Raw genomic sequence first — 144,179 nt, forward strand, 5'->3', positions numbered from 1 at the left:
CGTTGCAAAATTGCATCTAACTGTACTTGTTGCTTGCGCAAAGTTTCTTTTAATTCACTAATTTCTTTACCTGATTCTACTGCTACAGCACTTGAGTTTACCCCCAATTCACAAGCATCAATGTGGGTATCGCAAGAGTAGGCTCTAGCCCGGGGAAGGCTAGGACGCTCCCCGTCATCTGACCAACGCAGAGCTTCACTGCGAACGTCAATAAAGGACATACTAGGGTGTGATCGTATGAGACGTTTTAACTCTCTGCGAAGCATATTATCACGGACATACTCCGCAAAATGATCACGAATTACAATATCAGAATCAGGAATTCCCCCTGGATTCTTACGCTCAATTATCTCCATTAAAGACATTATTGCATGAGAAAATTCACGTAAAGATTCCCCATCACGCTGGCGTCGTTGAAAAAATTGTTTCTGAGCTTCAATATAAGATTGAGGGCAACCAAATGTTTCGAGCAAAATAGCCAGGATTCGATCAGGGTTATTTTTATCTACAGTGGGACGAAATCGGATCTCCGACTTAGCTTCCCCATCAAGATGGTCATACAAGAACAAAGCCTGCTCAGTAGGGGTCATATGTTTGGAATTTAAACATCCACGGGCTTCTTCTACCCACTCCTCAACCCCCAGACATCCAGTACTATTACTACCGGAAAACCTTGGGCATTTCCGCTCTCTTGGGATAATGACATACCTTGGGTTTACTAAACTTTCTTGCTGACTGCTGGTTACCCCTCCCTGTCCTGCCACAGCATTTAGTTGCGCTGCTGCTTCTTGTTGAAGCCTGGTATTAACGGCTTGCAGCTGCTAGAGCTGCTCGGTCAGAGCCCTAATCTGATCTTCTGAACCTACAGACATGATAAAAAAAAAAAAAAAAATATATATATATATATATATATACACACAAACAAACAAAAAAAAAACCCACAATAATGATAATAACAATGATAAACAAAAATAATAATAATAATAACAGTGATAAACAAAAAAAAAATGTCTTGAGGTTAAAGTCCAGCTGGTCTTGGGCGGCTTCTCCAATCCTCCTTGCCAGCCACTGTTTTTCCTTTACCCTAACAAACCCAACTGCCCACCAGTTATACAGATAAATTTGTACAATATATATATATATATATATATATACATATGAGGAAGGGGACGACACTACCAGCAACCACCCAGACGATCCTGCCGACTATGCCAAATGTGACCTTAGAGAGTCTATCAAACACTCTCTATACTACTTAAATCAAATTATAAAATATTCAGTTCAAAAGGGCTACCTGGTTTCACGCAAGCCACCCTAATTAAAGGACGCAGATGGAAGCTGGTATGTCAAAAAATATATACATTTATTTATTTCACAATAGTTCAATTATATAAACAATTTTTAAAAGACAACTGTTATACTTTATGAAACTTCCCTCAATCAAAACACCAAATGGTTAAGGGCGTGCACAGAGTTTCCCTCCTGAGACGTGTCAGAATTTAAAGCACACCACACGTCACTCGTAATGAATAATTTAAGAATACACAGGTAAAACAACCCAATTAATATATCACACGTGATTCACAGCAATATTCCCTCTTCACTTCACACACACACCACTGCAGGCGTTTGTCTCTTTGGAAAACTACACATCACCCTATTATTTCAATTAGAGAGCCTCACATTGTATATACAATTATCAGAGAGAGTTAAAACAGAGCAAAAACAAACAATGTAAAACGCAAGACCCGCACTCTCCCTCTCCTCTCACCCCCTATGGCGTTCAGCAAGCGGTAGTATAAAATATGGTAGGCAGTTTGTATAGCTAAAACTAAACAGGAAAAACATTGACTGGACACACGTCCTGAATAGCAAACAAATGTTTGCACAATGCGTCTTCACCACAATCTCACGGTGTTACTGTGACAGAAGATACAAAAATCAAAATACCAAGCTTTTACGATCATTCACCACATTTCATAATCTAACTTGGTACCTGCAACAGTTTGCCCAGAACAACCGTTTTGTCCACTGGCCAATCTCCAGCCTCAAGCAATGACAACAGCACTGATTTGAACCATCGATCCTGGTGCTTTCTTTCCCCACGCTGTACCGACACACTGTGCTGGAATGCTAGCTTAGCTTAACGCTCTGTGACTACGTCACACTAAATAGCTGGATGAGCAATGACGCGCTCTGAGTTGGTATCTACTGGGTCCTAATGTCCTACATCTTACATTTATATACCTTTCAGCATTCACAGAGCCTTCCAAAACATGCAAGCTGCCCATACCGTATGCACTTATGCACCCCCATACCATCAGAGATGCTGGCTTTTGAACTGAACGCTGATAACATGCTGGAAGGTCTCCCTCCTCTTTAGCCCGGAGGACACGGCGTCCGTGATTTCCAACAAGAATGTCAAATTTGGACTCGTCTGACCATAAAACACTATTCCACTTTGAAATAGTCCATTTTAAATGAGCCTTGGCCCACAGGACACGAAGGCGCTTCTGGACCATGTTCACATATGGCTTCCTTTTTGCATGATAGAGCTTTAGTTGGCATCTGCTGATGGCACGGCGGATTGTGTTTACCGACAGTGGTTTCTGAAAGTATTCCTGGGCCCATTTAGTAATGTCATTGACACAATCATGCCGATGAGTGATGCAGTGTCGTCTGAGAGCCCGAAGACCACGGGCATCCAATAAAGGTCTCCGGCCTTGTCCCTTACGCACAGAGATTTCTCCAGTTTCTCTGAATCTTTTGATGATGTTATGCACTGTAGATGATGAGATTTGCAAAGCCTTTGCAATTTGACGTTGAGGAACATTGTTTTTAAAGTTTTCCACAATTTTTTTACGCAGTCTTTCACAGATTGGAGAGCCTCTGCCCATCTTTACTTCTGAGAGACTCTGCTTCTCTAAGACAAAGCTTTTATAGCTAATCATGTTACAGACCTGATATCAATTAACTTAATTAATCACTAGATGTTCTCCCAGCTGAATCTTTTCAAAACTGCTTGCTTTTTTAGCCATTTGTTGCCCCCGTGCCAACTTTTTTGAGACCTGTAGCAGGCATTAAATTTTAAATGAGCTAATTAAGTGGATAAAAGTGTAAAATTTCTCAGTTTAAACATTTGCTACGTTATCTATGTTCTATTGTGAATAAAATATTGGCTCATGTGATTTGAAATTCCTTTAGTTTTCATTTTATTAAACTTAAAAAAAAACGTCCCAACTTTTCCGGAATTCGGGTTGTAAAAGAATTCTGGGAGACAGCTATTCCATGCTCACAGATTGAAGGGAATTTTTCTCAATATGCTTTAAGTTGCAGCAGATATGAGGAGCTACTTGCACTAAAAATAAACAATGAAAATACAATGTATATAAAGCTGTTAATGCTGCAGCTCATGCACTACACAGTCTTATGAAGTGCAAAGAAAAAAAAGGTTGTGAGAAAAGCCTGACAATACAGCCATGGCAGGTAAAAGATAAAAGACAGGGAAGGAGAGCAAAATAGAACTGGGGCAATTATTTTTTTAATGTTAAATATTTTTATTTAATAGTATATTAAATGTTTCATCAAAAATTTGTTTTTTTTATGCTTAGATGTTTGAGGCTATGAAAAAAGTCAATTTCACCACAAAGATTGGTGGTCATGTGTGGTTTGACAGCAGTGGTGGTGCAGTATCCCAGAATGAAGTTGTAAACTGGCAACAGGAATCTGATGGATCATTATCATTATATATATATATATAATTTATTTTACGGAATCTTGTTTTATGCCAGGATAAACAAACAAACAAACAAATAATATAAACTGAATTCTCAATTATGCAGTTATTTAGGGTGATCCTAGGGCTTGACGAGTTGAATGACTGAATGAAAGAATAAATAAACAAATAAATACCTATCTACCTACTGACAAAAGAAAAACACACACACACAAAAAAAACCTTTCAAATTACCCTATTTTTACCACAGGTCTGCTTGACCTGGTTAATTTACTGTCCTGTGAGATCATTGGCTATGTTCTCAATCATTCAAACATATCAGTGTCTATAAGAGTACAAATGCTGTATCAGATCATTTGCATTTGGTATTCACTGTGGAGCTCAATCATTGGGATGTTTCTATTTCTATACACACTCCTGCTTTTCCATCAACTACATGCAAAGGTGGAAAACACTCCTTGTCAAACCATGGGAGACTCTAAGTACCCGCTGTTTTCCAAGGATGGAGATGTAAGTATTGGAGGAATTTTTCCTGTCCACAGAAAGGAAACATTACCTTCTTTTGAGTTTACTCAAAAACCTCAACTTCTGTTATGCTCAAGGTTTGTCACAAAAATTCTATACAATTGTATATATTTTTCAAATTCATTTTAAATGTTATATACATTAAAAAAGAATAATAATAATAATAATTATTATTATTATTATTATTATTATTATTAAGTTATATAGAAGCAGCATATCTACAAAATATTTTTAACAGCAAAATGTCCATCTGGAACATCTGGAATTCTATCATGCTTCAAAATTGCATTATATCTTATACGTTGTTTGTTTTTACAGTGTGAATCTGAGAAATTTTCTTCTGGCTCAAGTAATGATCTTCACTATCAATGAGATTAACAGAAATGAAACTTTGCTTCCAAATTTTTCTATTGGATATCACATTTATGATACATGTGGTTCAAGACTGTCTACCATGAGTGCAACTATGGGACTTATGAATGGTCTGGATTTTGAATCAGGTGACAGATGCAACGGACAACCTCCTTTACCTGCTATCATAGGAGAAACCGAATCATCTGCCACAGTGATTCTGTCCAGAACTACAGGACCTTTTAAAATTCCAGTGGTAAGGAACAAAAACTTTAAATGTTTTACAGTTACCATATTATGACTGTATTATTGTTACATGTGCTTTTTTTTCAGATAAGTCCCTCCGCCACATGTGAATGTCTCAGTAATAGGAAAGATTACCCCTCTTTCTTCAGGACTATTGCTAGTGATTACCACCAGAGTAGTGCACTTGTAAATATAGTCAAGCACTTTGGCTGGTCTTGGGTGGGAGCTGTGAACAGTGACACTGACTATGGAAACTATGGGATGGCCGTTTTTCTGAAAATAGCCCAGGAGGAGGAGATTTGTGTGGAGTACTCTGTGAAATTCTACCGAACAGAGACAGAAAAACTCAAAAAAGTAGTAGACACAATTAAAAAAGGCACAGCAAAAGTGATTGTTGCATTTGTTTCATTTGTTGAGATGGGCTTACTTATTGATCAGTTAAGTATTCAGAAAATTGCAGGCTTTCAAATGATTGGTGTGGAGTCATGGATAACTACAACAAATTATATCAATCCAAATAGCTTTCATTCACTGGGAGGGTCCCTGGGATTTGCAGTGAGAAAAATCAATATTCAAGGGTTTGCAGATTATCTTCTAAAAGAATTCTGGGATACAGCTATTCCATGCTCACAGACTGAAGGGAATTTTTCTCAATATGCAGATTGCAGCAGATATGAGGAGCTACTTGCACTAAAAAAAAACAATGAAAATGTACCTGAACTAAGATATGAATACAATGTCTATAAAGCAGTTTATGCTGCAGCTCATGCACTACACAGTCTTATGAAGTGCAAAGAAAAAAAAGGTTGTGAGAAAAGCCTGACAATACAGCCATGGCAGGTAAAAGATAAAAGACGGAAGGAGATCAAAATAGAACTGGGGCAATTATTTTTTTAATGTTTTTTTAATTTTAATAGTATATTAAATGTTTCATCAAAAATGTGTTTTTTTATGCTTAGATGGTTGAGGCTATGAAAAAAGTCAATTTCACCACAAAGATGGGTGATCATGTGTGGTTTGACAGCAGTGGTGGTGCAGTAGCCCAGTATGAAGTTGTAAACTGGCAACAGGAATCTGATGGATCATTCCAGTTTAAATCTGTGGGATTTTATGATGCCTCACTTCCCCCTCACCAACGCTTGCAGTTAGATACTAAAAATATAATTTGGGCTGGAGGAAAGCTTAAGGTAAATGCCAATAACCTGTTTCTGATATAGGGTTATTTCATATTAAGGGTCATATCAAAAACTAAGGAGTAAATACTTGTACTCCCCTTTATAAAAGGCATAAATAAATTATTAATTTAGGACAGAATAAAAAATAAAGTTGAGTTTGAGTTTTGAACAAAGTGACAGTAAAAGTCACAAAATTCTGTGATCACAATTACTAATATACTTACACATACACACACACACACACACACACACACACACACACACACACATACATACACACACACACACACACACACACACACATATATATATATATATATATATATATATATATATATATATATATAAATAATTTTTTTACTAACTTACATGCAGAAGCCACGATCTGTGTGCAGTGAGAGCTGTCCTCCAGGCACTAGGAAGGCTGCACAGAAAGGAAGACCTGTCTGCTGTTATGACTGTATTCCATGTGCTGAAGGAGAAATCAGTAATGAGACAGGTAATCTTCTCTCCATCTTAAAGTTCTGAAGAAAACTGGTGAGTTGCTCTTTAAATGTTGATCATTAAAATTATTTTCCCTTTTCTCTAACTTGTGCTTACAACTTCCTTACCAGATTCAATTAACTGTAAGCAGTGCCCAGAAGAATACTGGTCTAATGCTGAGAAAAATAAATGTGTGTTAAAGACTGTAGAGTTTCTCTCATTTACAGAATTTATGGGTATTGTGCTAGCCTTTTTCTCACTGTTTGGAGTGGGAATAACTGCACTGGTGGCCATCCTATTTTACAACAAGAAGGACACCCCCATAGTAAAAGCCAACAACTCAGAACTAAGCTTTCTGCTGCTCTTCTCACTTACTCTCTGTTTCTTCTGTTCACTTACTTTCATTGGTCGTCCCACAGAGTGGTCCTGTATGTTGCGTCACACAGCATTTGGGATCACTTTTGTCCTCTGTATCTCCTGTGTTCTGGGGAAAACAATAGTGGTTTTAATGGCCTTCAAGGCTACACTTCCAGGAAGTAATATTATGAAATGGTTTGGGCCTAAACAACAACGACTCAGCGTTCTTACCTTTACACTTACACAGGTCCTTATATGTGTGCTTTGGCTAATAATATCTCCCCCATTTCCTTACAAAAATATGAAATATTATAAGGAAAAGATCATTCTTGAGTGCAGTCTGGGTTCTATTATAGGTTTCTGGGCTGTGCTAGGTTATATCGGCCTGCTGGCTATCTTGTGCTTCATTCTGTCTTTTCTGGCCCGTAAGCTGCCTGATAAATTTAATGAAGCAAAATTCATCACATTCAGTATGCTAATATTCTGTGCTGTATGGATAACATTTATTCCAGCTTATGTCAGTTCTCCTGGAAAATTTACTGTAGCTGTAGAGATATTTGCCATTTTAGCCTCAAGCTTTGGTTTGCTTTTCTGCATATTTGTACCTAAATGTTATATTATCCTGCTTAAGCCTGAACAAAATACAAAGCAAAACATGATGGGTACATCAAAGTCCTACTGAAAAATGACATGTATTAACAATGCAAATATGTATTTTTTTTTTCAAGGACAAACAATAAATAAATAGATTGATTTATTAAATTCAGATAATTTCACATGATAAATCTGCTCTTTGATTCAATCAAAATATCCTAAATGTTTTCTATCCTAAATGTTTATATCCTAAACTTTGAAAATCTATTTTATTTATTTAGCTAGCCGATTGTACAAGTTTATTGCATTTTCATTAATAAATCATTAACATGCATTACATAATTCTTAACGTATTGCTAGTTAATATATATTAAAACAGTTAGAAACATGAGATAATGTTCTTGTTATGGTTGACTAATAACCTTACTAAACATTACCAGAATTATTATTTTTTTATTTATTTTTTTAATGTCATTAAACTTTCAGTTCATATGATCATGAACTTATTAAAAATCTACAAATGATGTTAACACGTTAATACGTAAGTTACAGATTTTGTTAATGCACATCACTTTTGCTTCTATTGAGGTATGATACGGTTAAGATTAGGGACAGGTTTAAGATTTGGTTAAAGAGTCAGAAGTACAGGGTTTCAATTTGATAACTATTAGGGAACACTGTTCAGTCTGTTTATATACATTGTTTTGATAAATGAAAAACAGTTTTCTTGAAAAATGTATTTGTTTTCTCCTGTTGATGTTATGAGTCAAGAAACATTCTGTTCAGTGACATACAGTAGTATACTAATATAAGTGTTGAGGCAATAAAAACATGTTTTGAACCCAAATTACACCTTGTATTATGCCTTTAGCAATCATTTCCCTAAAATGAACTAACCACCCTTTACACAAATGTTGTTTCACCAGCTAAATGTCCAATGCCCATAAAGCTACTAAACGATTAGTAAACATTTATAAAAATTTACAAATGATGAATAGTTTGAACTGTTGATTGTCCACTGCAAAAACATGAACATATGATTAGAAGGAAGTTTGTATAACCTAATTTTAAAGTAAAAAATGCTGGTCTAATGTTAAGAATGTTTTCACCAATTAATAAATGATGTTGATTTATTAAAAACATTATTTAGTTTAATTCTTTTAACATACATTTAAATCTATCAGGGGTGGTTAGTGGCTGTGGTTTGAGTGGGACCGGACATAAGCATATTGAGTTTTGATAGCAGTGTGTGTGGATGTATCTGACCGAAACAATGTAAGATACGTGTCTTTTTATTTTATTCTAACTAGTAACAAACTCTAACTAAAAAAATAAAAAATAAAAAAATGCTGCATTGTTTACCAAACATATCTGGAAGACTTCTTTTTGTTTTAGATCAGGGTAAGATACCAGTGCTGCAAAGTCTCAGCATTTTTCTTTTTTTTCTAACTGGTAACAAACTCAAACTTTTAAAAATTGTAAATGAAAAACTGCCGTATTGTTTGACAAATGTATATGTAAGGCTACTTTTCTAACAAGAAACAAATGCTATAGCTTTTTAAAATTGTAATATTACAAGATTTTGAGACTGCCACATGCTGTTATTTTAATGAATGTGTCTGATGCATTTTGTTTTTAGATATTTCAAGCTTTTCCTTTTTTTTTATTTTAACACTTAAATACTCGTCTTGACCCATTTTTTTACTATTTATAAACAACGTAAAAATGTTACGCTATTAATATAGCGTGTATATTTGATGTTTTTTTTTCTTGAAATGTGTAAAAACCTTATTAAAAACTTCCCTTAACCCATTTAATAATCATACCACATTCCAGAATATAAAAGCACATAGTTTTTGAACAGCTTTCAATGGCCCACACAAAAAACACATTTCAAACAATCATATTTCCTTTGTGTGATCATTGGTGTGGATAAACAGAAGGTCACTTAAATGGGGGTGGGGGTGTACAGGAACAGGTGTCCAACAGGTGTCCACTTATGGGTGGTGGGTGGAATTTTTAGGACCCTCATCAATCAAGTTTGATGACACATGGGACCCTATACTCTCTCTAATGTTGCAATGACAGTAATTTATTAATATATGTCAGGAGTGCAAAATAATAAATCTGTATGAGTTATTTTTAGAATAGAAATTCACCACACATTCATAATCAGTCACGTCAGCAGGGGTTTATTTGTTCACAGAGAACTCTTCCTTGTTCGCTCTGTGACTGACAGAGACCTGAGTAGTACGTCGCCTGTCGCTCATTACTGTGTATCATATCCTGCCCCATCTGATCCTGTGATGCTTTTTCTGTGATGCTCTTCCATGTTGAAATCTGACCAGAATAACAGAGAAACCTCTGTACCGACTAAATTTTCAAATAATAAACACACAATTACGATGGTTTATGGTTTGTATGAGATTTCCTTGAGATTTGGGGCATTTTCATAACAATAATGAAAATGTACATCTGAAATGCTAATTTGTTCAGCGATATAAAAGGCTATAAATAGCATATTTTTACAACAATAAATGATCGAATTCCACGTGATCACAAAAGGAAGTTATCACAAACACTCAATGGGGGTTTAAAGTAGTGATCGACTGATATTGATTTTTTTTATTTTTTATAACGGATACTCATACCAATTAATTGCATGTTTATGTGCCCAATAACCGATACGCAGAACCGATATTTATTAACTGTTATAAAGTAAATAAATGACTGAGTGAAAAAAAGAACATACTTCACTTTGGGTTTTCCTCTTTAAAAAAAAAGTGTTGAACATTTGTCTTTTGTGAACAGAATCTGAGGTACAGTAGGTAGACATTCAAAAGGCCCTTTTTTAACGCCGCACGTACCGCCGGGGTGGCGGTGTAAAGTGCATTTGCAGCTTTTGACCGCTGAGTGGCGCTTTAACCACAAGTTATTGTAACGCTTATGAGCGGATGGTATTTCAGCCATCTGTTCCATATGAATGAATCCTGACTCTCTAACACATTCTGCACTCAAAGACCAGAACGTGAGTAAACAAGGACCTTCGTCTTACTACATCTTCCAACATAATTCACCATTATGGCGCCGCGATGTTGGCAACCTCATATGGGGGGGGGGGGGGGGGGTGACAATTATTACGCCTTCGAGCGAGTCCAGAGATACGCACATGAGCAGCCTCAAAGGAGAAATGAAACACCCAAATTCCTAAATACACACACAAATCTTTCTTTACAGTCTTTATGTAAGTCCTTAATAAGATGTATTTTGATAGGTTTGTGCTGGGTTAACAGAGTTAAGCAGTTATGCGATGGTTATGATTTTCTGATTTATAACTTGGAAATGTTTCTCCTGTTCTCAAATGTTCTCAAATGTTCTCAAATAAGAGTCATGATTCTGAAACCCTACTCCGGACCAGATCATAAAACTTTATGATTCCACTGGGAAACTGGACAGGAAAAAGCCAGCTCACGGGAATTCTTGGTAGAAAAGCAAATAGTACCCTTTTATTTAAAATGTATTCTAAATATATTGACTGTGTTGCCTTTTTGTGCATTAGATGTTTTCTATAATCAAATTGGAGTATCTGCAATTTTATCATGTGTTAATCAAACTTTAAATGTGTGTAATTCTGCATATGAATGTAACTTCATGTTTCGATCATTTATATATGCTATTTTTGGTATCTGTTTAACTGTCATGCTTTGACGGATTCACTTAGGCATAGGAAATTACAGTAAAATGTATTAATCTGGAATTACAAACTTGCTAGAATATAACTGCTGAGTTCTGATAAGCCATAACTCACGCGAGTGGGTGTTTCCCCAGAGACAAAGGAACGTTTTTCCCGCTTCAGATCGCGGACGTTCATTGGTTGTTTGCGCAAACAGAGGCCTGAACCAGTCAAGCCATAAGAACTTAAACCAGGAAGTTCCTCCGGCTCTTTGTCCTCTTCTCTTGTCCTCTTGTTCCGCTCTTCTATCGTCTCTGATCTCAGCACGGCGGCTGAGAGAACAGCCTGTTCTCATGGCTCCTTCGGGAGCTTCCATCTCCGTTTTCTGTTTATTCGCCTCTCCCCAAAAGGGAGATGAACTCTGAATTATTTCTGTAGTAACTTCACGTTCATCTGACTTTTTGAAACAGCAGCCCAGGAAGACACGCGAGAACCACGCACGCTAGTCTGGCAAGTTACAAAGAGACCCCATGCAAGTATTATAATATTGGGAGAAATACTTACAGCCATATAGATTTTATCAATTTCTTCATCAAATTCAGCCAGAATTGGTGAATGGGATGTTATAGATTCATATACACTAGGAAGTGATCATTATCCAATCTTGTGCAGGTTTGGTAGGGATTTGACAAGAGGAGTCGAAAAGAATGTCCCAAGATATAACTTTTCTCAGGCTAAATGGGATAAATACCAGGAGAAAGCTCAAAGCTTAGTAGGAAATTATGATAGTGAGGGTTCTGTAGATAACTGTAATACTTCAGTTAGTCTCATGATAAATGAGGCTTCTTGCTATACTATTCATGTAAAACAGGAGCCTAGGTCACGTGTGCTGGTTCCTTGGTGGAGTAAAGAATGTGACGAAGCTGTAAGGAGTAGGAATAAAGCATATAGAAGACTAAGAAAATACCCAATGTTGGTTAATGTAATAGAATACAAACGTCTAAGGGCAGTAGCAAGACGAATCATAAAGGATGCAAAAATAACTAGTTGGAGGAAGTTTTGTGATGCGTTAGGTCCTGAGACATCAGTAAGGCAGTTGTGGTCAGCGGTACGTAGAATGTCAGGAGTATATAAAAGACTGATACCAGTGTTACAGAAGGGAGAGGTGGTAGCAGTTTCTAATAAGGAAAAAGCAGACATGTTTGTTGAGAGTTTTCAAGCTGTGCATAGATCAAAGAGAATGGGGGTTGAGAGGTGTAGGAAGAGGGCTGAATTGATGGAAGTTAATCAGTGGAAACTGGAGAGGAGTTTAGAAAATGAAAATCCTATTAATTTGTTCTTTTCTTTGAAAGAGTTAAATTATGCAATTATGTCTGGGGCAAATACAGCTCGAGGGATAGATAGGCTGTCTTATGAGTTATTCAAATATCTGGATGATTTTTTGCTTGAAGAAATCTTAGCTTTGTTTAATGATGTGTGGGTTGAGGGTCATTTACCAAAGGAGTGGAAACATGCAGTTGTGGTCCCTGTCTTGAAACCAGGGAAAGAGGCATCTGACCCTAATTCATACCGTCCTATAGCACTCACAGCAGTGACCTGTAAGATTATGGAGAGGAAGGTTACTAACAGATTAGTATATTTTTTAGAAACTAGAAGACAATTTGTTGATATACAGAATGGATTTAGAAATGGAAGATCTACAATGGAGTCAGTTGCAGAGTTTGTTTTAAAACCGATACAAAGAGTGTTGGTATCTGTAGAGGACTGGGGAAATGCATGGGGCTTCAAAATCTCTGCTTCGAAGACAAAATATATGATTTTTGGTTTTAAAAGAAAGTTATCTAATATAAGGTTATGTATGTATGGGTCTCCATTGGAGAAGGTAAAGGTTTTTAAATTTTTGGGTATGTGGTTTGAAGGGCGTATGACTTGGGCCATACATGTAGGTAAAATTGTGTTGAATTGCGAAAAAGTTTTGAATGTGATGAGAAGTGTGGGTGGGGGGCTAATAGGGAGACAATGTTGTTAATTTGTCAGGCCATGATCAGATCTGCCCTAGATTATGGGTGCTTTGTGTATGGATCTGCTTCCAAAACTGTTCTGGGTAGGTTGGATGTGGTGCAGGCAAGAGCTTTGAGGCTTTGTTGTGGGGCCTTCAGATCCACCCCAGTACCTGGACTGCTCATTGAAATGGGAGAAATGCCCTTATTGTTAAGACTCATTAAATTAGGGTTACAGTATTGGGTAAAACTTAGTGGGTGTAATCATATCTTCCCAGCAAGGTGTTTGTTGCAAGAGAATGCTGGAAATAATAGATACAATAATTTTTTGTCATAATAAATAAGTGGACAGGGAAGATGAGCATGGATCAGGGAAGTATCATAGAACACACAAGTTGGTTACCTATGCCCTATTGGGTGCTTCCTGAAATGTGTGTTGAGCTGGGTTTTCATCATAAAAAAAAAATTAGAGGTGGCACCAAAAATAGAGGAATATCTTAATTCATTTAGTGGAAGTACTATGATTGTTTTTACAGATGGGTCTAGAGATCCCGTTAGTGGGAAAGCTTGTTTTGGGGTATATGTGGAACAGCTAGGGTTCGAAATTGGGCGACGTATTTCTAGTGGAAGTTCTGTTCTCACTACCGAATTAATGGCAATTTTAAGGGGTCTATGGTGGACTGAGGAAGGAAAACCTAGGGAAGTCATTATTTGCTCTGATTCTGTAGCTGCTTTAGAAAATGTTAAAGTTGGGAAATCAAAAGCTTGTCCTGACATTTTAAATGATATTTTAATTGTGTTATTTAGAATTAGATTGGTCTGCAACATCAGGTTTTGCTGGGTTCCCGGACATGTTGGGGTGAGGGGGTGAGCGAGTAGATAAAATTGCAAAGGAGATTTTAGGAAGAGAAGTAGATGTTCATGTATTATTAGGAAGAGTGGAACTGAGGGAACAAATTAAAGAGGGCTTAATAAATTAATGGCAGAGAGGGTGGGAAAAGGAAATTGGGGTAGACACTACTTTTCCATACAACCTATAGTAAAGAAAAGATGTTCATGTATAATTTTGCCCCACAGGGATTCAGTTAAAATGTGTAGATTGAGGTTGGGCACTGTGCGTTAATTTATTCTTTGTGGATTGTAGGAAAGCATGTTTCTGGATTGTGTAGATGTGGGAGTCTTGAGACGGTAGGGCATGATTTCCTAGAATGCAGAAAGAAATATATTATTTTTAAACTAGCAGGACTTGGAGTTGAGGCTTTTTCTCTATTATCTTTGTTTGGTCACAGCAATGAGCATAAAATGATCTCCAAGGCAGTTCTTGCATGATACAGGACTGTATGTAAAAATTTAGGTCAAACTTTGACCTCTGGAGGGCAGTAATACGCTCAGCATCGTCTACACTGCCGGAATTTTACAAGAAGAAGACAATTTGTAAAGTCTTGTTTAGCCTGTCTAGCATTTCCGAGCGTTTTCCCCCTGTTTTTGTTTTTCCCGTGTCTGATCTTGGATTGTGTATTTAGGCTCTGATTCTCTGCTGCCTGCCCTGATCTCTGCTTGTTTCTGTTTTCGATTCTGGTTACCCCTGACATACCTGACGCCATTACGGATTTTTGCCTGTCCGACCTTTCTCTAAATACTGCATTTGGATCCGAACGCCTCTGACTCTCCATCGTAACAGAAGACTTCGCCAAACCAGGATCCAGCAGCCTTAATGAGTACATCCAGGTCAGTCATGAACCCAGTAGCCCAGCTTATGTGTTTACGTCAAGGAGAACGCCTCTGACTCTCCTTCGTAACAGGTAGCCCCTAATTTTTCTAAAAGGAAATATTATTAAATTATGTGCAACTTATACATTACATTGGGTTTTGTTTAGACCATAAAAGCAGCCTCTGTAAAGATGCTGTATAATTAAATGTTAAATGCATCCATTATTAAAAGCAAGTAATTAATAGCGAGCTATAGTCATATGAATTCTTTGGATAGTGTCAGTGCATGCCTATCGAGGTTGGCTGCAGAGGATTTGTGGGGCGCTTCCTTCACAAAGCCTTTACTGCGCTGGGCATTTCAGGAACAACAAGGAGCAGGGCCATTAAGAACATCACCGACGCAGCCGAGAAAGCCTCGAGATGGCTCTGGATCCGCAGAGGAGCACCAGTGCGAGTGCTACCTGAACACAAGTCGCGGTCTGATCAGCCGCGGCTGGGTTGCCTGGGCGAGGGTGTCTGAAGTTGAAAGACCCAAAACACCCGAGGACCTCAGGTAACATCACTGATGATGTGTTCAGGTGCATCTGAAGATGTGTTTCAAGAACTACCTGTTCTGGCAAGGCCAGTGACTCCCAGGAATAGGCTGGTTGACAACCAGGAAGAGGCTGGTGACTACTGGAGAGACAGTTGGCAGCTTGGGAAGACAGCACTCGGGGTGGGAAGGGTTGGCAGCCCAAACCACATTCTCCGAGAGGAGGAACCCTTTTTGAAGCTACAGATCAACCCATGGAAATATACCCCCAGGGGAACCCGAGAGGGGGGGGGGGGAATGAGAACCCCAATCTGACAGACCCAAAGTTATCGACTAATGGCAATGGAGGAACGACAATGACCGCAGTATGCAGGTGCGGGAAAACCTGCAAAAACAGCCATGGCCTAAAGATCCACCAAGCCAGGATGAAGTGTTTGGAGAACGAACATGTGTCACAGCGCACAGATGCTACGTCTGATGAGATGCAGGAGGAGCCGAGCCATAGTGCTCAGAGTCTCAGGAGAAGCGATCGACTCCAACCACCTACTCCATGAACCACAGGGCAGCGAAAATCTACAAAATCCGGCAGAAGTTGAAGTCCCTTAAGAAGCAGCACAAGGAAGCCAGTGAGGAGCAACGCCCCTCCGCCCCCTGGAGGAGTTGAGAGCTGTCTTGAGGAAAAGGCTGATGACCTTGCGCAGGGCAGAATGGCACCGAAGGCGCCGAAAGGAGAGATCCAGAAAGAGAGCTTCGTTCATTGCCAACCCCTTTGGCTTCACTAAACAGCTCCTGGGACAGAAGCGTGATGGAAATTTGCTATGTTCAAAAGAAGAAATTGACCAGCATCTGCGCAGCACTAATAGTGACCCTCACCGGGAGGAAGAGTTGGGTCAGTGTAGCATTCTTGTAAATCCACCCCCCCCCATCAAGGAGTTTGACAGCAGGGAACCACTGTTAAAAGAAGTCCAGGAGGTTGTGCGCAAGACACGATCTAGCTCTGCCCCTGGACCAAGTGGAATCGCTTACAAGATCTACAAGAACTGCCCCCTTGCTACTCAGGCGACTCTGGAAAATCATTCGAGTCATTTGGAGAAGAGGAAAGGTGGCACAGCAGTGGAGATTTGCTGAGGGAGTCTGGATCCCCAAGGAAAAAGATTCCAAGAAGATCAATCAATTTAGAATAATCTCATTGCTGAGCGTGGAAGGAAAGATCTTCTTCAGTATAGTAGCAAGGCGTCTGACCAACTTCCTCTTAGCTAACAACTACATAGACAAATCTGTGCAAAAGGGAGGAATTGCTGGTGTCCCAGGCTGCTTAGAACACACTGGAGTGGTGACTCAGCTCATTCGGGAAGCACGGGAACATAAGGGAGACCTTACGGTACTGTGGTTAGACCTAGCCAATGCATATGGCTCTATCCCCCACAAGCTGGTCCAGACCACCATGACTAAGCACCATGTGCCACATCACATTGCAGATCTGATCTTGGACTATTACAACCATTTCAGGATGCGAGTCTCTGCAGGAGGTGTGACATCAGATTGGCACAAACTGGAGGTGGGAATAATCACAGGCTGCACCATCTCAGTGATCCTATTTGCGGTGGCTATGAATATGATTGTCAAATCGGCTGAGCCTGAGTGTCGAGGGCCCCAAAGCAGAGGAGGGGTCCGCCAACCGCCAATTAGAGCGTTTATGGATGACTTGACAGTCACGATAGAGTCAGTGCCAGGAGGACGGTGGATACTCCAAGGACTGCAAAAGCTCATCTTGTGGGCACGGATGGAGTTCAAACCAACCAAGTCCCGTTCGCTAGTGCTGAAGAAGGGCAAGGTCACGGAGAAGTTTCATTTCAGCATCAAAGGGGAAAAGATACCATCACTGTCAGAAAAGCCAGTGAAAAGCTTGGGCAAGGTTTTTGACAGCAGCCTCAGAGACTCCGCATCAGTCAGTCAACCTGCCAGGAGCTGGGCAGCTGGTTAAGAGCAATAGACCGCTCTGGCCTCCCCGGCAAGTTTAAAGCATGGATTTACCAACATGGTGTCCTGCCAAGAATACTCTGGCCGCTACATGTGTATGAGGTTACCATTTCTACAGTGGAGACCTTGGAAAGAAAGGTCAGCAGCTGTTTCAGGAGATGGTTAGGGTTGCCCAGAAGCCTCAGCAACATTGCCCTCTATGGAAACACCACAATGCTCCGGTTGCCTCTGAAATCCCTGGAAGAGGAGATTAAAGTGACTCGGGCACGCGAGGTGGTGATGTATAGAGACTCCAACGACCCAAAGGTGGCCCAGGCAGGAGTGCTGGTGAGGACAGGGAGAAAGTGGAGCGCCCAAGCCGCTGTGCTGGATGCACAGGCACGTCTGAGGCACAAAGAGCTTGTGGGAGTGGTGGCCCGAGGCAGAGCAGGCTTGGGGATGTTCCCAACACCTCCTCGACATAAAGAATTGAAGGGGAAGGAGAAACGCAGCCGAATACAGGAAGAGGTCAGAGCTGCTGTGGAGGGAGGAAGGATGAGTAGAGCAGCTGGAATGGGGCAACAGGGGGCCTGGACAAGGTGGGAGCAGGCCATGGACTGCAAGATCACCTGGCCGGAGCTCTGGCAAAGCGAGCCATACCGCATAACCTTCCTGATTTGGGCAGTGTACAACGTCCTGCCTAGCCCAGGAAACCTCTGTACGTGGGGAAAAGCAGACACACCAACTTGCCAATTGTGTCCAGCTCGGGGAACACTGGAGCACATTCTAAGTTCCTGCCCAACAGCGCTCGGCCAGGGTCGTCAATGTGGATGGAGTATACCATCCAGTTAGTTTCTTTTCGCGAAAGTTTAACAAATACCAGTGTAACTATTCTGTTGTTGAGAAGGAAGCATTAACCCTTATTTGGGCATTGCAGCATTTTGTGGTTTATCTTAACTCGAGTGCACCTATTGTGATCTACACGGATCATAATCCATTAACTTTTTTGTATTCTTTGCAGTGTCCGAATCAGAGGTTGGTTCGGTGGTCCTTGTTCCTGCAGTCCTTCTGTCTAGATATTCGACATATCTGAGGATCGGGAAAATGTGGTAGCTGATGCGCTGTCACGCGCCCCAGATGCAGTTTAATCTACTGGATTTGACGTTATTCCTCTTTGGTGTCTTTGGGAGCTGTCTGTGGTTCTGAACTTGAGTGTACCCTATGACTGAATTTTGTTTTGTTAAAAGGGTCTTTGTGGGAGGCATCACAACCAGGTGCTGAAATCTATTACAGACACCATCAGCAAAGAGATCAGCAAAGGCGGCCGAGGGAGCAACACCAATTGTTCAATCGCATTTGTTAGGGCAGGAGAACAGCCACAAGCAGGGAGGAAGGCACCAGCAGGGATCCTGGCATCAGCCAAGGACTGGAAACTCTCTGTGGATTTGGAGAAGCAGCTGAAATTCCCCCAGCACATTGTCAGCACAACTATGAGGCCAGATATCATTCTAGTCTTAGAGAGCACCAAGAGCATAATCATCATGGAGCTGACTGTGCCATGGGAGGACCGCTTGGGAGAAGCCCACGAAAGAAAGAGGACCAAATATGAACATCTGGTCACAGACTGCCGAGCACAGGGCTGGAAGGCGAGATGCATGCCTATCGAGGTTGGCTGCAGAGGATTTGTGGGGCGCTCCCTTCACAAAGCCTTTACTGCGCTGGGCATTACAGGAACAACAAGGAGCAGGGCCATTAAGAACATCACCGACGCAGCTGAGAAAGCCTCGAGATGGCTCTGGATCCACGAAGGAGCACCATGGAGGCAAGCGAGTGCTACCTGAACACAAGTCGCGGTCTGATCAGCCGCGGCTGGGTTGCCTGGGCGAGGGTGTCTGATGTTGAAAGACCCGAAACACCCAAGGACCTCAGGTAACATCACTGATGATGTGTTCAGGTGCATCTGAAGATGTGTTTCAAGAAAAGAAAAAGATGAGACAGTCCTGCGACTTACAATATCATACAAGTGTTAAACTGAATTATTAAGACTGTGATGTGCAACTGTGTTTAGGGTTCATTTTTAAGACATTGACCCTGTCCAAATACCCACACTTGCAGTCTTGGCCACTTGAGAGTGTGTGTATGTGACAGTGTGTGCACAAGACTGTTCCCAGTCTTAATAATGCCAAAGCGCAGCATCCTTAACACACACTAAACCTCTCCAATACTGCTCTGGAGCGCTATACAACACTTAGTGTATCCCATCATGCATCATGTTTTGGAATAAATCGTCAGACTTTTTTCCGAGATCTCACAAGAGGTCACGGAAAGCTTTCCAATGTACAGTATGTGAAATATTGATAATTAGATATTAAAAATCTCTGTAAACACTTAAGTGTGTCCCATAAGGCAGTGGCTCCCAATCCTGGTCCTGGAGAAACCCAACACTGCACATTTGAAATGTCTCCCTATTCAAACAGACCTGATTCAACTCCTCAGCTCATCAGTGAAGACACCAAGAATATGTGTGAGTCAGATAAGAGAGACACCAAAACTGTGCAGTGTTGGGATTCTCCAGGACCAGGATTGGGAACCACAGTCATCAGGTCATGAAGAGTTCAACACACACATGTGGTCACCATGCTCACTCGAACATTAGGGCAAATACAGGAAATACGTCAAATAAGTAATCAAGTGGTCAAGTGCAAAGATGGAAAGTGTGGGTATTTGGGCAGTGCAACAGTCTAAGAAACAACAAATGCTGTACAAATTATAACAGCAGGAATGTTTGATAAAAGAGTAAAACTATCACAGACTTACTGCTGCAAATATCTGCCTCCGCAGCTTTCTGTCTAATCCATTTCTGAAGGAATACCTTTCCAGAAACACCACTGGGCTGTATGCTTCCTTTACGTCTTTTCAGTTAAAAAAAAAAATACAATTATTAAAAAGGGGAGAGAAAATAAAATCGAATTATATACAGAATGTTAATAATCATCTGTGAGCAAAATATTTAAGATTTGTACTGATATGAATGAACTGCAAGATGGAAAAAAATATATTTGTATTTTTTATTTAAGTTTTTTGGATTTACATTAAAAGGTACTAAAAGCATGGTACAGTATATGATTACTGTGATATCAGTCATATAAAAGCACGTAAAAACGCTAACATTACAGTGATACAAACATAGTTTGGTGATTATTGTACCATTAATATACCATAGTAAAACTACAGTTACTGTGGTAATAACATGGTAAATGTCCCGTTTACTGTTTTTTAACTTCAAATTTCATTTGTTACTATATTGTAAGTGTCGTGATTACCATGATTTTACTACAAATACAACTTACATCTTTGAACCTGAAATTAATATAAAACGGATCGAAGGTCAATGGCACGTCATGTGAGAGATAGAGTTTAATCACACTGGTTAGCAGCTGTGTTCATTTAGTTAAATGCAATGAAACTCAAAAACAGCCTCGGATATAATACAGCGATTAAACAAATGGCGCTAATCTGATTAATAAAGAAGCAGAATACATTTTACAACAGGCATTAAAAGAGCGTATTTATGATTACTCACCCAACCTGTGCCACTTGTAAACTGGTGGCAAGTATCGCGATGTGTGCTGAATGAGACTTCCTGAAAGTGATTTCATAGCAATAAACATCTCATGCCCTCGCGTCGAAATACTGACGGCAAAAGTTTCCCACTGAAAGCAATGAAGGTCGTAGTGCGTCGATACAGCAACGCCGAGGGGCACATTTGCCGTCACAATAGTGACGCTAGAGGCACTTGACCATGCTTCGGTTTTTGACGCCCTGGGAGTAAGAATGGGTTGCGTGTGTGTACGTGTATGCGTATGTGCATATGTTTATCTGTATCTGTTTGTGTGTTTGAATGTGTGCATGTGTATTTCTGTATGTTTGTGTGTGTGTGAATGTGTATACTGTATATGTATGTGTGTAAAGGTGAGTGTGCATGTGTGCGTGTATCTTATACAGTATATGGTGTGTATGCGAATGTGTGTGTGTACTTGCGTGTACGTATGTGTAGGCTATATAAGTGTGTGTGCATGTATACATGCATGTCTTTGTGTAAAATGAAACTGTTGGTCACTGCAATGGCCAGGAATTGATGGAAAATGTTCCCTTACTTTTGGCAGATCCATCACACCCAGCAGACCTATATACTTATTTCTTCAGGGTATACATCGGGCCATGTTAATTTCTTACTCCTCTCTAGGCATGGGCCAGTATGAGATTTTGACGGTATGATAACCTTAAGCAAGAATATCACGGTTACACGGTATCACGGTATTGTTGTTATAGCTCTGAAATGTGTTATTTTTAAATGACTGGCTAAAAAAAAAAACCTTTCCCACTGGACACAAAATTTTTTGTTTCACGTAAACTTTTCAGAAGACAGCTTCCCTCAGAATACATTCATATAAGCCCCCAAATCAATATTGAGGATTTTCTTCCAATATTTTGTGCATCATGAACAATGAGTGAGCTGCCTGCTACAGTATTTTTCTCTGTGCATCTGTCTTCAGCGTCTCTGGCCTGTGTTAACGGCATTAACAGACTTCATATTATTGTAACCCAGGTTCAAAAACATTTGTAGTGTGAATCAGTTTTATGAATACAGTTAAGACTAAATAATCCAAGAGATATGAAGCAAATAATAAAAGAGATAAAAAGCTGAAATACAAATTATTTTACATTAGATAAGGTTTATTTATAATATTAGGCAATATAAATAGTTGCAATAAAATATTATTTTATTTTGAGCTCTTTGTCTGTGCTGCGCAGGTGAGCGGCCAATCAACTATGATTAGGGAAAAGCTGACTCCGCCCCCTCTGGGAAGCTGCGTAGAAAGAAAGTTCGAGAGAACACAAGAAGAGAAACGTGAGCTAGAAACTGCGCGAAATGTTGATTTATTAAAAGTAATTTGTAGATGTTTTGTCGTGGAACGAATTGAAGTACTTTTGAAAGAACTTATCTTTATCCTGTTGATCCGTGCGACTGTTGTTGTGCTGAAACGTTCGGTGATCGTTGCATCATCCGGTGGAAACCTGAAAGAAAATAGGAAATATCATTAATACACAAAGGAATCGGTGAGTTAAAATGTTTATTTTAATGTACATATCGAAATATGGTGATTCAGTGGTGTATTGGTGTATTTTTGAGGGGAAAAATGTTCAGTTTTGTATGGAGTAAATGTATACACTGTTATAAAAATATGTACAGAGCTGTAAAAAATGTATGTAAGTGTGGATTGATTAAGAATATTGTCCTGTGTGTGTGCGCAGGCCAGTTTTGTTATCTTAGAATTTAGATTCTGGATTCTTATGTTCGAGGACTGCTTTATGAACACTTCAAATGTGCACTGTGTGAAGATGGCGGGCCAGCCTTGAGACGACCAAAGACACTTACCTTTTGCCTTCCTGGACATCTGCATTGCTTCCAGCTCATTTATTTCATTGGGTTCTTGAAGGTTTGGAGTATTTACAACATTTCATTTTTTTTGAGCACAGGATTATTCTTTATAAGTAACTGAGAGAAAAGAAGAATATCATTTATCTGGACTGACATTATCGAACTGTGCACTCTAAAAGGTTACTGAACAGATTTTTGTTAATGCAAATTTATGTTTATGCTGTAAATTTGTGATCTCACATACACTGTATTTTGGTTATTTTTTTCCCCAAATGTGTTGTTAGAATTGGTTTGAGTTAATTCAAGTGTTAAAATTGAGCTAATATTGACATAAGCTCATAAGTAAAGGAAGAAATCTAAAATGTGAACATTTTGAGTCGAGAACAAAATTTAATTTATTTTGAGGGAAATAATTTCTTCTGTGAAGTTCCATTTAAAATTAATTTAGTTACCTTAAGTGGTTAAAAGTCAGATTTTAGGTCATTTATGCACCCTTGATTTACATTTCTTTTGTTTGTTTTGTTACTTTCTATACAGTGTTATATATACATACACAATTTATGTATTCTGCCAGAAATCTGAAAAAATCAAAATCTCACCTTTATATAAATAAGTACATTTAAATCCTATCCTTGTGTTTGTGTGTGCTCTTGCCTCTTACAAGTTCTTGAGTCTTCTGATGAGTATTAATCTGGTCTAATGCGATCCTGAAAGTAATCTAGGTAAATTCTAGCGAGCCATTGGTTTTTACTATAAGTTAACCCCTAATCGGCTGACGGGGGTTCTCTTTCCATGTAACAGCCCTGTCAGATGTTTATGTTCAGAAACTGGGAGAAACCACAACCCAAACTTACCTCAATGAGCTGGAAGCATTGGCAAGCCGCAGTGGAGAAAGTTTTGAGGATGTTTTGAAGGGCATGTTAGTTCATATTCATGAGAGGGTTGTGCCAAAGCCGTATTTTGATCCCGCTCTTGTTGAAGCTGATGACACTTTGCCTGCTCATTCGACTGCTCCGTCCCAAACTGATTTCCCTCCTAAACAGTCTCAGGTGCCGATAAATGCTGCACGACATTGCACAGTTCCGCCAGCATCTGCAGCCACAGGCCCAGAATCCCCATCACTTACAGTCAGTGACTTAAACCCACCTGCAGTGCAAAAAGTTGTGGTAGAGCATCTTGTACGCACTAGTGACTTTGCGATATCTGGGAACTCACCATTAAGACTCCGTGCTTTCTCTGGGCGAACTCCCCATCCACCCAATGAAGTTGATTACGAAACTTGGCATACCAGCGCTGAACTTCTTTTCCAAGACCCGACAGTCTCTGATTTCCACAGAGTACGCAGAATCTGTGAGAGTCTCTTGTCCCCGGCCGTGGACATTGTAAAATCACTTAGTCCTACAGCATCGCCTTCAGCCTACATTCAACTCCTTGATTCTGCTTTTGCACCCATCGAGGATGGCGACGAATTATTCACTAAATTTTTGAACACATTTCAGAACCCAGGTGAAAAGCCATCTGCTTATTTACAGCGACTACACGTGGCATTGCAGACCACCATGCGACGTGGTAGAGTCCTTAGCTCAGAGATTAACAAGCATCTGCTTAAACAGTTCTGTAGAGGATGCTGGGAGAGTTCATTGCTTTTAGAGTTGCAATTAGAACAGAGGAAAGGTTCACCGCCGTCCTTTGCAGAGCTAATGACAATGTTACGTACTGAGGAGAGCAAACAGCTTGCGGCACTAACCTCAAAACAGTCCAAAGACAAATCAAACACAAAGATGAGTGCTGTCAAACCTGGGTATAAGCAGAGCACAAGTAAAAACAAAGCTGCAGACTAATCACAGCCACTTAGACCTAAACCGGGCTACTGCTTTAGATGTGGAAAGGAGGGGCATATTGCCAGTTCATGTTCAAATGATCCAAATCCCACATTAGTGGCAGAAAAGAGAGAACGACTCACAAAGCGTCAGAACGAATGGGATCTGCAGTATGGCAACCTCAAGCCCTGTTTAAACTAGGCACAGTTCCTGCTGCGGGACAAACAGGAACTGAGACCGAATCAGAGAGTCCCAAACACCATAAAGCATTGATGGCATAAGCACAGGTGAACTCACGACAATCAGTTTTACCCAGAGGATTAATTGGGGCCAGATGCACTGCCCAGGTAGACATAGCAGGAATGACGTGTGACTGTTTACTCGACACTGGTTCCCAAGTCACCACCATCACGCAGTCTTTTTACAACAGAAATCTTGGTGACCAAAATATTTACCCTTTAGATAATTTGCTTGAGGTTGAGAGTGCCAATGGTCAAAATGTCCCCTACTTTGGATACGTTGAAGTTACTATCACCTTTCCCAGAGATTTTGTTGGAATCAGAATGGAGGTGCCTACCTTAGCTCTTGTTATCCCTGACCTTCCCTCTGCCTTTCAACCGTCTTTACTGATTGGTACAAATACCCTGGACGAGCTCTACAAGTATTTTTCACAACAAAAACCTCGTTACTTTTCACCTTCATATGGGTACAAGCAAATCCTTAAGATCTTGGAGTTACGCCAAAAACAAGGTGTGGAAGGAAATGTCGGGGTAGTGCGTTTACCTGAAAAGCAATCTCGAGTGATTCCAGCTGGTCAAAGCACAGTTCTTTGTGGGACAGCATCTGTTCGAGGAGTGTACCCCGACAAATGGGTAGTCATCGGTGACCCATCCTCCTCTTCTTTACCTGGTGGCTTGTTCGTTAAGACATGTGTAGTTACCCTTGGGGAGAGTAAGCCTTGTCAATTACCTGTAGTGATCTCCAAACCTACCACTCACGACATCACAATTCCTTGCAGATGCATTGTAGCTGAACTAAAGGCTGTACAGTCTGTGATCTTAAATAAACAGTCCAACAGTGTGGATGAAACAGAACCCACTCCAAAGTCTTCTCTTGAATTCAACTTTGGTGATTTGTCTATTCCACCAGAGTGGAAAGACAGGCTTATTAGACAGTTAAGAGAGATGCCAGAAGTATTTTCCTTGCATACTCAAGATTTTGGATGCACTGATAAGGTTAAGCATAAAATTAACCTTATGGATGAGACACCTTTCAAACATCGGCCAAGGCCTATACATCCAGAAGACATGGACGCTGTAATAGAAGCATTTGCAGGAATTGCTTGATGCGGTTGTCATACGAGAATCTGTGTCCCCCTACTCTTCACCAATTGTTGTTGTGAGAAAGAAGAGTGGTGACATTAGGTTATGCATAGACTATCGAAAGTTAAACCAAAGAACCATAAAAGATGCTTATGCCCTCCCAAAATTGGAGGACACCTTTATGGCTCTGACAGGATCTAAATGGTTCTCAGTACTCGACCTGAAGTCTGGTTTTTATCAAATTGAAGTCGAAGAGAAGGACAAAGCAAAAACTGCGTTTGTGTGTCCCTTGGGGTTCTACGAATTTAACCGTATGCCTCAAGGTGTCACTAATGCACCGAGTACCTTCCAGAGAATCATGGAGAAGTGCATGGCAGACATCAATCTTCGTGAAGTTCTTGTCTTTATAGACGACATAATTGTGTTTTCCAAGGACTTGGTACTGTTTACATCAACTTTCTGATCCAGGTTTGGAACAAGTTGAGGGTGAGTAAATGATGCCAACATTTTCATTTTTGGGGGAACTGTCAATTGAAAGAGATTACCTGACACGGAAAAAAGACGATGGTACAGTAGTGCAATACATTCATGTTTAAGCATAAGGAACTGTCACTGGAACTGAAATAGAACTCCAGAACAATTTGTTGCAAAGATGGTTGAGAAAAGAAAAAAAACATCAGTAAGTACTTTGTGTACCCCATCCCCCACCCCTCCCCCCACCCAAAAAATTAAATAAATAAATAATTAAACTTACGTCTCCATTTGTTTCTTACATTTTATTAACACAGAACTATGGTTCACTCCCACCTCAGATGTTACTGGCAGTGTGAAAATGTTATTCTTAACACCTCTACTGCCCAATTAAATCCTTCCACTCTGCCATGGCTTTTTTGAATGACGCTGTGGCGTCTTGCTCATGGAGTGTGTCCTGCAATATTTCAGTCTGAGTGACAGAAAGGAGGGTCGCCACGCATCTGGGATAGGTAAGATGAAGGGTGTAGATGGTACCAAGATGGCGCCGCACATGGCTGCTTCAGTGCTTGGCTCTCCAGTGTTTGTACATTCAGATTCCTGGGAACCACCATCTCTCAGGACCTGAAGTGGGACAATCACATTGGCTCCATTGTGAAAAAAGCCCAACAAAGGTTGTACTTCCTTCGCCAGCTGAGGAAGTTTAACCTGCCACAGGAGCTGCTGAAACAGTTCTACTCAGCCGTCATTGAGTCAGTCCTGTGTACTTCAATTACTGTCTGGTTTGGTTCAGCTACAAAATCAGATATCAGAAGACTACAGAGAACTTTTGCCATCTGGCCGGCGCCTCAGAGCCGCAAATACAAGAACAGCAAGGCACAAGAATAGTTTCTTCCCCCAGGCAATCTACCTCATGAACAGTTAAATGTTTCCCACTTAAACTTATGCTTATGCAAAAATGTGCAATATCCTTATATTTATTTGTTACCCCTCCATCCTAGAACATTCCTGCATCTCACTCAATCCTATTCCATTATCATTCATAGCACAATTGTTTATACACTTATTTATTTGCCAATGTGTAATTCTCCTGTAATTTTGTTTTTGTCTGTGTGTTGTTGTCTCTGTGTACTGGAAGCTTATGTCACTAAAACAAATTCCTTGTATGCGCAAGCATACTTGGCAATAAAGCTCTTTCTGATTCTGATTCTGAGTAGTAAGCCATCAGATAAAGGAGAGCTTTACTAAGGTCTTCCTTTGCAAATGTGGTGATGGGAGTGGTTCCAATAGCGAGAAGACAGTTGGAACCATCAAAGATTAAAACAGGGCTGGAGAGTGATCTCTTCTGAAGGTAGATGGTGGGGTCTTCTGTTGGCTGAGGAAAAAAAGAGAAATAAAAAACCTGACAACTTTCTTTAGGGAAAGAAAAAAAAATGGTGGATGTGACAAAATGTGAACATCCAAAAAACTCTCACCTGAAGGACATGAAGCAATGCTTCACTGGCATGTCCCATCTTCTTAGGTGGTGCAGTTGGAGAAGGAAAGAGTGTGGGGAGTGCACTGAATAGCGCTAGGGCATATTCCACTACAACAGAACAAATAAACTTTTACTTAACAATTATTTTTCCTAAACATTTTCCGATTTACATTTTTTGATTGTAAAAATTTGATTTTGATTCATGATTCTCCCCCAATTCTGAATAGACAACTAAAGAAAATACATAAATTTAATAGAGGTTCTGACAAAATTATAATTGCTGCAGTCTAATTTTTAAATATTCAATTAATTTTAATTATAAAAATAAATAAAAAATCTGTTTGAATGAATGATTCACTCATAAAGACTTTACTTATTTCATTACTGGATGAATCAGCGTTGTTTGAATCTCTTGAATGAATGATTCAATGACAAATACATTTTTAAACAGTCAGTATTTGTCGCCACCTACTGGCGCAACAATGTGTTGGCGATGCAATCTTTATGTGAAGCGTAAAAGTTACTTTCATTGGTTTGATCACTGCTGTAGACATCAGTGTTTATATCCGAAATATAAACTTTTAACTTTATACTTTTAATTATTTTAACAGAAATAATGATACTTTGTGGTTGAAAAGAATGTACGTGAAGCCGTTTCATACGTTGTCATGTATAGGTATGAAATGTTCACTTTGATTGTACTTATCAAAGGTTTAATAAACAGTGAACCACTGTCATTTAGGAATAAGATCACATGGGTGTTTTAATCGAGAACACATTCTTTTAACAATTAATCATGAAGCTCTAATGGAAATGATAATACTAGGTTTATTCAAAGGGGTCATGGCTTTTTAATTTTTTTTATATTGTTGTCTGAGGTCAACTTATGATGTTCGCTTGGTTTTTACATTCAAAAACATAAAATTAATAAGTAATAGGTAGGGGTGTCCATGGTTAACCGATTAACCGTTAAAAATTGCGTAACCGAGTGAAATATTTTGCTCGGTTAAGTGGCGTCAATGGCGTGCATTGAATTTAGTTGTAATACATTTTTGCACTACCAGAGACCGCTAGACCAGTTTTCTAATATGAAGCGGGCAAAGAAAGCGCGTCCGAGAGTGAAGGCTGTGCGCGAGCCAGAAACAAACATAGTATCCACGCCACTGATCGCAACACAATAATATCTGTCTGCAGAGCCACAGCTTTACCCCAGCAGTTTTACCCCGCGCATGCGCAGTTTCATCACCCATACAATTTGTATTATGCATTTCCTAAACATGTACTTGCTAATCAAACACTTTATATGAACAAACTACTAATCTATAAAACACAATCGGTCTTCCGACCTTTTACTATTGTGTTGATATGCGCGAGGGAGAGAGAGCAATACAGCGCTCGTGTTGTTTGAAGGCGGTGAGAGTGCGCGGTCGGTGCTCTCTCACTGTTTGTTCTTATGCGCCCTGTCCACTGATCTAAATAATTAGTTGTTACGACGACTTATTTGTTCCCTCATTTTAATAAATCGTGGACACGTTGAACTAATTCCCTCCCTCATTTTGATTTAACGAATTACAACGTGGCCAAAAACAGTTTGATACTATTAATTAGTGAATGCTAAAGACCTATTTTTTGTGAATTGGTGAATATTCAGGTGAATTATTTCGTGGCCACGAATTAATAATAATTATTAAACTGTTTTTCTTACCTGTGAAGATAGCTCTTCAGTGAAGGCCGACTATTCTCGTACAGCTTTTTATTCCTTTTTTCTTTGTGAATTGGTGAATATTCAGGTAAATTGTTTCGTGGCCACGAATTAATAATACCTCAGCACGTTTTACAAGACCCTTCTCGATCGCAGCGGCAACGAGCACTTTGATCACTTTGATTTAAAAAACAAAACATTTCAGCGCTAGATCGCCTAAAAAAAAAAACGAACGAAATGAATGCTCTGCTAGTTAACTGGAGATGTTTTGTTTATTTGTATTGGTATTCGTGCCGCGAGATGTTTCAAAAGTGGTGGGGACAATATCGACCTTAGAAAATAGTGGTGGGGACATGTCCCACCCGCAAATTACGCCTATCTCGGGGTTGCGGCGCGCACACTATGGTTAACCGAGTATTAACCGCTAAGGGCCTCGGTTAACGGTTAATGAAAAACTTGAAAACGTGCAGCCCTAGTAATAGGCTATGTTCTATTTTATGGGCTAACCGCATTGAAGACATGGAAGTAAATGCCCACTACTATGATTGGATAACAGTTTTGAATATTATAATGAGTTTCATGAATCGGTGGGCGGGGCTAAACAGGCAGCGTTGAAGTAGGTGTTAATCTTCTTCTGTGGAGGCGGGGTTTGATACCCTTTGACCTCATAGATCCCCACTTTTAAAAAGCTGTCGTTCGCTGTGCCTGCTGTCAATAAAAGCTTTTATTGGACTAACAAGGAAGTTTTCAGTTCTGAAACTTACAGGATATTCTTATAGTATGATGACCTCTTATATGTCAAAAGCTCAAGGAAAATTTGATTTCTCTGTTCATCATCCCTTTAATCAGGGTTACATTGGCAATATACACAATCATATTTACACCCATGTCTGAGCAAGAACACAGCAATACAGTGTACTAGAGACAGTAAAATGACTTGCCTCCATCCAGGCTCATGGGTGGCTTCATCACTTTCTTCCAAACGGCATAAAACTGCACCTTAGCGCAGAAGTCTTCCCATCTTTTCTTTAACCCATCTATGAATTTGCTGTTGCCCTTATCCAAGATCCGACATAGCTCATCCATCACCTATGCAAATATGTGTTAAAACCTGCAACAATGCTTGCTTTGTAAATGAGCCAAAATTATTTAATTGCATACATTACGAAGATCCTTGAAACATGGATAAGCATCCAGGATCTCTGTGTGCCTTTCTTCTTCTTTTAGGGTATCACTGTCAATGAAGGCTCGTCTTGCTTGAAACTCGAGGTCAAGGATTTGGGAGACAGCATCTTGGTTGGGTTTTGGCTTTTTATACATCTCCTGCAGAGTTTTATAATGCCTGGCCTGTGCTGTCAGGCTATCCCTGTCTGCTTAAATGGAGAATGGGGAAAATGGGTATTGGACACACAATTATAAATAATTACATGGGTTTTAGATTAACAGAAAATGTCTCATGAAATAGTCCGTTTTGGCTGAATAAAGACTTTTAAAACAATTTGACAGTTAAAAGTGCAAAATATATTAAAATATGAAACAATCTTAACCCTCAACACACGCACAGTAATGAAAAAAATTAGCAGTTATCTGTTAAATCACATTATATCAAGACTAGGGATGCAAATTATCGATTAATTCATTAATCATTAGTTGATTGACCTTATCGATCGATTAACGATTAACTGATAAGCGGCTATTTTCCTGAGAATGTAAATTTCTCATGGTATCAATAGTGTCTTTAACATAAAAAGCAAAATATTGCTTATATACTGAATAAAAATGCATGTTATATTGCTCAATTGATGTTTTATTGTAACAGTTGGTATTACTGAAACAAATATACTGCACAAAACGCTATGTTCCTCACCAAATGAATGAGAATGGTTTTTAATCTAAATAAAGGGCTAGTAGGATTGTAAAATGTTTCAATGTGATTGATCATTTCATTAAATTAATTATTTAATAATCAAATATAACGACTAAAGAAAAGTGTCACTAACGCCTCAGATGCGTGCTTGGAATATGTGACTGTTGTGGACGTGCTCTTCCTGGAACAACGCGCTGAAAATGGCAACTAAACACAACGATTTAATAAAACCGTATTCTCATGTTATGTAATATGACAGTCCTAATCATAGTTATTATTAACCGTGCATTGCTGTTCGAGCTGCGCGCTGAATGAATACCGTTAAACTGGAGCACTTTGCTAGCGCATTATTTAACTCAAAGAAACGTATACAGTGCTATGCATAAGTTTAGACACCCATGCTAGAGTTGACTAAAAAGAGGAATAAAAAAAATCATCTTTTGGAAATTGAACTTAATGCCTTAATTTAAAAAATTAGGAAAAATCCAACCTTACAGGACACCAATTTTCGTTGTGAATGAATAATGTAACGTAAATAAATAAATGTTCTTCCTTAAAATACAGGGTGCATAAGTTTGGACACCCCTGTTAAATTCCCATACAGGCAGGCAGATTTTTATTTTTAAGTATTTTTTTTATTTATTTTTTAGGATACTATGCATCCTGATAAAGTTCCCTTGGCCTTTGGAATTAAAATAGCCCCACATCATCACATAGCCTTCACCATACCTAGAGATTGGCATGGGGTACTTTCCATAAGATCATCTCTCAATGCAAATCAAACTAGCTATTAGGCTAACTGAAATAAAACCATGCCAATCTCTAGGTATGGTGAAGGCTATGTGATGATGTGGGGCTATTTTAATTCCAGAGGCCAAGGGAACTTTATCAACTTTAAATTAAGGCATTAAGTTCAATTTCCAAAAGATGATTTTTTTATTCCTCTTTTTAGTCAACTTTAGTATGGGTGTCTACACTTATGCATAGCACTGTATGAGATGAATCAGATATATACAAAATAAACATAATATTACAAATGATATCTGCACAAAATGAAGCGAATGCACAAGTGTACTTGAACTAAGTTACGTGCCATTCAGAATGACTCATGTTGTGGACGCGCTATTTCTGGATAGGGGTGTAAATCGGACAGTTAATCACGACACAATACGATATCGATTCTCTCAGGCAACGATACGATTTTTGCCGATACCTCAAAAAATTCTACGATACGATTACGATTCGATTCAGGGATATATCGATCGATTAATCGATATTTAGATATTAAGTGGCAAGTGTACACAACCAGTAAACTCACACTAATGCATGCAAAAATATATAACATGAAAGTTGAATTAAACTCTTTGAAAATTGCATACCCTCTCCCAAATGGGACATTTACAAGTTGTTTGTTACAAGTAAAAAAAAAAACATGATATATGAAAATGAACAAGAACGGAGTTATCTGTTTTTGCAAATGAACTCTATAACAGAAGAGTTCATTTGCAAAAACAGATAACTCCGTTCTTGTTCATTTTCATATATCATGTTTTTATTTTTTTATTTTTTATATTGTGCATTTGAATATCAATCAAACTGCAGCTAGGTTGTTTTGATTAAGTAATAATAACAAAAAAAAATACTGGTAACTTAAAGCTTAAAAAAATAAAGTTTGATCGATGCATTGATTCATATTGATGTATTGTTACACCCCTATTTCTGGAGCAACACGACTATGGCAACTAAACCAAATAATTCACAATATTTTATTACAATATTGTTCTCTTTATAATGTTAACAATAATGACTAATAATGACTATATCCAATAGTCATTATTAGTCTTGCATTGCCGTTTGAGCTGCGCTGCGCATGCTGAAACTGAAGAGGATCACCGTAAGCTTTACCACATTAATTTTTAACCAAATGCATCCTATATGATAAATCAGATATAGATACGTTAGGCCTACACAAAATATACACAACATTACAACTTACATTTGCACAAAACAAAAGGCTGTGAATGCACACGCAAACTTATAGTCATGATGAAGGTGTAAAATGGTCCCAAAAATAACTCGCTCGCTATACATGTTTTGCGGTTGAGCAGCACGCACGCTCATGAACCTGCTTAATCCATGATCGATAAGTTTAATCGATTAAATGTATTTTCGACAATTAATCGATCGTCGATTAATCGTTTACATCCCTAATCAAGACCCAGTCAGAAAAGTAAAATATAAATATCTGTAATATAAAATATCATAAACAATCATAATATTGCCCAGCCTTGTTGCAATCAACTTACATGCAGTGTGGCCGTCATCAGAACTGCTCCCCGATGTTTCATGCAAGATAACAGTCGATCCACCACTTGAGACCGCATCATTATCTTCTCCATTGTCACTTGATGATAAGTCAATCCTTTTCTTTGATTGGCCCCTCTCTGGTGTTGGTCCCTGTCTCTTTTGTGGGGACTTTACATTCTGCAGCCTCTTGTGAAGATTATTGTAAATACTCATCTGTGGTAAATAAAATGTCACATTGAGCAAAACAAATAAAAATGAGCGAAACAAATAAAAATGAAAACTTTGAACTTTGTCACAGATAAACAAGGTCAGACAAAAATAAATAAACAGACGCTAAAACGCAAGTCCAATAAAAAATCTAGAACAAATTTTCATCACTTACATGTTTCATAGTTTTGTCTTTATCTTGTAGCATGGGATAATATTCCACGATTCTTTTGGCCATTGCTGTGACTTCATGCTTGGGAGGGTAGCGGACCTCCTCTCCTTGCTGACTTGCTCTCAGAATGGAAATCATGCCGGTGACGGTGTTCCTCACCAGCCTGCATCTCAGCTCTTTGGACATGACACATTCCTGCTCTCTGCCAGTGCGCGCCATTTCCAAGTAATGCTTACGACCTTGCTCCAACTCACTGTCTGTATAAACCACATATTCTGGAGGACTGGGAAGCTGTAGGGTCTTCTTTGGGCTTTTCTTCGCCAATGGAGTGGATTCCTGAGGGCTGATTGGAGGCGTTCCTCTAAGTGCAGACACGGTTCTTGTTTCACTATGGCCAGCTTGGTCTGGTAAGGTGGGATTCTCATCCTAAAAATGCGGATGAAAAAAAATATATTTACAAGACATAAACAACAGAGCCATTTAGAAACAACGTGTCTTGTGCTAGATATTATTTGACAAAGTAGGTAACAGTAACCTCTGGGTTAATAAGAGCCCACACTCGTTTCCTCCTGAGAAAGTGTTCTGGCCCAGGAAAAAGGTCTCTCAAATCATCACGACTGAGGATTGGAGCAGGGCCTCATTAAATTTGGCAGCTATAAAGACAACCCAATAGTTAATAAACCTTTAACTATATATATATATATATATATATATATATATATATATATATATATATATATATATATATATATATATATAATATAATTAAATTTTTTTTTTAACCATTGCATCTTATAAATTTACCAGCACTTAACTTGATAGGTCAATATTTGTGTCTTGTCACTTTATCTCTTGTCCATGTAAAACTGTAAAAACAATTTTTGAGATCACTGTCAGCATGTACAATAAGCTGACAATTTAAATTAATATAAATGGTCAGCTTATTGATCATGCGGACAGTGATCTCAAAATGTTTTTTTAAAACGTTATATGAATTTAATATGTAGCTTTATAAAACCTAAACATGACCTACCCTTTAAAGTCGATACTGAAACATCATCCAGTTCATCCATTATTGTACCTTTCTTGTAGTTCCTTTACCTGGCAGGCATGAAAAATATCACCTAATAAGGTTTGTTATTGTTACTAAAGGTTAATATAAAGGTATAGCTCCAGACAACATGTCATGTATTGTGTTGATGTTGGCTAGTCATCATAATAAATTTAACAAATTTTTTTTGTGCCACATACTGTAAATATGGCTTTATAGCTTTTATATTAAATATATATATAAAACATTACGTTTTTTTATATTTTTGAAAGAAGTCTCTAATGCTTATCAAGGCTGCGTTTATTTGATTAAAAATACAGAAAAAAACAATAATATTGTGAAATATTATTATAACTTAAAATAATAGTTTTCTATTTGAATATACTTTAAAAAATAATTTATTCCTGTGATCAAAGCTGAATTTTCAGCATCATTACTCCAGTCTTCAGTGTCACATGTGACATGCAGTCTATCACATGATCCTTTAGAAATCATTCTAATATTCTGATTTATTGTGAGTGCTGGAAACACTTCTGCTGCCTAATATATTTGATGAATGAAAGGTTAAAAAGAACGGCATTTATTAAAAAAATATATATATTTTCTAATAATATAAATCTTCTTTACTGTCACTTTTTATCAATTTAACACATCCTTGCTGAATAAAAGTATTGATTTATTAAAAAAAAAAAAAATACTGACCAGTAGTGTATATTGTTGTTACAAAAGATTTCTATTTTTAAAAAAATTGCTTTTTTTTATTTTATTTTTTATTTTTTTACTTTTTATTCATCAAAGTATCCTAAAAAAGTATCACAGGTTATAAAAAATATTAAGCAGCAGAACTGTTTCCAACTTTGATAATGAATCATCATATTAGAGTGATTTCTAAAGGATCATGTGATAGACTGGAGTAATGATGCTGAACATTCAGCTTTGATCACAGAAATAAATGATAATTTAAAGTATAATAAATTGAAAACCAATAATTTTAAATTGTAATAATATATCACAATATTACATTTTTTTTCTGTTTTTTTTTTTTGATCAAATAAATGCAGGCTTGATGAGCAGAAGAGACTTCTTTCAAAAACATTAAAAATAGTAATGTTTCCAAACTTGACCTGTACTGTATATATATATTTATTTAACTCGCATCATGATCTCTTACGCTATAATGCCTAAAGCTGTCACACTGCACTAAAATTCACGACATGCAATGGAGAAAAATGTAAAACTGTTTACCTTTGTTTTCCCGCTTCTTTTCAAATGTCAGATGATGTTTCCGCAGCACTAAATTTTGTGTGGCATCACAAACAAGAGATAAAACACGAAAGTAAGCGAGTAACTGGATGTCAGACTATTTAAAATTCCGCCATAAGAAAACTCGTAACTTGCGCATGAGACAAATAGGATTTGCTAAACTAGCTACGAGACCAAATTATTGCTGGGACCAGGCTGCAGCTTTAACAATCACTGTAACATAATAATTGCAAGAAAATTATGTTTTTCTACAGTTTAAATTACTTTGTAATGAAAAATATATACCTCACCTCAGCAGAAAACAAAACAATGTGGCTGGCTGACTGACTGTTTGCTGTCTCTTCCAAGCTAATTGACAGAAGATACCACATGAGTAATGAGGGGAAGTATGAAGTATGCGTACTTGGTCATTTTTCAAATACCAACTAGCTAGAAACTGCAAATACTACTATATAAATAAATTATTTGTGAATGTTTGAAATATAAAGTATAGGTGTTAATTGTTAAACCTGTTTTATATAATTTTAATTGCATTACTTTGTAAGTCTCCCCCTCCAATTCCTGATATGGTAATTACCGAACAAAAGCGCGCTGACCATAGCCCGCCAGAATACCAGGTTCCGGTTTTCTGATGCTGACGGTGTGACTGTTTCTTTGCTCAGCAGCTTATCGTTTACAGGTATAATTATACATTAACAAGTCTTGATTTTTTCCTGCATTAGCGGATATTCGCCATCAGCATTTGTCTGCACGCACTTTTTCAACACCATGGCCTGTTGGAGGTGTGTGATTTGCTTCGTTTTTGTTGCCTTAACGTTGAAGTCTCTGTTAAGCCATATTAACACAGCACATAGTCGCAATGCAGATTTCCGTGTTATATGCAGAATTGACAGGTGTACCGAAGAATACAGAGTATTCAATTCCTTCTACTACCATATCAGACGCACACATGCTTTGTATCTTAAGACTGGGCTCCCAAACCCTGGATGGATGACATCTAACGTTACATCTGAGCCATCGAGAGTTGGAGGTGAACATTTTGATATACCAGTTTTTTTGGACTGTACTACTCAAACAAGTGTGATGCAAAGGACCAGCAGTGAAGTCAACACACCTGCCACCACAAATGAAATCTCACAACAGGAACTTAATGTGGATTTCCCTATTCAGCGTCCTGATCATCAGGTAATATGTGATGTCGGATGTCTACCTGTGGTGTAGTCTACGTAACATTACCCACTAGGAAAGGCCAAGGATTTCAGTATACACTTAAAAAAGAGTGAGGCTACGTAACAACTTCGTTTTGTGACAGAATGTTAACACTTTCATTCATAAATTCACCCAGTCTGTATTTGCGAAATGACGCGGATCGAATCGCGGAATCCAGTCACAAATGGAGCGTACTGTATAAAGCAGAACGTCATGGAATTTGGCCATTTTTTTAACGAATTAATCAAAATTGGGCTGTACGAATAAAATCTCGATATGGATTAGTGTCTGTGAATTAAAGCTCAAAGAGACTGCAATTGTTATACGCGTCTCTGGGAATGAACGCCGTACTACACACACACCCACATACTGAAGCACGCGTGGTATTTTTAGCGGCTACACGTGCACTTCATCGCAGTGCTGCTATGAGTCACTTCACGAGAATTTCACCATTTCATTTGATAAAACTCTCGTCATTCATTCGTATCATATACACACAGAAACTGTAATATCTTTACGACAACCTGTCAAAATAAAAGTTCGGTCATTAGAAATTATTAAAGAAATTGCACAGTAAAATGCACTTAATAATAATAATAATAATAATAATAATAATAATAATAATAATGAACGTCTATTAACATTATTTTAAAAAGGAATATCACACAAGCTTTCATACATGTTTTAATTTAAACGGTAAACTTGCCAAAACAATGACACCATTTTTTTCAAAAACACCATTTCTAAAAGTAAATTTTGTTTTTGTGCCTATAATGTTTTTGTTGTTGTTGTTGTTTTTTTTATAAAATGCTTCAGGGACCATATTCATATAACATCTAAGGCTAAAGGTAGCTCTTAACTGGCAGAGTTAGATGGCAAAATCAGTCCAGTTTGCCCAGCTGTAAATGTCATTGGCTTGGATCACTGTATACTCACTACAAAAAACTAGACTACACCACTGATGTCTTCCATGATAATGTTAGATGGCTATAGAACACTTTGTGAACTAGTCTTACTGTGTATTTATGTCCACAGGAAGGAACTACATTAAGTGAAAATCTAACGAGACGTGCAGCTGCATTTACCGTTAATGTCCGGGAAAAATGCCACCTGTCACAGGTATTCTACTGCATGTCATTAATATTATGTTAACATTTTTAATTGTATTTTAAAGGGATAGGCCACCCACAAATGAAGAAATATCTGTCATTATTTTCTAGACCTATATAACTGTCTTTCATCTGCAGAGCAGAACACAAAATAATATATTTATTTACTTTCATAGTATAGAAAAGACTATGGAAGTCAATGGGAACTCAAAACTGTTTGGTTACCAACATTCTTTAAAATATAATTTTTTGTGTCCTACAAGTTATACCACTTCGGAACCACGTGAGGGTGAATAATGAGATTTCTAATTTTGGGTTGACTATCGCAGGGCTCTAGACTGCGATCAAAATTTTTTATACTTATTTATACTTATAATAATAAATCTTTAATAATATTTGATTGAATGTTGTGCTTGTTCAGTTTAATAAAATTAATACTTTAATTGTAAAATAAAAGAAAAAAATAATTGAATAAGTAAAGAATTAAGTGGCCAATTTTTGCTAATTTATTATCAGTATTTATATATAATATATCTAGCACCCCCTCAGCACCTGCGTTAAATTATCTGGCGCTGCCCCTGGTTATAACGGCCTACGTATTAAAAATGGTCGGGTTTAAATCGGGCTCGGATACAACATGCACAGGCTCGAGTAGGGGTGGGCTTGTTTTTTTGGGGGGGGCCCGAACTAAGCTCTACTTCCTACCTGCGCTTTCTGTGCGTTCATCAGCTATGTACAGCTATGAAGCGGTCTATAGACTAGTATATTAAAATGCAAAAAGACTTATGAATCCTGCATATTCTGCATGTCTCTGTGTAAATGAATGGCTCAGACGTGCTGTTTCATTTTCCACAGACGCTTGCGGTGTTTTCAGCCAACTTAATCTGCAGAGCCGCTCTAAGAGTTGCTTCATTAGCATTTCACCATTTCATTTGAGATCAACTATTCTCATATCATGAACACACGGCAACCCGTCAAAACAAAATTTCAGATTAACTTTACGTAACTTTAAATTGTTTTATGCCTTCAATTGATTGCCAGAAAAAATTAAATAGCCAGCACCACACAACATTTCTAAAAAACAAAACAAACAAAAAACATTAAGAATTAAGAATCATTATGTGTTATGTATTTTTTTTAATGAATTCAATTATTTAGACATGCTTTTTTAATTATTAAAATTTTATTAAAGCATTAAAATGGAATCCAGAAAACTGAAAACAGAATTTGGTAAAAAAAAAAAAATAATAAAATAAAACGGAATTTGAAGGGGGACACATTTCATAGGGCCACAAAATTTTATGTAATATGACAAAAAACAAAATTTTTAAATAATATGTTTCATGATTTCAACTACGCTAATTAGACATGCCTTTTGGTAACAATAATTTTATTTACCAATTAAAATGTAGTCCTAAAAAATTCAGACAGGAAAAAAAACGGTATCCAGAAAAATTATCACGGAAAAAAGATTTCATAGGGCCCTATATATATAATAATAATATTTTGGTAATGTTTTCTTTTAATCTTTACATTAATGCAAAACCAGCATATACAAGGATGGTTCATCAACATACAAGGTCATTATTATTACATTTTTACTTTTTTTTTAAAGGGTGTGACCAAATTATAATTTGGTGTGACCAACTGAGAAAGTGATTTGCACCAGTGGGAAGAACGAGTCTAGAGCCTTGTATCACTTTAACATCCCTTCCAATGCATCAAAATGAATACAATTTTAAAATTAATGATTAATAATAACTTTTGTATTTTTAAAAGGTGCAATCTGTGTTGGTGACTAATCACAGCAAAATGCATCAGTTCTATCATAAAAATGCACAAACTCATGTATGTGTGAGTGTATAGAATGCATGCTATTAAGGCTACAATTGTTTATCGTATTTCAGTATTTACAGGGGATAATAATCACATACTTAAGCTTTATTTATTTCATTTTTGTACCTAATCTATAATGTCATCTTGACAACAATAAACACTATATGGTTTTGTGACATTGAGTTTTTTTTTTTTTTATGTTTCAGAGAAACGTCAACAGTATTGTCTCTGGAGTCCAGCAGTATCAAACTTCTCTTCTGAATACATTGAGGGACAGAATGAAGAGGATCTTCGAAAGACATCCGGACAATGTGGAGCAGCTCCAAGAGGAGGCACTGGCCACATTTGATCATTTTCAGGATCCTTTCTCCACTATGGCCACCACATACCTGCAGGATAGCACCATTCAGGAGCTTTTTAACCCAGTTAAACCAGTGTTCTCAGTAAAACCTTCTGCTTTGCAGTTGATTTTGTACAGTGATGAAATAGAGATCTGCAATCCCCTGGGGTCACACGCTTCTGTACATAAGTTATTGATGGTTTATTATACTTTAGGAAATATAGACCCCAAATTCAGGTCAAAGGCAATCCGACTCCTTGCTATAGCAAATGCTAAGGATATTGATGACTGTGGCGTAGATGTTGTGTTGCAAAGAATTACTGAAGACTTACAGCGGCTTTATAATGGTGTCAAAATCCAAACACAGAATGGTGAAATGGATATATTTGGTGCTGTAGTTTCAGTATGTGGTGACACGCTCGCACAACACGAGCTTGCTGGTTTCAAGGAAGGAGTTGGTTTTGCCTACAGCAAGTGTAGGCATTGCGAATGTACCTTTGAAGAAATGCAAAGGAATTTTGAAGAAAAAAGTTTCACCAAAAGGACGCTGGAAAAACACCTTAGACAGTGCCTTGAAATAGAAAGGGCTAGCACAGAATTCTTGAAATCAGCTCTCAAAACCACCTATGGAATTAATAGAAGAAGCAAGTTGATTGATTTTCCAGCCTTTGACCTTATTGAGCAGACTCCACAGGACATAATGCACATCATTCTTGAGGGTGTTGCACCCATGGAAATCAAATGCGTCTTGAAATACCTTGTTCTTTCTGGACAGATGGAGTTGGACATGTTCAATTCAGCCATGCAGAGTTTTCCTTATTCATCAATAGACATACGGGACAAACCATGTCCAATCAGTGTCAATACTCTGGCATCTAATGATAACAAACTTAAACAGACTTCCGGTCAAATGCTAATATTGTTGAAGATCATGCCGTTTCTGATAAACGGTATAGAAAAGAATGAATATGTTCAGTTTGTTTTGGACTTAATTGAGATAGTTCAGATACTCTTTGCTCCTATTTTATCTGTGCAAACTGTATTAGGACTGAAAACAATGATTGAACTGCATCTGATAAAGTTTAAGCAACTTTTTCCTGAGAATAATGTAATTCCTAAGCAACATTACATGCTACATCTCCCTGCTCAAATTCTTTCTCTAGGCCCTTTGATAAGGCATATGTGCATGAGATTTGAGTCAAAACACTGTTTTTTCAAGCATTGGTCATCAAAATTGAACTACAAAAATGTCTGCAAGTCACTTGCAAACCGTAATCAACTTTCTGAAAGTTGTCAAAATGAACTTGGAACTGAGCATCCTATTTTTGTACATGAGAAGGAATTGGGACCTGTTTCAGAGGTGACAAATATGGAGTACATTACAGCAAAGATTAGAGATTTTTTGGGGATTGATGGCATTCAACATGTAGTTGCAGTGAAATGGCTTATTCTTAATGGTAACAAGTACATCAGAGAAAAGTCTCTGATAATCATCCGTGCAAATGGGAAAGTGCCTGTCTTTGGACTTATAAAGAACATTTATGTTGTAAACTGTTCACTGTATTGTTTTGAATATCAGCTTTATGAGACTCTGGATTTGAATATAGATCTACTAGCGTATGAAGTTTCTGTACCTAATCTAGCTCAGGCAACAGAGTTTATAGATGCTGAAAAGCTAATCAACCATACATCTTATTATCTAATCAGTCTCAAAAACAGTGCATATGTTTTGACAAAATATAACCTTGATGATGTTATTGCTCTTAAAACTGGGTAATTAAATATACTGGATGAGGTTTAGAAGGAGTGTGGTGACTTGATGCTGATTCTTATGATTTTTTACTGAGTTGTAAATGAGTTGATGTTAACATGAAACCAGTATTTGCAATAAATAATGTTAATTAACAAGTCCTGTGTGTGATTTAGCATTTTTTACTGGGCAACCTTAAAACAAGTTCTTAAAGCTAAAGAAAGTCTTAAAAGACACAAGGCTGGCCTCAAACGATGCAATTCACATTAATTTAGTTTGATTTGCAGGTAAACTAACTAATTTTAAGATTTACTAACCAAGTAAGAAAAAAAAAAGATTAATAATCTTAAAACCATCTGAATAATCTTACACAATTTGATCTTATATAGTATTTTTATTCTTAAAACAAAATCAATAAGATTTTACAGCTAGATATAAGATTGCAAATAGTTTCTAGACCAGGAGTTTTTGCAGTGCATAAACTAGAATTCCTAGCGTTGAAGTGGGCGGTCACAGAGAAGTTCCACGATTTTCTCTATGGCAGCACCTTCACGGTAGTGACAGACAGCAATCCTCTAACCTATGCTCTTTCCACTGCCAAGCTGGATGCGGCAGGGTATAGGTGGTTAGCAGCACTCTCAACTTACGATTTCAAACTGCAGTACAGGTGCGGGAAAGCAAAATGTTGATGCCGATGGGTTGTCTCGGCGACCTCATTCAGAGCTTCCTGAAAACGATACTTCTCACGATGAGCAGAACCGAATGCTTACCTTTGCTGAGCGTCTCACTGCAGAAGCTGGAGAGCAAGAGATCACTAGTGAGGTAGTAAGAGCCATATGCGACAGTCGTCTTACCCAATGGTGTGAGTATTCACGTGACTTACCTGTGGCCTTCATAAGTTCTCTGACAATGCAGTCAGCTGCCGTGCCTGATGTGTATTCGCAAGAGGACCAATGTGGAGGACTACCAACTCTTCCCCATTTATCTCCTTCAGAAATCCAAAGGGCACAACTGGCCGATCCCTGTATCAGAGAAGTCATTACCCAGATTCAGATTGGAGAACCCCCTTCAGGAACTGTCCGTAGTGCTTTGCCTAGGTTACCTTACCTTCTTAGGGAGAGGGAACGACTGGAGTTCCATGACGGAGTCCTTTATCGAAGGAGGAGTGTGGCTGATAAAGTCATGTATCAGTTGGTTTTATCTGAAGAATTCCACTCTGAAGTCCTTAATCATCTGCACGACGACCTCGGTCACATGGGAATCGACCGTACTTTGGATTTGGTACGGAACCGATTCTTTTAGCCCAAAATGGCTTCGGATATAGAGCATAAGATCAGAACATGTGGTCGATGTATACGGAGAAAAGTCCTACCCGAAAAGGCAGCACCGCTCGTGAACATTTCAACCAATCGTCCCTTACAATTGGTATGCATGGACTTTCTTACCCTCGAGCCTGACCACAGTAATACAAAGGACGTGTTGGTAATAACTGATCATTTTACTAAATACGCCCTTGCTATTCCTACCACAAATCAGAAAGCTAAGACTGTTGCAAAGTGTCTGTGGGAGCAGTTCATATGCCATTATGGTTATCCCGAACGCCTTCACAGCGATCAAGGCCCTGATTTTGAATCACACCTAATCAAAGAATTGTGTGATATTGCTGGGGTGCGGAAAGTCAGAACAACCCCATACCATCCGAGGGGAAACCCTGTTGAAAGATTCAACAGAACTCTGCTAAATATGCTTGGAACCCTGGAAGCCAAGAAGAAAAGCTACTGGAAGGAGTTTGTAAAGCCACTTGCACACGCTTATAATTGTACCAGAAATGAGACCACCGGGTTTAGCCCTTATGAGTTGATGTTCGGGCGACAACCTAGGCTCCCAGTAGATTTAGCATTTGGATTACCCCTCAGAGATAAGGCAGATATGACACATTTTCAGTATGTAAAGAGCCTGTAATCAAGCCTTGAGGAGAGTTTTCGGATTGCAGCTGAAAATTCCAAAAAGATGGCTGAGAAAAATAAAACTTGTTATGACAAACACGTGACAGCATCAGAGTTGAACAAAGGTGACAGAGTTCTAGTGAGAAGCGTCAGATTGAGAGGGAAGAATAAACTTGCTGACAAATGGGAGGAAACTGTATGTGTGGTGGTAGACCAATGTGGGGATTTACCTGTGTACAAAGTGTGTCCTGAGTCTCAAACAGGGCCCATTCGAACGCTGCATCGCGACTTGTTGCTTCCATGCGGAACCCTTTCCTCTGATGTGAGTGAACTCGAGTCACAAATTTCAGTTCCCAAGCGCAAAACTCGCTGTAAAGCGGTCTGTGAAAACCCTGAAGAAGATACTCCTGATTCAGAAGAGGACGTTTACTATTCAAGACCCCAATTTGAGGTTGTAAGTGAGTCTTATACAGTCCATACGTCTGGAACAACAGAACTTGGAAAGAAAGACGTTACCCAATCCTCAGTGAAAAAGGCTCAGTGAGGGAAATGCCTGAATGTCATGTTACTGAAGACCTACCTGTAAACCTTGATGAAAACTTACCTGAGAATCCTGGAGTCCAATCTGAAAGAGAAGAATCTGTTGACTTAACCCATTTATCAACTTCAATAAATCCAAGCTTTAATGGAGAACATTCTATGCCAGAGTCCAGTTCCGCTGGAAAAGAGTTAAATGATGCAGGAAATATTGAAACCAACACAGAAACCTTCGAAGATGAAGCACACACACAGAATGAGTTGAGGAGGTCTGTTCAAGTAAAAGAGAAACCTAGAATCTTGACCTACCCTAAATTGGGAAATCCGATGGTAACCATAGTTCAGTCCCTTCTCCAAGGACTGAATGATGCCTTCTCGGAGTCCCTGCAAGATTATTCCCAATTGAGTTTTTCCACATCACAGAAGAGTGCAGGCACTAACGATATGCAAAGGGACTTGCATGATTCTAAGGGGGGAGGGTGTAACCCAGGTTCAAAAACATTTGTAGTGTGAATCAGTTTTATGAATACAGTTAAGACTAAATAATCCAAGAGATATGAAGCAAATAATAAAAGAGATAAAAAGCTGAAATACAAATTATTTTACATTAGATAAGGTTTATTTATAATATTAGGCAATATAAATAGTTGCAATAAAATATTATTTTATTTTGAGCTCTTTGTAAAATGTTTATTTTAATGTACATATCGAAATATGGTGATTCAGTGGTGTATTGGTGTATTTTTGAGGGGAAAAATGTTCAGTTTTGTATGGAGTAAATGTATACACTGTTATAAAAATATGTACAGAGCTGTAAAAAATGTATGTAAGTGTGGATTGATTAAGAATATTGTCCTGTGTGTGTGCGCAGGCCAGTTTTGTTATCTTAGAATTTAGATTCTGGATTCTTCTGTTTGAGGACTGCTTTATGAACACTTCAAATGTGCACTGTGTGAAGATGGCGGGCCACCCTTGAGACGACCAAAGACACTTACCTTTTGCCTTCCTGGACATCTGCATTGCTTCCAGCTCATTATTTCATTGGGTTCTTGAAGGTTTGGAGTATTTACAACATTTCATTTTTTTTGAGCACAAGATTATTCTTTATAAGTAACTGAGAGAAAAGAAGAATATCATTTGTTATTATCTGGACTGACATTATCGAACTGTGCATTCTAAAAGGTTACTGAACAGATTTTTGTTAATGCAATTTTATGTTTATGCTGTAAATTTGTATATGTGATCTCACATACACTGTATTTTGGTTATTTTTTTCCCCAAATGTGTTGTTAGAATTGGTTTGAGTTAATTCAAGTGTTAAAATTGAGCTAATATTGACATAAGCTCATAAGTAAAGGAAGAAATCTAAAATTTGAACATTTTGAACATTTTGAGTCGAGAACAAAATTTAATTTATTTTGAGGGAAAGAATTTCTTCTGTGAAGTTCCATTTAAAATTAATTCAGTTACCTTAAGTGGTTAAAAGTCAGATTTTAAGTCATTTATGCACCTTTGATTTACATTTCTTTTGTTTGTTTTGTTACTTTCTATACAGTGTTATATATACATACACAATTTGTGTATTCTGCCAGAAATCTGAAAAAATCAAAATCTCACCTTTATATAAATAAGTTCATTTAAATCCTATCCTTGTGTGTGTGTGTGCTCTTGCCTCTTACACGTTCTTGAGTCTTCTGATGAGTATTAATCTGGTCTAATGCGATCCTGAAAGTAATCTAGGTAAATTCTAGCGAGCCATTGGTTTTTACTATAAGTTAACCCCTAATCGGCTGACGGGGGTTACATTATCACATATATTACACTGTGCAAGTTCAGAACAGAGTTGCAATAAGGCAAAAAAAAACGGCGGTTTGCCGATCGCGTAAAGGCCAAAGTATACTTCGGGCCGTCCGTGCATCGTCAACATTGCGTTATTTTCGTCATCAAGAAGGCTCGCTTACAGCCGCGCACCCCGTGGGACTGCGCATGTGAGCTCATCTGTCCGCACTCATCTGTGGTTGAGTGTACTTTTGAAAGCTGTGCAGACGTGGCTCTGCGATAGACGGAAAGGAACGCTGAATGTGAAGTGTACCCGGATCTTAAGTTCGTCCATCCTACACACATGTGACTGACCGCTTGCTCGCACCAACAGGAGGAGGTGGGGTCAGAGTTACTCTCGACACTGCACTTAGCCTGAGGGATTCCTAGTCTTTCAGTCATTGAGTCGACATGGAAAACAGCATACCGCAGGAACGGTATGATGGAAAATATTTGTGGTTTTGAAACCGGGACATTTTCAAATCAAGGTATACCTTGAAACCAGTAATCGGCCCATGTCTACTCCTCTCCAGATTTCTCACCACATTCTTGTTTGTGTATGCACACAAGATGTATATGTATGTGTGTGTACATGAGTTCATGTATGCAAGCATGCGTATATCTGCATGTTTTTGTAAAGGTGTGTATATGTGTACGTGCATGTATGTGTCACAGTAGCCGCAAACCGGGCGTACTAGTGCGTGCCAGGGCCAGTTGCGTTTCCACTGTCACTTCCGGGGCTTGATGGTGCCTCGCCGGGGCTTCCTCGGGGCCAACAGCCAGGGTTTTTTGGCCCAACGAAAACCTTGGGCCAAAGCGGGCCAGCTGGGGTTAGAGGAGTGGTTATGAACAAAGGCGGAGTTTCTCCGCGTCTGGAGAGCTCAGCACTGCGGATCATTTCAGAGAGATAACAGCTTTAACACCAGTATTAAAGACTTTTTAAAATAAGTTGTGCTCAAAACTCACTCTTAGTTAGCAGCAAGTGTTTGAAATAACTTGATCCGATGTGGATTATAATCACTAAACAAGGCAGAAATATTTATATTGCGATGTAAAAGACTATGCATGCTAAACATTAACGTTACCATAGTAAACATGGTAAATATGACTGCTTGGATAAATCAGACGTCAGCTTCTTACTCTCTATCACAATTTTGTATTTATTAAGTAACATTTTATCTGTCATTTCGTTTGAAGAGTTTAGCTCCTCCACGTTGCATATCATCAAAATATAATAATGATTTTTGTTCGGGAGCTTTTATAAAAACAGAGAGTCTGCGCAGCGAATCATTTCAGAAAGATAACATCTTTAACACCAGCATTAAACACTTTTTTAAGTAAGTCAAGCTCAAAACTCACTTTCAGTCAGCAGATTATAATCACCATACAAGGCAGAAATATTTATAAACGATGCAAAAGACTATGCACGCTGGGCATTAACATTACCATAGTAAACATGTAAATATGACCGCTTGAAGAAATCAGACGTAAGCTTCTTATTCTCTATCACATTCGTGTATTTATTTAGTAACTTATATTATCGGTCACAAGTCGTCTCGAGAGTTTAGCTCACGTTGCCTATCATAAAAAAATATAATAATGGTTTTGTTCGGGAGCTTTTATAAAAATAGAGATATTATCATTCATTCTAAATGTGACGGCTACTGTGGCTACAAATAAACAGAAACAGACTCGACTGAATAAGCAGGCTATTTTCATAAGCGTTAAAAATAAATAAATAAAATAGAAATAAGTGTATTTATGTGTGATTAATTTTGAGTCCTGATAAATTAAATCAATATGATCAATGTATCACTTATTCTATAGTTAAAACATAGATGCTTTTGAATTTGAATAAATAACAAAGCATGCAAACAAACGGCCGTTTTTATCATGTTTGTTTTGTGATCGCGCATGTTCCGGTTACTTATTTCTTAGTTTTCTGATAACTTCTCTTTGTGAAAGTGAAAGTGAAGTGACATCCTGCCAAGTATGGTGACCCATACTCAGAATTTGTGCTCTGCATTTAACCCATCCGAAATGCACACACACAGAGCAGTGAACACACACACACACTGTGAGCACACACCCGGAGCAGTGGGCAGCCATTTATGCTGCGGCGCCCGGGGAGCAGTTGGGGGTTCGATGCCTTGCTCAAGGGCACCTAAGTCGTGGTATTGAAGGTGGAGAGAGAACTGTACATGCACTCCCCCCACCCACAATTCCTGCCAGCCCGGGACTCGAACTCACAACCTTTCGATTGGGAGTCCGACTCTCTAACCATTAGGCCACGACTTCCCTAAAATTGGTGAAATTATGAGGTTGCATGACGTTGTTCTGAGAGGCGTGTAAAGCCCAAGGCTATGAGCCCCGCCCGGCCTGCTTTAAGCCCTGGCTCGCACTGGCCCAACAGTGGAAATGCGGCTAGTGTCTGGTTTGTGTTCCCTGGGTATCCACAAGATGTCCTCCTTCCCCACGGTGTCTGTCACTTCCTGAACCACATTCCCCACGATCTCTGTCTCCTCATTGCACTCAGCTGTCACTGGTCATTGATCATTGCACTCAGCCAATTCCCCATTAGCATTGTCATTTCCCTGTGTATTTATACCCTGTCTGTTTTAGTATGTGTTACGGAGTCCTTGTAGTTATCACGCCACTTCTAAGCCCTGTTCTTGCTCGTTTGTTTTGTGTTTGTTTATATTTGATTTGCTACTTTGGTTTTGACCCCTGCCTGGACTGGATTACGATTTGGATTACCCCAATAAAGACTTACTGCATTTGGATCTTCCTGTCTTCTGTTCTTGTGTGGGGATCGTGACAGAATGTGTGTGTGTGTGTGTGTGTGTGTGTGTGTGTGTGTGTGTGTGTGTGTGTGTTTTTGTGCATATTGCATGTGTTTGCGTGTGTGTGTGTAAGCAACTGCAGGATTTATTTTTATTGTTATTTCATTTTTAATGTATTATTATTATAGTTACTTTTTTTTTTTTTTACAATTTTGCTCTTACTAATAATTTGCTTTATAATGTAAAGTACATTTAGGAATGTATAGTGAGTTTGTAACACATGCTTCTATTTTTTTCCCCAGTGTGTCTTCTCCAGTTACCTACGAAGAAGCAAATGGGCCCGCCACATTGAACACAACACCATCTCAGAGGGGCCATGGTCGCAGCTGTAGCTGTAAAATAAGTTCATGGAAGGAGTTGACACCTCCAACAAGATGCTCGGAACAAAGTCGGTGAACTATAAAACACGAAGTGGTACATAACAATTTTCCAACACTTCCTGGACATAGCAGTGACCAACTGCTTAATTTTACACAAAGCATTTTGTGCCATCCACCATGACAAGCACATGACATGGCAACACTTTCAGGAGCAGCTAGCTGCTCAGCTCACAGGGGTTCCCCTGGATGGCAGCCCGAGAGAGAGATGCGATCATCTGCCTGTTCCTGTGAGTGACACTCAAGACCTTTCACAGGGTTGCATACGATGCAAAAGGAACACCCCATGGAAGTGCCAGGAATGTGATGTGGGACTATGCTTGCAGTTAGACAGAAACTGCTTCGGAGAGCACCACATTAAAATGACTGGATTGAAGCAATCTACTGTCCCAAAAAGACTTGCATATATGTATTGTAGTTCCTTTTTCATTAATGAGGCATTATATTCCTTCATTCATGAGTTTTCTTATTTGTTAAAATAAAAAAAACAGTAAAATGTCTTCTCTTCACATTTTTTTTGTCTAATTAAATTAAACTTACTAAAACACCACACACAATAATGTACTGTACAAAAACTCTAATTCCCTGAAAGCCAATAATGTTCTGAAAAAAAAATGACACCCTGCACTTGAAGATACCACATACCGTTAGACTGGGGGTTGTAACCATAGGACAGGCTGACGGCCACACCTAGGAGTGAGTGGAAAGCTCTCCAGACCCGGGAGATGAACTGGGGGCCTCTGTCGGAGATGATGTCTTCGGGAATGCCAAAGTATCTGAAGACGTGGTTGAACAGTAACTCTGCCGTTTTCATGGCCGTGGGTAGACCTTTCAAGGGAAGAAGACGACATGATTTAGAGAACCGGTCAACTATAACAAGGATACAAGTGTTGTTATCAGTGGGAGGCAGATCCGTGATGAAGTCCACACCTAGGTGTGACCACGGGCGGTTCGGGACGGGTAGAGGGTGGAGATTGCCTGATGGTAGGTGGCATGGACTCTTGGAGATGGCGCAGTCCTTACATCCGTGCACGTACCTCCTGATGTCCGATGCCATATTGGGCCACCAGAAGCGTTCCCTCAGCAGCGAGAGGGTTTCATTGACCCCCGCATGACCAGTGCCAAGAGAAGTATGTGCAGAGTGGATGAGTGGAGTGCGCCGTGTCCTGAGGATATATTGCCATCCTGATGGACAACCCAGCAGTGTTGGTGGAGGGATTGGAGGAGGGTAGGGTCTCGGTTGACCAGGTGATAGGACTGACGATTACCTTCTCAGGAATTATAGTTTCAGGTTCTTCCAAGCTTTCCTCAGGGGAGTGACATTTGGACAGGGTGTCAGTCTTGATGTTTTTAGCCCCTGGGCGGTACGAGATGGAGAAGTTGAAGCTGGTTAAGAATAGCGCCCAGTGGGCCTGTTTTGGAATAAGCCTTTTTGCCATGCAGAGATACTCAAGGTTATTATGGTCCGTGAGAACTAGGAAAGGGTGTTTGGCTCCCTCCAGCCAATGCCTCCACTCCTCCAGAGCCAGCTTGATGGCCAGTAGCTCTCGGTTGCCGATGTTGTAATTGACCTCCGTCGGGTTGAGCTTCCGAGAAAAGAAGGCACATGGATGTAGGTGACTAGGACTCCCCTGCTGCTGGGACAGGACCGCTCCCACTCTGGTGGTGGAGGCGTCGACTTCAATGACGAAGGGCCAATTGGGGTCAGGATGTACCAGGAGTGGAGTGGTAGTGAAAGCCTCTTTGAGAGAGTTGAAGGCCTCCATGGCGGCAGGGGGCCAAGACAGAGACTTGGGCTTATTGCAGAGGAGACTGGTAAGTGGGTTGGTGATGGGGCTGTAGTTCTGGATGAAATGCCGGTAGAAATTAGCAAAGCTGAGGAATCGTTGGAGTTCTTTGATTTTGGTAGGAGTGGGCCAGTTCCTGACAGTGTTCACCTTCCCCTCATCCATCCAGATGCCACTGCTGTCGATGTTATACCTAAGGAACTGCACTGAGGGCTGATGGAAGGAGCATTTCTCTGCCTTGAGGTAAAGGCGGAAGGCCCTCAGGCATTGCAGGACCTCCGCAACATGGCGACAATGTTCCACTAAGCTCCGGGAGTAAATGAGGATGTCATCAATGTAGACGAGGACGAACTTGTGGTGGAACTCCCAGAGCACCTCATGTATGAAATCCTGGAATATGGGAGGGGGGGGGGGTGCGTTGACTAGTCCATCATCACCAGGCATCACCAGGTATTCATAGTGGCCAGTAGGGGTGATAAAAGCTGTCTTCCACTCGTCCACCTCACGTATCCGGATGAGGTAGTAAACGCTGCGGAGGTACAACTTGGTGAAAACAGTGGCACCACGGAGATGTTCCAATGCAGGTGGGAGGAGGAGAAGAGGATAACGGAATTTTACAGTTATATTGTTGAGGGCACGATAATCAATGCAGGGCCGCAAGCATCCATCCTTCTTTTCTACGAAGAAAAAGCTTGATGCAGCAGGGGAGGTAGATGGACGGATGTAACCTTGCGCCAGCGCCTCCTTGATGTAGTCCTCCATGGCCTTCTCCTCCAGAATGGAAAGGGGTTAGATCCTTCCTTTAGGCACTGGTTCACCATGAAGCAGATCGATGGCACAATCCCATGGCCGGTGTGGAGAGGCGTAACAGGTTGAAATGGTGATAGATTGCTTTTCTAACAGGTCCTCGATGGAGGTGGTACATACAGGTAGAGGTTCCGGGGAGAGTTTGGCTGGAAGAGGGAATCCAGTAATACAGCCCAGGAAACAAGAGTTGCCCCACTTCAGGGCTTCGCCCGTCTTCCATGAGATAACTGGGTTATGCTGCTCCAACCACAGGCGCCGTAGGATGACGTCAGCGGTGGATTCCTCCAGATCCAACAGATGGATCTCTTCCTTATGAAGTAGTCCGGTTTGGAGGATTATTGGACCAACACTGTGATGAATGCATCTTCGACTCAGCGGTTCACCGGTTATTGTATAGACTTGGTAGGTTGATGGTGTTGCCGTGGTAGTGAGCTTGAGCTGACGGCAGCGGGCGCCGGAGATGAAGTTGCCGTTTGACCCAGAATCGAGGAGGGCGGAAACTGGAAGAGAGATGTCAGCGGCAGTAAGTGACACAATAGTGGTGAGTGGTGAGTGGTTTCATTTGATACCTCGAAGGGAAAATGGCACTCACCATGGGACGAGGAGGATGGACGGCGGAATGGAGATGATATGCCCCGGAGATGCACAGTAGAGGCAGAGATTCTGGGCCAGCCGTCTTTGCCGTTCAGCAGCAGTGAGTCGGTATGAGTCGACGAGCATGGGCTCGCTAGCTGGTTCTGGTTAGCTGACGGTCTCTGGTCGGCAGAGTGGCGAGTTGGAATACGCCTGGCCCTGGTGCTCTTCGAGGCACGACTGCAAACGAGTGGCGAAGTAGATGGACAGTTGAATGAAGCGTTCAAGCCTGATGGTGTCCTCGTATGCAGCGAGATGCAACCACACTCGAGGTTCCAATCCCTGACGGTAGGTGGTCAGCAAGACCTGCTCATTCCATCCACTAGTTGCCGCAAAAGTCCTGAATTTAAGAGCATATTCATTGACAGACATTTTTCCTTGTTTTAAATTATAAAGCTTCTCACCAATAGAAGAATCCCATGCGGGTCTGCCAAAAAACCTCTCGGAAATGGTAGATGAAGCTAGAATAAGACTGGATAACAGGGTTATTTTGTGTCCAAATAGAATCAGCCCACTGAATCGCTTTACCTTGGAGTTGAGATAACAGAAAGGCCACTTTAGATCGTTCAGTGGGGTACAAGTGCAGTTGCATCTCCAGGACCAGCGAGCATTGGAGCAGGAATCTGCTGCAAATCCTCCGCAGAACCAGAGAAGGACGCCGGCTTGGCCATGGGACTGGCGTGCACAGCTGGTGAGGAAGTGGTGGTGTTGTCAGTGGAAGTGCTCGCAGGTGTTGGGGATGCTGGAAGAGTGGTGAGTGTTCGACGCAAAGCGTCAACAAGGTCCTGGAAGGGGTCCGTGAGGCTCATGCTTGTGCCGATCGGTCTTTGTCTGGTCTTCTGTTACAGTAAACCAGGACAGGAGGCTGAAAGAACAGTTAACACAGTTTATTGAGGCACAAGCAGAGGAGCAGGTAGAGCACGGGGAGGTATTGGTGCTGGTGGTAGTGATGATGGGATCCGTTGGAGTAGAGTTCAAGACGCTGGAGGTAGTGGACACACACACACGCATGGTGACTTGGAGACAGGAGACTGACTGGGTGCGTGTGTGTGGTATTTATGTGGACTGGTAATTGCAGGTGGATGAGGAGCAGGTGGGAGTGATTAGTACTCAGGTGAGGGAGTGCGCTGTGATTGTTTGTTGATGGAACCTGGCGTGTCTGTTACATTGATAAGGCGCAAATCATGGGAGATTTTATATTCACGTTGATAATTCAAATGATGCATTAGGACTTGCGTTTACTGACCTAATAAACTTTTTGAGTCAAACAAAATGTCACTGGGCCCACTCATCATTTTAATCATACACTAGATTTAACTATATCGCAAGGAATCGATCTTACTGATCTAGATATCGTACCTCAAAGTGATGATGTTACAGACCATTTCCTTATATCGTGCATGCTGCGTATCACTGATATTAACTATATGTCTCAGCATTACCATCTGGGCAGAACTATTGTTCCAGCCACCAAAGACAGATCCGCAAATAACCTGCCTGATCTATCTCAACTGCTATTTGTACCCAAATATACACATGAACTAGATGAAATGACTGCAACACGGGCACTATTTTCTCTAATACATTAGAAGCTGTTGCCCCCATAAAATTGAAAAAGGTTAGAGAAAAACGTACTATGCCATGGTATAACAGTAATACTCTCTCAAGAAAGAAACTCGTAGTCTTGAACGCAAATGGAGAAAAACTAACTTGGATGTCCAGCTATAGACAGGCTCTAAAAACTGCTAGGGCAGAGCATATCCACAAACTCATAGAAAATAACCAAAACAATCCAAGGTTTTTATTTAACACTAAATAAAAAAAAAGTGGCTAAGTTAACAAATTACCAGATGCCACCTGATTCAAATATTCCATCAACGCTTAATAGTAATGACCTTATGAAGTTCTTCACTGATAAAATATATAACATTAGAAATACCATAGCGAATGTAGATTCTACAGTGTCTAACACTTCAGTTTCATCCATCACACCCAAAGATAAACTGCAGTGCTTTACAACTATAGGACAGAAAGAGCTAAATAAACTTATCACTGTATCTAAACCAACAACATGTTTATTAGATCCTGTACCCACTAAATTACTTAAAGAGTTGTTACCTGTAGCCGAAGAACCGCTTCTCAATATCATTAAAGGTCCCATTTTTCACGCTTTTTTGAAGCTTTGATTGTGTTTACAGTGTGCAATATAACATGTGTTCATGTTTCACATGTAAAAAAACACAGTATTTTTCACACAATTCACCTATCTGTATACCGCTGTTTTCACTGTCATAAAAATGGGCTGATGACTTCCTTGTTCTATAAAGTCCCTCCGTCAGAAATACGTAACGAGTTTTGATTGTGCCAGCGGTTCCTGTGTTGTGATTCGACAGCAGCTGTGCGTGCGCTGCCCTCCTGGAAACGCAATTGGACTAGTTTTGAGAAGCAAGTGGGCAGGAGCATGTGCTGGAGATGTACTTATAATCACAGGAGCGTTTTTACTGACGAGATGCGCATGAAAATCACATTAGTTTTTTTGCACAGCCCTAACATCTAGTTAACAAAGCTAAACAGCGTTCCCCTTTGTGTAATAAGTTACAGAAACTGTTAAACGCACCAACTTAAACAAAAAATACACTTACTGGTTGTGGTCCATAAACAACGCCTTCTCCAGACAAAGAGGGAACTGCTCCATCTTTCAGGAATAATCTTTGTGCGAATCCGGCATTAAAACTGATTGAGATTGAGGAAGTTGTCCTCAGCAAGCTGTCCTCAGCAAAATGTGCTGCACATAGTTTTACATGTGGATTATAATTTTCGGGAACCGAGTTAAACATAAATTGTAACCATTAATCTCCAAGTACAGCATCCCTGGGAAGCACAAACAAAGGTGATTGGACTCCGAGATGAAAATAACAGCGTTTCGACGACGTGGCAACAAACACACTCTTCAAACGCAACTCTTCCTTCTTCTCCGTCGAAGCGCAACAAGACCACGCCCCCTTTTTGTGAATTCATGTGGGCAGAGGTTAGTCAAAAAACTGTTTAAGTGACGTCATTACTGCAGGAACTAAAGGGATGTAGTCCAAAACGGGTCGTTTTTTGTAGGCGAATTCTGTTAAATAAAATATCTCGCTTGGCATTGAACTTTGAGCTTTAGAATTTTACAGATATTATTTATACTCTAACAACAACATTACACACTAACTAAAGTTTAAAACGTGGGATCACAAAGAAGGGGACCTTTAACTCGTCATTATCTTTAGGTCACGTCCCAAAACCATTCAAGCTGGCGGTTAAGCCTCTTATTAAGAAACCAAAACTAGATACAAGTGAACTGGCAAATTATAGGCCTATTTCAAATCTTCCATTTATGTCTAAAATTTAGAAAAAGTTTTATCAACTCAATTGAGCTCCTTCCTGCAAGAAAAGAGAGATCTGTATGAAGAATTTCAGTCAGGTTTCAGGCCCCACCATAGCACAGAAACTGCACTTGTTAAAATTACAAATGACCTGCTTCTTGCATCAGATCAAGGCTGCAACTCATTGCTAGTTTTACTTGATCTTAGTGCTGCGTTCGACACCATAGATCATGACATACTCATAGATCAATTACAAAACTATACAGGTATTCAAGGGCAGGCTCTAAGATGGTTTAGATCCTACCTGTCCGATCGCTACCATTTTGTTTATTTAAATGGGGAGTCATCTCATTTATCACCAGTAAAATATGGAGTGCCACAAGGATCCGTCCTAGGTCCCCTTCTATTTTCAATATACATGTTGCCCCTTGGTAATATTATTAGGAAATACGGAATTAGCTTCCACTGTTATGCTGATGATACTCAGCGATACATCTCAACGAGACCAGATTCAACTTCTAAATTATCTAAGCTAACAGAGTGTGTTAAAAATGTAAAAGATTGGAGGACCAATAATTTTCTCCTATTAAATTTGGATAGGACAGACATTAATTATTGGACCAAAAAAAACAAAATCTTGTTGATTACAATTTGCAACTAGACGGATGTACAGTTACTTTCTCTACAGTCAAAAGTCTGGGTGTTATATTAAACAGCAACTTGTCATTTGAAAATCAAATTTCCCATGTTACAAAAACTGCATTCTTCCATCTTAGAAACATTGCCAAACTACGAAACATGTTATCTGTTTCTGATGAAGAAAAGCTAGTTCATGCATTCATGACCTCTAGACTGGACTACTGTAATGCACTTCTAGGTGGTTGTCCTGCTTCTTCAATAAACAACCTACAGGTAGTCCAAAATGCAGCAGCTAGAGTCCTTACCAGGTCAAGAAAATATGATCATACTGTATTACCCCAATTTTACAGTCTCTGCACTGGCTACCTTTTAAGTTCCGTATCAGTTACAAATTATCATTACTTACCTATAAGGCCCTAAATGGTTTAGCTCCTGCATACCTAACTAGCCTTATACCACGTTACAATCCATCACGCTCCCTAAGGTCACAAAACGCTGGACTTTTGATAGTTCCTAGGATAGCAAAGTCCACTAAAGGAGGTAGAGCTTTTTCACATTTGGCTCCCTAACTCTGGAATAGCCTTCCTGATAATGTTTGGGATTCAGACACACTTTCTCTGTTTAAATCTAGATTAAAAACGCATCTCTTTCGCCAAGCATTCGAATAATGTATCTCTTAAATTGTGAGTGTAGTTGCATCTGATCAAATGTGCATTCTTATTCTTTAGCTTGGGTTAAACTAATTAATTTTACTTTGTTGGAACAGCAGCTATGCTAATGATGTCTTTATTTGTTTCTATGTTTAGCCACAGGATTTAAATCCCATGGTAACTAGGATTTACACAAGCTCCAGTCTGGATCCAGAACACCTGAGAAGAGATGATGCTGACCCTCAGAGGACCCCAGATGATGCAAACCCTGAATCAACAAACAGAACTAACAAATATTGCTACAAGTGGGACTGCATCATATAATACTTGCTGTTAATAATGTTCATCGTCTGGCTGACTATGTCTTGTATTAATTTTTCTGAAAGATCTTGTCATACGTGCACAAACTGACAGTCACCACTCAAGCTACTACTAAATATTGTAGAAACATAATTTTCTGTAAAGTTGCTTTGAAACGATTTGTATTGTAAAAAGCGCTATACAAATATACTTGAATTAAACTTGGAAAAAAAAAGAGTGAAAATGGCCTATATAAGCTTTAGGTTCTAAAGGGTTAAAGTTCATGGTATATATACTGAATTCCTTCTTATCTCTTCCCAGGCATTGCTGTTGATTTAACTGGGTTATACTGTTTAAGAATAAAGCAGAAACTTTTTATCAAAGTCGCTTTGTGTCCACAGTACATTGTGTGCAATAGCTTGAACGTTCATGTTCATATTCATGTCATTTCACAATTATGCCATCATTAATAACACACTGTTTATCAGTATTCCAAAGGACTAAGTCACTACTTTAGTTGAGGGGCCACAAACATGATGAAGTCATGAGAAGTTAATGCTTAGTTAATGATGGCTACTGTATTTGGATGTTAACAGAATGCACGTGATATGTGCTGTGATTGGCCAATGTTGGGGTCTGGTCACCACATCAGTTAAGCGGCCACAAACATGATGAAGTCACGAGAAGCTAATGCTTAGTTAATGATGAATACTGTATTTGGATGTTAACAGAATGCACATGATATGTGATTGGCCAATGTCAAGGTCTGTCTATTTACCTACTATGAATAAGAAATGAACGTGCTTGATAACTAACACCGAAAAAACTTCAATTTTGATTTCATGGGTACTTTAAAAAGTTGTCCCGTGTCTGGGTTTAGGATGATCCAACATTCAGCATCTGCTCATCTCCCTGGATGAGCCACTACTGATGCCTAGCTGTTTTCTTTTATGTGGTGGTTGTTGATTGTCCATAATTTATAGATTATTTGTTAAGATGCGTAAATGGAGGCATACACAACAAAGACCAACAAATAATGTTCATATGAAGTTTACTGACATTTGTTAGCATTTCTGTTTACATTACATAATCATATGTTAACCATTAGGTAATGTTTAGTAAGTTCATCAGTAAACATTAACAAGAATTTTATCTCATATTTCTGATTTATAACTGAAAGTTATTATAAAGTGTTATCGATATCCATGTGGTGTTGGCGATGCGTCAGCGATGGGTGAGCAAGCCTCTCTGATACGTCTTTTAGTAGTTTATACATAAAGATTGCTGAGCGCTGATCACCTGCTGATTTTACCCCGATCACAATACACAATCTATATTATATAAAGAGCTATGTAAATAAAGGTGACTTAAGAGAGAAAAATCTGTCTGCTCACCTTCCATTGCCTTAAAGTCAACATCGGGCCCACAGGGCTCTATCTTAGAGCAAGGTAACTTCAGAAACAGATTGACATTGGCCTAATCCCCTGGATTAGTAGGGTACTCTTGTAATAGAGCAGCAGTGGCTGGAATATACAAACCTAATTCCAAAAAAGTTGGGACACTGTACAAATTGTGAATAAAAATGGAATGCAATGATGTGGAAGTTTCAAATTTCCATATTTTATTCAGAATACAACATACATGACATGTCAACTGTTTAAACTGAGAAAATTAATAATTTTAAGGGAAAAATAAGTTGATTTTAAATTTCATGGCATCAACACATCTTAAAAAAGATGGGACAAGACCTGATTACCACTGTGTGGCATCCCCTCTTCTTTCTATAAGTCTGCAAATGTCTGGGGACTGAGGAGACAAGTTTAGGAATAGGAATGTTGTCCCATTCTTGTCTCTTACAGACTTCTAGTTGCTCAACTGTCTTCTTTGAGATCTTCTTTGTTGCATCTTCCTCTTTATGATGCACAAAATGTTTTCTATGGGTAAAAGAACTGGACTGCTGAGAGGCCACCCTGATCCTTCTTCTACACAGCCATGAATTTGTAATTGATGCAGTATGTGGTCTGGCATTGTCATGTTGGAAAATGTAAGGTCTTCCCTTAAAGAGACGACGTCTGGAGCGGAGCATATGTTGTTCTAGAACTTGGATATACCTTTCAGCATTGATGTTGCCTTTCCAGATGTGTAGCTGCCCATACCACACGCACTCATGCAACTGCATACCATCAGAGATGCAGGCTTCTGAACTGAGCGCTGATAACAACTTGGGTTGTCCTTGTCCTCTTTAGTCCGGGTTACATGGTGTCCCAGTTTTCCAAAAAGAACTTCAAATTTTGATTCGTCTGACCACAGAAAAGTTTTCCACTTTGCCACAGTCCATTTTAAATGAAACTTGGCCCAGAGAAAATTCCTGCGCTTCTGGATTATGTTTAGAAATAACTTCTTTTTTGACCTATAGAGTTTTAGCCGGCAACGGCAAATGGCACAGTGGATTGTGTTCAAAAACCGAAAAGGTTTTCTGGAAGTATTCCTGCACTGTAAAAAAAACAAAAAAAAACAGAAAAAAAACGAGCAAATGCATGGCAGCACAGGGTGCCAAACATTTGCCATTAATGAAAATAACGGGAAAACCCCATGAACTGAAGTAACATGTTTACACAGCAACATGAAAAAAGAACATTTACCATACAGTACTATGAAATGTTTAAAACGTAATCTGAAATAACATATTTTGTCTGTATAAGTGCAAATACATGCATAGACCATTAAATGTAATGGCATTATTTGACTGTAAGTTCACGTAACTTGTTTAAACCTTTAATAAACATGTTTTAACTGTAAATCTAAAAACATGGTGTAGCAGTTGTTTAACTAAACATGATTTGAACGTGGATATAAATGACATGTTGACACCATTACTTCATAAAGCATGTTTTTACTGTAAATTGAAATCATGTTTTAATCCTTATTTAACAGTTTGACTGTAAATTGAAATAACATGTGTTGACTGTTATATAAAAATAACATGTGTTGACCATTATTTGAAATAACACGTGTTGACCGTTATTTGAGAAAATGATCTGTGACGGACCATAATTCTGAAAGGCATGTATAGTATTTTGATTTTGATTACAGATAATTTTATATGTAGTTCATGAAATGTATTGTTACGGATCACTCGGAGACAGAGGAGTAACTGATGAAAGATGGTATTTATTGAATAGACACAAGCAGAGGAGCGGGAAGTGAGGAGTGGATGGGTGTTGGGATCCGTGCCGGGAAGGTAGTGACCACACACACGCACCGTAGGGGTTTGGAGGATCTTGGAGGCAATCCTTGGAGAGAAGATGGAAGAAGAGTCTTCGGAGGTTATCCTTGGAGAGAAGGTAAAGAGGAGTTAGTCCAAATAGTTAGCGCACAGGAATGATCTTGTCGCGAACGTGACCGGACAATGACTGGGTGCGTGTGTGTGGTTTTTATGGTGCTGTGGTGGATAACAGGTGATGAGGATCAGGTGGTGATGATTAGAATTCAGGTGAGGGTGTGCTCCGTGATCGTGTGGAGGTGGAACCTGGCGTGTTTGTGACAGTACCCCCCTCCCCAGGGCCCGCTCCTGAGGGCCGGGGACCCCGACGTCGTGGTGGGCGTCCTCTTCCCCTGGGAGCTGGTCGGTTGGGGTGTCTGGAGTGGAAGGTTTCCAGTAAGGTGGGATCCAAGATGTCATTGCGTGGGACCCGGGAGCGTTCCTCTGGACCATATCCTTCCCAGTCCACTAAGTACTCCAGCTGCCCACCACGCCGCCGGGAGTCCAGGATGTCCTTGACCGAGTAGGCTGCGCCGTCATCTAGGAGGAGAGGAGGGGGGCTTCCGTCTCGCCAGGTTCTGTGGAGGGAAGAACAGAAGGATGGTGAGGTTTCAACAGTGAGACGTGGAAAGTGGGGTGAATCCGGTACTCAGGGGAAGTTGAAGTTTGTAGGTGACCGGATTAATCTGCTGGATGATTGTGAACGGGCCAATGAACCTGGGACTGAGCTTACGGCAGGGTAGACGCAGGCGGATGTCCCGGGTAGACAGCCAGACCTTCTGACCGGGTTGATATTGGGGGGCCTCGGAACGGCGAAGGTCGGCTGCCGTCCTGCGTCTAGGGAGCGCCCGTTGCAGTTGGTGATGGGCCGCGTCCCAGACCCTCTCGCTCTCCCGGAACCAATAGTCGACCGCGGGAACATCAGAGGGCTCTCCTGACCAGGGGAATAGAGGTGGCTGGTAGCCGAGTACGCACTGGAAGGGTGTGAGTCCGGTGGTGGGTTGACGGAGGGAGTTCTGTGCGTACTCGGCCCACCCCAGGAATTGGTTCCAGGAGTTCTGGTGGCCGTGACAGAAGGTACGGAGGAAGCGTCCGATCTCCTGGACCTTTCTTTCAGTCTGCCCGTTGGACTATGGGTGGTAGCCGGAGGACAGGCTGATGGCCACACCTAGGAGGGAGTGAAATGCTTTCCAGGGGAGAGGATGGAGTTTGCCAGATGGTAGATGGCGAGGACTCTTGGACATGGCGCAGCTGTTACATCCACTCACGTACCTTCTGACATCCGAGGCCATGTCGGGCCACCAGAAGCGTTCCCGTAGCAACGAGAGGGTTTCATTGACCCCCGGGTGACCAGTGCCAAGTGATGTATGGGTTGAGTGGATTAGTGGAGTGCGACGTGTCCTAGGGATGTACTGGTGTCCTGGTGGGCAACCCGGCGGAGTGTTGTTAGGAGCTTCGGCTGGAGGTAGGGTCTCTGCAGACCAGGTGATAGGAGCGACTATGACCTTGTCCGGAAGGATGGGTTCGGGGTTCTAAGATCTCTCTTTGGGTGAGTAACATCTGGACAGAGCATCGGCCTTAACATTCTTTGCCCCTGGGTGGTAGGTGATGGAGAACTGGAAGCGGGTGAAGAATAGCGCCCAGCGGGCCTGTCTGGGGTTGAGTCTTTTGGCTGCTCTAAGGTATTCCAGATTTTTATGGTCAGTGAGAACTTGAAAAGGGTGTTTGGCTCCCTCCAGCCAATGTCTCCACTCCTCCAGGGCAAGCTTGATGGCAAGTAACTCCCTGTTACCAATGTGGTAGTTTACCTCAGCCGGGTTGAGCTTCCTGGAGAAGAAGGCACATGGATGGAGGCGGCTGGGCGTCCCCTGCTGCTGAGACAGGACCGCACCCACTCCGGTGGTAGAGGCGTCCACCTCCACGACGAATGGCAGATTGGGGTTTGGATGTACGAGGAGTGGGGCGGTCGTAAAGGCCAGCTTCAAGGCCTGGAAGGCTTCGGTGGCGGCAGGAGTCCATGACAGGGACTTGGGCTTCTGATGAAGGAGGTTGGTTAGAGGGCTGGTGATAGTACTAAAATTCTGATGAATAGCTCGAGGCCGATGGTATCCTCGTATGCACTCTGGGCTCCAGTCCTTGGCGATAGGTAGTGAGAAGGGCCTGTTCGTTCCACCCACTAGAGGCCGCCAGAGTTCTGAACTGCAAGACATAATCATTGACAGACATATTCCCTTGTTTTAAGTTGTATAGTCTCTCACCTATCGAGGAGTCTCAGGCTGGTTTGCCGAAAACTTCCCGGAAATGTTAGATGAAGCTAGAATATGTCTGGGTTACAGGGTTATTCTGGGTCCAGAGAGAATCTGCCCACTGTAATGCCTTGCCTTGTAACTGGGACATAATGAAAGCTAAATAAGCTTAAACACGGAGCGGAGTTGGGTTCGCTGGAATATTTACAGGCGTCAGTTTGTTTTCAAAAATCGTAAGTGACTTTGTTAAGTAGCTTTGTGTGTAAACGTGACAGTTTCGGCAACATATTCTGCTGTATGAATATCAATATATAACAGAATATCAACAAAATAATCATGTACCTCGATGTCGAGTGGGGAATGGTAACGTCAATTGTTTAAAAAAATCTGTTGACATATCATCCAACGTAATTTAAAAGTTAATTGGCAACAGGTGAATACAATTCACTCTATGCACGAACTCTGCTTACGTATTTCCGGTATAATCTCAGACCGCATCTTTACTTCCACTTAGCGCATTCCACAACGAAGTGTAATACCGGCAAAACTCATTCATAATTTTTCATTCATAAAACAGCGATTTATAATTTGAGTGTTATATTATATTATATCATATTATATTATAGTTAAGCATTACTAATGGCTTTCAGAAAGTTTAAATATCAACGGCGTGAGGACAGTAGTTCGACTGACCATTGTTGTGTTCTGTTATGTGTGGCCTCCTCAAAGTTCAACTCTGTACTGAGTTTCCACACTTTTCCTGTGGACGAAGAAATACGCAGAAAGTGGATTCACGGCATTCGACGTGAGCGATTTAACATCACTTCTCATACAAGGGTCTGCAGTCGTCACTTTATAAGTGATGACCTGATCAAGCCATTGACCCCTAAAGGGCGGCGCTTGCTGAGGAAGGGAGCTGTACCAACCTTATTCCAGTGGAACGGCTACTCTGTTGCTGAACCAAGGGGCACCGGGGTATGGCAAAGAAGGGAGGATTACACTCCAGTGGATGAAGATCCTGTGCCAATGGATGCCCAGCATCTGGAACATGATTATTGTTCAGTTCCAAAACCCACGGCAGTTGATAATGCACTGAATCAAACTGAGGATCTCCGTAAAGAGGTGGACCGACTAAGGAGACAGGTGGAGGAGTTGTCGGTCAGTCAAAGGTTTTGTTTGGGGAGATGTGCTGCTTCCGATGATAATGTAAGGTTCGACACTAGGTACGATTTAAACCCTATATATATGTTTGTGTGTGTTTAAGTAATTAATTTTAGTTTGTGATTTATATGATATAACTATATATGATGCATGATGTGTATGTATATGTGTGTGTGTGTATACGTGTATATATGTATGTGTCTATATATATATATATATATATATATATATATATATATATATATATATATATATATATATACAACCCGAATTCCGGAAAAGTTGGGACGTTTTTAAAATTTTAATAAAATGAAAACTAAAAGACTTTCAAATCACATGAGCCAATATTTTATTCACAATAGAACATAGATAACATAGCAAATGTTTAAACTGAGAAAGTTTACAATTTTATGCACAAAATGAGCTCATTTCAATTTTGATTTCTGCTACAGGTCTCAAAATAGTTGGGACGGGGCATGTTTACCATGGTGTAGCATCTCCTTTTCTTTTCAAAACAGTTTGAAGGCGTCTGGGCATTGAGGCTATGAGTTGCTGGAGTTTTGCTGTTGGAATTTGGTCCCATTCTTGCCTTATATAGATTTCCAGCTGCTGAAGAGTTTGTGGTCGTCTTTGACGTATTTTTCATTTAATGATGCGCCAAATGTTCTCTATATGTGAAAGATCTGGACTGCAGGCAGGCCAGGTTAGCACCCGGACTCTTCTACGACGAAGCCATGCTGTTGTTATAGCTGCAGTATGTGGTTTTGCATTGTCCTGCTGAAATAAACAAGGCCTTCCCTGAAATAGACGTTGTTTGGAGGGAAGCATATGTTGCTCTAAAACCTTTATATACCTTTCAGCATTCACAGAGCCTTCCAAAACATGCAAGCTGCCCATACCGTATGCACTTATGCACCCCCATACCATCAGAGATGCTGGCTTTTGAACTGAACGCTGATAACATGCTGGAAGGTCTCCCTCCTCTTTCGCCCGGAGGACACGGCGCCCGTGATTTCCAACAAGAATGTCAAATTTGGACTTGTCTGACCATAAAACACTATTCCACTTTGAAATAGTCCATTTTAAATGAGCCTTGGCCCACAGGACACGACGGCGCTTCTGGACCATGTTCACATATGGCTTCCTTTTTGCATGATAGAGCTTTAGTTGGCATCTGCTGATGGCACGGCGGATTGTGTTTACCGACAGTGGTTTCTGAAAGTATTCCTGGGCCCATTTAGTAATGTCATTGACACAATCATGCCGATGAGTGATGCAGTGTCGTCTGAGAGCCCGAAGACCACGGGCATCCAATAAAGGTCTCCGGCCTTGTCCCTTACGCACAGAGATTTCTCCAGTTTCTCTGAATCTTTTGATGATGTTATGCACTGTAGATAATGAGATTTGCAAAGCCTTTGCAATTTGACATTGAGGAACATTGTTTTTAAAGTTTTCCACAATTTTTTTACGCAGTCTTTCACAGATTGGAGAGCCTCTGCCCATCTTTACTTCTGAGAGTCTCTGCTTCTCTAAGACAAAGCTTTTATAGCTAATCATGTTACAGACCTGATATCAATTAACTTAATTAATCACTAGATGTTCTCCCAGCTGAATCTTTTCAAAACTGCTTGCTTTTTTAGCCATTTGTTGCCCCCGTGCCAACTTTTTTGAGACCTGTAGCAGGCATTAAATTTTAAATGAGCTAATTAAGTGGATAAAAGTGTAAAATTTCTCAGTTTAAACATTTGCTACGTTATCTATGTTCTATTGTGGATAAAATATTGGCTCATGTGATTTGAAATTCCTTTAGTTTTCATTTTATTAAAATTTAAAAAACGTCCCAACTTTTCCGGAATTCGGGTTGTATATATATATATATGGTAACACTAATTTACAGTGTCGTTACATGTACTTACCATAGTAAAAACAGTAAATTATGCAGTATTTAAGTACTATAGTAAGTACATGTTGTTAATTAATATTACTATTAATATTGTATAATTACACTGTAACAATGACACCTTAAAATAAAGTGTAACCAAATATATGTGTGTGTGTGTGTTTTCCTTCAAGTAATTAATTTTAGTTCGTGATTTTATGATTTATATTCATGTAAAAAAAATTGTCCTACATCTCATTTAGGTTCGTGACTTACAGCCATTTAATGGCTTTCTGGAAACTCATTGATCCTGCATCCCACAACATGACTCGTGTGTCAAGAGCAAGAGCAACTACAATAAGGAGTGAAGCTGGAACAACAGGCAGTGCATGGGTAAATAAAGAAATAGAAGAACAAAACTTAACTTTACATTTTCAGTGGAAGCCAACACATTATATGTAAATAAATTGCAAATCTTGTTATTTTTACAGGGTCAGTCTCTGCAGCCCATTGATGAGTTCTTCCTCTTCATGGTCCACCTCTCTGTTGGCCTAAAACAGCAGAATCTGGCCCACAGATTCAACATCAGTCCACAGTTAGCCGAATTATTACAACCTGGGCCAATTTTTTGTACACCGTTCTTGGGTCTGTCCGCATCTGGATGTCTGAGGAGGAAGTCAAGGCTCATCTACCCAATGAGTTCCAGGACTACCCAGACAAACAAGTGGTGATCGACTGCACAGAGTTGCGTTGCCAAACTCCATCCTCTCTCCTGCTTCAAAGTGAAGTCTTCTCCACTTACAAGTCCCACTGCACCTTCAAGTGATTAATCGGCATGGCAGCATATGGTGCAATCACCTTTGTGTCATCCCTGTATGCAGGTTCTGTCAGTGACAAAGAGCTTTTTAAGCAGTCTGGGATTGTGTCGCTGTTGAAACATGGAATGGCGATAATGGTCAACAAAAGGTTTTCTTGTTGATAACTGTGTGCCATGCAAAGTTTACAGATCTGCTTACCTGTCCAAGCAGGAACAGATGTCAGCTGATGAAGTGAGGGAGACACAGTCCATTGCTCGGCTAAGGGTCCACGTTGAGCGTCTCATCCGCAGGGTGAAGCAACACAAGCTATTCGACACAGTCATCCCTCTTTTCATCACAGGGAGTATCAACCAGCTGTACACCGTTGCTTGCCTCCTTGTAAATTACCAAAATGGCCCCTTAGTAAAAGCATGGGCAAATGATTAAAGATGAGATAACATTGGTTGGGGATTGAATTTGGATTTATTTTATGTAAATATATAGAACTTTGATCATTTGCAGTGTAGTAATGTAAACATGTAAATATAAATAACTTTTGTACAGTAATGCCTGCAATGCAGTAATGTAAACTTGTCAATATAAATAACTTTTGTACAGTGATGCCTGCAATGCAGTAATGTAAACTTGTAAATATAAATAACTTTTGTACAGTGATGCCTGCAATGTAGTAAAAATGTAAATATAAATAACTTTTGTACAGTGTTGCCTGCAATGCAGTAATGTAAACATGTAAATACAAAAAAACTTTGATAGACATTAAAACACTATTAAATGATTGTCAGATTTTTTTTTTTTTTTTTTTTTTTTTTTTTTTTTTACATCTGTAGGCATCTTGGCAGGTAAAAGTAAAAAAAGAAATGGTCAGCTTTCTCTCGAATGTTCTGAAACATTTTGATGTCTTTGTAGATGCACTGGACCATCATGTCATCCTGTGCATAAATGACAAAATCACACCAGTCCAATCCTGAGATCAGCATTTGTACTTGAACTTGCCAATAGTATGAATGTTGTTGTTTCAGTTCTGGTGTGCCATTTAAATTTAAGGTAAGGACAGTCCACGTAACTTTTGACATTTGATTTCTAAAAGACCAAAAACATGGTGCTCTTTAGGGTCAAAAATAATCCCATCAGGAGAAGCCCCCAGCCAAGGTGCATCAGGGTGAATTAAGAATCCACAAGGGTGGTAGTTTACTTCTCACAGCAGACAGTATTCCTCAATTGCAGCAGATTCCATTTCAAAACCTCTCTTCATGTCTGCTGTCTGGCGAGTTCCCTTGTAGATTCTTTCAGCCAGGTGTTCAGCTGAGCTCTGGCCACGCACATGACAAACCTTCCTAAAACGTGACGCTGTTACCCGGGGCTTTCGGACAGAGTGCCAATCAAGTGATGCACTCTGTTCTTTGGTGGCATGCTTTATCTTGTGTGCCACTTCCAGTGGTGACCAAAGGGGTTACAGCACTGGCAAAGTCCTTATATGCCTCTGCTACTTGGAGGACTGAGAGGTCAGGCAGCTCACTGGTGACACCCTTGTAAAGAGTACTCCTGGAATTAAAAAATAAAAGTATTAAGCAAAAAGTACATTTCCTTAGTTTTAATCAGTCTAATCTTTCATATTTTCCATTTTAATTTTAAATTTGTCAAATGTTTCAATTATATTCATCTTCTTTAGTATGAGCTGAAGAATTTGACATGAATAGATGTTAGTGTCTTTTATACAATTAAAAAAAACATTCCATTAAATTGCTGTTAAAAATCAATTCTAAGCAAATATTGCTCCTTATGTCTATCTGCAATACTTGATTCTAATAGTATAATATAGTTGCTGTAATAGTAAAAGATTTCAACACAAATCAATTTGCGTCCAATTATTTAATTATTGTTTACACTTTTTGAAGTGTAAATGCATAAAAAAGTATGTAAAATACTACATTGAAGAATTTTTGTGTTGTACCTTAACCCCTCAGCAAGCTTCCTCTCTTTCGGTCTTGCAGACAGAACCAGCATTCTGTTGACAGGACCAGGCTTGACTCCCTAGAAAACACACAGGGGCCATAAAATTCATAAAATCATTATTACTTTTGTGTTCTCCTACTCTCATTCTATGGGGCTTCTCTGACTTCCTCATCGATCTGAAACATGTCGCCCTCACGCTGATCTCTCCTGTGAATTGATCCTTACTGGAAACTGAGAAATTACTCAAAGTCAGTAACGTCTTAATTACGTATGTAACCCTCGTTCCCTGAAGGAGGGAACTGAGACGTTACGAATGGGATCTCGTCCGAGAGCCCAATCACCTTCGAGTGGTACAAAACGAGCCAATGGTACACAAAGTACCTTGGTCTGCAGGATTTGCATCGCGAGCTCCGCCCCGCAGAGCGGGTATATAAGGAGCAACGCGAGCAACTCGCATCCAAGTCTTCGCTGAGGAGCTGAGCCAGTGACCCGGCCGTTCAGCAGAACAGCAATGTGGCAAGGGGACGTAACGTCTCCGTTCCCTCCTTCAGGGAAAGAGGGTTACATACGTAACCAAGATGTTCCCTTTCAGTTGGTCACGTTCGACATTACGAATGGGGTCCCTTACAAAACGCCACATGGCTGTCTTCCAGTGACCCGTGTGAGTGATAGCACCCTGTCGCGAGGCCAGCACGAGTGAGGGCTCATAACTTACACAGAATACACTGGGTAGCATATTCCAGCTGGACGTATGCTTGCAGGCTGTCTGCCCGTAAGAGGACTTACAGAAGGCAGGTATCCACCCAGGTGGTGATACAAAAGAACTCTGAGGTACCCAGCCCACAGGGTGGAAGTTTCAACGACAGAGCTGGCAAGGGGCTTGCCAAGGGAAAGACACATGCTGCGGAGAGACTTACTGTGGACATACACACGTGGGATTGCCCAGAAAGGGGAATCACACCACATGGAGGCACCTAGTCCCACACAGGGCTGACCAAGGGGCATGTACACAAGTGTTGGACATTAACAGTGCTGGAGGAACCCAGGGTTCTGACTGAGGAACTCACCTGAGGGGAATAGCGCACGCATCCAGTCCGCGGAGTGGAATGGTGCAGCAAGCGGATTGACACCGAGCAGGTCCTTACTGGCCCAAAGGGGCGAGTATCCGGGAGGACACGGGCTCTAAACGGAGATTATAAAATCTCGCGAATGTGTTAGGTGTCGCCCAGCCCACAGCTGAGAAAGAAGGTCGTTCCTCAGAGGAATTGGCCAGGGAGGGGCTGTCGCGAGGAGTACAAGTTCGGGAAACCAGTTCCGGCCGGGCCAAAAAGGCGCAACCATGAGGACCTGCTCCTCATCCTCCCTGATCTTGCACAACGTCTGTGCAAGAAGGCTCACTGGGGGAAACACATACTTGCGCAGGCCCAGCGGCCAGCTGTGTGCCAGGGCGTCCGTGCCGAGAGTGCCCTTGGTCAGGGAGAAAAACAACTGGCAGTGGGAATTTTCTGGAGAGACAAACAGGTCTACCTGAGCGTCTCTGAATTGTTCCCAAATCAGCTGAACCGACTGGGGGTGGAGTCTCCATGCCCCGGGGCGAGACTGCTGCCGTGAGAGCTCTGACTGCATGATTGAGCCTGCCCGGAATGTGAATGGCATGAAGCGACCTCAAATGCTTGTGACTTCACAAGAGGAGATCGTGAGCGAGTTGCGACATGCAGCGGGAGCGTAGACCACCTTGACGGTTGTACGCTACGGTCGCAGTGTTGTCCGTACGGACCAGAACGTGCTTGTCCTTCAGCAGGGCCCTGAAGCGGTGCAGAGCAAGCCGTACTGCTAGCAACTCGAGGCAATTGACATGCCACTGAAGTCGGGGTCCTGTCCAGGAGCCCGACGCAGCATGCCCGTTGCACATGGCACCCCAGCCCGTGGCAGAGGCATCTGTTGACACAACAACATGTCTGGACACCGGTTCTAGGGGCACGCCGGCCCGTAGAAATGAGGGGTCCAACCACGGGGTGAAGTATCGGCGGCAGGCCGGAGTGATGGTCACTCAGAGCGTGCCCTGTTGCCATGCCCATCTCGGGACTCGGGACATTGGCCGTAACCCACCTGTCTTCTTGGGTACTATGAAGTAAGGGCTGTAAAAGCCAGACCTCATATTGGCTGGAGGAACCGGCTCTATCGCGCCCTTTGCCAGCAGGGTCGCGACCTCCGCGCGCATGACAGGGGCATCTTTGCCCACCATCATTGCATGGACACCCCGAAACCTGGGGGGACGCCGGGCGAACTGAATCGCGTAGCCCCCAGGAACCAATCATCCAGACTCGAGCACTCGGCACAGGGCGGAGGACTCCACTCAAGCCCGATGCTCTACGCTGCCCGGGAAAGCACGGCCATCAGCTCGGGATCGGACTCGGACAACGCTGGCACTCCCGAGGGAGGCAACGCAGCGGAATCCTCATCTCCCGAGGACTCAAGCCCGCCTTGTGATGTGGCGATCGACATACGGTCCTCTTCGCGAGCACCGAATGAGATGTCAGGAGCCTGAGAGGGTCCAGCAAACTCATCCGGAAACTCGACCGGCTGCGACGTATGTGAGGGGGGTGTGGGCCGAGGAGGTTGGCTCGTCGGGGAAGCCCACACAGTAACCCTCAGATCACCCTGGCCACCAGCCGAAGTAGCCCTCTTACGAGAAGAAGAGCTAGAACGGGGTGTGGCAGAGGGGACTCTATACCTTTTAAGGTAATCGAGTCTCGATCTCAACGCCGAGATGGTCATGTCCCCGCAATGAGAACATGAACCATCCACGAATGCAGTCTCAGCGTGCTGGAAGCCCAGACACGTGATACAACGATCGTGGCCGTCACGAGGAGCGATGTATCGACCGCACCCAGAAACACACGGGCGAAATGACATCTTTAAAAAGACGCAAATCGGCCCATATCTCTTTTGTGAAAGAAATTTGCTCTTTCAGAGGTTTTGAAGCGCTCAGGGGAACACTGGAAGTGTCGCAGGAAACCCAATTGAACCGCTGAATCGCGCCGTCACACCAACACCAGTGACTCTTGCTTGTAGCACTCCAGTGAAAGCAGCACACGATGTGCACGGCTCCGAAGCGAAAGCTTGAATGGGAGTTGCTCGCGTTGCTCCTTATATAACCGCACTGCGGGGCGGAGCTCGCGATGCAAATACTGCAGACCAAGGTACTTTGTGTACCATTGGCTCGTTTTGTACCACTCGAAGGTGATTGGGCTCTCGGGCGAGATCCCATTCATAACGTCGAACGTGACCGACTGAAAGGGAACAATTAGTTTTCCACAATTTGTATGTACACTGCACAAACAAGCACTTTAGGCATAAGGGAAAACACGTAAAACTATACATTTACGTTTAACTAAATATATAAATAATACAAAGACCGGTATGACAGGTCAGGAACGGAGATGCTAAAGTTAGTCGGATTTAGCATGAAATGAGAGAATACTCACCTTCAAAGTTCTCGATGTAGCTCGAAATATATAATTTGAAGCCCTTCTCCTTCTTACTGTTGGGTGTGAAAGCTGACTGCCTCACAATACGATTAACGTCATTCACCGTAATCGCGGGAAGCTCTTGTAAACACCGAGTGTAATTTGCCATCATCTCCACCGAATTCTTCACACAGGCCCAGCACCGGATGTAGATGAGCCGGCTGAGACAAAATGCGGAAGTAATCGTGCATAGAGTCTATTACAATGGCTAATCACATAACGTTACGTTTTTAAATCTTACACTTAATGTTTGATGCAAGTTGCATTAAAAAGTATTAAATAGGTTTCAGAATTGTGTAGTTGTTTCACAATCATTTAAGAACACTCATATGCATGGACAACGGATTTCATCTTATGAGGTGTGTTACGTTTAACCATATGGATGATGGTGTATTTTTGCAAATTTTGTGATTGCTCTCTGGAGACAGTTAAGGGATATGTTAATCATCAAATCTTACACAGACATGAAGCAAATGCTCAATTTCCATGTTGCTTCCCAGAATGCAAATGTAAATTCTCAAAATACAATGCTCTCAAAGCTCATGTTTATTGGCATCACAAAAGACCACATACTCATTTTGACGATTAGACGGGCACATTTGTTTGCAACAATACAGACTGTCAACAGCAATTTACAGACATTCAGGGGCGAAAATCTCATCTAAATGTTGGGGGGGGGGGGGGGGGGCAATAAACATAACATTTCTCACAAGGAAGTTTTGAAGGGGACACCAATAAAACAGGCAAAAGTGTACTTAAGGATATGTGTACAGAGAGGAAAGCCTTACTATTGCATGGAGAAAGAGACAATTTATAATGGAGACCTTTCCATTATCCTTCTCAAAGATTCTTTCTGGTTCAAAGAAAAAGCTGACTAAATTGACCAAAACATTCTTCAAAAAAATTTGTTGTTGTTGTTGCAATGTTTTTGAAGTTGTTTACACAATCAAGCCACCAAAATACAATGGAATTTAAACTTAACTTCAACTTTTATTTATTTATATAGCACATTTAATAGCAATGTTGTTGATTCACAGTTATAATTAAAACATGCATATATAAAAACGTTTGCCATGCCTAGCAAAATGAAGGCATACACACTCTTAGGCATACACCCTCACACAACTGTATAGTGAGATCGGTATAGATGTGAAAGAGAGGCGAAAAAACTAAAAATAATAATTTATTACGTCAATGACTGATTTGTTCAAAAAGTGGATTCATTCAGTTAGGAAACCCCTCCTCAGTGTGTTTCTCAAAGACACAATTACAGTGCTGTTACTGCTGTAGCTTAGTTTTCAACTTTTTTTGTTGGTGAAATAGAGCTAAAACAGTCAATATGGTGCCTAAAATGCACTTAATATTAACTTCTTGTTTATTCAATTTTAATAAAAATCAAAATCACATTTGTAATACTAATATCTGGAGAACAACTGCACTCTTAGTATGATGTTATATTAGATTAACTATATTAAATGAAATAAACCGACCAGTGGCGGCTTGTGGATTTTAATATAGAGGAAGCAAACTAATTGTATTGGTCTGGGGATCCCTGCCGATTGTTATTATTATTATTTGCTTTACCACTTTAAAATGGCTTTTTGGCGGCTTTTAGTCAGAAACCGTAAAGAAAATATATTCAATATCGCTACTCATTATAAATACTGCTCCGGAAGACGTTCAAACCATAGACTGTATTAAATCAGGTTCAAACTAATAGCACCTAATTTATTTCTCTATGATGGTCTCCCCCTCCCATTCTCTTTCACTTAGCGGTTGTAATTACATCAGCAGATTTGGCACATTTGCGATAGAAAAGCAGAGCTTTCATGTAATGGTATTACAACTGTGAAATTACAAACAAAAATATATACATTCTGAGACATGAACTGAAATGAATAGTGAATTTTATTAACATTAAATCTTCTTAATTTTCACCTCAAAATTTGGGTGAAACTGTGCCTCCCCTGCCTCACCCGACGAGCCGCCACTGAAACCGACTAAATCAAAGGGAACGCGGGAAAATCTAAATGCGCACCCGCACTAGTCTAATCTAACATACAAGACTTGTATATGCGTACACTATGGGTGTGTGTAAGACATTATTAAACAAGCTAGGTAAACGGCTGTATAAAACAAGGGTATAACGTTATAATCGCTAACAGCGCAGACTACATGGGTGACAAAAGTAAATTGGTATGCAATAATATTTTTGGACACGATTTATTAATGACTCGGCATCATCTATATTAAAGAGAAAATAATCACGTCATCCGATGTTTAATGTGAATTAAGTAAGCTTGACTTATGGAGTTCCACAACTACTGTAACACGTTGTTTTCTCGCACCGGACTGTGTGTGTGTGTGTGTGTGTGTGTCGGTGGTGGTGAGGTAAAAGGGGAGCAGGCAGTGGACCAAAGCAATGTGAGGCAAAGCACGGGGAACTCGAGATGTTTAAAACTTTTTTTTTTGTTGCTCCGTTTGTATTTGTATTGTTTTACTACTTACACAATTAGTTTAACTATTTATCATTATATCATTTATAATACACATATTTCGATTATATTTTAGGGGGGGACAACCCTCAGATGGAGGGACGGAGGGCCAGGTCCATGAGGAAGTGCAGTGGTCGAGGACCGGGGCAGAGCAGGCAGAACCTAACATGGAGATCAGGAGCCTCTCCTGGACCTGACATGGGGAAACAAGGGCCCTTCCTGGGCCTGACAGGGGAAACAGGGACCCGCCATGGGCTTAACTCGGGAATAGGAACCCGCCATGGGCCTAACTCGGTAACAGGGGTCCACCAAGGCAGAGCAGGTGGCGTGGGAGCCCACCAGAGTGGAGCAGGTGGAGCTGGAGCCCACCAGGGTGGGGCAGATGACCACCACAGCTGAGAAGAGGAGACAAAAGCCCTCCAGGGCGGAGCAGACGACCACCACAGCTGAGAAGAGGGGACAGAAGCCCACCAGGGTGGAGCAGAGGGCCACCATAGTTGAGCAGACATGACAGAGGCCCACCAGGGCGGAGAAGAGGACCACCACAGCGGAGTTGATGGCACAGGAAAGCAAGTCTGGTCAGGTGGGACTGAAACAGGGAACATAAACAGGTTAATAGCGGCCTCCGTGGCCGTGATGAGATGGTAGCTGGCCTCCATGGCCGTGACAGGGCAAGTGGGGAGTTCATGGAGGACCTCCGTAGCCATGACCGGAATGAATGCTCGCTCATAGACGGCCTCCATGGCCGTGACAAAATAGGACGAGAGCTCTGGAAGTGCGGCTGAGATGTGACGAGGCTCTGGTAGATCAGTGGTGATTTGACTGGATTCATGAAGATCGACTCTGACTTGACTGGGTTCCTGAAGATTGACTGTGACTTGACTCGGTCCTTGAAGAACGACTGTGACTTGACTCGGTCCTTGAAGATCACCAGTGACTTGACTCGGTCCTTGAAGATCACCAGTGACTTGACTCGGTCCTTGAAGATCACCAGTGACTTGACTCGGTCCTTGAAGATCACCAGTGACTTGTCTTGACTCTGGAAGGTCCACAGGAACTAGCCCTGACTCTGCAGGGTCCACAGGAACTAACCCTGACTCTGGAGGGTCAACGGCGACTAACCCTGACTCTGGAGGGTCCACGGCGACTAACCCTGACTCTGGAGGGTCCACAGCGATTAACCCTGACTCTGGAGGGTCCACGGCGACTAACCCTGACTCTGGAGGGTCCACGAGCACCTGACTCGACTCTGGAGGGTCCACCGGAACCTGGCTCAACTCTGAAAATTCAACGGTCACCTGATTCGACTCTGGAAGGTCCACAGGAACTAGCCCTGACTCTGGAGGGTCAACGGCGACTAACCCTGACTCTGGAGGGTCAACGGCGACTAACCCTGACTCTGGAGGTTCCACCGGAACCTGACTCAACTCTGGAAGGTTAACCGGAATCTGACTTGATTCTGGGAAATCAACTGGAACGTGACTCGACTCTGGAAGGTCAACAGCAACTAGCCCTGACTCTGGCGCTGGGCTGGCGGCCATCTTGTGCAGCGGCTCTGGGCTGGCGGCCATCTTGTGCAGAAGCTCAGGTACAGGGACCACCGAACGGATAGGAGCTGGATACCTTGGAGAAGTGACCTCCTCAAGTGTAAAGGGAGAGCCACAAAACTGCAATACAAAGTCAATAAACTGTCCCAGGGTCCAGCTAGGGTCTTCTTCTGGTAAACTTAAGCTTATCTTAGCGTCAAGACCACTCCAGAAACAGTCCTTTACCAGATCCTCATCCCCAGGCAAAAGGTGACTATACTGAATGAATTCCTCCACAAAGAGCTCAATTGGTCGGCCATCTTGAAAAATGGAGCAAAGCACACATACATGGTTAAATGAACTTTTAGCTGGCTCCATACCTGGTCTGGGGTTCAATAAAGCTGCTGGATCCTGGTTTGGCGAAGTCTTCTGTAATGATGAGACAGAGACGTTCGGATCCATGTGCAGAACTTTAATGATGAGAATGGTCAGACAGGCAATGATCAGTAACGGCGTCAGGTATTTAGGGATAACCAGAATCGATAACAGAAACAGGCAGATGTCAGGGGCAAGCAGCAGAGAATCAGAGTCGGTATAAACAATCCAAAAGTCAGGTACACAAGGAAAACACAAGGAAAACACAAGGAAAACACAAGGAAAACACAAGGAAAACACAAGGAAAACACAAGGAAATGTCAGACTGGCTAAAGAAGACTTTGCAGAGAGTGGGAGTGAGTGTGCTGCTTTTATGTGTGTGTAAATGAGGTGCAGGTGTGACAAGGAAATTGGCTGATGAATGATGTGCAGGTGTGGCAGGGTGATTGTGATGCAGTGACTCATGGGGAATGTAGTTCGGGTGTGGTGCAACAGATGAGAGGTGCTAGAGTCCGAGTGACATCTGGTGGTTGATGTGGAATGGTCCTGATTGGAGTGCCCTCTACTGAAGTTCATGGGCACTCCATCTAATGATCGTGAATTCACAGACTCACTGACTAATTGTAAAGCAAAGTCATTATACGTAAAAAAAAAGTATCTGCCTGTTTTATATGCAGCTACAAGCCAAATACCTGGTGCCATCGTCAACCATTCAGATGATTGTGGAGGAATTCAGTGGTTTAAATTATATCTGTCATCAGTGCACACAGAAGATCTTCAGGGAAATGCTCAAGTCAAAAACAGTCCTCTCACAATGTGATATTGAATCTGTGGTGCAGACTTTGCAAGGCCAAGATTTACATTCAGCTTGTAATTTATTACTTTTGTACGTGCATCCACAAAGTATGTGTCTTGGTCATGATGAGAACTGAAACCAACGTTATGCACAGTACATTCCATTGAAGAACACTTTAATCCTTAAACAGGCAAGAGTGGAAAATGATAAGCAAAAAATATTTTCATGTCATTTTTTACATCATCTGAGCTTAAGTAAAACATATCCAAAATAATTTTTAAAATATTTGATATATTTTGGATTTTATGAGTTGTGACTCTCAGGTCACGTTGCCTGATTAGGGTATAAAAAAGGACCAAGTCATTAATCTGTTAACTGTTACTGGCCTACTTGCATTAAACTTGATAAAACACAGTGGACCAACACCAGCAGCTGACATGGCACCCCAGACCATCACTGACTGTGGGTACTTGACACTGGACTTCAGGCATTTTGGCATTTCCTTCTCCCCAGTCTTCCTCCAGACTCTGGCACCTTGATTTCCGAATGACATGCAAAATTTGCTTTCATCCGAAAAAAGGACTTTGGACAACTGAGCAACAGTCCAGTGCTGCTTCTCTGTAGCCCATTTCCTGCACACGCCTGTGCACGGTGGCTCTGGATGTTTCTACTCCAGACTCAGTCCACTGCTTCCGCAGGTCCCCCAAGGTCTGGAATCGGTCCTTCTCCACAATCTTCCTCAGGGTCCGGTCACCCATGTCTTACCCATGATTGCGGTTTTGAGTAATGAACCAGGCTGGGAGTTTTTAAAAGCCTCAGGAATCTTTTGCAGGTGTTTAGAGTTAATTAGTTGATTCAGATGATTAGGTTAATAGCTCTTTTAGAGAACCTTTTCATGATATGCTAATTTTTTGAGATAGGAATTTTGGGTTTTCATGAGCTGTATGCCAAAATCATCAGTATTAAAACAATAAAAGACCTGAAATATTTCAGTTGGTGTGCAATGAATCTAAAATATATGAAAGTTTAATTTTTATCATTACATTATGGAAAATAATGAACTTTATCACAATATGCTAATTTTTTGAAATGGACCTGTATATCCTATACTTTACCTGATGTAATGTTGACAAATTATATATCATTCAAAAGCTTACGAACTCAAGATTCAGCCTGTGAAAACCATTTTGAAATCGGACCTTGCTTTACCATAAAAATGGTACTCTGTTACCCCCCCCCCACCATTTTTTAAATAGGCATTAAAGTGCACTATCCAAACTTAAATTGCTGTAATTTATGAACACTTAGGAATATAAACCTAAGGTTGGTCTCTGAAGTCGATTAACGCGGATACGCGTTATGAGTCAATTTATCCTGATAACCCCGAAAATAACTTAAATTACACTTTCAGTTTTAATCGTACAGATAAGAGCAATACATCAATCGAATCTGTAAAGGGTCTACTTTTTTTGGGATACAGATATAATAACAACAAAACTTTGTGCAGTCATAAAATAAAGATAACAAACAAGGTGTGCTGTCTGCAGCCTTTGTCTGCGCTGATCTTCATTTACAAACAAGTCATTAAAATGAACTGTAACTCTGTGAATACTCAACGAAGAGACATGAGAGAGATATCTATAGAAAGCTTGACATGTCTACTTTTAAACTAAACAAGTGATATTCTGTGATAAAGTAATCCATATGAAAACAACACGATGTCCGCAATTTTTCACGTCTCCCTTCATTATATCTAATGTGACCACGCCCCCGAGCTGAACGCGCTATTCAGATTCAAACCGAAGCCACGCCCATAACAGAAGAAAAAGCAGAGAGACTGTTCTTCAAGTTTTTTATTTTACTGTTTGCTTCGCGATGAGAGGAATAAGACATAAATCACCCCAAAAAGATGCGATGTGGTTGAGGATTTGAGAAATGGATTTCCTCAGAAAAAAAAGAATGAAGCACTTTATTCAGCAGAGATCATAAACATGAGTAAGTCTCTTTTTATTAAGTTGGCTTGAGAAAGCCAACTTACTGAAATCCTATTTAAACTTATTAAGTTGAGAAAGCCAACTTACTGAAATCCTATTTAAACTTCTTCTTCTTCTTCTTCTTCTTCTTCTTCTTCTTCTTCTTCTTCTTCTTCTTCTTCTGGCCGCAAAATTTTTGGACACTAACTCCTCCTAGACCGTTCAAGCTACATACTCCAAACTCGGGTCAGACCTTCATACTGTTCTGACTCGGTGTGCTATATCTTTTCAGACTGGTTTGAGTTACGGTTTTCTTAAAAAATAATATTAAAAATCATAAAAATGCCCATAGACTTTCATTGACAAGATGTTCAGATGACCCAAGCTCCAAATCCCATTAGACTCAATCAAACTTTGATGTAAATCAATTTAAACTCATTCAAACTCATCTAATCTATCTATCTATCTACAACCCGAATTCCGGAAAAGTTGGGACGTTTATTAAATTTTAATAAAATGAAAACTAAAGGAATTTCAAATCACATGAGCCAATATTTTATTCACAATAGAACATAGATAACGTAGCAAATGTTTAAACTGAGAAATTTTACACTTTTATCCACTTAATTAGCTCATTTAAAATTTAATGCCTGCTACAGGTCTCAAAAAAGTTGGCACGGGGGCAACAAATGGCTAAAAGCTGGGAGAACATCTAGTGATTAATTAAGTTAATTAAGTTAATTGATATCAGGTCTGTAACATGATTAGCTATAAAAGCTTTGTCTTAGAGAAGCAGAGTCTCTCAGAAGTAAAGATGGGCAGAGGCTCTCCAATCTGTGAAAGACTGCGTAAAAAAATTGTGGAAAACTTTAAAAACAATGTTCCTTAATGTCAAATTGCAAAGGCTTTGCCAATCTCATCATCTACAGTGCATAACATCATCAAAAGATTCAGAGAAACTGGAGAAATCTCTGTGCGTAAGGGACAAGGCCGGAGACCTTTATTGGATGCCCGTGGTCTTCGGGCTCTCAGACGACACTGCATCACTCATCGGCATGATTGTGTCAATGACATTACTAAATGGGCCCAGGAATACTTTCAGAAACCACTGTCGGTAAACACAATCCGCCGTGCCATCAGCAGATGCCAACTAAAGCTCTATCATGCAAAAAGGAAGCCATATGTGAACATGGTCCAGAAGCGCCGTCGTGTCCTGTGGGCCAAGGCTCATTTAAAATGGACTATTTCAAAGTGGAATAGTGTTTTATGGTCAGACGAGTCCAAATTTGACATTCTTGTTGGAAATCACGGACGCCGTGTCCTCCGGGCTAAAGAGGAGGGAGACCTTCCAGCATGTTATCAGCGTTCAGTTCAAAAGCCAGCATCTCTGATGGTATGGGGGTGCATAAGTGCATACGGTATGGGCAGCTTGCATGTTTTGGAAGGCTCTGTGAATGCTGAAAGGTATATAAAGGTTTTAGAGCAACATATGCTTCCCTCCAAACAACGTCTATTTCAGGGAAGGCCTTGTTTATTTCAGCAGGACAATGCAAAACCACATACTGCAGCTATAACAACAGCATGGCTTCGTCGTAGAAGAGTCTGGGTGCTAACCTGGCCTGCCTGCAATCCAGATCTTTCACCTATAGGGAACATTTGGCGCATCATTAAACGAAAAATACGTCAAAGACGACCACGAACTCTTCAGCAGCTGGAAATATATATAAGGCAAGAATGGGACCAAATTCCAACAGCAAAACTCCAGCAACTCATAGCCTCAATGCCCAGACGTCTTCAAACTGTTTTGAAAAGAAAAGGAGATGCTACACCATGGTAAACATGCCCCGTCCCAACTATTTTGAGACCTGTAGCAGAAATCAAAATTGAAATGAGCTCATTTTGTGCATAAAATTGTAAACTTTCTCAGTTTAAACATTTGCTATGTTATCTATGTTCTATTGTGAATAAAATATTGGCTCATGTGATTTGAAAGTCTTTTAGTTTTCATTTTATTAAAATTTAAAAAACGTCCCAACTTTTCCGGAATTTGGGTTGTATCTATCTATCTATCTATCTATCTATCTATCTATCTATCTATCTATCTATCTATCTATCTATCTATCTATCTATCTATCTATCTATCTATCTGACTATTTCTATCTATCTATCTATCTATCTATCTATCTATCTATCCTAATAATATGTTAATCATGCTAAAATCATGCTAGCAACATGCTAGTCGCATGCTAGTCATGCTAGAAACATAATAGCAACATGCTAATCATGCTAGAAACATGCTAGCAACATGCTAGTTGCATGCTAGTCATGCTAGAAACATGCTATCAACATGCTAATCATGCTAGAAACATGCTAGCAACATGCTAATCATACTAAAATCATGCTAACAACATGCTAGTCGCATGTTAGTCATGCTAGCAACATGTTAGCAACATGCTAGTCGCATGCTAATCATGCTAGAAACATGCTAACGACATGCTAGCAATATGCTAATCATGCTAGAAACATGCTAGCAACATGCTAATCATGGTAAAATCATGCTAGCAACATGCTAGTCGCATGCTAATCATGTTAGAAACATGCTAAAAACATGCTAATCATGCTAAAATCATGCTAGCAACATGCTAGTCGCATGCTAGTCATGCTAGCAACATGATATCAACATTCTAATCATGCTAGAAACATGCTAGCAACATGCTAATCATGCTAAAATCATGCTAGTCGCATGATAGTCATGCTAGCAACATGCTATCAACATTCTAATCATGCTAGAAACATGCTAGCAACATGCTAATCATGGTAAAATCAGGCTGGCAACATGCTAGTCGCATGCTAGTCATGCTAGAAACATGCTAGCAACATGCTAGTCGCATGCTAATCATGCTAGAAAAATGCTAGCGACATGCTAGCAATATGCTAATCATGCTAGAAACATGCTAGCAACATGCTAATCATGGTAAAATCATGCTAGCAACATGCTAGTCGCATGCTAATCATGTTAGAAACATGTTAACAACATGCTAATCATACTAAAATCATGCTAGCAACATGTTAGTCGCATGCTAGTCATGCTAGCAACTTGCTAATCATGCTAGAAACATGCTAGCGACATGCTAGCAATATGCTAATCATGCTAGAAACATGCTAGCAACATGCTAATCATGGTAAAATCATGCTAGCAACATGCTAGTCTCATGTTAATCATGTTAGAAACATGCTAACAACATGCTAATCATGCTAAAATCATGCTAGAAACATGCTAGTCGCATGCTAGTCATGCTAGCAACATGCTAATAATGCTAGAAACATGCCAGCAACATGTTAGTCGCATGCTAGTCATGCTAGAAACATGCTAGCGACATGCTAGCAATATGCTAATCATGCTAGAAACATGCTTGCAACATGCTAATCATGGTAAAATCATGCTAGCAACATGCTAGTCGCATGCTAATAATGTTAGAAACATGTTAACAACATGCTAATCATACTAAAATCATGCTAGCAACATGTTAGTCGCATGCTAGTCATGCTAGCAACATGTTAATCATGCTAGAAACATGCTAGCGACATGCTAGCAATATGTTAATCATGCTAGAAACATGCTAGCAACATGCTAATCATGGTAAAATCATGCTAGCAACATGCTAGTCTCATGTTAATCATGTTAGAAACATGTTAACAACATGCTAATCATGCTAAAAACATGGTAGAAACATGCTAGAAACATGCTAGCCGCATGCTAGTCATGCTAGCAACATGCTAATAATGCTAGAAACATGCCAGCAACATGTTAGTCGCATGCTAGTCATGCTAGCAACATGCTAATCATGCTAGAAACATGTTAACGACATGTTAGCAATATGCTAAAATCATGCTAGCAACATGCTAGTCGCATGCTAATCATGCTAGAAACATGCTGACAACATGCCTATCATGCTAGAAACATGTTAGCAACGTGCTAGTCAAATGCTATTCATGTTAGAAAAATGCTAACAACATGCTAGTCGCATGCTAGTCATGCTAACAACATGCTAATCATGCTAGTCGAATGCTAATCATGCTAGAAACATGCTAGCAACATGTTAAACATGCTAGAGACATGCTAGCGACATGCTAAAATCATGCTAGCAAAATTCTAGTCGCATGCTAATCATGCTAGAAACATGCTGACAACATGCTAATCATGCTAGAAACATGTTAGCAACGTGCTAGTCAAATGCTATTCATGCTAGAAACATGATAGCGACATGCTAGTCATGCTTACAACATGCTAGTAACTTGTTAATCATGCTAGAAACATGTTAGTCGCATGTATTTTTTCTGTCAAACTAATCTATCTATCATTCTTTCTTTTGAACTAATCTATATCATTCTTTCTAACTAATATATCTGTCATTCTTTCTAACTAATATATCTTTCTTTCTTTCAACTAATCTATCAATCTAACTTTAAACTATAAACTTCTAACTTCTTTAAACTTCTTCAAACTTTCTGGTCAGGCTTTCTCAAGCCAACTTAAAGTTTGTCTCAACAAACTTTTTTTTCTAGTTCTTCTTCTTCTTCTTCTTATTTTTCTGGCTGCAAAATTTTTGGACACTAACTCCTCCTAGACCGTTCAAGCTACATACTCCAAACTCGGGTCAGACCTTCATACTGTTCTGACTTGGTGTGCTATATCTTTTCAGACTGGTTTGAGTTACGTTTTTCTTAAAAATTAATATTAAAAATCATAAAAATGCCCATAGACTTTCATTGACAGGATGTTCAGATGACCCAAGCTCCAAATCCCATTAGACTCAATCAAGCTTTGATGCTAATCAATTCAAACTCATCTAATCTATCTTATCTATCTATCTATCTATCTATCTATCTATCTATCTATCTATCAATCTGACTATTTCTATCTATCTATCTATCTATCTATCTATCTATCTATCTGTCCTAATATGCTAATCATGCTAAAATCATGCTAGCAACATGCTAATCATGCTAAAAACATGCTAGCATCATGCTAATCATGCTAGAAACATGCTAGCAACATGCTAGTCGCATGATAGTAATGCTAGAAACATGCTAGCAACATGCTAATCTTGCTAAAATCATGCTAGCAACATGCTAGTCGCATGCTAGTCATGCTAGAAACATGCTAGCAATATGCTTATCATGCTAAAATCATGCTACCAACATGCTAATCAAACTAGCAACTTGCTAGTTATGCTAGACACAAGCTGGCAACATGCTAGCAACATGCTAAAATCATGCTAGCAACATGGTAGTCGCATGCTAGTCATGCTAGAAACATGCTAGCAACATGTTAATCATGCTAGAAACATGCTAGAAACATGCTAATCATGCTAAAATCATGCTAGCAACATGTTAGTCGCATGCTAATCATGCTAGAAACATGCTAGCGACATGCTAGCAACATGCTAATCATGCTAGAGAAATGCTTGTGACATGCTAATCAAACTAGCAACTTGCTAGTCGCATGCTACTCATGCTAGAAACAAGCTAGCAACATGTTAGCAACATGCTAATCATACTAAAATCATGCTAGCAACATGCTAGTCGAATGTTAGTCATGTTAGAAACATGCTAGCAACATGCTAATAATGTTAGTCACATGCTAATCAAGCTAGAAACATGCTAACAACATGCTAGTCACATGCTAGTCATGCTAGAAACATGCTAGCAACATGCTAATCATGCTAGAAACATGTAAGTCGCATGCTAATCATGCTAGAAACATGCTATCAACATGCTAATCATGCTTAAATCATGCTAGCAACATGTTAGTCTCATGATAATCATGCTAGAAACATGCTAATCATGCTAAAATAATGTTAGCAACATGTTAGCAACATGTTAATCATGCTAAAATCATGCTAGCAACATGGTAGTCACATGCTAGTCATGCTAGAAACATCCTAGCAACATGCTAGTTGCATGCTAGTCATGCTAGTAACATGCTAGCAAGATGCTAATCATGCTAGAAACATGCTAGTCGCATGCTAGTCATGTTAAAACATGCTAGCAACATGCTAATCTTGTAAAAATCATGCTAGCAACATGCTAGTCGCATGCTAATCATGTTAGAAACATGCTAGCAACATGCTAGCGACATGCTAGCAACATGCTAATCATGCTAGAGACATGGTAGCGACATGCTAGCAACATGCTAATCATGCAAGAAACATGCTAGCAACATGCTAATCATGCTAAAATCAGGTTAGCAACATGCTAGCCTCATGCTAATCATGCTATAAACATTCTAGCAACATGCTAATCATGCTAGTCGAATGCTAATCATGCTAGAAACATGATAGCAACATGCTAATCATGCTAAAATCATGCTAGAAACATGTTAGTTGCATGATAGTCATGCTAGAAACATGCTAGCAACATGCTATTCATGCTAGAAAACATGCTAACAACATGCTAGTCGCATGTTAATCATGCTAGAAACATGCTAGCAACATGCTAATCATGCTAAAATCATGCTAGCAAAATGCTAGTCGCATGCTAGTCATGCTAGAAACATGCTAATCATGTTAGCGACATGCTACTAACTTGCGAATCATGTTAGCGACATGGCTAGTCACTTGCTAATTATGTTAGCGACATGTTAGCATACATGCTAATCATGCTAGAAACATGCTAGTCACATGATAATCATGCTAGAAACATGCTAATCATGCTAGCAACTTGTTAGTCGCTTACTAATCATGCTAGAAACATGATAGTAACTTTTTAATCGTGCTAGCGACATGGCTAGTCACTTGATAATTATGCTAGGGACATGCTAGATACCTTGCTAATCATGCTAAGTACATGGTATTCACTTGCTAATCATGCTAGCAACTTTGCTAATCATGCTAATGACATGGTAGTCACTTGTTATGCTAGCAATATGTTAATCACTGTCTTTTTTAAACTTCTTAAACTTTTTAAATCTTTTTAAACTTTTCACATTTTCAAACTTTTCAAACTTTGTAAACTTTTCAAACTTTTCAAACTTTTCAAACTTTCTGGTCAGGCTTTCTCAAGCCAACTTAAAGTTTGTCTTGACAAACTTTTTTATCTAGTTTATTTATATACTTGTACTAGTTTTCACATAACGTGTAAACATTTTAGTAGTTAGATTTTTTCCAAACTATAATTCCTGACTAAATGTATAATCAAGTGAAACATTATGAAGTTTCAGTAAAAATATACAATACTATACCATTCAAAAGCTTGATGTAAATAATATAAATGTAACAAATAAATGTAACTGTAACAAATGTAACAAAAAAATTGTGCTCTTTTAATTTATCCCCCCTAAAAAACCTGAAAAATATTCTCAGCTCTTTTCAACATCAATAATAATAATAATGGTAATAATAATAATAATAATAATAATAACAATAAATGTTTTTTTTTTGTAGAAAATAAGATTGTTAAAAGGATTTCTGAAGGATTGTGTGACTTGAGTAATGGTGCAAAAAATTAGTTTGAAAGTCAGCTTTGATTGTTCCTAATAAACTGTTTAACTGCTCCCCCAAGTGGATATTAAATTATGTTGTGGGATAATTAAATATATTCTAAATAAACTACAAACATAAAATTATATACATTTATTTTGTTCTCACATTCTTTCTTGTAAAACCTCCCTCTCAGTGGCACAGATGACTGAAAGGCTCATTATGCAGCTCATTATGCAACTCATTATGCAGCTCATTATGCAGGCCTTTGTCTTCTCAGGTGTAAATCACAATGATATTCATGATAGTTGACGCCTACTCGCATATGACTTTTACCAACAAAAAGTGTCTTAGAAAATTTAAATCAATATATTGTTTTCTGTGAGTGAGTAAACAAGATGATTTTCACATAATTTAGAAAGTAAAATTCTAGGCTACAAGCTCCAGTTCTTAAAAATCCCGGGGACCATTGTTCTTTATGTGCTTCTTTGCCTTATTCAAGTGTTTTAACATTTTTTGTTTTTCACTAACCACGCATAACATTTTTTTTCTCAAAACACAATCATGTACATACATGGTGCTCACATATTATTATAGCCCAGTTTGTGCTGATTACAGTGAGATTAGACTTTAACCATTTAGATATTTATAAGAAACTGAAAAAAGCACAAATGTCAGGGCATGACAAAACTTCTCCAGGCCCCAAAAATACCCTTAGACTCCAGAGGGTTAAAGAAGAATATTAGCAGATTCTGGCAAAAGTGGAATTTTATCAAGAAATTGAAGTATCAAAAGGTTATAGAAGTTTAAATGTACTGTAAATAATATGTGCTATATTAATTTTATTATTTTTATTTATTATAAATATTTTACATAACAGGATTTACTCTAAAATTGGTATAAAATTAAAGCCTTGTGTCTAAATAAGTTATGTTACAAATTTGAAGTTGATTGAAAAAAATTGAGGTTCATGTGAGATTTTATCTAGGGCGTCATACCACACACATCCACTGGGAGTCATCAAAACTATTTTGAATTTAGCTTAATGATTTTTTTCTCTAGACTTCTCTGTGAATTTCACTTCTTTCTCAAAATAACCACCAAATATGAAATCCTGAGACTCAGACCTTTTCAATGATATGTTTGTTGCCAAGATTATAAAAAGTTTTGGTTCTAGAAGACCGCAATGCATAATGTTTTATGACACTTGACCCTGCCTACTAAGGGGGAGGTGACCGCCATTAGATTTTAAAGTACCATTTCCATGGTAAAGCAATGTCCGATTCCAAAATGGTTTTCACAGGATGAATCTTGGGCTTCTAAGCTTTCAAATGATATATGATTTATGATGATTACTAAAAGATTTAGTAAAAGACAACAGAGAAAAAGACAACAACAAAAAAGAGTGCCAAGCGTCCCACAGGTGGGACAGTGACAGTTATGGGGTTAATTTCTTTTACCAAGCTCCTCACCTAGTGGGTGGTGTCAGGTTTTGTATTACACAATTTATTTGAACTACTTTTTTATAAAAAAAAAAAACTTTTCTAATCTTGACAAAATATCATATCATATCATCAGAAAGTTCTGAGTCTTACAGTCCCATCTGCCAACTGTTTTTTGATATTGAGACTGAAATGTATAAATTGGATACAGGAGAATGCATAAAAAAACACCCAGTGGCTATTTTTGGTACAACGCCTAAAAATCTCATGGGAAGTTACATTTTGTGATATCAAATTAAAATTTAGAACACAAATTGGTTAGACATATGACTTTGATTTGATAGTAATTTTAGAGTAAAAATTATTTTGTAAAATATATATTTTATATAAAATATTTAGAGTACATTTGATTTACAGTAAATGTAATCATTTTTTGAAGTTACTTTTCCTTTTTTTTTTTAAAACAAGACCAAACTTATGTCTATATTCCAAAACATTCTTAAATTACAACCATTTACATTTAGTGTTATGTTACGTATATTCTCAATATACTCAATACTCTCTTTTTTATACCCTAAACAGGCAACGTGACTCAGGAGTCACATACATTTCAAAACATGCTAAATAACAACATAAACAACATATGACTAAATTTTTTTCTTCAGCACCCTAAGACAATGTTCAGAATTAATGTTAGCAGTAATATAATTTTTTTTTCCAAAAGAAAAGTAAGTTTAATATATAATTAACTACCTCAAAATCTGAATGATCTCCACCACTGGCAGCCATGTTGGATTTATATCAGGCTGACTAATAAGACACTGAAATCTTGAAGCAAATCATGTGACCAGCATACTTGAGACAGACCAGGCATTGATAAATGATAAAAGGATTTCATAAAAAAATTGTTCTTATGTCCCAAAAAAGACAATAAAAACTATGTGACTCGTGGGTCACGTTGCCTGATTTAGGGTTAAAAACCATGTTAATAGACCCAGTGGTGTGGGAGCAATGTTCCAGACATCAGCATGTACACTCTTCTGTGTTCTCTGACATCTGTGATGGCTCAGTATTCAAATCCAATGACTTTTTTAAGCAGCCTGAGATTACAAAGAGAGACTTTAACTATTTTGGTCAAACCAAAATTTTTGCTAATTGTTGGCAGATGTCAAAGAACTTGAAGAGCATGGATTTGTGACATCTTCAGGTGACATAGTAAGTGCAACAATAGTGGCTATTATCGGTGATAATTTGGGGTCCCACTGCATCGGTGGTTACTCACAGAACTTCAGTACTGCCAAGCATTGCTGTAGGTATTGCTTGGTATCCTATTGGAGTCCTATAAGGCGGCAGTGGAAACTCTTAGGACGACCGAAGAAAATGTTGTTCATAGGTTGAAGTTTGACTCCATTCTCAAAAACCATTCCCCCATGCCTTGGCCACGACTTGTTTGAAGGCGTTGTAGCTATTGATCTTGCCATTTTCTTTGAATACTTTGTAAAAAGGAAGTGGTTTTCATATACACAGCTGAACAGGAGACTTGCACAATTCAAATATCTGGATTCTGCCCCCTCACAGATATGTGAAAAAGGCAGAAAGTTAGGTGGTCAAGCAGCTGAGAACTGGTGTCTCCTCAGATTTCTTCCTGTCATAATTGGAGACAGAGTAGAGTCCAACCCGTCCTCATCAATCTGCGTATAAATAACACGACTTTACACTTTCTAGTTGCGTGTAATGTATACGCCAAATGCCAATTTTGCATGCATATGATACGCCAATCCTTCACATTAATTTTGGTGGAAAGCAGATGCGTCCAAATACCACGCATCATCTTCAGCGGCAGTGACGTCACCAGCGAGGCTCGTCCAGTTCACCTGATGCGCGTACACCTTCAAACAGGTAAGCAAGGGTAACTGATGCAAAAAATTCAATTCAGGTCAGACGGTGGGTGGTGGTTTAATATGCAACAAATTTATTCAGAAGAATATAGAAAATGAAACTACAAATCATAACTTGCAAACAAGATTATTAAGTATCATAACCAGCTTCAAATATAGAAGGTACAAATCCAAAATTAATATATGATGGATTGTGCCCATTTAAGATGGGTAAAAATGATTATAATATTCAAAAGTACTCAAACTGTTAAAATTATAAAGTAAATACTAATACAAAGATTAAAAAAAATGTGAAAATTGCAGTCACCTCCCCAAGTGATGCACCCGTGGCCGCTTCTCTCGCAGCCTTGTCAGCTAGCAAGTTTCCTTTTGCCAACCAATCATTGAAAGTACTGTGACCTTACAAACCGCAACACTGTTAGGTGGAATTTTCTCGCATGTTTCTGTCACAGTCTTAAGCTGGTGTGCCTGGGAGGGCCACCAGATGACACTGTCTTTTTGTGAGTGTTGTGTGTTATTTGATGCCATGTGCTCTCTCCTGTCTATTTTCTGACCCCACCCATCTTGTTACATCATTATTGTTTTAGTTGCCACACCTGTGTCTCCCTCGTTAGGTTCCCTATTTATTCTCTTGGTGTCTGTAATCCTGTGCTGATCTGTTGTTTTCCATCGTGGTGTTATGTCTGTTTGTAGTACAGTTTCCAGTCTGCCTGTTTGTCCCCCTTGGGGTGGTTTTTGTTAGTTTTTGTTTCATTTCTGTATTAAAAGGACCATTCTGCCTGCATTTGAGTCTTCGCCTCTTTCGCACCGTGACAGAAAAGATCAGCCAACTTGAAGACTCAGCGGCAATGGGAATTTTTTTATACCTGGCTGCCAGACAACAGAGGATCCAGACCCTGGCCAATGGGCCACATCCCTGCCCACAAGACAATCGCCCCTTTGGGCTGTATGCGTAAAATCTCTTCTATACAGACCAGGGGCTAGGGCTTGAGGAAAGCACCCTCATCCACTTGTTTCTAGCAGGCCTGGATGAGCCTGTCAACAGGGAGGAGCGGGGGGAGCTGGATATGTGGTCCTACTGGGAGATGGTCGACCACATCATCGATTTGAGGGAGGTGGAACTGCTGGATGGTGCCCCCTCCCATTCTGGGCTGCAGTTCCAGAACCTCCTCAGGTCGTGCTGGCTACTTCCAGGTTCTTGGGGTCATTCTCTGGGCACCTCGGGCTTAGACGCAGCGTGAAGGATCCTCCGCTGATGTCGGTGAGGGAGGCAATGGCTGCTCAGAATCCACCCAGGGCAGCGGTGTCCGCTCGCGATGCCCCCGAGGCGGCGGTGTCCGCTCGCGATGCCCCCGAGGCAGCGGTGGCCATTCAGAGAGCTCCAGAGGCGGCGGTGTCCACTCAGGATCTCCACGTCTCTGCGGAACTTCCAGAGCCTCGTCACGTCTCTGCTGTACTACCAGAGCCTCTCCACGTCTCTGCTGTACTACCAGAGCCTCTCCACATCTCTGCTGAACAACCAGAGTTTCTTCACATCTCTGCGGAACTTCCAGAGCCTCGTCACGTCTCAGCCGAACTTCCTGAGCGCTCGACTTATCCTGTCGTGGCCATGGAGGCCATCCAGGAACTCACCGCCTGCCCTGTCATGGCCATGGAGACCATTAACCATCTCCTCAGGGCCACGGAGGCCACTCTTAACCTGTTCATGTTCTCTATTTCAGGCTTACCTAACCAGACTTGCTCTCCTGTGCCATCGATCCCACTGTGGTGGTCTTCGGCGCCGCCCTGGTGGGCTTCTGTCCCGACCGCACGGCTGTGGTGGTCTTCTGCGCCACCCTGGTGGGCTTCTGTCTCGACCGCACGGATGTGGTGGTCCTCTGCGCCGCCCTGGTGGGCTTCTGTCTTGACCGCACGGCTGTGGTGGTCCTCTGCGCCGCCCTGGTGGGCTTCTGTCTCGACCGCACGGCTGTGGTGGTCTTCTGCGCCGCCCTGGTGGGCTTCTGTCTTGACCGCACGGCTATGGTGGTCTTCTGCGCCGTTCTTGTGGGCTTCTGTCTCCACCGCATGGCTCCAGGTCCACCTGCTCCACCCTGGATTCCTACCCTGTCAGCTCTGCCCTGGGCCCCTGAAATTTCTGTTCCCTCCTGGCTTATTTGTTTTGTTGTTGTTTTGTTTTTTGTCAATGTCAATGTCAATTTTATTTATATAGCACTATTAAACACAACCACTGGTTGACCAATGTGCTGAACAACAACAATAAAAACATTTCAATAAGACAAAACATAATAAAATAATACAGTAGAAAATTCTCAGTTTTAAAACGCTAAATCAAAAAGGTACGTTTTCAACATAGATTTAAAAACAGATAGTGAAGGTGCAGATCTAATACAAAGGGGTAATGCATTCCACAATCTAGGGGCAGCTACCGAGAAAGCGCGGTCACCCCTACATTTCAGCCTCAATTTGGGGATGCTTAAAAATCTCTGGTTGGACGACCGGAGAGACAAGAGGGGTCGGTGTTCATTCAATAATTCATAAAGATAAGTAGGGGCAAGACCATTTAATGATTTAAACACTAAAAGTAGAATTTTAAAATTAACTCGATAGCGCACGGGTAGCCAGTGTAGAGAGCGTAAAACCGGTATAATATGCTCCCATTTTTTGGAGCGCGGTAAAAGCCTAGCAGCTGCATTTTGAACTATCTGCAAGCAAGATAGGGTGACTGACTAATCCCTAGATACAGCGAATTGCAGTAGTCCAATCTAGATGTAATAAAAGCAATAATTATTTTTTCGAAATTTCTAGTAGATAGTAGAACTTTTGCTAATAGTCGAAGCTGAAAAAATCATGATTTAACCACTGAATTTATCTGTTTGTCAAACTTTAGACCATCATCGAAGATAACACCCAGATTTTTTACCCAAGGCTTCACAGATAGATTTTTATCGCCTAGGGTTACTTTAGGCGCAGTAAAATAATTTGATGGACCAAACACAATTATTTCTGTTTTACTCTCATTAAAATTTAAAAAAATTAAAGACAACCAGGCTTTCACATCTGACAGGCAAGACATAAGTGCTTCCAAACCATTTGAGCTCTGTTTTAAGGGCAAATAGATTTGAGTATCGTCTGCATAGCAATGAAATGACCTTCAGAAAATAAAACCTTCAGAAGAGCGGTCTCAGTCGAGTGGTGTTTTGTAAAACCTGATTGAAAAACTTCAAGGATCTTATTTTCATCCAGAAAGCTTTGTAGTTGTTGCAGAACTACTTTTTCTAAGATCTTTGAAATAAAAGACAAATTTGAAATGGGTCTATAGTTGGCTAAAACAGAAGGATCTAAGTTCGGCCTCTTAAGCAAGGAATAAACTGTGGCATGTTTTAACACATCAGGTACAATACTACTTTCCAAACATCGATTTATCATGGTCACAAAATAAGGACCCAAAGCATCAAAAACTTGTTTGAAGAAATATGGTGGAAGAGCATCAATAGAGGAGCCAGACAGCTTTAACTGACACGCTATATCTTGAAGATATATAAGAGAGATAGGTTCAAACTGGTTCAACTCAGCAGAACCAAAGGTAATAATTGAAGGATCAAACGCAGGTGGGACTATCCCTAACCTGATATCACTGATTTTATTTATAAAATATCTAAGAAAGTCACACATAGTTTTTGACGCATCTGGGTACTCACGAACAGTTGGATTAACAGCAGCGTTAAAAATAGTAAAAAGTGTTTTAGGTCTATGGTAATTCTTTTCAATGATTGCCGCAAAGTACCTGGATTTAGCTGCTCTCACTGAGTCTAAGACATCCACACATTTGGAGTTAAGCCTGGACAGGAGGTCCTCTGCAGTCAAAAAACATTTACTGACATCTACTGATTTAATAGCGTCACAGAAAGCTAATGAAAAGGCTTTGCTAGTTGTAGAGGTGATTAATCGAAATTTACGGGTACATTGAGTGACTTTTGGAATATTAGAAACCCAAGGAACAGAAAACAAGACAGATTTATGATCAGAAAACACATTGTCAGACACTTTAGGATCCGACAGTGAAAAGCCATAAGATAGCACCAGATCAAGTGTATGTCCCATTTTTTGAGTGGGGACATTCACATGTTGTTCTAGATCAAATGCATTTAGTAGAGCAACAAATTCTTTAGCTAATGAATCCACTGTGCAGCATACATGTACATTAAAATCACCAAGGATCAACAATTTGTCATATTTTGGTATGAATTCCCCCAGGAAGTCTGCAAACTCATTTAAAAAGTGTGTGTTCTGCTTTTTCGGGGGGCGGTATATCAGAGCAACCAAAAGTGGGAAATTCATGTCCAGTATAAACAGCTGCAGCTCAAAACTCTGATAATCATTTATCATAATTTGGCTGCAAGAAAATGTGTCTTTAAAAATAGTAACCAAGCCTCCACCGCGACCAGATTTACGAGGTGAGTTAAAGAACAAACATTATGGAGGTAAAAGTTCAGAGAAAGGGCTAAGATCCCCAGTAGTAAGCCAAGATTCTGTAATAAACAAAAAATCCAATTCCCGCGGAGAGAAGAAGTCATTTATATTAACATTTTTATTTACCACTGATCTGACATTTAACAATGCCATTCTAAGCCGAGGCAAATTTTCAGACAATACCTCAGATTGCGATGTCCCGAGAAAAGTACGAAGATGGTGCAAGCACACTCCCCCACGGTGTACTCGGGGTGAGCCGTAGACAGGAAGCACAGCATCCGCGGCCAGAGTCAGTGGAATATTCAAATTTTGCACTGGATCCAGGGAGCGCGAGCGAATGAAGAAATCGCCGGCCAAACCCTTCCCATGATGAAGAGCCTGGAAAGGCCGCGACTCACGCTGTTGATGCAGGAAGTGCTTCAGCTTAACGGCAAGACCACCACGACATCTGCGTCGTTTCCGACGCCTCCTCGCCGGTAGGGAACTTGGCCAACGACGAAGGTAACCAGTTATTGACTTCAGAAACGGAGGTGAGTGATATGAGCCATATCGTGCTTGAGATAATAGTTCGTTTGCGCTAAATTGTAAGCTTAACAGCGTTAATTTGTCATAGACAAATGATGACAAGGCGTACTGTATAAAATAAGAAATAAAACAAAATAAAACAAACAAACTGTGGATTTCACCACGAGACCGACGGCACACCACAGACACCGGTGCCATCTTTCCACCTTTTCTTTCCATAGAGATGCTCCTTTTTTCTCTCTGTTTCCCTCTACGGGCCTGGCCCTCCATCCCTCCCCCTGATCCACCTCCGTTCCACCTCCCTCCATGATTCTGTCTTTGGAGTGTCTGGAATCCACTCCTTAAGGGAGGGGTTCTGTCACAGTCTTCAGGTGGTGTGCCCGGGAGGGCCACCAGATGACACTGTCTTTTTGTGAGTGTTGTGTGTTATTTGGTGCGATGTGCTCTCTCCTGTGTATTTTCTGACCCCACCCATTTTGTTACATCATTACGGTTTTAGTTGCCACACCTGTGTCTCCCTCGTTAGGTTCCCTATTTATTCTCCTGGTGTCTGTAATCCTGTGCTGATCTGTTGTTTTCCATCGTGGTGTTATGTCTGTTTGTAGTACAGTTTCCAGTCTGCCTGTTTGTCCCCCTCGGGTGGTTTTTGTTAGTTTTTGTTTAATTTTTGTATTAAAAGGACCATTCTGCCTGCATTTGAGTCTTCTCCTCTTTCGCACCGTGACAGTTTCAAGAATTTCTTTAATGATGGTTTGATGACTTGGTTGGTGTACCAACCAGCGGTGGTCAGATAGCCGCGACGTTTCCAAATAGGGCTATAACTCTGCACTACATGATAACTGTAGGCACTGTCAGTAAAAATGTTCACATAAATGGAGCTATTTTCACTTGCAGTTAATTTAAGTGCTAGATTTAAAGCAGCTTTCAAAGCATGCAGTTCAGCTATCTGAGCACTTCCCTCCCCGTAGCGACCCCCCAGCCAAGACTTCGCCTGTCCTCCCCTCTACTACCGCCCAACCCGTGTAGCGTGTCTCACCGTTTTAAAAGCTGCTGCCATCCACAAACATTTCCATGGAATCTGCAAATAGCTCATCTCTGACGAAATGTACCCTGTCACAAATAACCACTTCACCACAGTCATGGGCACTCCCTTCGTTCTCCATAAGGGAGGCAGGGTTCGTCCGGTTATCTGCAACAACAGTAAGCTGAGGACTCATGAGAGCAGTTTCCCACGTAGCACGTTGCTAATTTGTTATTGATTTCACCTTTGTCTCAAATAGCAAACGTAAAAAGCAATGTGGGGTGTGTAAAACAGTCTGGTTGTAGCCGACGATGTGCTCGGTGACCTTCAGTGCCCACTCTGCACAGTCCAACGCAATCAAACACAGCATCTGTCCTTTCATGGAAGAGGGAATCATAGTTGAATAATATCCAACAATTCCAAAACTTTTGTCACTTTTGTGCTGTCCCAGCACGCAGTTGTAAGCATTCGGGCCTACATGTGTCCTAATGTGGAACGACTTTGTCATGTCAGGGTGATGAAAAGCAGGAGAAGAGGCTAATGCGGATTTGAGAGTAAAAGACTCAGCCATGTCTGTTGTCCACTCTAGAGGGGAAGCACCCGGAAGGCCTCCCTTAAGAGCCTCTGTTAGAGGTTTAGCCAAATCAGAAAAATCAGGGATGTAAACCAGTTAAAATTAAATAGCCCAATTAGTGATCTTAAACCAGTAACTGTGGTTGGCTTCTTTAATTGTGTAATGGCTATGACCCGGTCTGGAAGAGGTCTTTTTCCTTCACGACCAACACTCTGACCTAAAAATGTCTTCCGGTTGAAACAGCTGGGCCTTCCGTTTGTTTAGAAGGAAGCCAGCCTCTTGAAGTGCTCTCATTAGGCGAGTGAGGACACTCAGATGCTGCGCCTTATTTGGAGATGCAAGAAGAATGTTGTCACAATATTGAATGATAACAGATGCACGATTCTACAAATTTAGAAATTGCAATGCGGACGACAGAATGAAACAAAGATGAGCTTTCGCAAAAGCTTTAAGGAAGTCTTCGCCAGGTAAATTGTACGCCATTACAGGTGAAAGCAAATCGGTGTTGATCCTCCTCCCTAATAGGGCAGGACCAAAAACCATTTGTGATGTCAACTGCGCTAAAATAGCGGCGATTTGGAGAGATGTCATTTAAAATGGTTGACGGATTTGCAACAATGGGGGTTGTTTTGGTGGTCACAGCATTCAATGCTGTATAATCTATAGTAAGCCTATAGCTACCGTCTGGCTTTTTCACAGGCCACATGGGTGAATTAGTTGGGGAAGTACACCTTACCACAATCCCTGCTTCCTCGATCTGGCTCACAATTGCCTGTGCCGCTCTCTCTGCTTCTCTCCGAAGAGGATACTGGAATAGTGGAGGATGTACAGGACCTGAAACATTCAGAGGTTCAATTCTGCAAAGACCAACATCAAGTTTAAAAGTTGACCACAAATATGCAAATTTCTCAGAAAAGTATTGTATCAATGGGGAGTCAGAGACTCTTTCTCATTTGCTGTAACAGCTCCAATGTTAAATTTAGGAGTTCCATTTTTGTTGACCACTGGTATGGGAACTGGCAAAATTGTACTAACTAATTGATTCTTAGTTAACAAAATGTCTGCTTCCAATATATCCATTCCCAATACCGTGCCAACTTGACTTTCTGCAACTCAGAACTGCACCCAAAAAGGTTTACCAAATGGATAAATTGTTAAGGGAGTCAATTGAGACTGTGTGAAAAGACTGCCACCAGATAATCCTTGAAGAGTCATGTGTTTGTTTGTTAAAGGTAAATTAAGGTTGGTGATTGACACGCTTGCCCCCGAATCAATAAGAATGTAGCTATCCTGGCCTCCTAGGTTAGCATATAAAAATGGACGGGGGTCGGCGTGCGCCATTAAAATGGAGGCCACCTCCCGTCATTCTGTAACCTCAAGTGCTTTAGTCAGTCTGTCAACCTGTTGCATCAGCAGCTTCAGCTGTGCCTGCATGTCGACTTCCTTTTTCTCTGCATCGCCTCTATTCTCAGCAAGAGGTCGAGGGGGCAACTTTGGTGGCAGTTGCTGTTGCTGAAAAGATGAACTTTTAAAACTTTTAAAACCCTCGCTCTCCATCTCGCCCAGAGCACCTATTTGCGTAGTGGCCTGTTTTCTGACAATTATAACAGGTAACTACAGGGGCAGAGGGCGATCCAATTGCAGCAACTGCTCTTTTCGTTTGGTCAACAATATCTTGAGCTCTGGTTCCCCACGCGATGAAAGCAGCCCAATCACCTATTGTTGGCAAAGAAGAACGAAACAGTGAATTTAGCATTCATATTTGACTGTGCAGTGTGAGAATATATGAGTACAACAGTATATGAGAATCCAGATCAACAGCTTCTTTTGTAGCAACGAATTCTTTTAACTTCATTGCCTGCACCCCGACGCCCTCGTCCTGAAAGACTCTCAACTCGCACGTGTCAGTGTTTATGAACAGATTAAATGAAATTGGACAAATTTAATCTTGACAAACTATGTATCATTATAAAGATCTAAGCCTCAAGCATCGACGGCAGATCGCTGTTTTTCAATGGAAAGCTTATAAAGACTGTATTTGCTACATTTGTGTAAGCAGTACACATACAAACATGATCAATGGAAACGCTGTACATACCAGATCCGTCGTAATAACGAGTCATAAACACATCCACAGCTGTAAATCCCGGTTTAGTTAGAAAGGTAAGGGTCCACTGAACGACATCTCATGGAGCACATTTAGTCCAACGAAGCAATAACGTTGTAATATGGATCATAATTCCTTTGTTTACGTTTCAGTTCTTCAGTGACAGAACTGTTTGCGTCCGTTATGGAATAAGTCACGGTCGGAAACTGCGTCTTGGTAGTAAAAAAACGGCATGGTTTTGCAGTGTACAGTGTCACAAACAGAATGAGGTGATTCAAAAAAAGAATGAATGAAAGATAAAAACGAAAGCTAGTTTATTTGAATTTTGGCGCTCCCTCGTGACGCGCTCTGACGCACCTGTCAGCTGATGGAGGCAGAACTTATAGTGATCGCCTTTTTCTTTGTTTGTTTTATTTTTCAACAGTTTTTATATATGTGAGAGTGTGTTTTATGTTGAATGTGAATGTATCTGCATGATTACCATCTGTTTGAGTGCAAATCAGCCCAAATCAGCTTGCTATTACTGTATGATCATGGCTATCAAAGTGAACGCGTCTATATAAATAGAGAGAGTGGATTATTTACTTTGGCACATTTGTGTTATTACCATCTGTATAAGTGGCCATCAGCACATCAGCACTTATTTGCATCGTAATTCATTGTAAATACTGCCTTTCTAGCAATCTCAGGATGTTCTGTAATTGGCAAACAAAGTTAAATCTTTTTTATTTTTCTTATTATTCTTATTTTTCTTACTCAAATTATTCTTATTGTATTTTTCTAGTGCTCAAATAAATCACTTATATGATGTCTAAGTTTCTGTCTAGTGTTTTATAACTGAAAAAACCATGCAGTAGTATGTTTACTGACTAAATAGTTTGTAGAAGCCTTCAATACTATTGGGAAATATATTTTCTTATATTTCTTATATTTGGGGGTGGGGGGTCTAGACATAGTCTCAGAAAAATATTTGCAGGAGTCTCATTTTTCATGATATTTTATTCAGATTTGAAATAGAAAATCATGAGACATGTGGCTCCAGGACTCATTTCATGTATTTTCATATCAAATAAAAAAATATTTAAGTGTGGTAAAAATAAAATTCAAGGCACTTCGCTGTCTATAACTTTTAATATTTTTGAGCATTATCAAATCTGGTTGATAAAAAGTTAAGCCCAAAGGGTCTTCTTTCCAAAGACACCAAAATTATGTTTGTAACACACTGAAGTAGGAAACTGTTACAATTATAAGTTAGGTAGAGCACTTCAGCTGTGAGTCCCATAATGGGAGGTGCTGGCTAACAGGTTGAAGCTCGTGTGAAACGCTCAGTATATTCAACAAAGGGCTCGTTAGGGCCCTGTCTGATCAATGTCACATTAGTGAAAGTCTGAGTTCCTGATCCAATTACATGCTGTACTTCAGTACGCAGTTCGTTAAATTGAGTAGCAAACTCATTTGCTTTTGCAAGTGGATTCGCTGGTGGTGTGAGATTCACAATCTGGCCAGTATATGTGGATGGGCAGACCTGTTCACAAATAGAGTACAAATCTTTCACTGCAAGGCGATTAGCCCTTGACATTATCCACAAGCGATCCCAAAAATCAGAATTAGTACATTTGGATTTCATAATTGGCAGTGTGTGTACAATACTAGTTAAATCACGCACGCCCATAGTTTGATAGACCCCCACTTGGCCACCCGCTGTTGCTTCCTGATATCCTGGCAAAGTCTGCCCAGGCAAAGGAACAGTAATGGGTGCCATCGGTGCTGTGGGGCAATCTCTTTTCTCATTATCCACTTCACTATAGCGTGGTAATCTTGGGTATAATTTCACATATTCGTCCCAATCAGCCTCAGCTTCTTCCAAACTGCAAGGAGAAATAGCTGCAACCTGTATTCCACCATTCTCAGAAATATCTGTTTCATTTCTACCTGCTCTCGCAATCGCAACTTTCAGTTTCGAAGCATATTCCTGCCGGTTATAAATGTCATCAATCTTAGGAGCTTTGCCTGGATTGGCTCTCGGCTCCTTCGTTACAAGGTCTAATAAATCCCACATATCTTGTGCAGCAACTCTAGCTGCTTTCGCTAAATTATCAACATGCACTATTCTTCAATTTCTGTCAGTCAAAAGCCCTTTCACTTTCCTTATCCATAAACAACACAAAACATGTGCATATTTCTTTTGTTTCTTGTGATCAGTAATTTCCTTCAACACCCATTAACTCTGTCTGCGCGGACCCCAAATCTCTCTAAATCCATCTTTAACCATTTTCTGCCTTATTTCTTCTACATTTCCAATACCCAATGCTGCTGCAGTGAGAGCTTCATTAGGAGTTTCTTTTATTTGCACAGGTGCCATTAACTCGTGTACTGACAACTCCAACAAAGAAAAAGCTTATTCAATTCAGATACGCTCAATTAAAATTAAATCTTTATTTATCCTTACTTATTTTCACTTAATTCACCGTCTGACAATTTGTTGATTTAAATTTAGTCGCAAGGTGGAGTTCTGCTAGTGTCAAAACTGCCGAGTCCAATCCCAGAGCCTATATCAAAAACACAAGAACGGCATTCAGATCCGACCAGCACGCTGCAGTAAACCCTGCGCTCGCAATACTCTCGCAATATTCCCCAGGTAACCCCGCAGCATGTAAAGTGCAGATATTTATCTACACTATTAGTACCCCTCAATAGTGAACAACACATTTAATGCCGCGGATCGCTGTCTCATCCCCCAGCGATTTTTCATACGGTTACACCACCGTCTTGCCCCAAACTCGTTCTCTTGATGCAGTCAAGAATAGTGAACGAAATGGGTCCGCAGATATAGCTCCTAGACTCTGCAGATAGCACAAGAGAAGCCCATAAAGAGAAAAGGATGAGCAACTCACCTCCTCTTTAGTTTGCCTTGCGGTGCATCAGACTACTTCAACGGATCGATGGATCCCAGCGGTGCCTCAAAAACTGATGCAAAAAATTTCAATTCAGGTCAGACGGTGGGTGGTGGTTTAATATGCAACAAATTTAGGTATTCAGAAGAATATAGAAAATGAAACTACAAATCATAACTTGCAAACAAGATTATTAAGTATCATAACCAGCTTCAAATATAGAAGGTACAAATCCACAATTAATATAGTTTTAAAAGCAATCCATATATGATGGATTGTGCCCATTTAAGATTAGTAAAAATTATTATAATATTCAAAAGTACTCAAACTGTTCAAATTATAAAGTAAATACTAATACAAAGTATCTAAAATCAAAGTATCAAAAGTCTAAGTATCCAAAAGTCAAAGTATCTGAGTTGAATAAACCTGTAAAAGTTCAAAGTATTCAAGTGAGCCTGGAATAAAAGATAAAGAAAAGATAAAACGAAGCTCAGTTAGTATAGACTAGACTGAACTGAGAAGGGAGGGTGTCTGCATCTCTATCTATATTCCTTCAAAACCATTAGATCTTATGTTTAAGGCTGAAGTCATGTCTCAAATAAATCATACGTCTCCGGTCTATACAAAAATATCCAAATATGTCTTGCGGTTCAGTTTCACACATTTCACAAGTTCAGAACGTCATATGGTTATAAATATTTAGAATTTATTTCCTTGAATGGACTAGGCTCAGTTAAAGGAACACTCCGACTTTTTGGGACTTTAGCTTATTCACAGTATTCCCCAGAGTTAGATAAGTCCATACATACCTTTTTCATTTCTGTGCGTTCTGTAAGTGTTATTTGACGAACCCACCGCTAGCCTAGCTTAGCACAAAGACTGGATGTAAATGGATACTGGTAGCATAGTAATCCCAATAAGTGACAAAATAATGCAAACATTTTCCTATTTACATGTTGTGATCTGTATAGTCACAGCGTGTACAAATAACAAGGCTATATGAGACCGAGACCATTTTTAATTGTATAAATACTATTCTCACTAGGCGTAGGAGCACAGGTAACGTTACTTGAGCGGAGTGGCTACTTGGGCGGAGTGATTAGTGCAGCACACGAGACCGTAAACAAAACAAACGTGACTAACTAGCTAGACGTGACTCGTGATCATGGCTAACTTTGAGGAATTGTCAGACTCAGAGGAATTTTACTGTGTATCAAACCAAGATCCAGAACCATATAGTTTTGAGTCAGAATACACAGACGAGGAGTTACAAACTTTGGAAGCTGTAAGACGAAGGGAGAATCAGAACGAACACGGACTGGTGGTTTAAATGTGGAACATGACAACCTATGCCGACAGAAACCGAGTGCCTTTGTTGTAATGAATGGGACCGGGTATTGCCATCAATGTCAAGGCTTGATGACAATCAAAATATTTGCGTCACTACCACGGAAGATTTCTCTGCCCTAATACACCCGGCAGTTGTCTTTTTTTCCCATTGTGACAAGATCAACTGGAAGAAACGCCCCATGCCGAGTGAACCTAATGCTCAGCTGTCCACCAAGTAAGTGATTTTGTTATAATGATCATTCATAGTTCAATGAAATTGTAGTATAGCCATTGCATACAGTGTGTCTCAATAATAACAATAAAGGGGATACACGGAGCCCCTATTCACGTAATAGTGTCACTACTAAGGTTATATTACATTAGCATGGCACTGTTACAGTATGGCTAATGTTAGTCATCTCAAAACATAACGGAACACTTACCGCAGTAACAGGTGATCCAATTTGTCCTGTCTTTATTATCGATGGGATGGCTGTATCCTGTAGCACACGTTTCATGGTCCGTGTGGCAACTTGCATTTTTTCAAAATAGTCGTCTACAGTAAAATGTTCAGAGCAAACGAAATACTTCGTGATGATGTTTACAGGTGTGTTTGGATCTATGTCGTTTATGAGTGTTTTTGGTTGGAATTCTATGAAACATCATAGTATTACCTGGTCTCCCCTGTTTATTGTCGCAGTTTTTTACAATACAGCGAACACCCATGATTGTAAACTATAAATTTACTTTCTAGTAATTGCTGACTCTATTACTCCAACTCTGAGCGAACTCTCTTCTCCTCACCATGGCGCGTCTCGGGTGCTGCGCTAATCACTCCGCCCAAGTAGCCACTCCGCCCAAGTAACGTTACCTGTGCTCCTACGCCTAGTGAGAATATAGTTCCCAGTATTTATACGATTAAAAATGGTCTCTGTCTCATATAGCCTTGTTATTTGTACACGGTGTGACTATACAGATCACAACATGTAAATAGGAAAATGTTTGCATTATTTTGTCACTTATTGGGATTACTATGCTACCAGTATCCATTTACATCCCGTCTTTGTGCTAAGCTAGGCTAGCGGTGGGTGCGTCAAATAACACTTACAGAACGCACAGAAATGAAAAAGGTATGTATGGACTTATCTAACTCTGGTGGATACTGTGAATGAGCTAAAGTCTCAAAAAGTCGGAGTGTTCCTTTTAATACAAAATGGAAAGCCACTGCATTATCTATTTCTGTCCCTATATGGCTACAGAGATCATCTAAGGCCTCTGGAACAGATTGTTCTTGAAGCGTTGTGCTGTTGAGCACGTAGCAGATCGACAGGTGGTAGAAGTCAGAATTTCGATGCACCAGTAACAATCTTTTTTTTTCTTCTTCTTTTTGTAATGATATCACATGGTTAACCATATTGTTTTAATTATTTCAGTATTTCTGCATCACGTTAGATGGGGTCGTGTGTTTAAAGGGCAGCGTATGCTCAAATTATGGGACAGTGGGCTGCTCAGCTAGCTTACCATTGTCATTAGCCTAAGCTAACCTCTACTGTATATAAACCTGTTGCAGTTTTAAATAAATAATGATGTGACATGGGTCTTCAGCTTTTAGACATGACTGATGCAAGCACAACAAATCAACCAACCCAATATAGCGTGACAATCGTGATTGTGTAAAAAGTCCACACATTTAGCATATTTTTACAATAGTAGCCTAACTGTTGCTCGACCACGTCATGTGTAGCCAATACACAGTAAGTACAACATATTTACTATGCTTCTCCTACTGTAACCGTAGTTTTACTCTGGTATTTTTAGTTACTAACGCACAATAACCACAACATTTACTATGGGTTTACCTTAGTAACCGTAGTTTTACTGTGGTATTTGTAGTTACTAACGCACAATAACCACAACATTTACTATGGGTTTACCTTAGTAACCGTATTTTTTCTGTGGTATTTGTAGTTACTAACGCACAATAACAACAACATTTACTATTGGTTTACCATAGTAACAGTAGTTTTACTCTGGTATTTGTAGTAACTAACGCACAATAACTACAACATTTACTATGGGTTTACCACGTTAACCGTAGTTTTACTCTGGTATTTGTAGTTAATAACGCACAATAACCACAACATTTACTATGGGTTTACCACGTTAACCGTAGTTTTACTCTGGTATTTGTAGTTATTAACCCACAATAACCACAACATTTACTATGGGTTTACCATGTTAACCGTAGTTTTACTCTGGTATTTGTAGTAATTAACGCACAATAACCACATCATTTACTATGGGTTTACCACATTAACCGTAGTTTTACTCTGGTATTTGTAGTTACTAACGCACACTAACCACAACATTTACTATGGGTTTACCACGTTAACCGTAGTTTTACTCTGGTATTTGTAGTAACTAACGCACAATAACCACAACATTTAATATGGGTTTACCACATTAACCGTAGTTTTATTGTGGTATTTGTTTTTACTAACGCACAATAACCACAACATTTACTATGGGTTAACCATGTTAACCGTAGTTTTACTGTGGTATTTGTAGTTACTAACACACAATAACCACAACACTTACCAGGATTTTACCACAGTAACTGTGTTTTTACTCTACACTATTTGTAAAACACAGGAACCACTAAGTTTGCCACACCTTTAATACCTTTTTGTGAAGTAATTGTAATTCAGTGTTTTTTTTTGTCTTGCAGTTACGTCGGATTACATACTCCACAACAACCTGTAATCCTGTCATCAGGAAACATGGTGTTAGCTTTCATTGTTATGCTGATGATACTCAGCTCTATATTTCTTCGCAGCCCGGTGAAACACACCAATTTGAAAAACTAATGGATTGCATAGTCGATATAAAAAACTGGATGACCAGTAATTTCTTACTGCTAAATTCTGAAAAAAACAGAGGTGTTAATTATAGGACCTAAAAACTCTGCTTGTAATAACCTAGAACACTGTCTAAGACTTGATGGTTGCTCTGTCAATTCTTCGTCATCAGTTAGGAACCTAGGTGTGCTATTTGATCGCAATCTTTCCTTAGAAAGCCACGTTTCTAGCATTTGTAAAACTGCATTTTTCCATCTCAAAAATATATCTAAATTACGGCCTATGCTCTCAATGTCAAATGCAGAAATATTAATCCATGCATTTATGACCTCAAGGTTAGATTATTGTAATGCTTTATTGGGTGGTTGTTCTGCACGCTTAGTAAACAAACTACAGCTAGTCCAAAATGCAGCAGCAAGAGTTCTTACTAGAACCAGGAAGTATGACCATATTAGCCCGGTCCTGTCAACACTGCACTGGCTCCCTATCAAGCATCGCAAAGATTTTAAAATATTGCTTATTATTTATAAAGCCCTGAATGGTTTAGCACCTCAGTATTTGAATGAGCTCCTTTTACATTATAATCCTCTACGTCCGCTACGTTCTCAAAACTCAGGCAATTTGATAATACCTAGAATATCAAAATCAACTGCAGGCGGCAGATCCTTTTCCTATTTGGCGCCTAAACTCTGGAATAACCTACCTAACATTGTTCGGGAGGCAGACACACTCTTGCAGTTTAAATCTAGATTAAAGACCCATCTCTTTAACCTGGCATACACATAACATACTAATATGCTTTTATTATCCAAATCCGTTAAAGGATTTTTAGGCTGCATTAATTAGGTAAACCGGAACCGGAAACACTTCCCATAACAACCTATGTACTTGCTACATCATTAGAAGAATGGCATCTACGCTAATATTTGTCTGTTTCTCTCTTGTTCCGAGGTCACCGTGGCCACCAGATCCAGTCTGTGTCCAGATCAGAGGGTCACTGCAGTCACCCGGATCCAGTACGTATCCAGACCAGATGCTGGATCAGCACCTAGAAAGGACCTCTACTGCCCTGAAAGACAGCGGAGACCAGGACAACTAGAGCCCCAGATACAGATCCCCTGTAAAGACCTTGTCTCAGAGGAGCACCAGGACAAGACCACAGGAAACAGATGATTCTTCTGCACAATCTGACTTTGCTGCAGCCTGGAATTGAACTACTGGTTTCGTCTGGTCAGAGGAGAACTGGCCCCCCAACTGAGCCTGGTTTCTCCCAAGGTTTTTTTCTCCATTCTGTCACCGATGGAGTTTCGGTTCCTTGCCGCTGTCGCCTCTGGCTTGCTTAGTTGGGGACACTTCATCTACAGCGATATCGTTGACTTGATTGCAAATAAATGCACAGACACTATTTAACTGAACAGAGATGACATAACTGAATCCAATGATGAACTGCCTTTAACTATCATTTTTGCATTATTGACACTGTTTTCCTAATGAATGTTGTTCAGTTGCTTTGACGCAATGTATTTTGTTTAAAGCGCTATATAAATAAAGGTGACATCCAGCAGCTCTTTAAAGAAGCCATCTCTTGTAAAATCTCTCTCTCTCTCCGCTAGAATTAACAGGGAACTTCAACTCCACGCTGTAACGATAGGACACAGGAGACGAGAGATCCAAGAGCAGTGTGTTTATTGGGTAATCCAAAAATCAATATCCAAAACAAGCAGGGGGTCAAAACCATGAAAGCATTCCAGAAACAAAACGAACATGAAACATGAAACAAGAAACTAGAAACTACAAGGGAACGCGAGGAAACTGGGTGACGGAAAAAAAGGACTACATGACACAGACAAAAAACAGACCGGTTGAAATAGACAGGATAATGACTATGAAAGTGAAGACACCTGAGTGCAATTAACAGGTGTGCAATTACCGTGATGAAGGGACAAGGCTTTGTGGGAAATGTAGTGCCTGCGGTGAGGTGCCTAGGGGAAGTGAGACCACTAGTGGACACCCAGGGAAACACAGACCAGACACCATGACACACGCTCCCAATGCTGATTTTGAAGAAGCTGTCAAGCGGGCTGAACAAGTCCTTCAAAGGTTCAACCCTTCACAGGTAATGTTGAAGACTTTTAGTTATAACTGATTTGCTTTAATGAACGCATCCTTATATTATGTATTAATCAAATATTATGGTCACAGATCATTTTAACACACTGTCTCAACATGTTTATATTTCAGAAATGCCTGTCATGAGATTTGAATTTGACCATCTTGTGCATTTATGAAGAAGACCAAAAGCTGCAAAGGCAAACACTTCCAATGGTACGTCTGTGCGTCTGTGCGTCTGAGCACCTTGACTGAACCTTACTGCAGATACATTTTTCTCAGCATTTGAGTGTTTATATCAAGAAGTTTATATTAAGTCCATTGTATTCTTTATTATTCTTTACAAATTGGTGCCGTCTCGTCCTGTTTCAACAGTACATGATATCTGTCCACACCTCATAGTCTGCCTTTCTTTCTATGGTGATTTTACTGAACACATCTGTCTTAGAAGCAAGAGAATGGAAATGCTAGTTTAACTTTTCAAGTGCTACAAATCAGATCTTCAATGAATTTGGCCAAATCAGATCACTTAAAGCTGTTCACACCAAGAACAAGAACTATAATGAGAACAATTTTAGCATCCACACCAACAGACAATACTGTTCTCTCAAGTCTCTTAAATTTTCCTCTCATTCTGTTAAACTTATACACAAAATTCTGCCTTTCTCTGCCTTTTTCATTTCATCTTTATCTTTTACTCCCTCACTCACACATTATTTTATGCTCTGTTTTAAGGTAGAAACTGAGAGTTTGCATGATGGCCTTTTCTCAGACGCTGAATCTGATGTGTACAGATTAACTCAGGAGCCTGCTAGAGTTGCCAGGGAACTTGAGCTTGAATTATATAATTATAACTGCTTAATTTATATTTTTAAACAACAATAATAATTAAACATGGGGTCAATAAATATTTTCTTGTTTTACAGCTGAAAATCAGTCAATCCAGTCCTAAAGAAATGAGGAATGAACATGGACTTCTTGTGCCCCAAAAGAAAACACAGAAAGGTGAAAAGTTTCACATTTCCATTTGTATGTCTGAATTCAATGCAGTTATGTGTGTTACAACATTGATGTTGATCTCTCAAAAGACTTTAAGTCAGCAGTTATAGTTTTTTCACATATACATCTTTTTATAGCTCCTAGAATGAGCAAATCAGCTCTGCATCATCTCTGTGATTTGGGAAGGAAATGACTGAATATGATGAGAACTGACACCTGCACCTGTATTCGCAAACACTATTCCTCTAGAGTAGTTATTGCTGTTATTGCTGACTTATTGTTTTGTCTGTTTGTTTGAATTAAGATTAAGCCAGTTGATGAAGATATCAATGCAATGGCCACCGAGTGCAGCACTGCTACCTGAACCCATCAGTTATCTGCTGTGAAGACTGCATTCACAAACCGCTCTACTGTGACAGCTCAGATGTTACGGCCCGTAAAAGTAAACATCACAGCTAAACAACGAGAACTAGTTGTGGGGGGATTCTTTTGGCCCATATCCCCAACAAGAATCAATGTTAAGTCCAGTGCAACAATTATAAATGAAAAAAAATATATATATTGTTTATTGATTTACCATATCCTAAATACATGTTTTGTCCCTCCAGGACATCTACACCAGGTGGAGTGTGAGGAGGACCGTCAGAGACTCCAGCCACCTGAGCCATGGATTGCTCTCACCCTTTCCATCAGGCAGACGTTATCACAGAACCTACACCAGCAGACAGTGAGACAAGTTCCTTTCACAGGCAATCAGACAGAACTGAACTCATACAAGTAAAACCATACACACCCCACCAACCTCATATGCCCTGCACTCTTATCAGTTACGCTGACTGGACTCAATATTATTATGCACCCTGACATTCTGTTTGTATCACAGTATGTCTTGGTTGTTTAAATTGGTGTCTTTGTTTACTGTCAACACTGTATTCTTGCACCTGATGTAATTAAATATTTGGAGCCCATTCCAAATAGGCACTGATGTATATTTTTGTGGTTCTATTCTTATTCTAAGATAAACATGACTTACAACTTACATATTGGCAAGTTGTTGAAAAGACAATCTTAAAAATATGACTCAGCACAGTCTGTTGTCAATGATGAGAAAAGGTATGTGTATGTTTTACTGCCTTTCCATCCCCAGGGGCCCAGTAAAGTCCCCTAGAAGAGCAAAAAAAATTTACATTTCAAATGGCTGTAAATCAAAGTCTGATTATAGTGTCAAAGAAAAAATTGGCAGGACAACTACTTATGCTATGCTAATTAAATAATGTTGGACAGAGTTTTCAAACATATATGGAAAGGTGGTATAAAGGTGTTTAAAAAAGTGCACTTAGTAAAATATCCAATTTCAGCCTGCCTTTTAAATATGTCAATATTGTTTACACAATGAACATGTTTAGATGAGCCTTTATTAAAAAAGATTGCATTTTCCCTTATTTTATTATTAAACATTTTAAACTACATTACCCATAAGCCTCTGCCATTCTATCAATTGAACACGAAAAAAATTGGCGCTGGTATTTGTAGTTTATTGGAGTTGTGCTTAGGGTTAGGGTTACGATCTCGGTAAAGGGGTAATTTCTCACGATACAGCAAAACTGCATTGTTAACTGAAGGTGTTACTGACGTAATAATTACAGCCAAACGGACTTTGCAACATTAAGCGGTTTTTAATTTGGGTTAAAAGACAGTCCAATCACAGCGAGTTCTGCGAGAGCCAAGGGAACTTCAAAGCCAATGGCAACCCAGTTGAGCAGAGGCATCACACTTACTTGTACATATATGGTCATTTATGCCAGGAGCTTCTGGGTTCCTGTGGTGAATGGACAGAAGCTGTAGTTAACCTGATGCAGCAAGACATTTGTTGATTAAAGGTGTTTTTTTGTTTTGTTTTTCAATGAAGGCATAATGATTCCCATTGTATTGAATAGGCTACATTGTTTACACTAATATTAATGTACAATACTTAAACTCAAAAGTTTGCATATACTGTGTGAAAAATAAATGTCAAAATGTTTCATTAGCTTAAAAAAACACCTCTGAAGATTATTTAAACACAGTATTTTTCTACTATTCAATTTTCCTTCTGTTATATTTACAATGTATTTATAGTGTATTAAAGGTAAACAGTTAAATCACTTCTACATTTCCTGGAAATGGACCCGAACAACTTGCCATTATTAGATCTACCAGTTGAACTATAGGAATAGAAAAAAAAAAAAAATCACGATTCACTCATTGTCTAGTCATTTTACAGTGTTTATTGATATGTCAAACTTTTCCCAGGTAAACATAGTGCCCAGAACAGTCTCTCTCCAGTTTATTCCACTATGAAAAAAACAGATGATTATAAAAAAAGGTCACACTTTATTTTAGGGTCCAATTCTCACTATTAACTAACCATTAACTAAGACTTTTGCCTCAATTAACTCCTTATTTGCTGCTTAATAATAGTTTATAAGGTAGTTGTTAAGTTTTTTTTATTTTTTTATTTTTTATTTTTTTTATTGCTTAATTTACATAACAAGACAGGGAACCAACAATGTAAGACACTTTCATATAGACGAGCACAAAGTTTACATTAAAGAGAGAAAAATAAATAAATAAATACATAAATAAATATACACAAACAAAAAACAAAACAACAACACAAAAACAAGGAGCAAGGATGAAACCAAAATTGTAGTCAAAATCTAAAAAAAATTAAAATAACAGATATTTTGACAAAGAGAAACATAACCTTTCAGATTTTCTATTAAGTGTTTTGAGGCATTTTAAGCTCTGAAACATTTTAACAAACTCGCATAAAAATATATTGAAGGAAGGTTTACATTTTTTCCATTTACAAGTATGTATATGATATTTACCCATCAACAAAACAAAATTCACAACATCAGAGAAGGATGAATTTAAATCACATTTAAAAAAGAGCACATCTTGCTGGGTTATAGGAGAAACTGTCTCCATTTTTACTGACAACCAGCTATGTATATCAAACCAAAATTTAGAAGAAACCTCACAATAAAAGAAAAGGTGATCAAGTGTTTCAGGAAATGAAGAGCAGAAACCACAAGGATCTACATCGAAATGAAATCGTTTTTGTATAAAGTCACTAACTGGATATATCCTAAACATAATTTTATAATGAGTCACCTTGACCTTTGGAGCAACTGGGTAAACCATATAACGGGTAAAAGCTTTGTGCTTTACTGAGGTTTCAACATCTCCCAAAAAATAACATTTATAATCACCAGTGATGATACGTTTAAGTTCTTTATAAATAAGTTTGTTGTTACACTTATGGTCTAAAAGGTCAACATTACATATTTTCAAAGAGGGAAGAGAAACTACTGGTCTAGATAAAAGATCAGAAAAACTGCTTTGGATTATTCTTAACAATCCAGTAGGTATAGCATTGCATACCTTATTATAACCTTTTAATGTAATTTTAACTCTGTGTTTATTAATGAAATCAATATAAGATAAGAAAAAGCCATTATCATCTAACAAATCATGAATAAAAATAATACCTTGACTATACCAATCACTTTTAAACAGAGATTTTCTATTAACAATTACAACCCTATTATTCCAAAGAGTGGAGTTGTGAGGGGAAAAGTTATGGGTAAATATCATTTTCCAAAAAAACATTACTTGTTTATGAAAATTAGATACCTTCAGAGGAATTTTACAAGGGTCGAGATCACATCTCAACACAAAATCAAGGCCGCCAATTTTTTAAAAAATGTGGTTAGGAATATGGTACCATATCGAGTGTGTCTTTGTTAAACACTCTTTCAACCATTTTATTCTGAAAGTACCAAGAAGAGATTCAAAGTCAATGGCTCTCAAACCTCCATGTTCATACTCTTTTACCATATGAAATTTACGTAAATAATGTGTTTTATTTTTCCAAATAAATTTAAATAAGATTGAATTCACCGATTTAATTACTCTCGGGGCAGTATACAAGGCTTGAGATAAGTAAATAAGTTTGGATATTCCCTCAGTTTTAGTTAAGAGAATTCTACCCAATATAGATAGGTCTCGAGATAACCAATGATTTAAGGATTTTTTCATACTTTCTATTTTAGAGTTAAAATTTGAGTGTTCTCTATTAACAACATTATTTGTAATCATAACCCCTAAATACTTAACCTCCTTTTTTACTGGAATGCCCTCTATAACGTCTAAATTACAATTATGGATTGCCATTAGTTCACATTTTTTAAAGTTTAGAGTCAGGCCTGATGCCTTTGAGAAAACAGAAATTTTTTCAATAACTAATGGAAGTACCTCTTTATTTTAAAGAAATAAAAGAGTGTCATCTGCAAATTGGCTTATAGTAAAGGTTCGGCCAAGAATGTCTATGCCTATATTATCATCAAAATTTTTAATGAATAAAGACATAAGTTCAACTGCAAGATTAAAAAGTAATGGTGAGACAGGGCATCCCTGACGAATTCCTCGTTTAATTTGGATTTTGGATGATAAACCAACATTAAGAGAAACACTACTAAAAATATCATTATAAAACATGGAAATTACTTTACAAAACATAGGGCCAAAACCAAAAGTTTCTAAAGATCTAAACAAAAAAGAGTGTTCAAGGGTATCAAATGCCTTGAAGAAATCTAGAAATAGAAGTAAGCTTGTCTGAGGAATTAAAAAGTTATAATCAAGCATATCAAGAACTAGTCTAATATGACTGTGAATACTTCTCCCTTTGATAAAAGCCGATTGTGTTTCACTGATAATTTCACCAATACCCTTTTTTAGTCTATTTGCAAAAACATGAGAGAGCAATTTGAAATCATTACATAAAAGAGTTATCGGTCTCCAATTGTCTAAAAATAATTTATCTTTGTTCGACTTTGGAGCTAGAATAATTAAACCGTGCTTCATTGATGGAGATAATTCAGCTTTATCTATACATTCCTTTAGTGCTTCAAAAACTAAAATTCTTATTTCGTGCCAAAAGTGTTTATATAGTTCTACTGTGATGCCATCAATACCTGGCGACTTTCCATTAGACATTTGCTTTATAGCAGTGTCTAATTCTGAAATCTCAATGTCAGCATCCATCATATTTCTAAAATCAGAGTCAATAATAGGAACTCTATCTTTTAAAAAGGAAAAGAAAAGATCACAATCGCTTTCTGAATATTTAGCTTTATATAAATCATTATAGAAGGAATATATGTAGTCATCAATTAGTGTTTTATCTTGGCTTATACAATTATCAATGCTAAGTCTATTAATAGTTTTCAAAGCTTGTTTTTGTTTTTCTAAATTAAAGAAATATGAAGAATTTTTTTCCCCTTCCTCAATCCACCTGGCTCTAGATCGTATGAATGGTCCTTTAGCCTTTTCTGTATAAAAATCATCTAACTCTGATTGAAGAGTATAAAGTTCTTTTTCCTCACTCTTACTAAGTATGTCTTTATTACTGAAAAAATTTAGTCTTGATAAAATTGTTGTCTGCCTAAATTTTCTAGCATTTGCAATTTGTTTGCCTTCTTTAATCGCTATTTTTTTTTACATTAAAATTGACCCATTCCCATTTGCCAATTGAGGTTAATTAAGACATGGTTTTAACATTATTGATCATTAACAAAATAGAATTACAAAAAGATTCACGTTTTAGTAAATTATTATTAAACTTCCAGTGAGTTCTGGTAGACGTAGAGCTGTCATTACTCCTAAGAGAAAGTGATATGGCACTGTGATCAGTTAAAACTGAAGGAGAAATATTACAGTCAAATGTAGAAGAAACAAGATTACTAGTTATCAACCAAAAATCCAACCTGGAACGCTGAATGCGCCCTGAAGAGGAACCCCATGTAAATTGTTTCTTATGTGGGTTCTTTACACGCCAAACATCAATTAAATCAAGAAACTGAGATATATTATAAATCAGGGGGTTATAGGAAAAAGTGGTGAAAGGAGTGGGGAATCTATCCTGCCATTCATCTGGAACAGCGTTAAAATCCCCTCCAATAATAATTTTATCTGTAAAATATGTGTTCTTCCAGACATCAATTTTTGTAGCCATATTCTGAAAAAAAAACTTATTAGCGGCCTTGTTCGTGTAACCATAAACATTTATCAAAATTAAATTACATTCATTTGATTCAAGAACCACCATAATCCAGTGACCCTCATTATCACTTGAACTTGCAACAATTTTGCTGTCCATCCGTTTAAACAAAAAAGCGACCCCTGCTGAGTGAGAAGTTCCATGAGAGAATAAAGCCTCTCCACCCCATTGTGATTTCCAAAATCTCACATCTACATCAGTTGAATGAGTCTCTTGAAGAAAGAAACAATTTACTTTTACTTGCTCCTTGCAAAAAAGAAAAAGTGCCTTACGTTTAACATTACACCTAATACCTCGAACATTTAGAGATAACAGAGAAAAAGACATAAACTTGAATTAAGTACAGATTTTTCAGATGATCAAAAATCGTTCCTCTTACACAGACATATAGTAACACATTTAAGGCCGATAAAACCAAACTCAAAATAAGCCTTATGGAATGACGTTCAAGTAATATAGTAGGCTATATTCGATATCTTTGAATAGAATTCTAAATGAAATACCTGGATCCCTACAATCGCATGATCTTGAATACGACATAGCTGTGCCATAATAGTCAATTGAAACCTACTCTCCTCACAGATTTAAAGTAACTCAAAAACTGGCACATCACTTCATTCACCACTAACTAAGCTGTCACTCTCTGACCGTTAATCACTGCATATCCGTCGCGAAGGTATGCTTTCAAGTTTTTCTTTCTTGCCTCCTCAACTTTAGGCCATAGACGAGCATGAGCCTCCCGGTCGTCCTTGCAGAAATCCTCTCTAAAACGAATTTTTTTCTCCATACAGACCGGTGCATTCTTCGACATTCTCCAAACCATGTCACGTACAAATCTCATGCCAAACTGAATGATTATTTGCCGCGGTCTTGCACCCTTCACTTTTTTGCCAAGGCGATGAACTGTGTCCACAGCATTCTGCAGTTGTTCTGGAGAGTGAGGGACAATCTGAGACAAAATATCAATCACGACACTTCTGACATCCTCATCTTCTCTTTCTGGAACTCCATTTAGCCTCAAACACCATCTGCGTTTGTATCGGTCATGCTCCACACATTTCTGTTTCAACGCTACGTTTTCCTTCTGTAGATGAGTTACCTGTGATTTCAAATTAACCACATCTTCCTTAACACCTTTCAACGCCGTCGTATTGGCATCCAGAGACTCGGAAATTTTGACAATTGCATCAGTATTCACTTTAAGTTGGAATTCAAAGGCACGAATGTATTCCGAATTTTCATCGAACTTACGACTGAGGCTTTGGATGGCGGCGTACAGAACGCTAGTGGAAATATTATCCTTTTCCTTTTCCTGTACTGCTTTCACTCTTTTGGGTCCAGGACTTTTGAGAGGGGTGTGAGGCATTGTCTTCTGTCTAACCTCTTTAACAGACGACACTTCAATCTCCATCGTATCTATAGATTCATCTCCTTCTTCCCCTGAAGCTATTCCAACATAGGCATGTTCTCCAGTTTTCCCCGCCATAACGCTTCAGCGAGTGTAGCACAAAAAGGCAAGCGAATAGACTCGTATAAACAAAAAAAATCACACGAATGTAGAAACAGAAAACATTAGAGTAAATAAATGATCTTAAAAAAACGTAGACTTAGAATAGACGGCCTTTTACACAATTACATCAGAGCCTGTGAAAAGTTCGACTTATCACTCCGCCATCTTGACACGCCCCCAGGTAGTTGTTAAGTTTAGGGTATTGGGTAGGATTATGGATGTCATGCATTATATGTACTTTATAAGCACTAATAAACAGCCAATATGTTAATAATGGACATGCTAATAAGCAACTACTTATTAGTGTGAATTGGACCCTATATATATACACACTCTATATATATATATATATATATATATATATATATATATATATATATATATATATATATATATATAAAAGAGCAGCGTATGCTCTTCACAATAGCTGCTATTGTGAAGAGCATACGCTGCCCTTTAAACACACGACCCCATCTAACGTGATGCAGAAATACAGAAATAATTAAAACAATACGGTTAACCATGTGATATCATTACAAAAAGAAGAAGAAAAAAAAGATTGTTACCTTTGCTTACCTGTTTGAAGGTGTACGCACATCAGGTGAACTTGACGAGCCTCGCTGGTGACATCACTGCTGCTGAAGATGATGCGTGATATTTGCATAAATATAATAATGCAAAGCGTTAACCCTCGTTAGCTTGTCATTAGCGTTTTCATTCGAACCTATCGCTGTTTTCATTTCTCCTCTCCTCTCTCTCGCTTCAGTTTTTCACAAGTTCATCAAACAACCGCAGTAAGAATATTTCATCAAGCACGGTGAGTAATGGCTTCTCCTGCTATTGTTATTTGCACCTCTTGCCACATGTACAGTTTATCTATCTCTGTCGCAGATGAGGGATTCACATGTGATGAATGCAGGGAAATAGTTAAGCTGACAGAGAAGATTTCAGAATTAGAGACACGCATCCAAACTTTAATTGAGGATAGTAAGAATGTTAGGGCTCTAGATACGGCATTGGATGCGTCTAGCTCAGGGATTCCTGTACATTGTTCGGTTCCGGCAACAGAGCCCCTGCAGCAGGGCAACTGGGTGACGGTGAGGCAGCGTAGTCGTGGGTCAAAACACCGCTCTTCTGTTCCGATCAAGACATTAAACAGGTTTTCCCCACTCAGTGATGCACTCACTGAGAAACCTGATGAAAGTTCTCTAGTTATTGGTGATTCTATTGTACGGAACGTGAATATAGAGACACCATCCACCATAGTCAAATGTTTACCGGGAGCCAGAGCGAGGCCCAGGTCATGAAGCAGACAGACTGGCTAAACCGACAGTTTGCTAGCTGCCTCCCGTCACAGAGGTCAGTTAATTCTCAGCACATAGAGACTCTTTCACCTAGATATCACACTATAGAGACTGTGTCTGTTCCCCGAACTAGAAAATACAAAAAATGTCCAAACCAAGTTAAGACTAACAATTTAATTGAGGTTCAACAAATAAAAAACAAATGCAATATGGATAAACAAATGATAAAGCTTGGCTTATTGAATATCAGATCCCTTTCTACGAAAACACTTTTTGTAAATAATATGATCACTTATCATAATATAGATGTACTCTGTTTGACAGAAACCTGGCTAAAACCTGATGATTACATTATTTTAAATGAGTCCACCCCCCAAGATTACTGTTATAAACATGAGCCGCGTCTAAAAGGCAAAGGGGGAGGTGTTGCTTCAATTTATAACAACGTTTTCAGGATTTCTCAGAGGGCAGGCTTCAAGTATAACTCGTTTGAAGTAATGGTGCTTCATATAACATTATCCAGAGAAACAAATGTTAATGATAAATCCCCTGTTATGTTTGTACTGGCTACTGTATACAGGCCACCAGGGCACCATACAGACTTTATTAAAGAGTTTGGTGATTTTACATCCAAGTTTTAATAGTTGGTGATTTTAATATCCATGTTGATAATGAAAAAGATGCATTGGGATCAGCATTTATAGACATTCTGAACTCTATTGGGGTTAGACAACACGTTTCAGGACCTACTCATTGTCGAAATCATACTCTAGATTTAATACTGTCACATGGAATTGATGTTGATAGTGTTGAAATTATTCAGCCAAGTGATGATATCTCAGATCATTATTTAGTTCTGTGCAAACTTCATATAGTCAAAATTGTAAATTCTACTTCTTGTTACAAGTATGGAAGAACCATTACTTCTGTGGTACAAAAGACTGCTTTTTAAGTTATCTTCCTGATGTATCCAAATTCCTTAGCATATCCAAAACCTCAGAACAACCTGATGATGTAACAAAAACTATGGACTCTCTCTTTTCTAGCACTTTAAATACAGTTGCTCCTTTACGCTTAAGGAAGGTTAAGGAAAACAGTTTGACACCATGGTATAATGAGCATACTCACACCCTAAAGAGAGCAGCCCGAAAAATGGAGCGCAGCTGGAGGAAAACAAAACTAGAGGTATTTTGTATTGCTTGGCGGGAAAGTAACCTATCCTACAGAAAAGCATTAAAAACTGCTAGATCCGATTACTTTTCTTCTCTTTTAGAAGAAAACAAACATAACCCCAGGTATTTATTCAATACAGTGGCTAAATTAACAAAAAATGAAGCCTCAACAAGTGTTGACATTTCCCAACACCACAGCAGTAATGACTTTATGAACTACTTTACTTCTAAAATCGATACTATTAGAGTACAATACAGTATCACATCAGACAGTGCACTATAGACCCCCTGAGGAACAGTTCCACTCATTCTCTACTATACAAAAGGAAGAATTGTATAAACTTGTTAAATCATCTAAACCAACAACATGTATGTTAGACCCTATACCATCTAAGCTCCTAAAAGAGGTGCTTCCAGAAGTCATAGATCCTCTTCTGACTATTATTAAGTCCCCATTATCATTAGGATATGTCCCCAAAACCTACAAAAATGGCTGTTATTAAGCCTCTCATCAAAAAACCACAACTTGACCCCAACTAGAACTAGTTAATTATAGACCAGTCTCGAATCTCCCTTTTCTGTCCAAGATACTAGAAAAGGTGGTATCCTCACAATTATATTCCTTCTTAGAGAAAAATGGTATATGTGAGGATTTCCAGTCAGGATTTAGACCGTATCATAGTACTGAGAATGCTCTCCTTAGAGTTACAAATGATCTGCTCTTATCATCTGATCGTAGGTGTATCTCGCTATTAGTTTTATTGGATCTTTGCGCTGCGTTTGACACAATTGACCACAATATTCTTTTGCATAGACTTGAACACTTTGTTGGCATCAATGGAAGTGCATTAGCATGGTTTAAATCGTACTTATATGACCGCCATCAGTTCGTAGCAGTGAATGAAGATGTATCATATCGATCACAAGTGCAGTATGGAGTACCTCAAGGCAAGGAAGTGCATTAGCATGGTTTAAATCGTACTTATATGACCGCCATCAGTTCGTAGCAGTGAATGAAGATGTATCATATCGATCACAAGTGCAGTATGGAGTACCTCAAGGCAAGGAAGTGCATTAGCATGGTTTAAATCGTACTTATATGACCGCCATCAGTTCGTAGCAGTGAATGAAGATGTATCATATCGATCACAAGTGCAGTATGGAGTACCTCAAGGCTCAGTACTAGGGCCGCTACTCTTCACGCTTTATATGTTACCCTTGGGAGATATCATCAGGAAACATGATGTTAGCTTTCACTGTTATGCTGATGATACTCAGCTCTATATTTCTTCACGGCCCGGTGAAACAAACCAATTTGAAAAACTAATGGAATGCATAGTCGATATAAAAAACTGGATGACGAGTAATTTCTTACTGCTAAATTCTGAAAAACAGAGGTGTTAATTATAGGACCTAAAAACTCTGCTTGTAATAACCTAGAACACTGTCTAAGACTTGATGGTTGCTCTGTCAATTCTTCGTCATCAGTTAGGAACCTAGGTGTGCTATTTGATCGCAATATTTCCTTAGAAAGCCACGTTTTTAGCATTTGTAAAACTGCATTTTTCCAAAATATAAAATATTTTCTCAAAAATATATCTAAATTACGGCCTATGCTCTCAATGTCAAATGCAGAAATGTTAATCCATGCATTTATAACCTCAAGGTTAGATTATTGTAATGCTTTATTGGGTAGTTGTTCTGCACACTTAGTAAACAAACTAAATCTAGTCCAAAATGCAGCAGCAAGAGTTCTTACTAGAACCAGGAAGTATGACCATATTAGCCCGGTCCTGTCAACACTGCACTGGCTCCCTATCAAACATCGTATAGATTTTAAAATATTGCTTATTACTTATAAAGCCCTGAATGGTTTTGCACCTCAGTATTTGAATGAGCTCCTTTTACATTATAATCCTCTACGTCCGCTACGTTCTCAAAACTCAGGCAATTTGATAATACCTAGAATATCAAAATCAACTGCGGGCGGCAGATCCTTTTCCTATTTGGTGCCTAAACTCTGGAATAACCTACCTAACATTGTTCGGGAGGCAGACACACTTTTGCAGTTTAAATCTAGATTAAAGACCCATCTCTTTAACCTGGCTTACACATAACATACTAATATGCTTTTAATATCCAAATCTGTTAAAGGATCTTTAGGCTGCATTAATTAGGTTAACCGGAACCGGAAACACTTCCCATAACACCCTATGTACTTGCTACATCATTAGAAGAATGGCATCTATGCTAATATTTGTCTGTTTCTCTCTTATTCCGATGTCACCATAGCCACCGGATCCAGTACGTATCCAGACCAGATGGTGGATCAGCACCTAGAAAGGACCTCTACTGCCCTGAAAGACAGCCGAGACCAGGACAACTAGAGCCCCAGATACAGATCCCCTGTAAAGACCTTGTCTCAGAGGACCACCAGGACAAGACCACAGGAAACAGATGATTCTTCTGCACAATCTGACTTTGCTGCAGCCTGGAATTGAACTACTTGTTTCGTCTGGTCAGAGGAGAACTGGCCCCCCAACTGAGCCTGGTTTCTCCCAAGGTTTTTTTCTCCATTCTGTCACCGATGGAGTTTCGGTTCCTTGCCGCTGTCGCCTCTGGCTTGCTTAGTTGGGGTCACTTCATCTACAGCGATATCGTTGACTTGATTGCAAATAAATGCACACTATTTAACTGAACAGAAATGACATCACTGAATTCAATGATGAACTGCCTTTAACTATCATTTTGCATTATTGACACACTGTTTTCCTAATGAATGTTGTTCAGTTGCTTTGACGCAATGTATTTTGTTTAAAGCGCTATATAAATAAAGGTGACTTGACTTGACTTGACTTGACTTGGACGCATCTGCTCTCCACCGAGATTAATGATAAGGATTGGCGTATCATATGCACGTAAAATTGGCATTTGGTGTATGCATTACATACAACTAGAAAGTGTAAAGTCGTGTTATTTATAGGCAGATTGATGAGAACGGGTTGGTAGAGTCACAAGACACTGTATGGCAACTGACTCTTAAGTTGAAAGAACTTGTTGAGCTAGTGTGTGCTCCCAAGATTACCACTGCACTGATTGCATATCTCAATGTTTAAATACCAGAATATCTGGAAACAAGAAAGGAGCTGTTTCATGGTGAAAATTTGAAACCAAACATCATTACATGCTTCACTATACGTCACTCATTTTAAGTCTTGGACCTTTAATTCATTTATGGTCGTTGAGATTTGAAGGCAAACATTCCTACTTCAAAAGAAGTGTGAGAAGAACACAGAACTTCAAAAATGTATGCAAGACATTGTCACACAACCATCAACTTCTTCAAGCATATTTTCACTCACGGTCATTTTTTTCACCAAAACATAAAAGTGTTGACTTGGCCAAATACTCTCCTCATTTGTACAGTGATTCTGCTTGCTTAATGAACCAGATTTTGTTTCAACACGGGTAGAATACAAGGGCACCCTGTACAGGAAAGAAAAATTAATTTGCCTTAAATGTGAAGAGGAGTATTCTATTTTACAGTTTGGACAGATTGAGCTGATTTTCGTGAAAGTTGATGAGGTGACTTTCCTTGTGACTACCTCAGTGTATTTGCATGATTATGGACTTTATGAGATTTTGTCTGCAACAAAGGAATTAATTTGTGTAACTGCTGAGGAATGTCTGGATTATTATCCCTTAATTGAGTACAGTTTTATGGGACTAAAGGTCATTACTCTGAAGCACAGCGTTGTTCATCTGTAAAAAGGATAAACTGTCCTCTTCCAACAGAAATGGATGCATTGTTGATTTTTATTGAGAATGTGTTCCCAAACCTAATAACTTCAAAGATAGCCATAGAGGGTTTGACCAGCCTAGGTGTGGAGACCATAGAGGACCTACAGTTTTTGAAAGATGATTATCTAGGTGGCTTTCTGAGACCTATTGAAAGCAAGAAAACTAATAGCCCACATCCTAAGTAAGTTTTCAAATCAATGATTTTTTTTCTGCTCTTCTTTTGGTTTTGGTTTTAATTGTAACTGTTTCTGTCCCCACAGATGTGGTCTTTCAGAAGATTGACATTTCGCTGAAGAACAGGACAGACCGACTTTTTGTACTTCAGTGCAGAGCTTTGTTCCTTAAATTATTTTTATTACCTTGTGATGTGATTAGGATTTAATTTAAATTTATTTATTTATTTGATTGGGACAGTGCATGTTAATGAACAAACATGGAACACATGCATGTAAACATGCCAGATTGTAGCCAAAGGCTAATTTCCATCCGTAGTCCCACGGGCTAAAATCACTGGTCACAAAACATTACATAAGAAAATTTACATCTACAGTTAGTACATCGTTTATCAATAAATTAGCTAAAGCCCTATATACAATATTCACATAATACTTGAAAATTCATTCAACTTCAGAATTATCAGAATTCAGGCCCAATGTTTTTGTTTCTTATAAATTGAACACATTTGTGTTCTGAAACATGCTTTTACCATTTTCCCCATGTGACATGTTCAGGATTATCAGAATCCAGGTCGCCTTTTCTTTTTTTTTTATTGAACAAATTTATGTTCTAAAACATGACTTTTGCTTGGAAGTGTTTTTCCATTGTTTGATTTTTAAGGTTTGCTATATAATAAAAAGCTGAAGTTGTTTACAGTAATACTCTGGCTACCATAATTTATTGTATAACATTTTACAAAAATGTGTGTTTCAAGAGTTTTTTTCTTTTTTTTTAGCATTACTTCTGTTACACAGTATACAAAGATGTCCCTGTACATTTGGTTAAAATAAATTCACTATAAAAAGATTATTGCATGAAAACATGTAATCCCAGATTTGCTAACTATTTGTGGCAGTGCACACTTTCTGAATGTGTCAGGGTTTTCAGAAGACATGATAGAAAGGCATGTACAGTGATTATTGCATATTTATTGGATATGCATTTGTAGGAAATTTCCTATGAAAGCTTCCCTTAACCCTTTTTGTGCCTGACCTGGCAGTAATGGTTGCTAATTGCACTTATTTTTTTATTTGGTCATTATGGAAGGGAGCTGCTTCAATTCTGTTCTTGCACATTGTTAGTTTACTCGTAGAAAACATTAAAATTAATCCTGAAGTCAGTTGTATTTTCTTTGCCAAAAACAATATTAGCACATTTTAAGTTAAGATGCTTGCTATTTACCTTTAATGTGATGAAAATGAAAATCTGTCTTGTACTCTCAGGTTGTATAAATTCATTTGTTCAGCTAACCACAAAGAAAGTTATTTTGACTAATGTACGCCGAGGAAGTTTGAGAACCAATAGCTTAAAAAAAGCCATTTATTTGCAAAGAAAATTTAGAAAATGTTTGAAAAGTGGAATTTTAGTGAAGAGTGTTTATTAAAAGTAAAGTATTTATTGGGTAGGCTTAGGGGTCAGTGTAGAAGGGCTTTTATTCTCACAACAATGTAGCATCCATTTAACAATTTTAATAAATATAATAATTTGCACTCTATGATAATTAATGGATCCTGTTAATCTACAAAATACTAAGGTGCAACTATCTGCCGATATAGATAGCATCTAATTAGTATTTGCACTTACTGCAAATTTGATAATTATATTTATTAAATGAAAATTCTTTACACCTAATGTAAATAGCATTATGTAAAAATGCTGATATTGTCACTTAGTGAAAATAAAAAAAAATATCTGTATTTTTCTTTTTGTAAATATCTTTGCGAGGGAACGCAAAAGATTTGAAAAAAAATAATTCTCCCATCCTAAAGTTTTTTTTAGCAACACGCTTCTTTAGGGGCTCCGTATAAATAACAAATTATAAACAACACAAGTCCAGCGCCAGATCGCCTCTTTAACAAACGAACGATATGTATGACATGCATAAAAACAATAGTAAGCTAAACACTAACTATAAATCAAGGAAACAACATAGTACATTGTGTCGGATCACCAATGAAGTTTAGAAAAGATGCGCAATTTAACCTAATGTCTTCAGTGGCACAGGCACTACTGCGTAAGCCTCGTTTATTTGATGCTTGTTTCAAAGTCCTTGGTTCGAATCTGTATTTTATACCTTTTGGTATCACAAATCACATCGAAAAGGCATTCATTTTCAACAAAAAATGAAGTAGAAATAAAGTGTCAAACGAGTGTTTAATTAACACTTTATACTATTATAGCATCCTGTTAATGTACACAATTACTGAGATGCAAACAGAATCTGCCAAAATATACAATATAGCATCTAATTACTATTTACACTTATTGCAAATTATCGCGACATTTACATGATGTAAATAGAATATATAGCTATTTGTTTTTAGTGTAAATCACAACTGTTGCTTTTTGCACTTGGTGCATAGTCACTGCCTAATTCAACTGGAAAAATTTAGGCTACATTTGGTGTTTATGTATGCATTTTTAGTGGAATTTCACCGTTCTTATGAAAATGTGAAATGAAATGAAATGGAATTCTACTTTTTATCTCTGTAAAACAATTATTTTTTTTAACTCTGACCAAAATGTAAACAGGAATGTTTTTTTAAGGACATGTCAGGATAACAATAGACAACAATTAATGTTATTTAAAGGAAATTGACATTTTTTGCAGTAACAAATTTAAAGAGTTAAAAAACAGGGAAAATGTACATAAGATGTCAAAATTCTAATGGAATTTCACAGTTCTGATCAGTAAATGTCATAATACTGTTAAATTCTACCGTTTTTTTTCTGTAAAAATACATGTATTTTTTACAGTGTGAGCACATGTGATTTCCATTACAGTAGCATTCCTGTATGTGATGCAGTGTCGTCTAAGGGCCCGAAGATCACAGGCATCCAGTATGGTTTTCCAGCCTTGACCCTTACACACAGAGATTGTTCCAGATTCTCTGAATCTTTGGGTGATATTATGCACTGTAGATGATGATAACTTCAAACTCTTTGCAATTTTTCTCTGAGAAACTCCTTTCTGATATTGCTCCACTATTTTAAGCCACAGCATTGGGAGAATTGGTGATCCTCTACCCATCTTGACTTCTGAGAGATACTGTCTCTGAGAGGCTCTTTTCATACTCAATCATGTTGCCAATTGACCAAATAAGTTGCAAACTGGCCCTCCAGCTGTTCCTTGTATGTACATTTAACTTTTCCCCTATTGCTACCTGTCCCAACTTTTTTCGAATGTGTAGCTCTAATGAAATCCAAAATGAGCCAATATTTGGCATGACATTTCAAAATTTCTCACTTTCAACATTTGATATGTTATCTATATTCTGTTGTGAATAAAATATAAGTTTATGAGATTTGTAAATTATTCCATTGCTTTTTTACTCACTTTTATATATACAGTCGTGGCCAAAAGTTTTGAGAATTACATAAATATTAGTTTTCAAAAAGTTTGCTGCTAAACTGCTTTTAGATCTTTGTTTCAGTTGTTTCTGTGATGTACTGAAATATAATTACAAGCACTTCATACGTTTCAAAGGCTTTTACCGACAATTACATGACATTTATGCAAAGAGTCAGTATTTGCAGTGCTGGTCCTTCTTTTTCCGGACCTCTGCAATTCGACTGGGCATGCTCTCAATCAACTTCTGGGCCAAATCCTGACTGATAGCAACCCATTCTTTCATAATCACTTCTTGGAGTTTGTCAGAATTAGTGGGTTTTTGTTTGTCCACCCGCCTCTTGAGGATTGACCACAAGTTCTCAATGGGATTAAGATCTGGGGAGTTTCCAGGCCATGGACCCAAAATTTCAACATTCTGGTCCCCGAGCCACTTAGTTATCACTTTTGCCTTATGGCACGGTGCTCCATCGTGCTGGAAAATGCATTGTTCTTCACCAAACTGTTGTTGGATTGTTGCAATAAGTTGCTGTTGGAGGGTGTTTTGGTACCATTCTTTATTCATGGCTGTGTTTTTGGGCAGAATTGTGAGTGAGCCCACTCCCTTGGATGAAAAGCAACCCCACACATGAATGGTGTCAGGATACTTTACTGTTGGCATGACACAGGACTGATGGTAGCGCTCACCTTTTCTTCTCCGGACAAGCCTTTTTCCAGATCCCCCAAACAATCGGAAAGGGGCTTCATCGGAGAATATGACTTTGCCCCAGTCCTCAGCAGTCCATTCACTATGCTTTCTGCAGAAGATCAATCTGTCCCTGAGGTTTTTTTTGGAGAGAAGTGGCTTCTTTGCTGCCCTTCTTGACACCAGGCCATCTTCCAAAAGTCTTCGCCTCACTGTGCGTGCAGATGCGCTCACACCTGCCTGCTGCCATTCCTGAGCAAGCTCTGCACTGGTGGCACTCCAATCCCGCAGCTGAATCCTCTTTAGGAGAAGATCCTGGCGCTTGCTGGACTTTCTTGGACACCCTGAAGCCTTCTTTACAAGAATTTAACCTCTTTCCTTGAAGTTCTTGATGATCCTATAAATTGTTGATTTATGTGCAATCTTAGTAGCCACAATATCCTTGCCTGTGAAGCCATTTTTATGCAGGTCACCATGGTTAACAAAGGTAGAACAATGACTACGTTTACATGCAGCCAATAACCCATTCAAAACCGGAATATTAGCAATAACCCGGTCGCGCACGGCCATGTAAACACCGGCAAAAACCCGGATATGCTCATATCCCGGTTTCGGCATATCCCCATCAAAATGTGTGTCCTGCGCATGTTCTATTTGCAAGGAATCTTGGTCTTTTGAGTAGAGACGGCGCATAAAAAAACCCCGCGTGCAGTATAGAGGCACAGTAGTGTCAAGTGCTGCTGGTGGATCAGTACCAGCGCCAAAGCGCAAACAAAGACTATCGCTATCTGCCCCAAACTATTCATTATCCGCCTGCTGCTGCTGTTGTTGTCTTTGGATACAGGAAGAAGAATCGGAAATGACGCATATTGCGTCTTGTTGCCCGTACGTCCAGACGCTAACCGTGCATCGCCGTTTACATCGGGATTGGCGACTGATTACACATTCCATGTATACAGGAGTAACTCTCTCTGCTCACGCATGTAAACGGGTTATCCCAAATGTTTCAGAAACCCGAATAGTGACCTTAAGCATCACCCTCCTTTTAACATGTCAAGTCTGCCATTCTAACCCAATCAGCCTGACATAATGATCTCCAGCCTTGTGCTCGTCAACATTCTCACCTGAGTTAACAAGACGATTACTGAAATGATCTCAGCAGGTCCTTTAATGACAGCAATGAAATGCAGTGGAAAGGTTTTTTTGGGATTAAGTTAATTTTCATGGCAAAGAAGGACTATGCAATTCATCTGATCACTCTGCATAACATTCTGGAGTATATGCAAATTGCTATTATAAAAACTTAAGCAGCAACTTTTCCAATTTCCAATATTTATGTAATTCTCAAAACTTTTGGCCACGACTGTATATATATAATAGAACAGAGCATGGAACAATATTTGTGTTTTGACCATTTGCCCTATGCAGTGTTTTAAAATATACAATTAATAATTTCTAAAAATAAATTTATCATACAAGATGAGAAATTTCATGACAAACATGTAGTGATCAATTGAACATGACTAAATATTTCAAGGTGCACATTTTTATTCTTTTTTTGAACTTCACTAAACAAATGTTGTGCCACGTAAGCCAGCAAAAGATAAATTGTATATGTATCTAAGTTGACTATGATCCTACTCTTGACAGAGAGCTGGTTTGGTTTTTGAGAGTCATAAACATGCAGAGACTTTTTTTTTATTGGCTCCGTAATGATGGAGGCGTCGTGACAACAGAGATAAGGATCCAAATGCAGGCTTTATTAGTAAACGTGGTCAGACAGGCAGGGTCCAGTACCAGAAAACAATAATATCCCAGGCAAAGGCAAAAAAGAATCCGTAAACAGGCAATGGTCAAGGCAGGCGCAAAACAATCATCAAAACCAGATAAACAGTCCAGGACCCAAAATACACAAAGGCAAGGTTAGACAAGGAAACACAGGCAGGAACACAGAAACTAGGAATCATTACAAGCTAAACAATCACCAGCGAAATGGTCAAGTGTGAGTGCATCTTTTAAAGTCCTTCTAATATGAGACAGCTGTGAACTGATGATGAGCTCTAATGAGAGACAGGTGATGCAATAGATGATGAGTCCAGCAAAGGATTATGGGGAATGTATTCTAGGGTGAATGTGGAAGTGAAGCAACAGGGGATTGTGGTAGAACTAGCAGAGCAAGGTACCAAGGCAGAGCTGGCAGAGCAGAGAGCCAGGGTGGAGCCAGCAGAGCAGAGGGCCAAGGCGGTGCGGAGGGCAAAGGCGGAGCTGGCAGAGCAGGAAGCCAGGAGCCGTTGACTACCAGAGCAGAGCAGAAAGAGTTAAAGAGCACCAGGGTGGAGCCAATAAGCCAGACCGATTAGGCAGAACTGGAACAAAGAGCACAGAGAGGCTAACAATGGCTTCAGCGATCATAACACGACTATCTGGGGCTAAGTATTGTTTAGGAATTATCGCAGTCATACCTGAGAGACACTCTTAGTCTTAGTCTTTCCTTGCCTGTTTACCTGTATTTTGATTCTTGCTTTTGTATTTTTGTATTGCCCTATCGTCTTGCCGTTGGGACTCTGTTTGACCCTGCCTGTATTATTGCTTGTTTACTTGGTGAACAATATCCAAAGGGCTTGAAAAGAGGGTAACCCTTTAAAGCCCTTTGAATATTGTTCACCGATCGTCGACCCACACATGCTCTCGGAATACTCTTTTGTCTTGCCCTCAACATATCTGTTTACTGATGTTTGACCCTGCCTGTGTTTGACTATGTTTCTAAATAAAAGCTTGCACATGGATCTGCATGCCTCACATCTAATCGGCTCTGTTACAGGTGCTATGCTTATTCTATTTGTGTATCGCATCGTAGGCTACAAGATGTAAATCATTGACATTTAAATATACATAAATAGTAGAACATGTATGAAGTAGTAGCTATTTTAGTGGATTTTGTTTTTTTTACCATTGTCTGATTTCTGAGAGATTCATGGAGAGGCAATGGTTGTTTGATCTGCGCTCATTTCATACATAAAGCTTTAATTCATTCACTTCACATACTCATTATTGCATAGAGCGTTAGAGGTTTATGTATAATATCACTGATCACCTGGCTCACCTTTTATCCAGTAAACATGAGGCGTGACTGTGCCAGCCTAAGCCGAATATTATTCAGCAGAACTTTTGTTTTCTGTTATTTGTTTTGAAGCCATTATCCGTGCCTTTCCAAATAAAGTATTCGGCCCCTAATGAATAATGTTCTCTTCCATCCTCAGTACCATGACTAAGGTGCCCTTGAGCAAGGCATCAAGGCATCATAAGGTGCCCAATTGTTCCCATGTGGCCGCAGCAAAAATGGCTGCCCACTGTTCTCAGTGTGTATTTGTGTGTGTGTGTGTGTGTTTGTTCACTACTCACTTCTGTGTGTTTGCACTTGGATGGGATTAATGCAGACCACAAACAGGTCTGGCTGTTCATACAGTTTGCTAAGGTTTTTTTTTTTTTTTTTTTTAAACACAAAGATCCTTGGCCTTATTACATTGAACATCAAACATAGACAAGAAACGAATACATGCAGAAACTAATGTTAGTTCTATATAATAAAATAAATATTCACAAAGGCCTTTTTTACCTCTATTTGTACATAATTTTCAAGAATCCCAATGTCACGTCCAAGGACTGTTCTGTGTGTATTGTTTTGTTTCACTCATGTCCAATGTACCTTTTGATCTACTTTTCCCTTGTGTTTTTCTATGCCCATAACTCATCTTCCTTTTCATGTTCCCTGATTGTTCTATTCGATTCCAGGTTTGTCTCATATTTCCCTGTCTGAGTTGTGTATTTAAGGATCATTCTAATGTTAAATGTCATTCCTTGTCTGTTCTCCTGTGCTTGTGCAGTTGTTGAAGTTTATTCTACGTCTTCTAGTGTCCTTGTTCCAGTGAATTGTGACAGAACAGTGGACCAAAAAAGAGAAGGATGATTGCATCTGATGACAAGCTGTGGCATTTGTGGCAGGACTGTCATAGGTTGGAGCGATATGTGAATAAATTCCTAAAGCTTGCTAACCAGATGAGCTGGAACGACGCTGCTCTAGGTGTGTTTCTAGCTGGGGCTTGAGGACGAGACTATACACTGCGATATTGCCATGTGTGATTTTTCCCTTGATCGAGCTTGTTAATCTAGTCCTTTATTTAAATTGTTCCAATTCTGAAGTCGAAGAAATAAAGGAAAATTCAAAGTCTTATTGTCCAGGGCCCTCTGGAGCTCGCTGCATCTCGCCAGCTCACCCCACAGCAGGAACCCCCACATATCACCCCAATGGCTTCAACCACCTGCCAAACCCCAGGTATCTGCAGGTCCTCCGAAGCGCCTCCCTCATCCTCAGCCCAGAACCGCAGGCTGTTCCAAGCACAATGGCCACTCGGAAATCAACCCGAGGCCAATCAACCCGAGGACAAATATGGTCTTCTTGTTCCTGTTCCCTGATTGTTCTATTTAATACCAGGTATTTTGCGTTTTTCCCTGTTTAAGTTGTGTATTTAAGGATCATTCTGTTCAGAGTTTTTTCATCCACTGTTAAATGTCATTCCTTGTATGTTCTCCTGTGCTCCTGAAGTTGTTCTTATTTTTGGATTATTATTAAGGATTGTTAAAGTTTATTCTACGTCTCCTCGTTTCCTCACTCCAGTGAATTGTGACACCAAATGAGATTTGATCCAAATTAATAGATGAAATAAAGGTTATGTAAAATATATTTGAGTAGTATTTCTAAAGGCTTCACTATTCCAATATTCACAATATACTACTGTCTGACAATGAAAAAAAAAAAAAACATCTGAGCAAATTAGCTTGACTTTATTCCATCCCTATTTGACCTGACATGTCTTGTCTTGCCGTCATATCTTGCCCCATGTTGTTATTGGCCACATTCTCAATCATTCTTCCAGAATAATTATGCATATAAAAGTACAAATAATGTAGCATGCCATTTGCATTTGTTAGTCACAGTCAAGATCACAGTTGAGTCTTTGGGATGTTCATCTTTATTTACACATTATTGATTTTCCATCAGCTTCATACCAAAGCAGTAAACACTCTTTGCAGAATAATGGGAGACCCTCAGTATCCGCTGTTTTCCAAGGATGGAGACTTAACTATTGGAGGACTTTTTCCAGTCCACAGCAAAGAAACATTACCTTCATTTGATTTTACACAAAAACCTCAGCTTCTATCATGCTCCAGGTTTGTTACATTTGAAACATTAGACCTGTACTTAAAACAAAAAGGGCATTTGAAATTAAAATCTATAATTTGATTTATTTTAATGTATGTATTTATTTATTCACCTTTTGCAGCATCTGACTTTTTTAAATGTAGTTTATATTTAGCCTACTGATTTAATGAATATTTTGCAGTGTGTATCTGAGAGATTTTCGACTGGCACAAATCATGATGTTTGCCATTGAGGAGATTAACAGAAGTGAAAGTTTGCTCCCAAATGTTTCTATTGGCTACAGAATCTATGATTCCTGTGGGTCAAGACTGTCTACAATGAGTGCAACTATGGGACTGATGAATAGTCAGGAATTTGGAGTAGGTTACAGATGCAATGGTCAGTCTCCTTTACATGCTATCATCGGCGAATCAGAGTCTACCGCAACAGTGATTCTGTCCAGAACTACAGGACCTTTTAAAATTCCAGTGGTAAGGATCAATAACACTGAATGTTAAACACAATCACAGATGACAGTATCACTTTCTCATGCTTTCATTTTCAGATAAGTCACTCAGCATCATGTGAATGTCTCAGTAATAGGAAAGATTACCCTTCAGTCTTCAGGACTATGGCTAGTGATTACCACCAGAGCAGAGCACTGGCATCTATAGTCAAGGACTTAGGCTGGTCTTGGGTGGGAGCTGTGAACAGTGACAATGAATATGGAAACTATGGGATGACAATATTTTTAAAAATAGCACAGGAGATGGGAATTTGTGTTGAGTACTCTGTAAAATTCTACCGAACAGAGCCAGACAAACTCAAGAAAGTGGTAGACACAATAAAAAAAAGCACAGCAAAAGTGATTATTGCATTTATTTCACTTCCTGAAATGGGCTTATTAACTGATCAGTTAAGTATTCAGAACATTACAGGCTTCCAAATGATTGGAGTGAAGTCATGGATAACTGTAAAGAGTTTGATCACTCCAAACAGTTATCGAGTGCTTGGAGGGTCACTGGGGTTTGCAGTGAAAAAAAAAAATGTTGAAGGGTTTGCAGATTATATTTTAAAAGAATTCTGGGACACAGCTTTTCCGTGTTCACAGACTGAGGGGAATGTTTCTCAATATGCGTTAAGTTGCAGCAGATATGAAGAACTACTTTTACTAAAGAATTACAATGACGATGTGCCTGAACAAAGATATGCAAGTTATGTCTACAAAGCAGTGTATGCTGTCGCTCATTCACTACACATTCTACTCAAGTGCAAAGAAAAAAAGGGTTGTGAGAAAGGCCTGACAATACATCCACAGCAGGTAAAAGATAAAAGAAAGGTGAAAATTAATAGAGAAAATTAGGGAACCATCTGTTAAAATGCCTCTGTGATAATGTCAATATATTTTTTGAATAGATTGTTGAGGCTCTGAAACAGGTCAATTTCACCATAAAGATGGGGGATAATGTGTGGTTTGACAGCACTGGTGGCACAGTAGCCCAATATGACATTATCAACTGGCAGCGAGACTCAGATGGTTCAATACAATTTAAATCAGTGGGATACTATGATGACTCATTGCCCTCACACCAACGCTTTGTTTTTAACACTCAAAATATAATCTGGGCTGGAGGACAGCTGGAGGTACATAAACACAATAAATCAATAATAATAATAATAATAATAAAATACTTGTATTGATCATACAGAAAAAGCTAATAATAGATGACAAACAATTTAATATTACTTTTAAGAACATGCATTAATTTAGATCACTTTAAATTCACTTTTCAAAATGTTCTATCTATCTATCTATCTATCTATCTATCTATCTATCTATCTATCTATCTATCTACATACTGTACATACAGAAGCCAAGGTCTGTGTGCAGTGAGAGCTGTCCTCCAGGCACTAGGAAGGCTGCACAGAAAGGAAGACCTGTCTGCTGTTATGACTGTATTCCATGTGCAGAAGGAGAAATCAGTTCTGAGACAGGTAATCTAGGGCTATGTCCATCTCATTCATGTATTTCTTTTTGTGCCTAACTAGTGATTGTAACTTCTTTTCCAGATTCAAATAACTGCAAGCAGTGTCCAAGGGAATACTGGCCTAATGCTGAGAAAAATAAATGTGTGCTAAAGGCTATAGAGTATCTGTTATTCACAGAAGTTATGGGTATAGTGTTAGTCTTTTTCTCACTCTTTGGAGTAGCATTAACTGCGCTGGTGGCCATTCTGTTTTACAGAAAGAAGAACACCCCCATAATAAAAGCCAACAACTCAGAGCTGAGCTTCTTGCTGCTCTTCTCATTGACTCTGTGTTTCCTCTGTTCTCTTACTTTCATTGGTCGGCCCAGTGAGTTGTCCTGTATGTTGCGTCACACAGCATTTGGGATCACATTTGTCCTCTGTATTTCTTGTGTTCTGGGGAAAACAATAGTGGTGTTGATGGCCTTTAAGTCTACGCTTCCAGGAAGTAATGTCATGAAATGGTTTGGGCCTAAACAACAACGAGTCAGTGTGTTTTTCTTTACTCTTGTACAGGTTCTTATCTGTGTGCTTTGGCTAACAATATCTCCTCCATTTCCTCACAATAATATGAAATATTATAAGGAAAAGATCATTCTTGAGTGCAGTCTGGGTTCTAATATAGGTTTCTGGGCTGTGCTTGGTTACATTGGCCTACTGGCTGTCTTTTGCTTCATTCTTGCTTTCTTGGCTCGCACACTGCCTGATAATTTCAATGAAGCTAAATTCATTACATTCAGTATGCTGATATTCTGTGCTGTATGGATCACCTTTATCCCAGCTTATGTCAGTTCTCCAGGAAAATTTACTGTAGCTGTGGAGATATTTGCCATTTTAGCCTCAAGCTTTGGTTTACTTTTTTGTATATTTTTACCTAAATGTTATATCATCCTCTTTAAACCTGAAGAAAATACAAAGCAGAATATAATGGGGAAAACAATGTATAATACTGCTGAGAAATAAACGCGTTTATTAACTTGTTGTTATTATAATTATTTTTTTACATAAATAATGACTTAAAAGCAGGATATATTTTGAAATGCTGACAATACTAGCATATATCTTATCTATATTTGAAAAGGTAAATTTATAATTTTACTCCATTACATTTATCTATACCATTTACTTACATTTTCAACTGCAAAGCATAAACAACAACACTAAGAAAAAAAGTGATGACATCGGTGATGCAAATTACATCCATATGAATATTCTGTGCAAGTTGGTTCCTTTTAGTTTCTTCTGTTAAATTTGTTCGCAACAAGGTCCAAATGACTCATTTTGCAATATAAATAAAGTTTTGGCTTAAAAATTTACAAACCTGGAAATGGTTATTCTGTTCAGCATGATAGGTATGTGTGATAAAATGCTGACAGAAAAGTAATTTTTGGCTAAACTATCCCTTTAAGGCTCAGTAAAATGTTATCTAAATGAATGTAATGAAGGCTAAAAGGAACCAAACTATTTATAAAACAGAAAACTAAATTACAAAAGAAAAAAGTTGCAATTAGATAATAACATTCAAAACTGACTATTTACTAGCCACTAGAGCCGCTGTTGGCCATATTGGTGCCCTATGCAGAATTGTATTGTTGTACCCCCTCCAAATAAATAAATAAATAAATTGTAATTAAACTTTACAATATACAATTGTAGTTCTATAGCAAATAAATACATAAATAAATAAAACATAATAATAATATAATAAAAAAAATACAAACTAACATTAAACATATTAAATAAAACATTTTAAAATATTAAATATGATAAAAATAAACAGTAAAAAAAATTATATAAAAATTGAACAACCTGCTTCATCCCCTTTTGCAACAAATTTCAGTACTGAACCTGCAATAAATGAAGTAGAAAAAATAGTCACGGACTATTTATACACCACTCCCACCACTCTGCCTGGCTGAATTGTAAATGTAGTTTGTTGTACGTAGGTTGATGCAAGCAAATTTGTATCCCTCACCTGATTCACTTTTGCTGATCCATCCTTATACGCTTTTGTTTCTTTTTGTATGCCTTTCTGTTCATTAAATCTAAATATACCTGCATTTGAGCCCAGACCCTGTTTTTCCACGGTGCTCCCTTAACGCCCCATGAAAGCACTTCTAAATAATCAATTATTAGTAAAAAATTTGATTGTCTCGAGCCTTCAGAAATTACACAAAAGAAAATTAAGCTGTTTTACTATGGTAAAACCATGTTAATTTTGAACTTTTTCATCGTTTGAAGTAGTGTGTGGCATTACAGTCTAATTCATTTGTGCTGTTCTGTGCTCTCATCTATAGGCCACCTAATGTTGGAAGTACTTTTACTAGTGAGTTTTCAGAATTTTTTACTTTTGTTGGCCTGTTGTTTGATCGTATGTCTTTTCTGGGTGATTGTAATATGCATCTTTGCTGCCTGGGGCGTCCTTTTGTTGCTGAGTTTTGTAATATCTTGGACTTGTTCAGATTTTCTCAACTTATAAATCAAGCAACTCATGTTCTTGGTCACACACTTGACCTTATTATGTCAAATGGTTCTTCTGTAGTTGATGTTATCATTGACGATGCTTCCTTCTCTGATCACAAACCTATTATTTTTAAGGTTCCTGTTGTAACCTCTGCTACTGTGAATAAGTCCGCTGGTTTTTATTCTCGTTTTATAAAATATATCTAATATTTATCTTATTTATAAACTCACTGATTAACTGTTTCTCAGTTCAATGATGACTATCTAGTTAATGTTGTTGAAAAATCTATCTTACATGCTGCAAAGGCATCCTATGGGCCTGACGATTTAATTTCTCTGTTTTACACAGTTTGTTCTAATATCTTAGATTATATCGCTCCTTTTAAAATCAAAACAACCAAAGATAAACTTGTATTACTGGTTGGATGACAACGCTCACTCTGTTAGACAGGCGTGCCATAAAGCATAAAGGAGATGGAAGCATGACCGTCTTACTGTGTCTCTTGAGAATTTTAAAGATTGTCTGTTTAAGTTTCAGAGCACTTAAGATAAATATTTTTCAGAACTGATTACCACACACTGTCATAGACCTAGGGTTCCCTTTCAAGGGAACTTCGAAATGCATCCTCTAGGGGTCGCTATGGGGAACACCTGGTCGTGACCCATGTCTGAAGCATACATTGAAAAAACAACAACTTGTTGGCCGGCGACAGTCTCTGACGTCACTACCGACACGACTATAAACAGGCACCGGGAGAACACGTCATTCTCTTCTTAGTCTTTACTGACTCTTCTGTTTGAAGCGTGCATCTGAAAAAACTGGTAAGAGCGATATTTCTCTGTCTATCATGGCGACTACTATCAAGCTTATAGACAATGTGTGCATCCGTGTCGGCGTTATTTCACACCCGATGACACACACAATCTTTGCGTCATTTGTTTGGGTGAAGAGCACACCCACAATGTCTTTGAGGAGGCAATCTGCATGCATTGTGAGCGTTTTTTCAATGAAATTTGTTCGTTCTTGTTCCTCTCTCTTTCTGAGGAAAAAAAGGAAAAAATGCAGCCATCTGCTTCCCGCTGTTCAGGACCTGTCGCTGCTGAGGCACGGAGGAGAATGAGCTCGTGAGAATTTCAGGTGGATCTGTCTGAATGGTTTAAAGAGGGACTATCCCTTTCGCGCTCGTAATGGTGGCGGACGAGGGAGAGCCTCGGGAGGATGATGTTATATCTTTAACACTTTCTGATACTGAGGTTAGTGCTCTGCTACGTTTTTACCAAGGAAAAGCAGGAGATATTTGAGGATGGTGAAGAAGCTCTACATATGCCCTGCATATGTAGAGCTTTTGGGGGTTATGGATCGCGCCACGGCAAAGTTGGACTTGCCATGAAAATGGTCGAAAAGAAATGAAAGAGGCCATTTTCTTCTCGCATTCATCGGTTTCGGCATAAGAGTTGTGCCGACATTGAGGCGCTGTGCGAAAACGGCTATGAGAGGATGCTCCCTGTTTGAAAGAGCTTTCTTTCTGCTGGGGAGACATCCTCTCTTAATCTCCCTCCTTGCCATCTAAGCCCCTTCAAGAAATACATCTGGCTTAAATGGCAAGGCATTGGCAGCAGCAGGTCAGGCCGTGGCTTTATTACACATGATGGTGGTGCTTCAAGCATATCAGGCTGATCTGTTAAGAGGCCTGGATAGAGGCGAGGACCTGTGCCGCACCACAGGTCTCTCTCCATGCTACTAAGCAGGCCACCTCTGCCATGGGCAGGACTATGGCGGCCATGGTGGTAGTGGAGAGACATCTGTGGATGACCTGGCAGACATTCGGAGGAAAGAAAAGGCTTTCTTCTCGATGCTAAGGTTTCACCTTCTGAACTTTTCATTATTTCCATTGAGAAGGTGATCGAGAAGTTCAGGGAGATGAAGGCGTGCTCCGCGGCTTTCAGATCCTTTGTTCCACGAAGTTCCAGGTCTGAGCCCGAACAAAAAAGGGGCCCTGGCCTCTCTCGATCTGAGGATCAAAGACGGGCACAGAAGGTTAGTGTCACGACTCACGCTCCTCCCCCACCTGTGGGCAGGGGTAAGAGGAATCGTGGATCATGAGGAGGTAAGCAGAACCTAAGGGATGTGATCCAGATGAGTCAGCGTTCTCGTCTGAATCGAAGCGATACCGTGGTATCTACACTGTAAAAATTGTGCCATTAAATAACAGTAATTTACTGGCAGCAGGGGTGCCAGTAAAGTACTGTTAATTTACAGCTCTCAACCATTAATTTACCACTCTTATTATTTTACAGTATTTTACCGTAAATTCTTCCATGGAAATTAACTCCACTCCCACTGCTTCAAACAGTTCCAGTTTAAAAACTAGCATTCCTACGATTTTAGTACTATAAACTTCTTTCATTTGAGTCCACTGAGAAGGAATATTTCTCAATATAAAACTGCAAACACTTAATGTGTAATAGTAATGTAACTAAATGCATGACTTCAAATCACTGCAGCTCACACGTATGTGCTGAAATACTTAACACAGAGATCACCACTGTATCAGGAGACTCCAAATTTACTGTCTTTAAAGCAGCAAAAGATCAGAATTTGTGGCTCATCATTGACTGAAGCACAGGCTCTACTCTCCAGCACAATGGTGAACAATAAAACTACACTAAACTAACAGATCTCTCTTGTGCAAACACACATTAATACAGTCGAGTTCAGTATTTACTCTCATTATCAGTGTATGACTTTGCATACATTTTTTTCTATGGATGTTATATTTTTATTATTAACTAATATTTTAGTTAAATTAACTTTTTTTTTCATTTGGTAAATCTGACATTTACATTTTACAGTATATTACTGTTTTTCCTTGACTTAATGGCAACAAACTGTAGAAAAACACTTTTTTGCTGGCAACCATTAATTTATGGCAACAAACTGTAGAAAAACAGTTATTTACTGGCAGCAGGGGTGCCAGTAAATTTACTGGCAGCAGGGGTGCCAGTAAATAACTGTTTTTCTACAGTTTGTTTCCTGTAAATTAATTACAGTTTATTACTGTTTTTCTTCATCTTAAATCAACAACAACAACAAAATCCTCAGTTTTAAATGAACACTTATAATGTGTACACACTACAGAGTGTTTGAGTAACACTGAATTAGTGAAGTTAATGAGATAATTCTGTGATTAATTGATGATTGAGCATTAGTGATGAACACCTGCTATTAAAAAACAGAATGACTAAAGGAAAGAGAAACACAAGAACTACAAATGACTTCAGCCACAGCCTTGAATTCATCAAATCTCTCAAGATCTGATTAAACAACTCCCAAAACAGCTTCACCAGATTCACATTACTAACCAGACTGACTTTATTTCTGTCAGATGTCTACAGAAGATCTTATTGTGAGTTAAATAGGTTTAGGTGTTTTTTTCACTACCATGATGGAGATCAGTGTTTACTTTAGTTGGGCTCTTGAACATGACTTTTCAACAACTAAGGGTTTTTTATTGCACCTTTGGTACTTGTTATAGAAAAAAAAAAGTCAACAGAAGAAATAAATCTGGTATTGTTGTTTACAGATTGACAAGAACAAACACTCTATTATTTTTGATTGAGTCCTGTGTCCCTTCTCTTATTGAATATTGATACTACAGCAAAATAAGAAACACTGCTGAGCCTTAAGTTATGAAAGACTGTTAAGAAAATGTAACTCATAAAAAAAAACTTTGCTGAAATTTAGACATAAAAATCAAGAATCAGCGTATGAATCACAACAATGGTGACAATCCACAAAATAAATAAACAGATAAGTTCTGAACTTCACAAAACATGCTACTTAAACTTAAGACAAAAGCAAAATTATAAGCACATAAGAATTCAAGAAAATAAGTGAACAATTCAGGGGCATAATTTATTCATGCCGCAATGCATGCTGGGAGTCATGGATGAGTTTTATCCTGTGCTGGTACCCAGCATGCATTGCATCATGAACCTTTTGATTGTCACCATTTTTGAGATCCATATGCTGATTGTTGATGTCTCTCTTTGAGTGTTGAGGACACCGCTGCCCAAAATATTTAAAATTCAAACTGTCATTAAATCCATATGATCTGGTCATTACATCACTGTTCAATCTTATCAAATTGAAAAAATTGTGTAATTCACTCACATATTTCAACACCAAATTAATATTTGATTACTATAGCAACACTTTAAGTCAGTCTAGAAGATTACGCCTGACAGAAACAGCCATAATCACTTGATTATTAATATTGCTGTAACAGATGTACCATAAAGATACAAATACAGCAATGAAACAAAATTTAAAGTACAAAAGTCAAGGGACAGGAGCCCAACTAAAGCAAACACTGATCTCCACAATGGTGACATCAAACAAAACAGTAACATTATCATCTAAATCTCTGTAATTCTCAATAAGATCTTTTGATCTCTGATCTGATAGAAATAAAGTCAGTCTGGTTAGTAATGAGTGAAGTTGGTAAAGCTGTTTGTTGATTGTTTAAATCTTCAGTTGATTTCATCTAAGGCTGTGGCTGAAGTCAGTTGTATTTCATGTGTTTGTATTGTTTTTTTTCTTCAGTGATTCTACTCGTTAACAGCAGCTGTTGATCAGTGTCTGAATTCACTCATTCGTTTTCATTGTCTCTGTCAGGTGGACTATATTAGTAAACTCATGTAGGAAATAGTGAATGAGGGTGTAGGGTGTGATTTGAAACACAGCCGCTGAGTGTTGACTTTGAATTTTGTTAATTTACGATATATAGCAGCAGGCTACCTTCTCGAAAATGATGAATATTACCCAGAATGCACTGTTTTAATGAAAAACAGTATGTTACTGTCGAAATTTGGCTGTTTTTTACAGCAATTTTTAACAGTGTACTTGTTCCATTTAGGGACTTTTAACTTCTGCTTTTATCCTCCCCTTCCTAATTCCCCTGTAACCACCATCTCTCCACCTGATCGAGGTTAGGTGGAAACCTCTCGCATTACAGTCTCCTATGCTGGACCTGTATGTTTTTGGTTGGTTCTATGTTCATAGCAACCACCTTACTGATAGTCCGGAATAAAAGGAGGCACCCCTTAAGCGGGGCTCAAGTATGTAAACCTTGATTATGTAACCCTTTCTGTATATACTAATGTCTACTAATAAACTTTGTGAGTTTCCTTTGCAGTGCTCAATTACAGTGTTTACTAAACACTCGCCAGCACCAGCCATCCGGCTTCATGTTCCGGTATTAGGCGGCTGAGATCACAGGTTTCTGCGGGAGCCTCTTTGATCATCAGGCCTGGTACAGCACTGCAGGGAATTTCATGGATGTCCGGCCAGGTCACCCCGAGGGGTCTCCTGGCCGCTTAGTTGTGCTGTCGCATCCAGTGGGAAGTGGAGGTGGCAGTTACAGAAGTCTTCTTGTATATGCTGCCTCAGGTGATGCTCCCCTTGCCAGAGGTTTGTAAAATTTGAGCTTGCCTCTCTCGTGCGGTTCAGCGCCTCTGCGATGCTTAGGAACCTTTAGGTACACACGCTAAGCTTTGTGTACTTTCTGAAAACCGCATGGTGGTCAGTGTGCACATGAACACTTTGCACACTTTCTGAAATCCTGTACGGTAAGGGTTACACACTCTGCCTCATTCCCTTTCTTGAGAAGATTAGACCTTGGTTCCTTGGACTCCATTCAGTCAGTGTGTATTTGTTTATACACTTCAAGCATCACTTCCCTCAACATTAGGGGCTATTTGAGTGATTCTCATGGTAGTTTAGCAGCGCTCCCATTTTCCAAGAAGGGTCGCCTATGAGCGTGTTACTCTGAGCTGGGAGTTCTCCTCTCATATGAGACTGAGTTCTCTGTTTTTTCCCCAGAGCGCTCCAGTATTATTTCCACAGATCGTGTTGATGACTCTCAAACATACTGTTTTGAGATGCACCATTCCATCTATGAGCTGCTCAGAGTGCCATGAGAGCCCCTCCTTAGAACAGTATTTGAAAATCCATGTTATGGTAACTGTGCACGTGAAGTCTTGGCACACTTTCTGAAATCTTCGGGCTTTCCCTGTCCCCCCGTGTCTTCACGAAGTTCGCGGTGGGTGCCCTTGCCCCACTCTGGGAAGTGGGCATCGGGATCCTCAACTATCCTGACGACAGATGTGCAATCACAGGGACTTGGTGCTCTGGCACCTCAGTCAGTTGGGGCTTCAGGTAAACTGAGAAATGAGCA

The 144,179-nt window shown here is 39.4% G+C and overlaps 3 protein-coding genes and 1 long non-coding RNA gene across 4 annotated transcripts; all 4 read left to right on the forward strand.

Annotated features, from left to right (window-relative positions):
- Window positions 1-4,122: 4,122 nt before the first annotated feature.
- LOC132155623 (extracellular calcium-sensing receptor-like) lies at window positions 4,123-7,555 on the forward strand. The gene is made up of 6 exons (XM_059564360.1): window positions 4,123-4,338; window positions 4,580-4,868; window positions 4,946-5,698; window positions 5,818-6,045; window positions 6,409-6,532; window positions 6,648-7,555. The coding sequence occupies exons 1-6, from the start codon at window positions 4,130-4,132 to the stop codon at window positions 7,553-7,555; spliced, it is 2,511 nt and encodes an 836-aa protein (XP_059420343.1). The 5' UTR covers window positions 4,123-4,129.
- Window positions 7,556-64,341: 56,786 nt separating this feature from the next.
- On the forward strand, window positions 64,342-67,857 carry LOC132155624 (uncharacterized). The gene is made up of 3 exons (XM_059564361.1): window positions 64,342-65,117; window positions 67,198-67,327; window positions 67,426-67,857. Exons 1-3 carry the CDS (start codon window positions 64,534-64,536, stop codon window positions 67,663-67,665), a joined length of 954 nt encoding a protein of 317 aa, XP_059420344.1. The 5' UTR covers window positions 64,342-64,533; the 3' UTR covers window positions 67,666-67,857.
- Window positions 67,858-90,998: 23,141 nt separating this feature from the next.
- On the forward strand, window positions 90,999-109,967 carry LOC132155625 (uncharacterized). The gene is made up of 4 exons (XR_009437312.1): window positions 90,999-91,232; window positions 109,030-109,115; window positions 109,241-109,324; window positions 109,484-109,967. It is a non-coding gene; the product is annotated as an uncharacterized LOC132155625 (long non-coding RNA).
- Window positions 109,968-133,270: 23,303 nt separating this feature from the next.
- LOC132155484 (extracellular calcium-sensing receptor-like) lies at window positions 133,271-136,440 on the forward strand. The gene is made up of 6 exons (XM_059564288.1): window positions 133,271-133,479; window positions 133,653-133,941; window positions 134,016-134,771; window positions 134,867-135,094; window positions 135,322-135,445; window positions 135,521-136,440. The coding sequence occupies exons 1-6, from the start codon at window positions 133,271-133,273 to the stop codon at window positions 136,438-136,440; spliced, it is 2,526 nt and encodes an 841-aa protein (XP_059420271.1).
- Window positions 136,441-144,179: the final 7,739 nt, after the last annotated feature.

The sequence above is a fragment of the Carassius carassius genome, chromosome 13 (assembly GCF_963082965.1).
Source record: "Carassius carassius chromosome 13, fCarCar2.1, whole genome shotgun sequence".
Classification (NCBI taxonomy): Eukaryota; Metazoa; Chordata; class Actinopteri; order Cypriniformes; family Cyprinidae; genus Carassius; species Carassius carassius.

Coding starts and splice junctions, on each gene's coding strand:
- LOC132155623 (XM_059564360.1), top strand. CDS start 4,130: ATGTTTCTATTTCTATACACACTCCTGCTTTTCCATCAACTACATGCA. Junction 4,339..4,579: donor CAACTTCTGTTATGCTCAAG/GTTTGTCACAAA, acceptor TTGTTTTTACAG/TGTGAATCTGAGAAATTTTC. Junction 4,869..4,945: donor GACCTTTTAAAATTCCAGTG/GTAAGGAACAAA, acceptor CTTTTTTTTCAG/ATAAGTCCCTCCGCCACATG.
- LOC132155624 (XM_059564361.1), top strand. CDS start 64,534: ATGGCTTTCAGAAAGTTTAAATATCAACGGCGTGAGGACAGTAGTTCG. Junction 65,118..67,197: donor AATGTAAGGTTCGACACTAG/GTACGATTTAAA, acceptor CATCTCATTTAG/GTTCGTGACTTACAGCCATT. Junction 67,328..67,425: donor GAACAACAGGCAGTGCATGG/GTAAATAAAGAA, acceptor TTATTTTTACAG/GGTCAGTCTCTGCAGCCCAT.
- LOC132155484 (XM_059564288.1), top strand. CDS start 133,271: ATGTTCATCTTTATTTACACATTATTGATTTTCCATCAGCTTCATACC. Junction 133,942..134,015: donor GACCTTTTAAAATTCCAGTG/GTAAGGATCAAT, acceptor TTTCATTTTCAG/ATAAGTCACTCAGCATCATG. Junction 134,772..134,866: donor TGACAATACATCCACAGCAG/GTAAAAGATAAA, acceptor TTTTTTGAATAG/ATTGTTGAGGCTCTGAAACA.